General features: G+C 44.3%; 1 protein-coding gene across 1 annotated transcript; it reads right to left on the reverse strand.

Moving 5' to 3' along the window:
- Positions 1-28855: 28855 nt before the first annotated feature.
- Positions 28856-93322, reverse strand: LOC144751991 (vomeronasal type-2 receptor 116-like). Its single transcript, XM_078639950.1, has 4 exons — positions 93269-93322; positions 92774-93001; positions 30223-30277; positions 28856-29781 (listed from the first exon to the last, which is right to left on the reverse strand). Exons 1-4 carry the CDS (start codon positions 93320-93322, stop codon positions 28856-28858), a joined length of 1263 nt encoding a protein of 420 aa, XP_078496076.1.
- Positions 93323-144179: the final 50857 nt, after the last annotated feature.

A 144179-nucleotide genomic window follows, 5' to 3' on the forward strand; every position in this document is an offset into this window, starting at 1 on the left:
TGTGAGAAAGGGATGGATATCCCCTGGATATATGGAGTGTACCAAAGTCTTTCGAGCGTTAATAAAGGATGTATTTTCCTAAATTCCAGCACAGCTGAAACCCTGCATAAAAATTAGCTTAGAAGTGCACTCTATCTATTATATAACATGGGAAGGATCAGTATGGAATCTAAAACATCTCTTGTCTTTAGCTAAATGTCTAGAGAGCAGCATAGCCATTCCTTACCTATCTATCTCACCTTACCTATGAGTCACTGGGAAAGGAGTCTTTTATTTCGCCTAATAGCAGGAACTGTTAAATTTGTACTATGTTTTCCTCTTGGTTACTATCCCAACCTTGACCACGTACCCTGTCCATGTGATGGGGTGAGTGGCCAATCTACTTAAAAAAAATGTGTTTCTTTGTAAATACTATTTGAAGTTCACTAAGTGGCTTTTACATCATTTAAAAAAAAAAAAAGAAAAGGCCTCTTAGCCTGTATAATGCTTATGTGTGGCTACTCACTCTCTCTGACAAAGAGCTGGTTTTCCGCACAAGCAAATTTTTGAGAAAATTGCCACCCAAGTCAACGTCTAACCCCTGAGCTTTTATATTTATGTATGAACACTTTGTATAAACTGACGCATGAACTGGTATTTTATGTAATTGCAAATTGTCTATTGCTAATGTATTTTTATTCTCCATTTGTCATTTAATTTGTTATGTTGCTGTGCTTTTATGGATACCAAGTTATCTGAATAAAGTTTTCTGAACTAAACTAACACATACATGCACAATTTTAGTGAGCTGTGTAATTACGGGTCAATCACGGTACACTTACCTAACCTTCACTGAAGGCGAAACAGTGCCCATAGCATGCAAATCACACTTGTACACAAACACTGAAATGCGTTTTGCTTTTGCAGAGAAAATTCTGACAGTACAGACTGCTGTAGTGAGAGAAAGAACACTGACTCAGGGGAAACAAATAATTGTTGTAACTGAAGTACCGGCCTTAGAGGCTATTACAAAGGCAAGTGTTCCAAATGCTAAATCTTTATATCCGAGAAGGATACAATGGGCTACTTCTCTCACTGCTACCGATGTAGACTGCAAATTTGATTCTACATTAAAAAAGCAAGCATTCCTGCAATACGAACAAAAATAGCCTCAACTGAATGAAATTTTGCTTCTAGATCAGTATGAATACATTATTTACCCGCTTCGCTGCAGCGGACATTCTACTTCAGTGCGGAAACAAAATGATGCATGCGCAGTTTGGACGGCCGGTAGAAGGGGCTTACAAGTATATCTTGGTGGCAGTGGATTAATTTTCTTGATTCCTGTGGGTTTGGCCATAGTGGTCTGCTAATGCTCACACTGTTATAAAAGATTAGCGAGTGTTCATAGGGACATACGCGGTTGGCACATTACATTCTAACTGTGGCCCGGGAAGTTTGGGTGTTGCATGATAGTACTTTGTTCCGTACCATCCTGAGGGAAATTTGGTCACAGAGTGGAAGAACTGGGCCTTAAAGCAATCTTTATCCGCAAGGGTATTAGGTTCAGTGGTAGTTGGATCAATCACATATATGGGGTCCAGAAACCACTAAATAATATGCCAAAAGCTCCCAAGGAGGTGGCCCCCTATGCGAAGTCCTATTTGGGACAAGAATGTGGATACCTGATCTCGATTAACCCTGTGTGATAAAATCTTCTCTGCTTGTGGAGTGTGCGGATTTTTGCCAACTCCGCGTTCCGCATCGAATGCGGAGTTACAGAAAAGTCTGAGTTTTTCCCTTGTTCGCGCTTTCAAAATGCATTTTCGCACGCGATGTAGTGACTTACCGGGATCCCTGTGTTCATCAAAACGTTTTCTATCCGTTCACCTGCGGTGCGAGATTTTGATAGCCGGCCGCGCGATCCAGAGAGAGTGTGCGATTGTGAACACGTCATTCAAACGCGCCATCCGACATCCAGCGGAAGTTTGGTGAAGCTTGCAATGATGAACACACAAAATTTGCAATCTGGAGAAGAATATCTCTCGAGCAGCATAAAACCTTCTTGAAAATGATGATTTGGATGAAAAAATCTAAGATTGACATGTGGCTGTACTTTTTTGTGCAAGGAGTCCTTTTTCTTTTTGTCTTTTTTTTGGAGAGGAAGGAAGTGTCCCAGAGTCGTTCCTGTCCAGCAGGCTCCTCCCAGTGCTTTGTCCATGTCCTGTTCACTTTTGCATTTGCATTTGGAGCTGGAAGAATCACTCTTTCTGCCTGCTGATCATATATCATTGGATTTGAGGACTTTTTGGACTTGAGATTATACAAGTTTGTGTTGTTTGTTTGATTGGGTCATTGCAGTTGCTGCAACTACATTTTTTGTACTTTTCATTATTTAAAAAAAATATTGTGGGTAGAGCTAGTCATCGGTGCATGAAACAACGGTTTCTATGGTTTCTGTTGAATTTAAACATCATTTAGAGCATGGATGGCATTGAATTGAATTGCAAAATGTGTATTTTTTTGCTATTTCACTTTTTTGGTGCGTGTAAAATGAAATGCCTTTGTTGTGTGTGTGTGTGTGTGGTGTGGTTGTTGTGTAACTTGCACACCTTGTTTAGCCCTCTGGATTTACGTTTTTGCATTTTATTGCATTAAAGCTCTGTTGTTTAGAATGCATCCTTTGCCTGGCCATTACAGGCCTGCCTCAGTTCGTTGTTTTCCAGGCCTCCTGCTTGTGACTGTGAGTGACCATGTGGCTGGTGGCCATTTTGTGGTGGTAGTTTCGAAGTATGCTGCTTTTGCCATATAGGCTTGCATGTGTTTCCTTTGTTACTTTTGGCCTAGGCTACTTGTTGTTGCGGGCCTGGCCAAGTGGCTGGTGGCCATTTTGAAGCCAGGCAGTGTGTTTTTGTCATAGGCCAGCATTGTCTGTCTTCCCTTTCTTTTTGTTGTGGGCCTGGTCATGTGGCTAGTGGTCATTTTGAAGCCACACAGTGTGCTTTTGCCATAGGCCTGCATTGTCTATCTTCCCTTTCTTGTTGTTGTGGGCCTGGCCATGTGGCTGGCAGCCATTTTATAGCCAGGCAGTTTTCTTTTGCCATAGGCCTGCATGGTCTGTCTTCCCTTGTTTTTGCAGTGGGTGGCCTAGCCATGTGGCTGGTTGCCATTTTGTGGAGCCATCCAGTGTGCTTGTGCCATAGGCCTACAAGCGTATGGCCTAGTATGCTAATTGGCCTTTCAGCCAGTAGGCCCTTAGCTAACAATGGGTGCATGAAATGAAACAACTGTTTCTGTGGTGTCTGCTTTTGAATTTAAACATCACTTAGGATGGCAGTTTAGTTGTGCCAAGAATTGCCAAAGTTTTCTCTATGTTCTAATCAGCTCCATACCTTAGAATGAGAAAGGTTGGTATCTCTTTCGGGGACTCGATCTCTAACACCTCATAAGGGGATTCAGAAACACTGGAGCTGGATTCTCTGCGAGGAGGATGACAGCCTCTGGTCAGTGCATCAGTTGGCGACTTGACTTCCTTCGGGACTTGCTGTGGCGAGCCACGTCGTGCAAGTAGGTAGCCGAACCGCACTGTGCCTTGCCATAGCAAGTGAAGGTATATTTACACCTTGAAGGTGTTTAGGAATGCCAGAATTGACGTAAAAGTCAGGCATAAGAACGTCATGAGTGAACCCCTAAGGAATAGATGTTCATGCATAATAAATGAGTTCTTGGAGAAATCAATATCAAAGCAGAAGGCTTAAGAGTCTGGTTTTCCAGGAACTCAATGTGACATGGATGAACTGATGTAAGCAGCCATGCCTGTATTTGGGTAACATGGACTATGCCTAAATAGGGGCTGGACTTCTATGCCTAAATAAGGGCAATATAATTTGTACCTATATAAGGGCATGAAACTGGAAATTCATACAGAATCTAAATCGATACACAACTTTTTCTTTGTTCCTCTTGGCCTAGTCTTCTTGTTGTTGTGTGCCTGGCCATGTGGCTGGCAGCCACTATGAAGCCAGGCATTGTGCTTTTGCCATAGGTCTGCATTGTCTGTCTTCCCTTTCTTGTTGTTGTGGGTGGCCTGGCCATTTGTCTGTTGGCCATTTTGTGGAGCCAGCCAGTGTGCTTTTGGCATAGGCCTGAAAGCTTGGGGCCTTTCGTCCAGTAGGCCCAGAGCTACTCATAGATGTTTGAAATGAAACAACTGTTTCTGTGGTGTCTGAAGAATTTAAACATCATGTAGGGCATGGATAGCATTGGATTAAATTGCAACATGCGTTTTTGGGGGAGGTTATTTCACTCTTTAAGTGTGTGTTAAATAAATGCCTTTGCTGGATGTGTGTGTGTGTGGGGGTTTGTGTGGTTGTTGCATAACTTTCTAACCTTGTTTAGACCTGTGGATTTTCGTTTTTGCATTTTTACATTAAAGCTGTGTTGTGTAGCATGCCTCCTTATAGGCCTGCTTGAGTTCATTGTTTTCCAGGCCATCTTCTTCGTTGTGACTGTGAGTGACCTGGTGGCCATTTTGTGGCAGTATTTTAGTAGTGTGCTGCGTTTGCCATATAGACCTGCATGTCTTTCCTTTGTTCCTCTTGTCCTATTGCTTTTGTCCACTAGGCCAACTGTAGCTCCCCGAATGAAAAGATGCGCAAATTAATGCCAAACAGGTTCCACTTCCATTACATTTGTATTTTTGTTTTTGTTCTTCTTCTTTCCTATCCTTCCTGAGTGTACACAGTACACCTTAAAAGCCCTTGTTGTGTCAAAGTCTCACAAATGGCTACACTGTTATGTTTTTGTTTATAACTTAAACTGAGCAAATAAAATATAATAATATAACACTAATAAGTGTGACCACCACCCACTAAGTTATAGATTATATTTGTATGTTTGCACTAGTAGTAATTGAACCACAACAATAAATGCAACACTTCACTGATGTTCTTCTATTGGCTTCATTGCTTTTAGGTGCACGAATATATCGAGGAGGAGATGTCATCATCACCCGCTGTACTACCAGACAGAGGTCCTGCAGCACACCATGTCACGTGATGTGTGACCACAGACATCTCTGCAACTTGTCCTCCTGAGTCCTACTGACATCAATCAATCAGGGGTTTATTTAGCGGGCTACTCACCCTTGAGAGTCTCAAGGCACTGGGTCAGAAGAAGATGGCCCCAAAGAAAGGTACCGGGTCCTCCAGTACCAAGAAATTCACCAGTGAGAAGAAGGAAGAGAAGAAGAAAGTGACACTGCCACTTACCAAGACTGGTGTGCAGGCTAAAATGTTTTTGGGGAAACAAAAAATGATGCCTGCATCAGAGGTGTCCGGGGACGAAGCTGGGAGCAGCACCTCCACATCAGCCGGCCCTCCCCACCAACTTAGGCCCATGGGGAGAGGAGTTGGCCTAACGGCTAGGGCGCTCGACCTCGGACCTGGGGATCTGGGTTCGAGTCTCGGTATTGACGCCAAAAAACCTCATGTGATTCTGGGCAAATTACTTAATCTCCCCGTGCCTAAAATGAATGTGTGTCCGTCCTCATGTAACGTAACAGGTGCTATGTAAAGCGCTCGTATACCTGATTCGGTTTGGGTCTAGTTTGCGCTATATGAAACTCTGCAAAAAAAAAAAAGCCCATGAGTGTCACAGAGGTAGCCAGTCTACTTGCTCAAAGATGTTGAAACGTCATTATCACAAAGTAGTACCCAATCAAAGCATGAGGAAACTCAGCAGATAAGTGGGAAACAACAGCCAGAACAACAGTCGCAACAACAGCCCACAATAGTAGTTGTTGTTCCTGAAGTAGGAGTAGTTCAGGAAATCGAGCTTCCTGCTGAAGAAGAAGAGAAAGCCACTATTTCAAAAAAAATCTATTGTCTTCCAGATCCCCAGCAAAGAAAAGGAGGGTTACTCTATCACCTTCTTCTTCAAGCCCCCCTTCTAATGATCTGAATGCCACTTGGAAGCCACCAGTTCAGCCTGAGAGCGAGGCACACCAAACAACAAGGCTAAGGAAAAGGAAGGTTCCAGAAAGTCTTACAGTTATGGAGGAAGATATAGAAGAGGAGGATGATGGCGAGCCAGTCATCACGAAGTTTACTCCTGCCCCAGTGGAGATGGAGACCGACATTATTATTACCCCATCCCAAATTGCTGTGAGGGATGTGGCACGGATACCACCAATACAGGAAACACCAACATGACCTCCAGCTTCCATATTTGCATTTGCAAAGGCCCGGCAGGGACCTACATCCAGCTCAACCACCACCTCAGTAGGTTGTGGTACTGTAACTGCATAGAGTCAAATTCCAGGCTTTTCCTCCAGTTCATTCGGCATAGCAAGTGGCACCTCCAGCAGCACACGAAAGTTCACCTCCGCAGTTTGGGACTTCTTTTCAGTCAGCAGTAAGAAGGAGAACATTGCTATATGCTCATTTTGTCGACATGGTGTTAGTTGGGGTAAGCTTGGTCGAAACTATGGTACCGGAGGCCAAACTACCCAACTGAAAAACACCACATGATCCAGTGGGAGGCTCACCTACTAAGCGTGCAAAAAAGTAAAGCTGCACCCTTTGCTTTCAGTGAGGAAGAAGAAGTAGAAGAAGATATGATCATGGAGGAAGGGGAACAAGAGGAAAACATATTCTCTGGTACACAAAGTAGTCCTGACCCCAGCAGTGTAGCCCAAATCCTCAGCAACATCTCAGTGGCACCGTAGTAAGAGTCAGGCTGAGACACCAACGCAACAGAGTACTGCAAAGAAAAAAAGTACGGTGTTGAGCCTAACTGCGTTCAAGACATCTCCTGCATCATCTGCACCAGAAAGGAAAAAAATCCAGCCTACCATTGTCAACATGCTTAGGTCAGAGGGGCAGTGAGAATGCAACCACCCACGTTTGTACAATGCGAAGCTGGCTAACATGTTAGCGCTGAAACTTCTCCCTTTTTCTTTTGTGGAAGGGGTGGGTCTCCTTGAATTTGTGTCAGCCATCTTCCCAAAATGGAAGGTTCGCAGCTGGTCCTATTTTGCCGGAGTTGCTGTTTCCAGCACTACATCATGATGTGCTGGAATTGCTTGGACAAGCTTTGCAGCAGAGTTCTGTTCACAATATCCACCTGACAACAGACGTGTGGACCAGTTGCCAAGTCACTGATTACAAATGCATCACTGCACACTGGATCTCTTTTATGGGGGTTAGAGAAAAGATATCTGAAGCAGGTGCTGTTGACACTCCTGAGATTTTTAACACCACTCGGAAACATGCAACTGTAACCATGTTCGCCATGGAGAAATCGCATACTGCTGCAAACATTTTGGAAGAGTTTAACAGCAAGGTCTTTGAATGGCTGTGCCCAAGAGGGCTTAACATTGGTTTTGTTGCCACAGATAATGGCAGTAATATAGTTAAGGCTATGCAGGATGGTGGTTATTTCAGGGTCCTGTGTTTGGCGCACTGCATTAACATTATTGTTCAAGACTTTCTGAAAAAAGAAGACCAAGGCAGCAACTTACTGACTACCTGTAGAAGAATATACACACATTTCAGCCATTCTTTTACAGCCCGCAAGCAGATGAGTTTTAATTCAACAGGAGCATATAATGACAGTCAAAGCACTCATCCACAAAGTGCCAACTCGTTGGAACTCAACTTATTACAGGCTTGATCGTCTGTTTGATCAATACAGACCAATCAATGACTATGTCATGCAAAGAATAAGGGATGCGATTGTGAAAGGCATTGTTGTGTGGCGTTTTAGGCTCCGAGTGATTTTTCCCGATGCATGCCCTTATATGGGTACAATTCACATTGCCCTTAAATAGGCATAGAAATCAAGTCCTTAATTAGACATATCCCATGCAGACCAAATACAGGCATGGCTACTTCCAACCATGAAAACCACGATATGAAAAGAGGGCCCAAGGGAATTATTTTTAATGATCAAATGAACTCCAAACCCCCATAAAATGAACAAATAACGAAACTAGGAGAAACCTGGTCAACAAAATGGTGAGACTGTTAAGCTAGAAAAACCCCAATGAACTCAGTTCACTATGATGAGACACGTCCCATCAGCCCACCTCACTGGCGGAGCATCTTCATTTGGACCTGAGATATATAGATACAGTGAAGTGCGCCCCTCAATGAGGGGGTTTTGCTCACACTACATTTAGAGGACACTGAACTGTCTAAATTCTCAGTAGAGTGGTGCTGAAAAATGTTGAAAAGTGCAGTGCATGAAAAAGTAGGGGGTAAAAAAAGCTACCGGAAAACACCACCATCTTTTATTTAGTGTTTGCCAAGTGCTAAGATTAAAAAGAAGTGAAAACAACAGATAGTTTGATATAATAACTATCTCAAGGCAATAGAATCAGGGTTGACATAGTTCAGCCATAATGGTTACAGGAATGGATGAACAACCTACATCTTCTGGATACTGAAACAGTCAATTGTACTCCAAGTCTTTGTTAGGGGTATCGTACCAGTTCTTATTAATTACATTTACACTGAAATTCTTCTTCATTGCAGTAGCATTTTACAAACTAGGTCCTGAAGAGAGCCAGGTTAACATTAATCATTATGGCTGAAACAAGTCGACCCTGATCCTATTGCCTTGAGATAGTTATTATTTCAAACTATCTGGTGCCTCTCGAAACATTCTTGGCGCCATCCTGGCTCGTGACGCTGTGCTCAATGCGGCCGCGTCAGACAAGGTCGCCACTAGAGGCAGTGGAGCAACCGATAGTGTTAGACTCGACCAGCCGAGCCTCGACCAGCCAAAGAACCGTGGAATCAGCAGACGGGCAGCCCGCAGCAGCATCCCGATTCACACAGGAAATCGCCACATCCGCCGCACATGTACAGGGCAGGTTATTTTGTTTTCTCTTCTTTTCCTCCTTGAACTGCGGCTAATGAACCATCGCTAGACCGAGAATAAACTTGGTCTCTGAGTCTCTCATAGGAACAGGGGGACCTTTCGAACTAGCTGCAGCTCCGTGGCGTCTTCAGTCCGCCACCTTGCTCCTCCTTCAATCCGTTTCCTTTTTTGTACGATCGGATCTAAGCAAAGCAATAATGGAAAGATGCTAGAATCCATTTAAATCTCTTGGGGGGCAAGCTTTCCTCCAAGAACCATCATGCTTAAAAGTAATTAAGGGCGGTCAAACATATTTCTTCACAGATGATAAGGAAGCTGAGCAAGCACTCTCTAAATTAGCATCCTCAAGACATGGGGGGGGTAAAGATTCTTGCATAGTATGTTAGAGATCACTCACTCTGTAACTTTATAGGTCATGGTCAGCCAGGGGCTATTTAAACTCTTCTTGGCATATTTTACCCATTTATCTCACATTACCAATGACTCATTGGGAAAGGAACCTTCGCTTCGGTTTAAGAGTGCGCACTGTTAAATTTGTGTTATGTTTTCCCCTTGGCTACTGTTGAAATCTAGATTGTGGCATAAACATTATCGGCGCCATCTTGTCCCTTTTTGAGACTCATATGTGCACGTAAGTAGCAGCCATTTTGAATGCCATGGCCTCTCTGCCCACTGCCGATAGCCAGCGCGTCTCTCTCTTCCTCTCTGACCTCGCAAGCTTCCCCCCGTGCACTGACAGCCCCCGCTCTCAAATGCTTGGGCCATAAAACCACCCCTTCAGCACTGCCCTGCCTCGGAGCCACATCCCGTACCCGGCTAACACCTCCCTCCGTCTCTTTCATGATCACTCATCCTTTGATGAACTCCCTTCCTCTGTGCCCGACTGTCCGGCCCGATCCCAGGCCATCACCTAGCCCTGCGGAGGCAGTTTATTGCCCCTTTACAGTAGGAAGCTGTCCCTCTTCAAAGGATCTACGACTGATCAAAGCCCCCCACCCCGTGAGATCCGATCAGCCGCACACATTCCGGGAATTGGCGGAATATCCAGCTGCGCGATAGTCATCACCTACTGAGATCAGGGTGGGGACTTCTACTGTAAATGTGTGTGGGAACGGGCTTGAAGCGGGGATTCCGAGAATGTCTTTCCGTACTTCAAAGTATTGACAAGAACATGTTTCATGCAATAAAGCCATAAACCTGTGTATAAGAGGCCAGGCCTCAGAGATGCGATCAGAGAGCACCTCGAGAAGATACCTTGTTGTCTGATTTGACGTGTTCTGCTCTGTCGGAATAAACTTCTGTTTCCTGCCTTCCAGTCTCCAGCGCCCGCCTCTTTGTTTGATAATTTCGAGTGGTATGAGAGGCGACTAACGCCGGGCAATACTTAAAGGTTATCGGTTGAAATCTGCCTACCCTTTTACAATTGGCGTCCCAAACGTGGGGCCCATCAGCGACACGTGGATCCGGTGGGAGAGGTCCTGACGACAGAGTCAACGACTGCAACGATCGGGAAGTGCACCTGCCCGATAGACCCTCGTCTGGCAGCCGATCATCCGAACTTCACCGGTTCCAAGCAGACCTCTCTCGAGCGATCTACGGTCCTGACTGGGAACCATCAGGAGTGCCGCGGCAATTACGGAGAATAGAGGACGATCGGGCGCTGGAAGCGGAAGACGAGAAACTGTCCTTGCGGTCCGGGTAAGGTCGTGTAACACGACAAATTGCGAAACGATTGTTTGATTGTTTGAAAATACTAGTATTACTCATTGATTGTCTTTTTGAGATATTCTCTGCCTGCAAACGGGGAAGAATAGAAATATTCCCTCTTCCTTTGCAGATAGTGAAGGATAGGTAACGCGGACCTTTGTCCCCCTTTGTAATCTGTCGTGCCTATTTTTCTCCCCACTGATTGATTGATTGTCCGAACATTGACTGTTCGAAGTTGGTTCTTTTTGAGGTATTCTCTGTTCGCAAATAACGTAGAATAGAAATATTCTGTCTAGTCTTTGCAAGTAGTGAAAAGATAGGTAGTGCGGACCTTTGTCCCCCTTTGTAATCTGTCATGCCTATCTTCTCCCCACTGATTGGTAGTTGGTTCAGCCCGGACCGCTTATTAGAGATGAACCATCCAGCTCCACTGGAAGGCACCCCTAATAAGGACATGTTCACAAAATACGGACTAGTCGCCGTAGCTTATAGTAAACTATGGCATAAATATACAAGAAAGGATCAGGAAAGTCAGTGGCCACTGATAGGATCCTTTGATGACGATAAAATAAACATGCTGGAAACAGCCCTTCGTAACAATAAGACAACGCCTACTATGCTTGATAGTTTCGGCATGTGGCGCAAAGAAGCAGAGCAACGGAAAAAGAGAAACGAAGTCAGATTAGAGAAAGAGCTACGAAGAGCAGCTCACCTAGCTGCTAAAAAGTTAGAGGAAGAGATAAAAGAGAGAGAGGACGCCAAACAGAAGCAAGAGTCCGAAATATCGGGCCAGTGTCCCGTTAGAACACCCTCTACGCTCTACCCTGAGTTACCCTTGAAACAACGTGCAAACGATGATTTACTACTAGGTCCCCCAATCATCTACATGCCTCCTCCATATGCCCCTTCCCAACCCTTAGTCCAACACTCGAACAGGCGAGAATAGTGCCAAGACCTCGGTCCTCACGGCCTCCGCGCCGGCCGAACCCCTTGTACTCAACGCAGCGCAAACAGTAACACTAGATGACCCTGAAACTAGAAGGAAAGACCTCACGAGAATGAACCGATTAAGCAAAGATGAACGAGCAGGGATCGATAAGATAGTGAAGACACTGGTGGAACGAAAGGAAAGTGAGGAATACGTAACGGATATGTACAAATCATATGCCAATAGCCACAGACGACACTTTGTTGTGCGATTATGCTACCACACCCTCAATGCCTATGAGGATCGATACCAAGATAAGGGTCCTGAGAACCTAACGACTCTATATAGGAGAGTTGATATTGGGGATGAAAGTGAGTGTGATGTGACGGACCTCTTCTCGCGCACGCTTGAAGTTTTCCGCCACCTCACTGAACAAAGGCCAGAGACTAACGCTACAACTCCTGTAACGACCGAACCTCGAACAGAAAAAACTGACACAATGATGCCTATAAAGGAGGCCGCTCCCTACTGGGTCCCCCCAAGAGGACAGGGAACACACAATGACATCAACCACCAAGATGCAAGAGGGAGAGTAGTTTATAACTGGGTCTACCAACCATGGGATCGGCAAGACATCCTGACTTTTCGAAAATCCTTGCCTGATTTTCGAAAGAACCCCACTGCCTTTTATACTGAATTAGGCACGGCCTTGGGTTCGACGATTATGACCCTAGCGGACATCGATTTGTTTTTCGGGCTATGTCTGCCAGCTGATGTGTGGAAGCAAATCCGGAAAGTCGACCATCTTGAGCTGTTTGGACATACCTGGTCACAACTCGATGGCATAGATAGGCAACGAGAGCCCGGACAGAAACCTTTAAAATCCATTCTAGACCTCCCAGACAAGATCGCCCAGAAATTGAAAACCCTGATCCCAGAGAAGAAGGTGGACTGGTCGATGGTAACGGCCTGCCGCCAGAAACCTCAGGAAGACGTATCAGAATACTTCTCCCGGTTTGAGACGGTGTTCTCCGATTACAGCGGCCAGGACATGACCACTGCAACCGGACATCATCTGTTTGTCCAGAATCAGGTCAAGGGTCTGTCGCAGGAAGTCTCGCAGAAACTACAGACTAGCGAGAGTAGTTGGGCGGCCTCCAAACCTGCGGCTATCCTTCAGATGGCCCAGTACTACGAACATCAAAAGAATGAGAATGATAGGGCGACTGAGAAAAAGAAAAAGGACCTAAAGGAAAGGGTAATGATTGCACAGTTGCAAGGGGTGACAATAGGAAGGGAACAGTACAAAGGTAGTTACCAATCGAATGCTCCTAGAAATCCACCCCCTAGAGACCGCACATCCACACCCAACGCTCCACGAAAAGACATCGATGAAAACCAGTGTGCGTTTTGCAAAGGATTTGATCATTGGAAATCCCAGTGCCCGGTTTTGCAAGAAGCAAACAAAAATAGGGACACAAGAGACGTAACGAGTGGGCCAAGAAATAGAGGACAGGGACGAAGGTACACGAACAACACCAACAACAACAGACCAGGGAGACCGAACACGTTTGACCGTCCCCGACAGAACCAGTACCAACAGTCTGACTGCGACGACGCCCGCGACTTCGCATAGGACCGCCAAGGGCAAGGGAGGGATCCAGTCGAGCTCCATTTTGACCAGCAAGGTCCTCATGTCACCGCTAAGGTCCTGGGTACGAAGTCTCCATTTTTGGTAGACACTGGCGCAACACGTAGTGCGTTATCTAAACGACTGATTCCAAGGGCACCCTTGTCTGGCTCACATGTAACATCAATAGGTTTTGATGGAACGCCCTACACTAATCCCTTGTCCACACTGATCTCCTTTGACTTAGAAAATAACACCACTGACACGACATTTTTGCTCTCATCCAATACCCCCGATGCCATTATGGGACTTGACTTATTGAAACATTTCCGAGCTACTATTAGGTGTTCACAAGACGGAGTTCGGGTCATTCTGTACGACAACCCGACTTTGCTCAGATCCTGTCCCACACAACGTATGTTTTCCATCACTGATGCTGACTTGTCCCTACTCGACACTCTACCTCTGTACCTATGGGCCAAAACTGACTCGGACGTAGGACGCATGATGATTGACCCTGTGCATAAACCTGTTCGACAGGACGCAGTACTCCCAAAACTTCCACAATATCGGGTATCACTCGAAGGCGAGAAGGCATTGGTAAAGATCATCCAGTCCCTGATAGATGCAGGAGTGGTAGAAGAAGTAGTTAGCAGTGTTTGCAACAGCCCTATCCTACCCATTGTAAAGAAGCAGGGTGAGGGAGATGAGAAAGTGTACCGCTTCATCATCGACCTACGAGAGGTCAATAAAGTAGTTGTACCTCAGTACCCCGTAGTCTCAGACATCACCACCATTCTGACTCTGATTCCTTCCACTGCCACCACCTTCACGGTAATCGACCTCAAAAACGCATTCTTCTCCATCCCCATCCACCCAGACAGCCGGTACCTTTTCGGCTTCACCTTAAAATCCCGCTCATATAGATTTTGTAGAGCTCCCCAAGGCTATACTGAGAGTCCCAGCATCTATAGCCAGGCCCTCACGAGACAGCTGGACGCAGTCCAGTTACCGGATGGAGTGGTGTTGATACAGTACGTCGATGATATCCTTTTAGCGGCCGACACCACTCCACTTGCAGTCACAGCCACCACCCAACTCCGGCACTTCCTCGCGGAAAAGGGCCATAAGGTCTCCAAGAAGAAGTTGCAATTCTGCCAACCCCAGGTCACTTACCTAGGCCATCTCCTGTCCAAAGACGGGAGGAAACTTACACCTGATCGGATTCAGACCATCCTAGAGACCCCTGTCCCTAAGACACAGAAACAAGTCCGCTCCCTGGTAGGCCTCACCTCCTTCTGTCGACAGTGGTTACCAAATTTCAGCCTCATTGTGAAACCACTACTTTCCCTGCTGGCTAAAGATGTCCCCTTCCCACTCCCTTGGACCCCCGAATGCCAATCCTCCTTCAAAGAACTGCGAGACTCCCTTTGTTCTGCACCAGTCCTAGGAACCCCCGATTACACAAAGCCCTTCTCCCTCTACACTCACGAAAGGGAGGGGTGCGCTTTGTCTGTCCTGACTCAGTCCATTGGTCCCAAGCAGCGCCCATGTGCCTACTTCTCTGCCACTCTTGACCCCGTAGCCAGAGCTTTGCCTGCCTGCCTTCGAGCTGTAGCGGCCGCTGCTATCTCTATACGACAGAGTGAGGGGATCGTGCTCTCGAACCCCCTTACGGTGTTAATACCCCATGCGGTCGACACCCTTCTAAACCAGACTAAGACGCAGCATCTGACTAGTGCACGACTGACTGGGTACGAACTGACTCTGCTTGCACCCCACATCACACTGAAAAGATGCACCACGCTGAACCCAGCCACCTTGTTGCCCCTACCTGAGAACGACCCCAATGTGTCCCCTATACATGACTGTGTGACCCTCATGGACGAACAGACTAGGAGTAGAGTTGACCTCCGAGACACTGCTTTTCCAGATCCCGACGGGGAACTATGGGTGGATGGCTCTTGTATCAAACTCCCCGATGGCACCACCTCAGCTGCTTATGCAGTTACCACAGCCCGAACTGTATTTGAGACCGCCCGCATCACACAACGATCTGCACAGGCAGCGGAACTGATTGCCATCACACGAGCGTGCATCTTAGCAGCAGGGACAACAGCAAATATTTACACGGACAGCCAGTATGCCTTCGGGGTGGTTCATCATTTCGGGCTCTTATGGAAGGAGAGGGGATTCCTGACCTCACACGGCACACCCATCCTACACGGAGAGCTAGTCTCCGCTCTGACTGAAGCAGTACTCCTTCCCAAGCAACTCGCTGTAATCAAATGCCAGGCACACAAAAAGGTGACGGACATCATTGGGCAGGGGAATGCACTGGCTGACATCACTGCCCGAACCACAGCCGAGAATAGGACAACAACACGCATGTACGTGACCAGGTCACAAACAGAGAAATTGAAGGACGCTAGGGAAACTATTAGGGACATCCAGATGGCCAGCTCACCACACGAACTAACCGAATGGGCACTGGTGGGATTGAAGGACGATGAAGGCTGCTGGCGGACAAAAGACACAAACAAATGGTTGTTACCCAACTCGTACCTGCTCCCCATACTGACCATGGCACACTCCCCTGCACACATAGTATCTGCCCCTATGACCGAACTTGTCTCCAAAGTTTGGCACAACGACAAGATCGCAGACTCTGCTAAACGTCTGGTCCAGCAATGTCTGATATGCCTGCAACACAACCCTGGGAAAGGAACCGTTGTACCCTGGGGAGGGTTTGGGGTCCCCAAGCACCCATTCGAAGTCCTACAGATGGACTACATCCAACTAGAAAGATGCCAAGGTCTGAAGTATGTACTTGTTGTCGTGTGCGCATTTAGCAAGTGGGTGGAAGCCTACCCAACTCGCGACAACACTGCCATGGCTACTGCTAAAGTATTACTGAAGGAATTCTTCCCTCGCTACGGCCTTTGTCGAATTTTGTGGAGCGACAATGGCCCCCACTTCGTAGCCGAAGGTATCCAACTCATCTTGAAAGGGTTGGGTGTAAAACAAAAATTCCACGCAGTCTTCCACCCCTAATCTGCTGGACTAATTGAGCGACATAATGCCACACTGAAGCTCAAACTAGCTAATATAGTGGCTACCACAGGACTGAAATGGCCAGACGCTCTCCCACTGGCATTGCTGTCGATGCGTTCCACCCCCACCAAGCACCATCTGACTCCTTATGAGGTTGTTTTCGGCCGACCCATGAGCGTTTGGTCTGCACCGAAACCGACATCCATTCACGACGTCCCGGACGTCTTAATGTCTGACTATTTGTACAACCCGACTAAAACATTGTCTATCATCCATCAACTGGTGCTGCAGGCCATCCCCGATGCTTCCAGGGGCCCCGGACACGACCTCCAACCTGGTGACTATGTCTTAATCCAAAATTTCCAGCATGCAAAGAGCCTGGAACCTCGGTGGACGGGCCCCTGGCAAGTCTTGATCACCACCCGAACAGCTCTTCGAGTGGAGGGGAAACGAAACTGGCTGCATGCACACCATTGCAAGAAAATCTCCTCAACTCTGACGACGACTAAAGACGTGACCACCCAAGAAGAGCTCCTGAACAAAGATCGACCATCCCTGAGCTGCTACCCTGACACAGAGACACTTGAACTGGCAGAATTTTGCGATCCCACTGTGCCATCTAGAGAAGGGTATAACCTGCGACGAAAGGAGGGAGCTTCGGCTAAGCAGACCACTGATTAAGTTACAATTCTCAGAGCGGTGGCCTAACACTACTAAGGCTGCCAGGAGAGAAGCCAAACGAAGTCTGAGGTTCTGCCTGCTACCGAGCCCCTTGAAAATGATGGAAGCGCCCGATATGAAGATGATGAAAGCACCCGACACGAAGGTGATGGAAGCAACCGGACATCCGAAGACCCACTACAGAAACCCAAAGACTGACAGGTTACACAGCTCAAAGACTATTGCCCTCTTTATCGCCCTTCTCTTTTGCCTCCTCCTCATGACTACCCTCTGGATCGTGGAGGAGAGCACACCAGCTCACAAGACATTTCTAACTACTGTACAGCCTACCACCATGAAAGAACACTACTTGGTCTCTCTTTCACCTCAACTCCGAGAAAGACGTAAGGAGTTCTGGAACAACTCCTTCGTGCAGTTGCTGCACCAACACAACCTTGCCGCCAATGCCACCAATTGCTGGATCTGTGGGTTGATACCACACGCCACCGGACTTTCCATCCCCTTCATCCCCTCACCTTTCTCTGTCCATGGTTTCTGCCTTGCTTGGCTGATCCTCTTGCAAGAGAGTTACAGGGATAATGCCACTTCCAGCAAAACTATGTCGCACTTTTATCATGGGGTCTGGCTGAACAAAACAGGAAGAACTGCTGCTCCCTTTTGCCCTCTGATATCCAATGCCTCTGTTCACATGGACATCCCTGCCAAAGAACGGATTGAAATGCAGGTGTTCAACAACCCAGCCAGACCCACCTTCTCTTACCTCCAAAAACGAGCAGCTGCCACCCTGACTGTAGCCCTGTCTGTCGTCAACATCTCGGGCCTTGTATGCATCGAAGGTCTTGGGACACAGTTGGTGGGCCACAGCACTTGCCGCATTACCAGAACTTTGGACTCAGCTGGTCTGCCCTCTTTTGTCACCTCTCCGAACATGTACTTTGTCTGTGGTACGAAAGCCTACACCTGGCTCCCAAAGGGCTGGGGAGGTACCTGCTACATTGCCTTCGTCCTTCCCCCAACCTATGTGGCCCCAGCAAACCATCACCGACAAAAATGAGCGAGAGACATTGAACAAGCCGACTCCACTGGAGCACAGTTCCTAGACGCAATGAAGGGACTTGTTCCACTCAGGGGTCCGATGGCGAACAGCCGTGCCATCCGACATTTGACCCAGGCAGTCGAAACGACAATGAACATTACAGCTGGCATCCTCACAAACAATACAGCTGAGCTTCAGGCAGTCCACCTGGTGGCCCTTCAGAACCGTCTTGTTCTAGACGTCGTCCTAGCAGATCGTGGAGGAGCATGTGGAGAAGTGTGGCTCAGTGGTTAGAGGCGGCAGACCCGGAAGCTGAGATCAGCCGTGGACCAGGGTTCGATTCCCCGCCTCGGCGGGTCGCGGGCTCAAAAAAAAAATTCCACGGACTCGACAATTCTCGCTCCGGTGCCTACTCGACTTACGGGGTCACACTCTGCGACTCTGGGCAATAGCTTGCTTAATCTCCACTACGGCCCCTCGTGGCGGGATGCCTGGCTTTCACCTTGTGAATACCCTGCCGGGGTATCTCTCACAGGGGAATACCAGGACGGGTTCCCTAAGCAAGCGCCTTGAGACCCCTGGGTGAAACGTGCGCTATATAAATCGAAATACATTTACATTTACATTTACATGCCGTATCATTGGGTCCAGCTGCTGCACCTACGTACCAGACAATTCGCCCTCAGTCTACAAAGCCATTGAACACCTCCACAGACTTTCCTCAGAAGTTCATCAGGAACAAGAAGAATGGTCACTTGGGAGTTGGTTCTGGAGTGCTGTAAAGGACTGGGGGTGGAGGTTGTTTATGATTATATTGATACCAATTGTCGTAATATGTGGATTCTGCCTGGGTGTTCAATGCTTGCCGCCCCTGTGCTCACTTTTTGCTAGCTGTATCTGCCCAAAGACTCTGGATTTCGAAGCCGAACGCATGAAAGCATTGTATGAAGTCGAAATCCGTAATATGATGGGAATAGACATAGATTGACAAGCTGGCTAGATATGTTAAAAAGGGAGGACTGTTGAAATCTAGATTGCAGCATAAACATTATCAGCGCCATCTTGTCCCTTTTTAGACTCATATGTGCGCGTAAGTAGCAGCCATTTTGAATGCCATGGCCTCACTGCCCACTGCTGATAGCCAGCGCGTCTCTCTCTCCCTCTCTGACCTCGCAAACTTCCCCCCGTGCACTGACAGCCCCCGCTCTCACATGCTTGGGCCATAAAACCACCCCTTCAGCACGGCCCTGCCTCGGAGCCACATCCCGTACCTGGCTAACACCTCCCTCTGTCTCTTTCATGATCACTCATCCTTTGATGAACCCCCTTCCTCTGTGCCCGACTGTCCGGCCCGAGCCCAGGCCATCACCTAGCCCTGCAGATGCAGTTTATTGCCCCTTTACAGTAGGAAGCTGTCCCTCTTCAAAGGATCTACGACTGATCAAAGCCCCCCACCCCGTGAGATCCGATCAGCCGCACACATTCCGGGAATCGGCAGAATATCCAGCTGCGCGATAGTCATCACCTACTGAGATCAGGGTGGGGACTTCTACTGTAAATGTGTGTGGGAACGGGCTTAAAGCGGGGATTTCGATAATGTCTTTCCGTACCTCAAAGTATTGACAAGAACATGTTTCATGCAATAAAGCCATAAACTTGTGTATAAGAGGCCAGGCCTCATAGATGCGATCAGAGAGCACCTCGAGAAGATACCTTGTTGTCTGATTTGACATGTTCTGCTCCGTCGGAATAAACTTCTATTTCCTGCCTTCCAGTCTCCAGCACCCGCCTCTTTGTTTGATAATTTCGAGTGGTATGAGAGGTGACTAACGCTAGGCAATACTTAAAGGTTATCGGTTGAAATCTGCCTACCCTTTTACACTACCACCCTAACCTTGTCCATGTCCCCTGCCCATGTGAGGGTGTGAGTGGACAAACTATTTTACATTTTCTGTTCCTTTGTAAATATTATTTAAAATATACCAAGTGGTTTTAAACCCATTTTTTAAAAAGCGGAGACCAATTTGCCTGAGCATTGCTTACTTGTGGTCACTTACTATGACCAACGAAGAGTTGGTCTTTTGCACTAGCACTATTTTGAAAATTGCCACCCGAGCACGCAAGACGATGTCCAACCCCTGAGCATTTTTACCCATTTAGGATAATGTTTTTAAATTAATGTATGAATTGTTATTGTTGTTGTATAACTTGCCATGTTACTGTGCTTTTCTGGATTTCTTGTATTCCGAATAAAGTTGAACTTGAACTACAGCAGTGAATATGTTTACAAATAGTGTAAACAGCACATATGTATTTTGCAAATATGTATATGGATTTTATAGCAGTAACACCTTCATTTGATACCTCTCGGCACATTACAGTAGCAAAGAGAAACCCCAGCTAAGTTTCACTGGTGGTTCAGACGTGTATATATGAATTAGAAAAAAATGCTTATTGTTCACTTTAATATAATTCCGCTATTTGGGCCCAGAGAACCATGTAGATGCATGTAGATGATATGCATGCCCGCTAGCAATGAAGACAGCCAGTGAAGGCAGCTCTTCTCCCAGCAGCCGCCAGTTAGAATGGATCCTATGAATGTGTGTGTCTCATTCTCCCAGGTGTGAAGGTCCACTCTGATCCTTAGCTCTCTCTGCTTAGAATGTCTAAGATAATTCAATAGCTTTCTTGAAAACCTTCAGAATAAACAATCACCATAGAGTGGAGAAATGTCCTTCAGCTATTTCATTCAATTAGGTAATGTTACTTCAAAAAGACAAAATAAAAAATGCAACCATCAATTATCTATAAAATCTGCAATTTCATAATAATGATTTCAACTTTAACTGAAGAACTCTAAGAAAACACCTTGAATATTTTTAAGCAAGCTTGCTTATAACAGTTCCGTAGCAGATCAATATGAAAAGAATGGTACTAAATATACTCATATTTAGTTTTCATTAATGATTAGCACATGTCGGTCACACAATTGAAAGGTACTGCGACTTACACTTACAGTTATTCTGAAAATTGTAAAATGACCTGTACTCTCTTACTTATTTAACTGATATTTACACTTTGAGCATGCTACACATCTACAATATATAATTACCTACTGGCGGTCGCCAGTAGGTATATATAGTTAGGATTTTTTCTCTATGGGATTTTTGAAAATTCTATGTCTAATAACTTTGGCGTTTGTGGACGGAATTGGCTGAAATTTTCAGGAAAATGGCACATTTTGTTTCTGAGCAGCCCCTGAAAATTGGGGGGGGTTTGTCCAGGGGGGGTCGAGAAAAAAGGGGGGTCCCAAAACGTGTTTTTAACATTGAGTTTTCCATAGGGCGGTTGGCCTCACTTTTAGCCCGAACGGCTGAATGGATTTGCACAAAACTTGGCAAAATTGTAGGGACTGGTAGCCCGATGTGCCTTTTGTAGGTCTCAATATATGTGCTTCAGTGGATTTTGAGAAATTAACGTTCAAAAAAAGATATATATCTGTAACAGCGGACCGGGAAGCGCTCCGGTTCGCGGACTTTTCGCGCAACGGAGCTTTGTGAAGCGAAGCTGATTGGTTCTCCGGCGTCTGTAAACATTCCAAACAGTCCGTAGCGGCCGCCATCTTGTCTCTCGGTAGGATCGAGAGACAAGAGGAGGCCAAAGCGAAGGGGCAAATGACCATAAGGGGGCATAGTAGATCCTCGCTGACCCCCTAGGTTTGATGTGGAGGTTTTAAAAGGCCCCCGCGGGGCAAAAAAAAAAAATAATAATAATAATCGAACGGCTGAATGGAGTTGCACGAAACTTGGTAAAATATTAGGGACTGGTAGCCCGATGTGCCTTTGCTAGGTCTCAATATATGTGCTCCAGTGGATTTTGAGAAATTAACGTTCAAAAAAAGATATATATCTGTAACAGCGCTCCGCTTCGCGTAACGGAGGTTTGCGAAGCTGATTGGTCATTCTGTCACTGGGCTATAGTTGGGCTACATCTGGCTGATATTTGGGCTACATTTGTTTTTTTTGTCTCTGGCGGCCATCTTTGGGCTACATTGGGCTTCATTGGGCTTCATTGGGCTACATTGGGCTACATTTGGGCTCCAACATATATATAGGCCAATGTAGCCCAATATATATTTTTCAAAGTTAATTTTCATAAAAACCACTGGAGCATATATCTTGAGACATAGCAAAGGCAAATCGGGCTACCAGTCCCTACAATTTTGCCAAGTTTCGTGGAAATCCATTCAGCCGTTCGAGCTAAAAGTGAGTCCAACCGCCCTATGGAAATGAAGGAAATGAATGGGTAATTTGTAATTAGCAAATAGCACATCGCAAACTAGGAATGGTAAAGAATCGCTATTTATTCCTTAAAGTTCGCTATTTAGGAAATGCAAAAAACTTTGATGATACATATGGCGGTTCATCTCGAACAAGATAAGAAGTATAGGGATAGATTTATGATGACTGGCGCATCACCAGGGATGTGTTAGTCATTCTGTGCCGCTGTTCCATCACCTATGGTGTGCTGCATTTACAATGCGGCGCATCATGGGGCAAAAACAGCACAGATGCGTGATGTATCTGTGCCGTAAAGGTTGCGCATTGCTGGAGTTGTATCGCAAGTGTGATGAAGCTCCAGCAAGGGTCGGGGGTGCCCCTGTCGCAGGGTTTCTGTTCTCACACAGAACTGTGGACAGAGGATTGGAACCTCGGCGAATTAGGGTGCCCCAAAACTCACCTTAGTAATCAAAAACCCCTTAGCAAGCTAGGTACAGTGTCACATTGGATATAACAAACTCTCAATGTTTAGACAATCCAGAATATGAACTTATAGTACCTCAGGATACGTGGAACTCATGAACAGTCGGTCGTTATATATTTCTTAGAAACCAGAACATGGAGTTAAGAAGAACACATGTGTATTTGAAATGTTTATTTACTAATGCCGTCTTCTCAGGTGTAGTATCTTAGATAATACAAGTACACATATTATCAGTAGCAAAATTACCAGCATAGTTACTAGTACATAAAAAGCGAATGGTGACAGTATGTTAACATGCTGTAAATGAATAAGAGTTATCAACACTTATAAGCAGCCACGGGCCGTGGAGGGAGTTACGGTGGGGCAGGGAGGCGGGGAGGGGGAGGGGCAGGGTGGAGAGGGCTCCACCCTGCCCCTCCCCCTCCCCGCCTCCCTGCCCCACCGTAACTCCCTCCACGGCCCGCGGCTGCTTATATCTCACCCTCCCTAATACACATATTATATTATTTGCTAAGAAGGTCTGTTTGTGTTGGTTTAGGGCGTGCCCATACTTTAGTGTCTTAGATTTGAAGGAATCCCATCAGCATACACCAGCTCTCTCTTCATGTGAACCGCATCAACTGTTGTGTATGTGTGTTCGGCAAAGCAATATAAAACCCGCCTCATGCCCAGAATTGGCAGAAGCTGCACTTATGTTATGAGTATGAAGTCGTGCAGATCAGACCTCATAACAATTCTGTATCGTGTTGTTCTTGAAACTTCAGCACTCGCTGTACAGATATAGTTTAACAAGCAAAGCAGATAGTAGAGCAATAACATATTATTCTCATGTAAACCACGATGAACTACTAGGTTGAAAGCTAAAGCAACAACTAAGTGTCGTGTGCAGAAGTTGCAAAAAAGGAAAAATGGCGTTTAAACCGGTAATGAGCCCATGCCAACTTAACACGGTGTAAAGATATCCAGGACCTAGATGACACCTCCCCATGATCCGGAAACGAACTGAATAAGATAATAGAAGTGCCATCTCATGAGAGCAGATTGCAAGTTTATATGTGTACGGTCCGCAAGGTAAAACATTAAAAACTAGGAAAATTTAATGCTAAAGAAAAATAAAACAGCCAAGTACTTTATTGAGTCTTAAGCCAATAGGCAAGCTAAATAATAAAAACTTGACAAATAAGTCAATGAATTGTCAATGAAATGCTAGTACTCAGCATATCAAACATGAAAAAGGTCTATGACATAACTGTGTATGCAAAATAAGCTGCAACAGCCTCCAATAGGAAGTCACCGTCTTCATCCGAAAAGAGTTCAGCCATCCAATTTAAAAGCGGAAAAGAACATACGTGCTCTCCCAGCACCGGATCCTCTATCACCATCAGAGGACAGCTCGGTGGGTTTTCAAGAAAGCTCTGTTCCAAGAAAGACTGTGTTGCCGCCAGTAAATTCCAGGGACCAATTAGTCCATGCATCAATGCCACAGCCATAATCCTTTCGCCAGGACAAACCAACTCGTGAGTAATGATAGGAGTCATCAGCTGATTAAAGTCGACGTCAGGAGAAACCGGTCCGCAGAGACACAAATCAATGGCCCAATCGAAATCACAGGTCAGGCAGTGAAATACAGGCTGGACACAGGTGAAGTAGGAGAATCGAAAAGATAATCCACATGCCGTGCTTAATATCGCCAACGGCATTGTGCCATAATATTCTAGCATGCGATTGCGGAACAGTGTCAGCAGCTGCAGGGCGGGAGCTTGCACAGGAGGGACATCCATATTTAAAAATGTAAAAAAGCACAAGAGCGTCCGCTGGTAATGCAAGTAAAAATGGCAATCCACGAAGCACAGTGGAGAAAATAGAATGAAAGAAAGCAGGGATGACTCCAAAGATTTTCTCAAATGAAGTCACGAGACCACTGGTAACAACTTTAAAAAAGTGCGCCAGGGCCTTTGTGGAGGACGCGTTAAAGATAGTCCGAACCATCTTGCTGAAATGCAAAGGCGAATCAGTATTGAAAAGGGTCTGCACCTCTGTACGGGTGTTCGCTATGTGAAGCACGAAAGTTTCACGGGCCGAATTCAAGGCCACCTCTCTCTGAGACAAAAGAGCTCTTATTCTTGCCATGCCGTTGAAATCTGCTCCCAAGGTTGGTATTTGTGGCCAGATTGAAAACTCCCTATGTTCATGTGTGGGAGGAAATAGAACATTTTTGCAGCAAATAACCCGTTCACTTACTGTTACGATAAAAGGAATACTTTTAATTAACCCAGAACAATCTTCATTATTGAGCATCAAATAACTACCATTTTCCAACAACTTGAACGTGGGGATGATAGCAGGAACTGGCGTGCCTTGCAACACGCAAGCCATATTTGGTCGGTGTTTGTTGCATGAACCGTGTAACTGTATGTGCCTACACATTAGTGAATGATCTGGCGTCTCAGTGCATTCCTCTCCATTCAGATAAACTTCTTGATCATCTTTGAAACATCTGTATGTGTATGGAAGCGACCAGACCTCATGAAGAAAAGCACTACCTAAAGGTTCATAACGACCTATTGGTATATATTTCATACAATTTGAAAACTTATATAAAGCAAAAGGCAGCGTTATTAAACCGTGGATAAGGCACGTTGCCAAAAAACCCGCAATCCTCTGCTGATGATGTCACTGAGCATGTCATGAATGATGTAATATGTGACATCATCAGCAGTGGATTACGGGTAATAGTATCTCTAGTTTACTCCCCTATAGCTGTCTTTCTTTTAACATAAGTGTCTGTTTCCTTCCCTTATACTTACTGTTTTTGGTTCGCTTCCGGTTCGCGTACCGGCGAGCGAACTGGGAAGCGAACTACGAGAAATAGAGGTTGGCACAGTTCCAAATATTGTACCAATTTTTTAATAACGGGGAGGTAGTTCTGAAAAGAACTTTTTTTTATTGTTTTTGTTGTTTTATATTTTTTTTATTATTTTTCTGAACATTTTTTTACTTTTTTTGAATTTTTCTGAACAGTTTTATATTTTTTTGGGTTTTTCTTGGAGGGGGCAATGAAAACGATTCATTGTAAAGGGCTCAACAGGAGCAACAAAACAAAAAAAAAAGTATTTATTATTTGGGGCGTTTCCTACAAACTTGCATATGATAGTCAATAGCTCTGTTGATCAGAGTGATGCTACTTTCTCTGTAGCAAATGAATCCACTGCAATGTACGCAGACTTGTTTTACTTCACCAAATCTCATTTGTATATTTGGCACCATCTCCCTGCCCTCTGGTCCCGTTACTTCCGGTACAACAGATCTTCTGGCCTTAATTGGTTAGATTATCTAGGTCGTTCCGAAACTGTGCAGCACTGTAGTTGTTAGGATGCCACCTAGTCATATGGCGATGCATTGTGTAGTTTCCGAAGCTGTATTTTTTGTCGGTCCCTCTGGACAGTCTATCTTGACATATAAGGCAAGTTACGTATCTTGCATTTACTTTTTTCTGACCTTTGGGAATTTAAAAAAATTGCCAAATGAAGTTTTCTTTCCGGTGAGACGTCCTGGGCTCCTTAGGCAAAAACTGCCTCTCTTCGTGCTCGTCGTCCTGTTCCTCTTCTTCCTCTTCTTGTTGAATTATAACTTGAGCAGGTGGTCCACTCTTCCTTGGATGTGGTGGAGGTGGTGGGGAAGCACCAGCTGAAGCTACTAAAGAAGCCATTGCTCACTGGTAACAAAGGGTCTTTCTCTCACAATGATGAAAGTCAGAGTGAGGAAAGAAGGAGGGATTTTCATCATTTGGGAAAAACAAGAGTTCTCAACCAATGAAAAGTGTTCATTTTAGATTATATGACCTAGTCTTACATCATTAGGAAACCAAAAGTGAAATGAACCAATGAAAAGTGTTATTACCAAGTCACATGACCTGCTGTGTTTACGTTAAGCGCTTTGCAGGGCCTCCCGCTTTGCTTCCAGAAACCTGTGCTTTGCGACTCGGTAAGCGTACCAGTTCGCTAACGTAGCACGTCATATGACGTATCACGCGACAACGTGAAACGTCATGCGGACGGGAGGCGTCACGATGTTGTTTTCTAACGCGGCAGTTGCGGTAAAGAAACGTTTACCGGCTCGCGGTCTATTTCGCGGCATCAAGGTCAGCTAACGGGAAGCTTCCCGATTCGCGAAGCGGGAACGAAGAAAAAAAAATATTTAAAAAAAAAATTATTCATAAACATATAAAATATATTTTTGGATTTAAAGAAGAATACATTTTACAGCTACAGATATTAGCTGTTAAAAAACCAATGAAATTCACTGAAAAAACCATAGGTTATAGACCATATATAGTTAGGAATTAGCATTTACAAAACCTTGAAAATTCACTGAAAAAACCATAGGTTATAGACCATATATAGTTAGGAATTAGCATTTACAAAACCTTATTTTACTCACACAAAACCATTGAAATTCCATATATAGTTAGTTGCACTAACTATATATCGCGCACCCGCAATCCACTGCTGATGATGTCACATATTACATCATTCATGACATGGTCAGTGACATCACTGATGACATCACTGATGACATCTCAAATGACATCACTGACATCACTGATGACATCACTGATGACAACATCCAGTGACTGTATGTTTCTGTAAAGTTAAAATGTGTCTTACATATTGAAGAATGAGTGCAAGTATAAGTGTCTGGACAAAGGATTTAGTAGGTGCATGACTGAATGTATGAGTGAGTGATTAAATGTGTCTCACTGAGTGCATGGGTTAGTGACTAAACTGTCTTAATTTGTGCATCATTATGTCTGTTGTTCTGTAAACTGCTGCATGTGTTGATCAGTAGCTATATGATTAACTATATGGGTTACTGATTGATTGTCCAAGTATTTGTATGGGAGACTGAGTGTGTGTGTGGCTGGCTGGGAGGTGTGTGACTCTGTGCAGATCAATGTGTACTTGTATCAATGATTGTATAAGAAGGTAAGTGTGTGTTAGTATATGTTTCAAAATGTAAGGTGCTCTATGTTTAACTGTATAGACAAGAAAATTGAAGTGTCATTGATTCTTTACAGGACTGACTAGGTGTGTGAGTAACTCCATGGATGAGTGGCAGACTGTGAGTGTCTGTATAGGTGTATGAGTGCATATGATAGTGTTGTAAAGATGAGTGATTGTGTGTATGAATGATTGTATGGGTGAATGAGTGAATGTGTGTGTAGACATAGGAATCAATGAGTGCGTATGTAGTAACTAGTATTGGTGTGTCAATGGTTTCAAAAATTATACTCCGTATTTAACACTGGGTGAAACAGAGGTTATATTAAAATGTGAGGAGATGTATTGTATTGTCACATGAATGATATCATCAGTGATGTGGTCATTGATGTCAAATGAGATGTCATCAGTGATGTCATTTGAGATGTCATCAGTGACGTCATCAGTGATGTCACTGACCATGTCATGAATGATGTAATATGTGACATCATCAGCAGTGGATTGCGGGTGCGCGATATATAGTTAGTGCAACTAACTATATATGGAATTTCAATGGTTTTGTGTGAGTAAAATAAGGTTTTGTAAATGCTAATTCCTAACTATATATGGTCTATAACCTATGGTTTTTTCAGTGAATTTTCAAGGTTTTGTAAATGCTAATTCCTAACTATATATGGTCTATAACCTATGGTTTTTTCAGTGAATATATATATATATATATATGCACTGAAAAAAACACAGGTTTCAGGGATGTTATAATTAGTTGGACATTTCACTCATATAAAACCAGAGAAATTCAGCCCTTATAGTAAGTTGAGCTAACCATAACTCACGCCGCTCAATGCACTGCTGATGACATGTCCTTACACGGTCAGTGACATCACTGATGACATCACTGAGGACATCTCAGAATGTAACATGTTGTGTATTTGTAAAATCCAGTGTACCCTTAGGGGTAAGTTGCTTTCGAATATCAGATTATCATTGTTATCCACTCATTTCATCATCCTCATTGGATTATAGTCAGGAGTAAAACCATTGACATTTGAATCTGTAACCATGACATGAAACACCATTTCATGCAGTGGGTACATTAGTCCACTGAACCACGAGACCGAACTGACATATTGTTTTTTTCTGCTGCAGACATGACACAAAGTGAGGTTGTGCTAATAAAAGATTTGTGTACATCAATTGTAGAAATCTGATTTTTTTAATTTGGAGACAGGTTTTTGCATTAAGTACTGTTTAGTATTCATATCCGGCCTCCAAAGGATGATGTAACATTTAGGAATGAAGATACAACCCAATAGTCCTGCACTCGATGACAAGATGGCAAAGATCTCCACGGCCACCAAATACTTTCTATTTGTGCTGAGATACGCTGGGATAAAAGAGATCCAAACGGCCAGAAACACAAGCATACTGAAGGTGAGGAACTTGGCCTCATTAAAACTCTGAGGCAAATTACGAGCATGAAATGCAACCACAAAGCTGACAGTGGCCAACAAGCCCAGATATCCCAACATCAGATAGAAAAAGAGAACGGAGCCCTCGTCACACTGGATGATGGTGGTGTCCTGTATCTGGATACTAACAGGGAATGGAGGATCACGGAGCAGCCAGACTGCGCATATCAGGACTGGAGCAAATGAACACAGAAGGACCACTCCAACGGGCATTCTGGTTCCAAGCCACCTTGAAGAGCGGCTGGTGGGATCGCGAGCATTGAACGCTATAATCACAGTGATTGTCTTGGCCAGAATGGTGGAAATGCTGATGGAAAAGATGATTCCAAATGAGTTTTGTCGGATCATGCAGGTGGCCCTCATGGGATGGCCAATGAAGGTGAAGGGAGAGAGGAAGCAGAGCATGAGGCCAATGAGAAGCACGTAGCTGAGTTCTCGATTGTTTGCTTTGACAATTGGCGTGTCCTGGTACTTCTTGAAGATGCAGAGAACAAGCAGAGTGAGTAGGAAGAGGAGGCTGGTGAGGCATGAGAGTGTGATTCCCAAAGGCTCCTTAAGGGAGAGGAACTGGAGCGTTGTGAGATCACATCGGGTTCTCTCCTCATTGGGCCAGTGGTCTTCAGGACAAGGCCAGCAGTCACGGGAATCTGAAGTAAAGAACAGAGGTGGTTACTGATTACAATCTTTAAAGTTAGGAAGTGTCAAATTGGTCTCAGAGAGAAAGGTGCAGCATTTGTGTGCCACGGAATAGCCATTCTTTCAGTTGTCTTTCCTGTCTCCCATTGCGGGGAACAGACTGGGTAAAAAAGAGTGGGTACTCACTACCTCCGCACAGTTAACTATGTTAAGGAGGATTAAAGCCTACAAGAGACACTATCAGGTTGTTTTTAGGTGGAGTAGTGCCCCTGGCCAGTACTCAGAGTCATGCTAATCAGCAAGATATGTCAACTATTCAATATTATACAGTATCTTATTGTTTAAATATAACAATGAAAACAAAATAATTAGCATAATATAAATAGTGCTACCCAAAAGTTTTAGAACCATAACCCAATTTTTAGAATGATAAACCTTGGTGGCCCACTTACCTTCAATGGACATGTGGTCACTGACTGCACCCCCTGCAAGGGGATCACTAATCCCCTTTAAAAGTACAGACCAGTTCCACCTGCACTGTGAAAACATGGAGCGGCTGCAGACTAGCGTGAGTTTGTGGCTGCCCTGGGGGCAGCACATTCATCTAAATGGGACACATTGTTATTATTTGCACCTGGTGCACCTTTTAAAAGGTGTGCCGGGTACAAACAATGACAATGCGTACATGCCCCCTATTTAGATAATGGTGTTTGCATCATAGCGGTGGACTGCTGATGGAGTGAGTCTGTTTGGGGACACGGTGAACATCGCACTGCATCTGTGGCTGTAGTAATGATGCTAGCATCACACACCTGATGTCGATTGAACAATTGTTAACACCTGGCTACTACCGTATAAATACACACAATTTCAGACCATGATCCTTTCTCATTCCACAGCACCACAACAATGAAGCAGATACCCAGAAGTCAAGCAAGTTTTTGTTATTGTTCTCTCTGTTTCTTCTCCCTCATTTTTAAATTTCATGTGTTCCCTTTTTCTTCATTTAATATCATTTAAGTATAATACCTGGCCCCATAAATCCCTGTTTTACAGAAGGAGAATTGTCAATCATGGTGGATGAAATCATAATAATAGAGCCCCAATTGTTTGGATCACAAGTCCAAAATACACCCTTGTCTCAGAGTTAATGCTGTAGCTAACAATCTGTGCACACAAGATGACATTAAGAAGCGGTTGAATGACCTGTGGGAAAGAGTGCGTTCCTTGAACTCTGGCGGCTGATAGTGGTTCTCCCAGCCCCCCATTACATCTCATGCCATGGGGGCAGAAGAACCTGTCCATCTTGCGTCCTGAAGGCTTGACAGGAATTCCTGGTGGAGTGGAGAGTGGTAAGTTATACCTTTTAATGTGTCACCAAACACAAATCTACTGTTTGCGTTGAAGTTAGCTATTGCTGTGTCATGTGCCATGTTTTTGATATAGAAACCTAAATATATCAGTAACATCTTCTTTAGTTTGTTTTGTTAACTGTATTGAGTTGCATTTAAGATAACTGATTTCAATATCCATCGCAATGGAGCTTGTGTTTCTATTCCAAATAACATATATGTTTCCCATAGTTTTGTTACTACTGTAGATTCACACAAGATATGTTCAAGGAACATTGTTGCAAGTGTTACGAATATTGAGTTTAAAAAACTACAACTACCATGATGCCTTGTTTCTGTGTAGGTAAAAAATATTGCCATTTAGTTTAGCTCATTCCCCCCTTTTTTCAACACATTTGCCTGTATTTTAAAGTGTAATTCAGTCATCAATCTCTATTTAATGCCCTTTTTTGAAAATAGTTTGTGGTGTTTTTAAGATCATGTCATTTTCTGGTCATATAAATGAATTGAGGTAATTTGTACCAAAAACCAATGTAAGCAATCTAAAATGTTATGTGAAATGCAAGTGGTATATCTGAAAACTGAACTATGCACTGTTCATATGAGTACTATTGCTAAACATTTCACTTTGTTGTTTTAATTTTGGTCTCTCAGCCTGCCAGGCCTTGGAAAGCTGAATTTCACATTTCTAATCTCCACTGTGGTGGGTTGAATGGATGCTATATTTCAGTTATACTTACTAATGCTTCTTTTTTCATTTCAGGGTATCTTCTTACCTGTTTATTACAAGAACTTTTTTAGAAAGTCAGGGGGATATTGACAAGAACGGGTGATAAACATTGCAAAAGTAGCTTAACGCAACTCTTCTTATTACAGTCTATCGCGGGAAAATAACAGTGTCAACGTAGCATTCTCAACACGCAGTACCATGCGTTAGGCTCACAATAACGTGTCAAATGTCCACGATAAAGTCAACACGCTGCCGCAAAAAAGTGAAACACAAATGCAAAAAAACTTGCTTTGAGGCCAATTGCGATACAAAAAGAAGCAAAAACCAGCTACAGTCCTGCAATCCCCATGCGTCAATTGGGAAAAGGCATCATAAAAGCAGAACAAAAACAAAGGGAAACAAATAGAAACTGCGTAGCAGCATGGATGCACCCGGACCAAGTGCAGAGGTCAACGCGAACCCCACAAGCCACACAGACCACCAGCAAGGAACAACATGTACGGGTAAGACCAAGGAGAAGAGGGAGAGGAAGACGGGGTGCAGTCCGCAGGAAAACCATGTCAGCATCACGGAGGTGACAGAACACTACCATCAACTGACCCACAATAAGACAAACGTGAATGCAATCGGAGTGTTGATGAGATCAATGGGGGAGGCCAAGAGGCGCTGGCATGATAGCCAAGCCAAGCACAAGCCCGCTACCAACAAGAAGGCAGCAATGGCGACAGGAGTTGGGAGTCCTGCACCACAGGAAGAGCTGTAGGAAATGGAGGCCATAGTCAACAGTGTGGAGACGGTGCAAGGAATTGAGAGTCCGGACACAGCTAGCTCGATAGGACCTGACACAACACCAACAGGGTGAGGGGGGACGACGGAGATGGGCACAATGGTACACATTCACAACGATGTGTAGCACGCTGCACAACCACAATGGATCATGTCCCTGATCCCCTTGGCACACTGCAGCACACACACATAGAAATAACAGCACATCCACATTGACGACAATGTGGTACAATATGCAACCCCGACACTGCAGAACAGAAGATATAACTGGGTATGCTTATGCACAGAAACAGGCCAATTACATCTAACATAAAGGGAAACTGTGAGATGGAAATGTACGCTTACAGCCTCACATCTGTCATGTAGTCCAATGTCCACTGTCCTACATCAAAATCCAGCACCTCCCAAACAGTCGCAATGTACATTGTCATACAGTCTGCATGTAAATGAGAACACTTCACCAACATACTTGTCAACACAATGTCAACATGCATCCCCCTTCACATTGCAGAGGGACACACAACACCTCCAGCGGAGCAGACCAGACATCTCATCAGTGATGCTGGAGCAGACCACCACGTCTTCGACACCGACGCCCTACAACAGCTCATGGACATCCTAGGCAACCCACTCCCAGGAGCAGGGCAGCCAAGCTACATAGCGGAGAGTCCAGCCCCTGTACAGACCACACAGCAGGAAGCATCCGCCACCACGGCCGGCTCACAACACTTCACTGAGGCACACATGGCATTCCAATGCCAGGTGTCAGAATGCCAAAAGGAGGTGGCTGAACAGGTCCGGGTGGGGTTAGAGCTCATGGAAGCCGAACTATATCACATACTTTGGTGTCTAATTCCCATCAGGGACCACCTACACCCCACAAAGGAGACCCACACTGCGATACAGACACATGCATTTACACATTTCCTGTACTGAACCACGTCCAGAGCCCCTCTATTATCATACACACACAACCACGCTGGACCTGCGGATGATGGCCCTATCCACTCCTCCAGCGTATTGAGTGGGTGACGACCAAGCTACATGCCCAAGGTCTTACACGCTGTCTGCGGTGACATGGTTGCATCCGCTGTACACAGCACAATGTAATGTTGCAGGGCCCAGGGCCCTCATGCATACATCATGACCACACGGACAACTGGCTAGGGGTACGTAAGGCCAGTCCCTTTATTGGCAGGGCCACATGTATAGTGACGCCTGTGTTGGATGTGTGTGGGGCGAGTGTAAGCCAGCCCTCACAGAGTAGTGGGTGCTGGTAACAACTTGAACAGTGAGCACTATGTAAACGGAAAGAGAATACCCCAGCATTACAGACACAACTCCGGAGCATCATGGTGGTAGCTTGAGCAAGTACAGAGGTCACCCAATATGCAAACAGAAGTGTCAGTGAGTTGCAGTGCACTGAGACTGGGGCACCAGAGCTGAGCGCGCTCATGTTAAGAAATTGTCCATAATTGTGTTCCTTTGTGATATACATTTCCTTATCAACATCCCAGGTCTATGACACTACCAGAGGTAACATTGCTGTGTAACCTCTCCACAGCACAAAAGTCAATCAGTAACGGTCCATGGGTTGCAGTGCACTGAGTTGGTGGCACCAGGAATGCTGAGCAGGGTATCAGGCAGATCAAGCATTCAATCAATCAGGGGTTTGTAAAGTGCACTACTCACCCGTGAGGGTCTTAGGGTGCTGGTGGAGGAGAGAGGGGGCAGCTCCGGATCAGTTGAAAAGCCAGGTCTTGAGGGTCGGGGAGTGTTTGATGTTCACAGAGAGTTCATTCCAGGTTTTGGCTGCAATGTAGGAGTAGGATCTCCTTCCTGTTGTGTGTCTGCAGATGCGGGGGACCTCTGCCAGGGTGAGGTCGGCGGAACGGAGGTATCTCTTAGGTACGTGGAAGGATACTGTCTCATTGAGGTATTTGGGTCCGATGTTGTGGAGGGATTTGTGTTCGTGGTTGAGAAGTTTGAAAGGTGACCCTCTTCTCGACGGGGAGCCCGTGGAGAACTCATAGGTAATGGGTCATGTGCTCATGGCGCAGTGTCTCCAGGATGAGTCTGGCTGCGGCGTTCTGGATGGTCTGGAGTTTGTGCAGGAGAGTTTTGTTGATTCCGGTGTAGAGGGCATTGCCGTAGTCAAGTCTGTTGGTGATGAGGACGTGGGTGACAGTCTTTCTGCAGCCGGAGGGGATCCACTTGAAGATCTTGCAGAGGATGTGGAGTCAGTTGAAACTAGAGGAGGCGACCGCAATGATCTGGCCGTTCATGGAGAGGGAGGATTTGAGGATGATGCCGAGGTTCCGAGCGAGGTCTGTAGGGGTGGGTGGGCTCCGGACAGCTGAGGGCCACCAGATGCTGTCCCAGGCAGAGGTGCAGGGACCGAGGATGAGGACCTCGGTCTTCTCAGAGTTTAGCTTCAGGCGGCTGTCCTTCATCCAGACTGCTACATTCTTCATGCCTTCCTGGAAACAGAGTCTGGTGTCTTTGGGATTCTTTGTGAGTGAGAGGATGAGCTGTGTGTCGTCAGCGTAGTATACGATGCTGAGCCCGTGCTATCTGACAATGGTGGTGAGGGGGGACCATGAGGATGTTGAAAAGAGTGCGGCTGAGTGAGGATCCCTGGGGCACTCCGCAGTTGATTTCCGTGGGTTCAGAGAGGAAGGGCGGGAGTCTGATCCTCTGGGTTCTGCCGGAGAGGAAGGATTGGATCTATTCGAGGGCAGCTCCTTGAATTCCTGCAGTGTGCAATCTAGCTGCGAGAGTGCAGTGTGAAGGATGAGGGCTGCGGTGTATCCTAGGTTGATTAGCAAACGATGGCATCCACGACAGGTGTGAGCAACTCCGTGAGTCTGTCAGGACCACTATTTTGACTATGGCAGTTGGCGTTTGGAGGTGGTCCTGGCAGTGGTGGCGTGTGCCTCCTGTGGTGATGCAATGTCTGGGCCAGTCAGGACTTGATTTGATGTGTGAGCCCTGGTGGATCGCAGTTGAGGCTGGAGGCAGTGGATATCGCAGGGGCACAGATACATGGCATTGATGACCCCAAGGCCACCAACCCAGAGGCCATCCAAAATCTCATCAGACGGGGGCCATGATTTGAGCTGCACAGAGTTAGTGGCCCAGGATGCACTGCGGCTGGCACAGGCACACCACCACAGGACAGTGACTTTTGGTGCACTGAGGTAGGGCCACGCAGACTGAGCGGATCCTGGTCGATGTCAAAGTTGAATGTTGCGGGGGACAGTGGAAGGTGTCCTCCAGGGCAAGATGCAGAGGGCAGAAGCTATCTGCACGCAGCAAATGGAGGAGTAGATTGCTACTGCCTCATCATTGCCACCAAGTTGGTATCAACTACATGAGGATGAAAACAACCCCCAGTCCATAGACTCTAATGCCACCAAAGTTCAACCAGAGAGTGCTCATGGATGTCTACACTTATTGGCACCGGGGGTGTGAGGCGATTCAGTCTGTGATGAGGCCGGTACAATGCTATCATTATAAATAAATCAAGACGTGTCATTGGCTTTCGATGCACAGAGTTAGTGACACCAGAGCAGTAGTTGGCAGTGTTTGATCATTTCCATAACGATGATCCTTTTTTACTCTAGACTGAAACACGTCTTCCTCTTACGCCTCTCCTTGCGTGCAATGATATGATCTCTGCCAATGGGAAATCAAGACTAAGTTCCAAATGTGTGACCTACTTGACCACAGTTTAGGCCGGAGGCGGCGGTCAGCACAGGTCAACAGCTGTTCTGCCAGCTCCTCCGGTACTCTAACACACAACACTGGAATGGCATGTGGAGATGATATGTGGTTGACGGAGGTAGAGGCACCAGAGCTGAGCGATTGTGCAGGCAACGACAATGCCGTGTCCTGCCTGGTACGGACTTTTTTTTATTGGTGTGGGGCCTGCTGGCCCACAGTGTGGGCCGAAGGCATGAGTCAGCAAGGGCCCTCAAACAGGTGTGGCTGGAATGCTATGCACAGTCATGGTGGCACCACCTCGAAGGGAGTATAGTGATATAGTGGGCGCCGAGAGATCTCTTTGGGGATGATTTGTGCGCCATACAAATAATAAATAATTATAGATAAAAAATAATAATAATATAAACTCTGCCATGAAATGTGTCCTCGGCCATTGTGTAATCAAGGCTCAGTTCCAAATGTGTGACCTACTTGTGCACTCTGTCTGCTGGTGGAGTACGAAAATGGAGTAATGTGGGCCTGTGTCGCGGAGACCGTGATGGTCAGAAGAGGCTGGCAAAGTAATGGGGCCTCGGGCTTGGAGCTTGCACTGGCATGTGGTGGGCCCACTTTGACACACGCCGGTGAGGGGCAGGCAGGACGGGTCCAGGAACCAGCATCCCAGGGTGTAGCAAGCCCACAGGGTCACAGGCACTACCACACACAGCGTCGGCCTCATGGCGTGGTGAAAGGCACTACCCTGGCACACACGTTGGGCATTCCAGAAAAGAACCACGCCCAGAGCTACGCGATTTTTATTCACACCCTACGGTAGTATGCCGGCCAGCCCACTCTGCTCACGCTTACAGGGGGGACAGAATAAGCTACATTCCCCCAAACTTTCCCACTGGCAGGAGTGAAATGATTGCATCCACTGTCCAGTAAACTGCAAACACCCACAGTGTATATCAACATGGATATATCTGTGGTCTGCATACTTCAGTCTGTCCAGCACATTCACAACACACTTGGCATTGTGTACACTCTCATTCTCATTGTGTGCAGTTTAGGCAGGGGGCACAAGTGGGACATGTGTGCAGTCAATTGCCCACCCAACACGAGCGGGAAGCTAGATGTGCCGTGGAAGCCTTTCTTGGTCTCCGGCTGTTCCTGCACAGTGCGGGGTAAATGAAGGTGCTGGGGTACCAAGCTGAAAATGACATCAAAGACAGTTGGAAGAACTTTGATGGGCTGGCTGTGAGACTCATACGAATCAGGCAGTTGTTGTTTGGAAGGTACCAGTGGCCAACAGGTGCAGCATAGCCTGCAGCTTTATCTGAGGTGTGATGTTGGTTGTCCACTGTGCTGGTACCGTCAGCCTGTGGGCAATGATGTTCAGGATGTGGATGATGGTTGTCCTTTTGAGCGTGTAGTGGGCAATGGCATCCTCTGGTTTTAGGTCTGTGAGGCTGGTGTATTTTCTGTAGGTCCGCTGTCTTTTTCTGCGCTACCACTGTGGTGTTGGGGGTGTGGGAGTTTCAGGGGGGTGCGGCCGTGGGTGTGGTGGCGGGGGTGTTGTGGCCCTCTTGGGTGTCTGTGCTGCTTGTTTGTTGGCTCCATGGCATCTGTTGTTCTTCAGGTGTAGCTCTGGGCTGGGCTCCCTTTTGTGGTGCAGGTTGTCATCTGACTTTACACCAGGTCAGAGCAGGTGTTATATTCCTGTGGCTAACGCATCTTATCTCATGTTGTGTGATCTTATCGACGATCTTGCTGGTCGTTGAGAATGTTGCTGAGTTGTGTGTTTGCTGCTTTGTACACTGGAACGCCTACTCTGTTCTCATTAGCGTTAGTTGCCTTGGTCATCTGTGGTGATAATGTTTGCGGCTGCAATCGCAGGTAAACTGGTGATATGGGCTGTTAGCACCAGCTTGTGAATAATGCAAAACATTTATCGCCACTTTGAATGCGATAAAGTGCCAATAACTCTGCAATAAATCCTTGAGAATGCCCCATAAACTGTTTGTGTTGTAAATAAATTTTACACTGCAAGGTTTAATCATGATATGCATGTCCTTTTCCCTTTTAGGTGGCTTCATAATAGTTGCTCAAAGTTCATTGGATGTGTAATCCACACTTTTACTGACAGATTTTCCCTTATATTCCTGTACCTTCCACAGCACATGGCTAAACATCTGTCACTCTGGATGACTTCACTACAGTCCACGAGTAAGTCTCCAGAAATGTTTCCAATGCAGAATGTTCAGATGAACACGACACAGGTGGTCCATTGCATCAGCCTGGGAAGACCGCTCCAGTGAGTCTTACTTAGCCCACAACTTCACCTCCCACCCCAGCTGTTAAATCACCACAGCTAACAGATCCCTCCACTTCCCATCGTGCAAAATGCACCATCTTTTGCCCCCAAGCCCAGCCTGGTGGTGAGAGAACAAAAGCACCATAATTTACTCCAGTCCAGTCAGAAAGCAGTGCGATGTGGCTCACTGTTCCAAGGCCACAGTTTAGTGAGGTTAGGGGTGGTGGGTCTTTGAAATTGTTATTAAACATAACAAACCATACAAAACACAAATTCCCATTGCCATTTTTAAATTTCCATTTGCACACATTGCTACCATGGAAGAAGGGGATGTAATCAAAAGATACAGATCCAATAGGCAACATTGTATTGGGTTATGTCATCAGCTGGAGACAGATGTTCTACCTCACAATATGAATTGCACAACATTAACACCAAGAGTCCTAAGTCGTGGCTGTACTCAGGTTTGTGGCCACATGATCGTTTCATTACACTGTTGATTAAGTAGTGCGATACAAGAAGTTCTTTCTACAACGATGAGTAAGTACGTAAGTAAATCTTTATTGCCTCGTGGTGGTCACTGTGGCCAGATGAATACAGGGTTAGGGATGCTGGCAGACTTCCCCTCGGCCGACCCGACTCGCACAAGATTCCAGAATGACCTGAAATCTCGGGTTCCCAATGCCACTCGGATATTATCCCACCTGGTGGCTTTCCACTCGGTCCTAGCCTCTTTAATCAAAGTTTTATACACCTCCCTCGCCGTTCTAATGCTAAAGATTGAGCCCGATTTTACCTCCCTGATCAAGCACCTCTTTGCGTAGCTGCATGCTTTATTAAACCAGTGATCTCGCCTCTTTGTCCCACTGCTCCTAGCCCCCAAAGAATAGAAATAGCAGGCCAGGGAGCTGAAAAGTTTGCTATGTATGTCTTGCAGCCCCTGAGAGTGGGAGGGGAGGGGTTCGCAAACTGCGCCCAATAGGTTAGAGACCTCCGTGAGAGAGCTTACAACGAGTTAATATAATTCTGCCAGCCTCTCAGGAGCCAGTGCAATCCTCTCCCATCTAACTCTTCTCCCTCCCGCTGCTATGACTAAATTACAGTCTGTAGCCGTCTACTCACGTCCTCGATCATTATGACCACCAAGGGGAGCTAGCAGTTCTAATGACAATAAATTATGATAGCTGTCAACTCTTGGGATCACAGAAAAAGTTCTGGGACAAGCCCAAAACTCTACATTCACCAATATGTAGTCTATGGTAGAGCTACCCCCGGTCTTTTATATGTCCCTGGAACATCTAGGGCCAATCTACCATTACAAGCCCTTAGTGAATATAGGAACACCAGCTTGTAAATCGCAAGGGCCAGTGGTAGTAAGCGCTTTTCAGGGTACATGGTGCAGTCCGGAATGAACCAACTTTCGTCGTCTTCCGCGGATATAGAGGGAATCCCCGAAAGTGGCTCAAAGTGGCAGTTAAGGTCTGCACCAATAATTTTATCAGCACCCAGGGGAAGAGATTGTAAAAGAGCCTCCAGGGCTTCCAGAGTTGATAGGCCCAGCTGGAGCCGATAAGGGCGCAGGTATATATTAAACACTGCCAGCACAGGCCCCTTATTGAAGTTCAATATAACACAGAGAATGTCCGGGCAGTGGAAATCTACAACCTTAACCGTGCATCCCAGATGAACAGCAATCCAAATACATAACCCTCCTGAAGGTCTGCCCCTCGCGCCCTGAACTGCAGGGACATGGAAGGACGCATATCCCTCCTTGACTGGAGGGGACAGCATCCACGTCTGTTGGAAGAGGCATAGATCATAACACTGCATCAACTCTCCCCACTCCGGATTTATCAGCTTTCTCTCGAGTCCTGCTACATTCCAAGAGCCTATAAGTGGATAGTGAGTTGGAGCAGGAAGCGGGGGGTCCGCCAGTAGTAGTCGCTCAGGAGAGCAGGAAGGTTTAGGATGTAAATGGTTACCCACTTCCTCTACAGAACTTGCTAACACTTGGTTAGGAGAGGGCGGAGGAATAATAAAATGTGTCCCTTCCAGACCGACTCTCTCGCCTGAAGCACCCTTCACTGTGCTAGAATTCCCCCACCTTCACACACCGAGTGGGGCAAAACAGATCCTACGGGGGAGAAGATTGGTAGTGGTCAGTCTATATTGCTTAGGGCAGAGTATCTATTACCCACAGCGATGTTAAATTCGTAATCATAACCAGCAAGGAAGGGGCGGAATAGGTCAGACCCCCCTAGAGCTGAAGGGTGTGAATAGAGTACCCCAAGTGGACGGTGTTAATAGAGTTCACCTGGGGAAACCCTCCATTATGTAGTACATGTTCGACGGCCCTTGGATCCCGAAAGTTCACAATCACACAGTCACCACTAATGTCCTTAGGTCTCGTCCCGAACCAATTTACTCTACGCGCAAACATAATTTCCCCCTGCCCAGCACCCATTAAAGGTCTGTGCCTACTTAACCAGAAGATAACTTAGTTCTTCAATTCCGGAAAAGATTCCCTTGTATCGCCTGGGAGGGCAGGGACGCCTGTGAGCACCACCACATAGGGCGAGGCTTCCGGCAGAAGCTGGGGTAGGGGAGTATATTTAGGAAAGCCCAACATATTGTTATTTCCTAGCGGGCCCTCTAAGAGCCCGGTTGGCTTTGGCAGCCCTGGTGGTTCCTGTACTTTACGTCCCTGGACAGATGGGGACGTAGTGGTACGGCCAATAGGACCTGGGCCATTAGTAGTTTGTGTGGGAGTCGCGATCTTAGGAGGGATCAGTGCAGAGGTGGAGGGAATTGGGCAAAGACTATTGCCCGGAGGCTGATCCCTCGCAGCCACGTTGGTGGGTCCTTTAGCCAATGCCGAGATAATATCCCCCGATGCGGTTGCTGTCTGTGCTTTCCCTGGGCCTTTACTATTTATCAAAGAAACCAGTCTGTCAATCGTAGAGGACAAAGATTTAAAATGGGTATTGATGACCAGTTCCATATGGGCCTGAAAATCGGATAAAAGGTCAGTGGCCCAAAGAGGGGGGCGAGAGAAAACACGAGGACTGGGGTTAGGGTCACGAAAGCCCTGCTCGGAATCTACACGAACAGGAGTAGGTACTGGTGCCTTAGTGGTTTTCCCCTTTTTCTTAGGTTTTTTGGGTCTGGCACAACGCACGTGCTCCTGAAGTGGGGCCCGGGCGGGGGGAGAGGGAGGTCGCGATTGCGCGCTCTCAATTACAAAATCTGAGTCAGACACAATCTGAGCACCTGGTAGGTCTGAGAATGAGGGCATAAGGGAGGTCATAAAATATGTAGGAAAAGCTGTGGCTATGGAGTAGTCTTCCAGAAGAGTAGAGGAGGGCATAGCAGGGATAATCGAGAGACGCCTTTCCATATTTTCTATAGCGTTGGCCACAACCCCTATAGTTTTTTGGAGCATTTTGTCAATATCCATGAGGCTAGGTAGGGGTTGCGTAGAAGCCGCTAATAGCCTGGTCGTGGGGCGTTGAGCAGTCGGCTTATCTCCCTTGCCCATGCTGCTGCTCTCGGCCACTTACAACCAATTGAAGGTTAAAAATAAATACCTAAAAAAACAAATTTATACCAAGAGTAGGAACACTGTAAACTATACCATAAAAAAGTCTAAATGGCCGAAAAAAAATATTTAAACAACAACAAGTGTTGTTAATCAGCCACAGACGGTCCCGCCCTTGTACCGGGCTTCTCCTGGAATGATCCCGCGCGCTCATGCGCTGCGTGAGCTTTAACTTCCTTTATATCACGTGGGGAAGCCTGGGGGCAGGGCTTTACAGGGCATTACAGGTTCACTTGCGCCCAGGGTATGTCATCGTTAGGTCCAGTGATGTGAGTGCCCAGACGGAACACCCATCGCTGTTCTTTTTCCAGAAGGTTCTTATCAGTTTTGAAGGACTCAAACACTGTCCAGTGTAGGTCCTGCGTACTGGGTCCCATCAAGAGGTAATGGCTGGCCATTTTTTTAGTTGTTTTTTTGCTATGGTGTTCACCTAAGCGTACCTTGACGGGTCTAGAAGTCATTCCAATGTATTCTTTTGCACACGGGCAAGTGATGAGGTAGATCACATTGCGACTATTGCAGTTCGTGAATGCCCGTTGTTCCCAGTTTGTACCATTAGAAAAATGGATCGTCCTACTCCTACTGGTCAGCTCGCAGTGGGTGCAGGTACCACAAGGATGGTGCCCTCCCACATCCGCTAGTTTGGGTGGATCGTTTTCCACAGGGGTACTAGGTCTGCTATGGACCAGTTTGTCTCCAAGATTTCTCCCTTTTTTATGGGAGAACATAGGTCTTGGGAAATTCAAAGAACCCCCGTCAAGAAACGTCCAGTGTTTTTTCACTATTTTAGTGATTCTGTTAGAGTTCGAGTTGAAGGTTGTTATGCACATGGGGCGGGTCTCTGGTTCCTTAGGAACTGTGTCCTCGAGGAGGGCCTCCCTAATGTCATTCCTTGCTCTTTTGAAACCTTTTTTAACAATAGCTGTGGGATAATTTCTGTTTAGTAGTTTCCTTTCTAGATCCACTGCCTGGTTCTTAAACTCCGTGATGTCAGAGCAGTTACGCCTGAGGCGAAGGAATTGCCCGTAGGGCAGATTATCCCGTAGGTGTCTCGGGTGGAAGCTGTTGTAGAGAAGAAGACAGTTCTTGGCAGTTGGCTTGAAGTGCGTACATGTGTGTAGTCTACCCTGTTTGGGGTAAATGTTTAGGTCTAGGAACACCAGGTTCTCATTAGATGCAGTATGCGTAAATTTCAAAAACGGATCTTGCTGGTTCAACCAGGTTATGAAATTGTTTACTGATTGGATACCCCTTCCAGATCACTAGCACATCGTCGATGTACCTTTTACATGTGACCACATGACTGTGGAAGGTGTTCTGTACGTGCAGGATTTTGGTCATCTCTAGGGGGTGGACATAGAGACCGGCCAGGCTAGGAGCAAATGTGCTTCCCATGCTGGTCCCATGTTTCTGGAGGTAATATGTGCCTTCGTACATGAAAAGTTACTCTTGAGAGCCAGAGAGCTGCATTCCAGAACCACATGCCTGGGGGTCTGGTATTGCCATTGTGATGCAAAAAGTACTTCCTCAATTATCTCAAGAGTCTCTTGGTGTGGTAGACGTGTAGAGACTTTCTACATCCAACCCCAATAAGAGGTCATTTTCAGGGTCAAAAGGTATAGGTTCTCTCCAACCCGCAGCACACACCCTTGATAACACTGCAGACCATACCACCAGCTCAGCGCATGTAGTTCATACATTCCCACAGCTCAATCTAGATGAGCTATGCTCACTGATAGGAGCAAAAATGTCAGCTATGATCGACCCTTTACTTATAAAACTGATCTTGGTCAAGGATAGACTGAAGAAGATAGAACAGGGTATCTTCGGTACAAACCAAATGAACCTAATAACCTTTATTTACTCCAATGTACAGGAGAAGGGTGGAATGGATAATTAACAGGCGAGGGTACGAGACATAGCACACATTGGAATACCGGCCAATGGGTGCAATAAGTCAGCCACCACTGCGATAACCACATGTTCGAATCCCAACTGCTCTGCCAATCTAACCAATGGCATACCTACGAAGTTGAAGCCGCAGCAAGGGGAAAGAGGCACTAGGAATAGGCCCCGCAGAGCTAAATGAAGGAAGTGACATGAACTCTCACACTTCCCTGCATCTTCCACCTGAGGCCTCCACGTACACTGTGTTAGTTGCTAACGTCCCAAAGCTCTCACCCGGCACTCGGGAACACTGGTCAACGCTAGAAAATAAGGCCCTACATCTGTTGGGCAACAGGACAGGGACAGGAAACCATCAGTTCTCTGTGTTTAAAATGGTACGTCACACAAGTCCCTATCAAGCAACTGCGTGGTCCTTAGCTTCAGATCACCAACACTGGTTCAACATATATTGGAAATGGCTGGGTACTCTTTTACTGAAGGAGAGGATATAAACATGCTTCCTCTAGGTTTTTTTATAAACCACAGAGCACACCCAGGTTCAATGAGTGGAGGGGACCCCGAAGAATAGTCAATCAATTTGACCTTCCAGTAAACACAAGCAATCGTTTGGAAATCTTCACTACTTTAGAAGAAGTAGATTGACTGGGAACAACTAATATCTCCCCATTACCAGTTTTGAAGGAACACATGGGTGAAGAGGAGGCCGCCACAAATTTGGGTTACGCCACCCCCGTTGTGCTGTCTAAATGGGGAGGAAGTCTTCCAGGTTAAACCTGTTTGTAGTTCCATTAGTGCAGATGCGAGGTGTTCACCCTCATTGAAAATAAGCCCTGGTGGCGTGGTGAATATAACCTTGCAAGGATCAATAGCATGCCCACATTATTTAACTAGCATTCCTAACCATGGTTTAGGTGAACAAGACCCAGTATATGAGGTTGAGTTAACCAGTGGCCATGATAATACTAGTAATAGTCTCTTAAAAACCCACATGACCATGGCTTTCTGGAGCATCGCGTCTACAGACAGGACATCATTTATTAATGGTTTTGATGTCTGGTTATTCCAGGATACCTGGTCCCTGGATAGAGTCTATCACCAATTAGCCTGATAGATTCTGCTCAGAAGATCGTAGCTATGCTAGTACTTGGCAGAATTCAGGCCTGGATAGCAGAAACAGATATTCTAACACCATTACAGGTGGTGTTTCGGCCTCACACAAGTACCCCCGACCAATCTGTATTTGACCTTGTTCCCCGTGTGAAAATGTGTAGTGCTTTGGTGGGAATGGGGATGCCCTTGGAATTGGTGGCCATTCTAGTAAAACTACATGACTCAACTTATGCGCAGGTTGGCTGGGGGAAGCCAGGAGAAGATACAGAGAGGTTTCTGGTATCCAAGGGGGTACGTCAGGGGTGTGTACTAGCTGCCACTCTGTATTCTCTATTTATAAATAGGGTGGTTCAATACTTTAATGACCACCCCACTGACGCGACAACATTAGCAGGTATGAAAATACCCTTGCTCATGTTTGGGGATGACACCCTGATAATATCCAAGACAAGACAGGGATTGCAGGTCACTCTGTCGCTGTTCGAGGTGTTTTGCCACGATCATGAGCTAAGGTTTAACGTGGATAAAACACATTTTATGGTGCTTCGTAAATCAAAAGCTATCATAGGGAGAGTATACATGAATAAAGAGCACCAGACTGACGTATTCACCTATTTGGATATCACACTAAGTAGAAAGCTAAGCTGGAAACCCCAAGTTGACATGATGGCCCTAAAGCATGCGCAATTAGCAGGTGCTCTGGTTAAAGAGCATAGGCTTTCCGAAACTAAACCTATTGCCCCTGTTTTGCCAATATATAACTCAAACATGTGCCTCACAATATTATATGATGTTGAATTGTGGGGCTATGATAATCTAACCCCCCATGTATTAGCACAAAACAAGTTTGTTAGATCATTGGTTGGCCTCGCGCAATCCTCCCCTCTGTTGCCCCTTTTCTTAGACCTGGGCTGTCATAACATCAAGGATGCAGCACGTTTCAGACCACTGGCATTATGGAGGCAACGTTGGACCAACCTGGAGCTTTCCCTATATGCCAAGGGTTTACTAGAAGTAAGGAGGCTGGGTCACCTACACAAGATCCCATGGTTGAAAAATATTAAAATCATGTTGTCCGACATGGGGATAAGCGTCCTGTGAGAAGACCCAGCTGTTGCGGTATTTCCCCTTAAGAAGATCTACAAAGCAGTTTACTGGGATATGGTTACACGTAAGAAGTTTTCTTCCATTACAAGGCCAGCATTGTCTAGGGAATTCCTAGAAGTAAAAGATGAGGTTGAAATGGAAGGTCACTGGGACCTCATATCTAGGCCACTTGATCGGAAACTTCACCATCAGTTTAGAGTAGGTTCCCTACCAGTAAGAGTGTTTACAAGTAGATAGCTCACATCAGCATGTGATAAATGTATCTTCTGTCATGACCATTTTGGGACCATAGCCCACATTTTATTTGTCTCTTCAGCTTACCATCTTCGAAGAACAAAATGGCTCAAACCTGTTTGTAAGGCCTTGGGCATATGGACCGCAGAGGAAGCTCTAAGGATTCTTAGGTCAGATACCACTGACCTTATCGTAATTGGCATGGCAACATTTTTGAGTTGGGTTTGGGCCCTTCGATCTAAGAAAATGGGGGTAGAGCAACTTTTAATGCAATGAGGGACCACATATTAGTCTAAAAATATATTTTTTTTATTTCTGCTAAAATAAGGTCTATATATAAATGGTACTATCTTGGTTTCAACCTATGTGTTATGATAATTGTTGAATGCCATGCTGTATTTTAATAATTTAAAAAATCAATTTTAGTACTGACTATGTACAATCACAAGTTTTAATAATGGATACATATTTATTGACTATTCTGTGAATAACTATGATCATTGTTGATTTTATTGTTTAATGCTATTGGAAAAATGTTAAGAGATGAATTATCTTTTTTACATATTTTTAATACTGAAAAATACTGTCTTTTATGATTGATTAATTGAAATAAAGACTGTATTAAATAGAATTGAACTTTCTGTTTAGGCCCCTTAGAGATAACTGGGGGACAAGGTGAGACTTTCGACAAGAAAGTATCAAAGAAATGATTTAACCAGCATATAGGAAGGGTAGGAGTGAAACTGAAGGCTGACAAATTAGAAAATATAGGATCAAGCAGATGGCCTTCTACATGGGTCGGACCTGAATTTCCAAAGTCGGATGTTTAATGCTTCTAACTCAGCAATGAGTGACATACTTTTGGTGCATTTGGGATCTTCTAAATGAAGATCCAGATCACCTAGAATGGTAAATTTAGCAGTTTTCAAAATATAAGGAATTACTAAGTCAGGAAAGACAGTAACCATGGTCCAGCTGGGCCCGGAGGGCAATAGTGCAATATGCCCAAAAAAGTGAACTTCGGAGTAAGCATGATTTTAAATAGAAAAGCTTCACAATCAGTGGCAAGAAAGTCTTCAGTTTTGCAATCAAGAGTGCTTTTATAGATAATCTTGATTCCGCCCCCAACTTTAACTTCCTATTCTTTCTGATAATGGAATAGTTGGGAGGAAGTGCTGCTGCTATGTCAGGACCTGAGCCTCTTGAAGCCAAGTCTCTGTTAGGAAGACAAAGTCCAGCTGGTTATTAGTCAAAAGATCAACAATATTATCTTTATGCTTAGTGAGTAATCGATAATTGATATTGTAGAAAGTAGAAGCTTGATGAGCTGAGAATGTGCTTTTGGTGTAGTCTTCACTGGAGACCCCACCAACTACAATTCACAGTTGTACTGCATTTAATTTGAACCTTTCCGCCATATTCATTACTTATCCTAGGGCAAGTGAATGAAAACCTGCAGTATTTGCCGTCCGAGAGGGCTTAATCTAATTTGAATATTTTACAATTAGAGGGCGGGGTTAGGCTAAGCTTGTGTAGATGTTTATCTGTATGGGTATGTCTTATAGTATTTGCTGGACCATGGGTTTTGGCTCCTGGTCCCAATCAGGCATGGATGGATGCAGACGGGCTTGCTATCGGTGAGCCCGCTACACACGTCCTCTCCCGTTCATTAAATAGTGAGCCGAGGCGAGACGCCTCTTAATAACTGGAGTGCTGACATCAGTTGTGCAAAGGTTTCTTTCATTAGTATTTCCTATCCTACCCCAGTCAATGTGCTTAGGTCATTGCCACCACAGTGCACAATCATGCGGTGAGGAATTTGGGAATCCAGAATGAATTTAAACAAAGTCAGTAACTGATGAAACTTTAACCCTCTCAAACCCAACCAAGTAATTTGCACATTTGGGAAACCCAAGCCTCTGTCAATTCCTCTCTTTTTTGCAGCCTCTTTATCCCAATAGATATAGCTGTGACCCACAATCCATACTCTAAGCATTTTGAAGTGAAGGAGCAGTATCAGTCAGGAGAAAGCTGGATCTGAAAAAGGTTGTTTTTCAAATAAAGTTTGGAAACAACATGTTCCTTATAAATTTGCTGTGAACTTGTGACCTACTGGTGGCACTGACTTGCTAGGTACACCACAGTAAGAGTGTATTGGGGGAAGGGTGTTAAAGAGAGAGGAATATTATTTTTAAAGTTGCAGAGTGGTATCACAATTTAAGTAATGGCAAGATTTGATTTCCAACTCAGGGACTATGTAATAAACTGTATTTTAGTTTTTTCAGATAAGCTAGAGATAGGTTTAAACTCTTTGAAAACATTGCTGTAAGAACTGGGGTCACCAATCCCACTGCGGTAGCTTGGCGTGAGCTGGAAGGCACCCGAAAGCTAGGTGTAAAGTAGAAGTGCAGCACACACTCACACTGATTGGCAGTAGTAAGGCGCCCAGAGACCTAGGTCCAACAAAAAAGATTGTGGAAAAAACAAGGCAAGGGCGAAAAACACAGGGTAAGACAACCCTTGGGCTGACAGGTATAACATGAAGCTTCCTCTCCTCCATAGGCAGCCTCTTTTCCTCTCTCTCCTTCTCCATCTTATCAAGCTCCAATCTCAATTGCCTCTCCTCCCTCCTGTCCTCATACTCCTCTGGTGACGCACTCATTCTAGACATCATACTGCCTGCCCCAGAACGTCTTCCTGGCAACACATTCTCACTTATATCAATGTTCAGTATGTCTAACTCTCCTGGAGCACCCGCCTCCCCTTGTGCGCCCAGCTCCTCCTGTCCTTCATCCCCTCTCCCCTCCGGGTGGGCCATTACCCATGCCCTCAAGGCTTTCCAAAGCTCCTTTCTCTTGGCGCTTCACACAACAGACACCCCCATCCCCTGACAGAAGTCCCTCCGCTGTGCCACCGTGTACACTTCCAGATTGGCCAGCACAAACTCCATTTTGACAGGTGGGGACACAGACAATTTAAGGGAAAGAACACTAGGACATAGGTAACAGGTTAAAACAGTAATCTGTGTAATCAATTAGACAGTGGAGGTCAACTTGTTAGGCTTGCATACACAACAGGTGTCCAATTGCGGCGCACACTGAATCACTGGAGGGTGCTGCACAACCACATTTCCTTATCCCGCAGCTGAACACCAATGTAAGAACTGGGGTCACAGATTCCACTGCGGTAGCTTGGCATGAGCGGGAAGGCACCCGAAAGCTAGGTGTAAAGCAGGAGTGCAGCACACACTCACACTGAGACAGGGAAGCACTCATAAAATGACACCACACCAGCTAGACTTTTTAAAACAAGATGCTTTTATCTAGATTTGTCTCATTGCAGGTAGGTAATTCATTATTATAAACCCAGCATCAATTCCTCAGGCAACATTTCATTGTGGAAGCATAAGTAAAACCATTCCTTGAGAACTCATGCAACATTTCATTAGGTTGGCATAGATTACAAAATGGGGCCTCAGCAGAGTCAGTAAAAACAACATCTCATGGGTCATTAAACACAAGAACCCCTACTTGCATGGCACATCAATATCATCAACCAAGTTTCCTGCTCCAGGACAGGCTTCAGAGAACACTCCCCTAACCAGGCGTTAACTTTTAGCACCAAGTTGTTTAATTATAAAGGCTACTGCCCAGTTTGGGGGTCCTTAGTCCCTTTCCCCCAGTCTTCAAGACCTTGCAGGACTAGTTACGCCCACCACAGGGCTAATCCGGGCCAACCTGCTGTCTCAGGGGTGGCAGGGCAGGTGCGGGGCTGCCTCACTCAATCCACCGGCTCCCGTGCAGCCCCGCCACCTACAGTGTCTCTCGCCCTCCCCGGCGGAAATTTACCTTTGGTCTTGGGCGTCTTGTCCTGTGGGCCAGTCAAGGTGGTCACGCGGGAGGCACAGAGCACCCAGGGTGGACCGTGCTACTCCAGCGCTCTTCTCAGGGCCTCCCCGCAGCTTCGGGCCAGATGAAGGCCTACCGGGACCATCGATGGCCCAGGAGCCAATGGGGCCGCAGTTCCGGGCAGGCGCTTCGTCAGCCGCCAACCAGTGCGCGCCCTCCAGGGGGCGCGGTTGCAAGGCCCAATCTGTGTGCGGCGGGCGGGTGCGCCGCCGGTGACATGGCCAGTACACCAGCCACGTGATACCGCCCTCTACGGCTTCACTAGGCCCAGCGCGGGCCTCCTCGATGGTGTGACGGCCCTCTCCTGGCTCCGGGGGCCGCAGCGGGAATGCAGGCAACAGCGGTCACCTCAACGATGGGATGCCGGGCCATGGCAGTGATTAGGCAGGCTCAGCGCTCCCTCCACCACGGTGCAGGCGCCCGGGTCGCATCGGTGATTGGGCAGTATAGCGCCTTGGAGCCACAGCACTTTCGTGGCAACAGCACTCTCCTGGGCATGGTGCTGGTGAGGGCAATCACAGGGGAGCACCTTGGGGATGCAGCACTTCGCAGGGCACAGCGCTCTTAGGAGAAAATACACGTGGTGGGTTACAGATGCAGCCTCTTGCAGCTGCGATGCAGGCAACAGTACTTTTACTCACACACAGTGCTTTGAGAGAAGGCAGTCTCCAGCAGGTCTGGGCAGTCCAGGGGCAAGATAGCTGAAGCAGGACAGAACAGGGGGCACCGGTCTGGCAGGGAAGCGATTGGGTGGTGCAGCGCTGTTACCTGGAGGATCTCCCAGAAGTTCTCGCTGTAGGTAAGTAGTTCCTTGCGGCGCTTGATGGTTTCTGCACCCTTCTTAGGCAGTTTCCCGGGGGTAAGACGAAGGGGGGGTTGAGTTGGTTGCACAGAGGCAGGATGGTTCCCTTGGCTCACTGGAGGTGGTTCCCTGGGTTCCCCCACATCGGGCCAGATTAGTTGGTTTGGTAGAGTCCATCACATAACTTAGATAGCAGTGCCTAGGCCCAGTCCCTTCCAGTGGTGTAGGTTATCCCCTAGGCCCAACCGCCTAAACTCCTGCAGAGGTTCCCCCAGGTCCAGTGATGCCAAAACTGACAAGCAGGTTTCCCTCCTTTCCCTAAATATCCCTAGGTCAGGTGACCACTCTACAAAAGGCAGAGAAGTGTAACCCCTCCCCTATTCCGGAAGGTTCCAGGAGCTTCCACAGTTTAGTCTATAGGCAGAAAAGGTGGGATGGCATTGCTACTGTATCCTAATGTCCCAACCTGCTCCTGACTACTAGTACGTGTTTAAAAAGGCCACTCCACAGTAGCAGGGGCCTTTGGCAGCCATGTTGGTAGGAGAGAGCACCTGCACCTTAGCACTGATTTGCAGTGGTAAGGCACTCAGAGACCTAGGTCCAACAAAAAAGATGGTGGAAAAAACAAAGCAAGGGCGAAAAAAACGGGGTGAGACCACCCTAGGGCTGACAGGTCTAACAATTGCAAATACACTAAGATAGGAAATGTCAGCCTAACTATAACATCCCTGCAACCTTTGTTTTTTTCAGTAAATATATATATATATATATATATTACCTACTGGCGGTCGCCAGTAGGTATATATAGTTAGGATTTTTTCTCTATGGGATTTTTGAAAATTCTATGTCTAATAACTTTGGCGTTTGTGGACGGAATTGGCTGAAATTTTCAGGAAAATGGAACATTTTGTTTCTGAGCAGCCCCGGAAAATTTGGGGGGGGTTCGTCAAGGGGGGGCCGAGAAAAAAGGGGGGTCCCAAAACGTGTTTTTAACATTGAGTTTTCCATAGGGCGGTTGGCCTCACTTTTAGCCCGAACGGCTGAATGGATTTGCACGAAACTTGGCAAAATTGTAGGGACTGGTAGCCCGATGTGCCTTTGCTAGGTCTCAATATATGTGCTCCAGTGGATTTTGAGAAATTAACGTTCAAAAAAAGATATATATCTGTAGCAGCGGACCGGGCAGCGCTCCAGTTCGCCTACTTTTTGCGTTACGGAGCTTTGTGAAGCGAAGCTGATTGGTTCTCCGGCGTCTGTAAACATTCCAAACAGTCCGTAGCGGCCGCCATCTTGTCTCTCGGTAGGATCGAGAGACAAGAGGAGGCCAAAGCGAAGGGGCAAATGACCATAAGGGGGCATAGTAGATCCTCCCTGACCCCCTAGGTTTGTTGTGGAGGTTTTAAAAGGGCCCCGCGGGGCAAAAAAAATAAAATAATCATAATCGAACGGCTGAATGGATTTGCACGAAACTTGGCAAAATTGTAGGGACTGGTAGCCCGATGTGCCTTTGCTAGGTCTCAATATATGTGCTCCAGTGGATTTTGAGAAATTAACGTTCAAAAAAAGATATATATCTGTAACAGCGCTCCGCTTCGCGTACTTTTTGCGTTACGGAGCTTTGCGAAGCTGATTGGTTCTCCGGCGTCTGTAAACATTCCAAACAGTCCGTAGCGGCCGCCATCTTGTCTCTCGGTAGGATCGAGAGACAATAGGAGGCCAAAGCGAAGGGGCAAATGACCATAAGGGGGCATAGTAGATCCTCCTTGACCTCTTAGGTTTAATGTGGAGGTTTTAAAAGGGCCCCGCGGGGCAAAAAAAATAAAATAATAATAATCGAACGGCTGAATGGATTTGCACGAAACTTGGCAAAATTGTAGGGACTGGTAGCCCAATGTGCCTTTGCTAGGTCTCAATATATGTGCTCCAGTGGATTTTGAGAAATTAACGTTCAAAAAAAGATATATATCTGTAACAGCGCTCCGCTTCGCGGAGATAAAATTATCTCTGTATTACCTAGCTGTTGCTAACACCAGTTAGCGACCGCTAGTAGGAGATAGCGACCATCTTGGGGTCCACTTTGCATGTCAGTGATATTTATCACTAATGACATGCAAAGTGGGCATGCCAAGATGTTAGCGACCGCTATCTCCTATTACCAACTTTTGGAGATATTTGCGCTAAGCGCGAATATCTCCAAAAAGTAACACCTGCCCTGAGCAGTTCTTAGCCATGTTATCCAATGGGAGGTGGATAACATGGCTAAGAGCATTAGCTCGGTAATGCATGAATATCGCTGACTTTTCAGCGATATTAATGCATTGCGGTCGTTTTTCATCGCATTTGCGATAAACCTTGATAATAGCAAGGTTTATCTGCGATAATTTCTGACGATGCTTAGCGGTAAAAAATTCGTTGCTAAGCATCGTTAGGGATAAATATCGCTTAACTTTGGTAATATGCCCGAACGTCTGTTAACGTTCGATTCGAAGGAAATCAGGAAGTGTTGAAAAACATTGTCTGCGCCATCTTGCCTTTTTTCAAATGCCACACTTTTGTCGTGCACGGCAGCCATTTTAGATGCCTTGACCAGACCCACTCTCTGTACGCTGTCGATCCTTAGCATGGCTCCCCACCCTCGTAAGCATCTCCCCCAGGCACTGGTCACCCCCGCTCTCTGTCTTATGCATGGGTAATAAACCTCCCCCCATCTGCGCTGCTCTTCCCTGAGAATCACACCCTGTGCCCGCCCGACACCTCCCTTTCGCCCTATTCACTACCGCACCCTCTGACACTCCTTTTCCTCTGTGTCCGATTGTCCAGGCCGGTCCTAGGCTATCAGCTAGCCCTGCAGATGTAGTTTATGGCCCCAGCTGTAAAGAATCACCCCTCTTCAAAGGAGTTATAGTAGATCAAGGCCCACACCCGATGAGATCCGTCACAGCACACGCGTTCCTACTATCTGAAAACCATCCTGTATTGTGATTGGGGAGGGGACCGAGCCTGAAGCGGAAGATTCCAGGGATGACTCTTTGTACATCAAAGTTTTTACAATTATGTGTCACATAAAAAATATATAGCACTCCAACAAAGTAGTAAGATTATAAAGCTTTAATAGCTTATAAATATATACAACAAAACAAAAACAGTAAAAACATTTAAACATTTTTAGGGAAAATGAAGAAAGTAGCGGTCGGCTGTGCGAATAGTCCCAACGTAGCACAACGTCCATATTTCTGGACGGCACCCAGGTGATGTTGCCTGGGTGCCGCACTGATTTCGGTATCCGTCGTGGGGTGTCGCGGGGGGTGGGTCATCAGTAGCGGTCTGTTGTGCGAATAGTTCCAAGGCAGCAGAACGATGGCACCAAGGTGATGTCCAGTAAGTCGCCGCCCTCCGAATAACGGAGTGCGGCGCCCCGGGGGGGGGGGCAGGCGGCGTGAACGGGCCTCCCCAGGTGGAGCCTCGTCTGCTGTAGTGGGGCGCCCCTTTACCGTTTCAGTTGCCATTCCGTCCGCTTTTGGTCCACTGTGTCAAAAGCCGCAATTCAGCTCAGTTACGCCCACTCTTGCGGTGCAGCGATAGGCGGCTGTCACAGGACTCTCAAAATGGCGGCAGGCTCTTTCCTTTTTGGGCCTGGTCCACTGAAATGGCCCTGGGACACCTTGGAAATCGCACGCTTGTCTGCTAGGTCTTGGACCCCATTCTCGAAAGCGTCCCCTCCGCCTTGAGGATTCAACAAAAGTTTTGGGGGCCCCCGACTCCTGCAGGCTTCTGGTGGGGAGCGGCTGCCATGATTGCTCGCAGAATGACCACGACGGAGCCACGAGATGGTGGTCCTTTCATGTTGACGCCAGCTTCAGTCTGAAACATCCAGAAACAAGGTGGGGCTTTCATCGTTTGGGGGGAAAAAAAAGTTTTCATCCAATGAAAAGTGTTGTTTTTAGGTCATATGATCAAGCCTTCCATCATTAGGAAACCAAAAGTAAAATGAACCAATGAAAAGTTTTATAAACAAGTCACATGACCTGTTATGCGGCATAGGGTATAAAATGCGGAGAAAATACGTTGGCACGTGAGGCGGCGTCAGTAGCGGAACGATGTGCGAATAGGCCGAAGGCAGCACAACGCGCCAAGATCCAGATGGCACCGAGGTGGTGTCTAGTAAGTTGCCGCACTGGTGTGGCCATCCTACAATGCCGAAAGTCGGCGTGGGGCGCCCCGTTGGCCTGTGAGATGGCGTCAGTAGCGGACCGATGTGCGAATGGGGCCAAAGGCAGCGCAACAATATTTTCTGAATAGAAGACACCACAAGGCGCTGAGATGCCAAGATCCGGATGGCACCGAGGTGGTGTCTAGTAAGTTGCCGCACTGGTGTGGCCATCCTACAATGCTGAAAGTCGGCGTGGGGCGCCCCGTTGGCCTGTGAGATGGCGTCAGTAGCGGACCGATGTGCGAATGGGGCCAAAGGCAGCGCAACAATATTTCCTGAATAGAAGACACCACTAGGCGCTGAGATGCCAAGATCCGGATGGCACCGAGGTGGTGTCTAGTAAGTTGCCGCACTGGTGTGGCCATCCTACAATGGTAAAAGTCGGCGTGGGGCGCCCCGTTGGCCTGTGAGATGGCGTCAGTAGCGGACCGATGTGCGAATGGGGCCAAAGGCAGCGCAACAATATTTTCTGAATAGAAGACACCACAAGGCGCTGAGATGCCAAGATCCGGATGGCACCGAGGTGGTGTCTAGCAAGTTGCCGCACTGGTGTGGCCATCCTACAATGCTGAAAGTCGGCGTGGGGCGCCCCGTTGGCCTGTGAGGTGGCGTCAGTAGCGGACCGATGTGCGAATGGGGCCAAAGGTAGCACAACAATATTTTCTGAATAGAAGACACCACAAGGCGCTGAGATGCCAAGATCCGGATTGCACCGAGGTGGTGTCTAGCAAGTTGTCGCACTGGTGTGGCCATCCTACAATGCTGAAAGTCGGCGTGGGGCGCCCTGTTGGCCTGTGAGGTGGCGTCAGTAGCGGACCGATGTGCGAATGGGGCCAAAGGCAGCGCAACAATATATTCTGACTAGAAGACACCACAAGGCGCTGAGATTCGGTTACCACCGAGGTGGTGTCTAGCAAGTTGCTGCACTGGTGTGGCCATCCTACAATACTGCTCCGAATAACGGCGTGGGGTGCCCGAAGGGGGGGGGATGCGGCGTGAACGGGCCTTCCCAGGTGGAGGCTCGTCTGCTGTAGTGGGGCGCCCCTTTACCGTTTCAGTTGCCATTCAGCTGAGTTTCGGCCGCTCTTGATGCTACAGCGACAGGCGGCTGCAACAGGACTCTCAAAATGGCGGCCTGTTCTTTGGATTTGGGCCTGGTCCACTAAAATGGCCCTGGGACACCTTAGAACTCGGACGCTTGAATTTTTTTTCCTTTCCTCTACATGCAAAAAAAGGTAAATGCCCGGTACGTTACACGCTTCATCTGCCACGATGTACTCTCCAGAGGAACCGAAAAAAAATATAGTTATGGTAACTATACCATGCATCGTCATATGGAGAGGTGGCACCGATTAATTATAGTGCTGCATAAAAGAGAGATTTGGAGAAGAACCCCCGACCTGCCAGTACATTCATCAAAGAAGTGGCACTGACAGCATCAGAGGCAAGGGAAACGGTCCCAAATATTTAGAAGAACTTTGGAAAGATTAAAATGACATGTTTAGATTGTGGCAAATTAATTTGATGTGGACAGATGAGTGTTACTCTAATAAATACAGCATATGAACATCATGATAGTCGATGGTTGGTAGAGACATTTTGACTATATCCTGGACCTGCCCGTCCTCGCCCAAAATGGCGCCGGAATAAATGGGACTCGTAACTCCTTGTTGTGTACTTGTTGTACAACCTTGATATCACGAGATACGTATGCAGTTTTGAAGCACATGGCGGGCGGGGACGAGAATAGATTGAATATTTCAACATCTCTATTGATATTAAGTTGTGATGTGTTATTGATTACTGTACTATTGAAAGTTCGAATTAACGTCACCCATGGTACTTGCCCGCAAATGTATATCTAGATAATTTTATTGTAACTGGCCCTGTCGTATTTTAATTATAAAATGTACGTCCACCGATTCCGCAACTGTTAGACACCTTAGTTCTTGCAACCTAATGGCCCGCCCGTTACGTTCCTCTACAGTGTAAATGTCTCCTCATCATATACGATTACAGTTTGCTCTGTGGCCGGCGCACGTGGTTATAGGCCTGTATTAGTATACTGACATTTTCACAATAAAGGTTTTTAAACGAAAACATGGTAGTAGTATTTACATTGGTAAAGTTTTTAATAATAGTCACTGTTTTAGAATCAGTAAAAGGCAAGTGAAATAAAGCAGACCAATTACATGAAGGGTAAAAGGTATAATACGCAGGAAAGCAGTAAAGATAAATGGTCAAGGGCTGTTGTGTTTTCTACTCCTGAAACATAAAGTGATCAATAAGAATCTCATATTCAGGCGTATCGGCAACTAAGACAGCAGGTCGACCCTCTTTTGCTCAACGGCTCCGTCATGGGACGAAGAAACGCCCTTTTTCTCGAAAAAAGAATATATTTTACTTGCAGGACAGTTGTAAATTTTCCGGGAAAGTACATTAGCCTGGAACATTATAACATATATGTTTAAGAAAAAATAATGTTCGGAAGTAATAAAAAGCGTAATTTTTAGGTCATATGACCAAGCCTTTCATCATTAGAATAAGAAAAGTAAAATTATCCAATGAAAAGTTTTATTAACAAGTCACATGACCTGTTATACTTACGTTACGCGCTGCGCGTCGCGCCCCGGATCACTTCCGGATGCGCTAACGTGGCACGTCATATGACGCATTACGCGACAACGCAGGTCCAGAATATAGTCAAAATGTCTCCACCAACCAGCGGTCGGAACACAACCCCTTTCAGCAGGCTAAATAGTTCTGTTAAATGACAACAGAAGGGACAGGCAACAAGAACCATCAGTCAAAGAGGGGAGGGCTAGTTCTTCTCTACCGGGTTACGTTGGGGCGCTACCGGAACTGATCGAATTGGTAGTCTACAGTGTTTCTGGATGTTTCAGACTGAAGCTGGGGTTAGCATGAGAGCACCACCATTTCGTAGCTCCGTCGTGGCCATACGCGAGCAATCATGGCAGCCGCTCTTTATCGTTATTTTGGGCGGGGTGGGTGGCGGAGCCGAGCTGTATTGCAGCCATCATGGTGTGGAGTTTAGTTCATCTCACTAGTTTCGTATTTGTCAGGAGGGGTTGTTCCTAATGTTTCTATTTTAGCGAGGTCAAAAAGAGATCCCATTAGTGGCCTACTGATTTTGCTCGATTCCTTTTGTTTTTTTACACGATTTTTCGTTATCTGCAAAGACTAAACAGAGTATTGCGACTCTGTGTTTGTTTGTAAATAGAGAATGAACCAAAGAGAACCAATTCTAAAACAGTAAATGCTTGGATAACAATCAATCAAATGGAGAGAGAAGCAGGCACGACATATTACAACGGGGGCAAAGGCCTGCGTTAACTACCTTTCACTATCTGCAAAGAGAGAGTACTCCTAATAGAAATGAGGGGGGGGGGGCAGCATTCAAAGCAGATCAGTGTGCATAAACACGAAAATGTTTTTACTTACCACGTACTTGACATTCGACAGCTTATGATATTTGCTATTAAAAAAACATTGAAATTCACTGAAAAAACCATAGGTTATAGACCATATATAGTTAGGAATTAGCATTTACAAAACCTTGAAAATTCACTGAAAAAAACATAGGTTATAGACCATATATAGTTAGGAATTAGCATTTACAAAACCTTATTTTACTCACACAAAACCATTGAAATTCCATATATAGTTAGTTGCACTAACTATATATCGCGCACCCGCAATCCACTGCTGATGATGTCACATATTACATCATTCATGACATGGTCAGTGACATCACTGATGACATCACTGATGACATCTCAAATGACATCACTGATGACATCTCTAATGACATCTCATTTGACATCAATGATCACATCACTGATGATATCATTCATGTGATAATACAATGCATCTCTTCACATTTTAATATAACCTCTGTTTCACCCAGTGTTAAAAACAGAGTATAATTTTTGAAACCATTGACACACCAATACTAGTTACTACATACGCACTCACTGATTCCTATGTCTACACACACATTCACTCATTCACCCATACAATCATTCATACATACAATCACTCATCTTTACAACACTATCATGTGCACTCATACACCTATACAGACACTCACACTCTGCCACTCATCCATGGAGTTACTCACACACCTAGTCAGTCCTGAAAAGAATCAATCACACTTCCATTTTCTCATCTATACAGTTAAACACAGAACACCTTACATTTTTGAAACATATACTAACACATACTTACTCTCTTATACAATCACTGATACAAGTACACATTGATCTGCACAGAGTCACACACCTCCCAGCCAGCCATACACACACTCAGTCTCCCATACAAATACTTGTGCAACCAATCAATAACCCATATAGCCACTCATATAGCTACTGATCAACACATGCAGCAGCTTGCACAACAATAGACATACTGATGCAAACTTTCAGACAGTTTAGTCACTAATCCGTGCATTCAGTAAGACGCATTTAATCACTCACTCATACAGTCAATCACGCGCCTACTAAAACCTTTATTCAGACACTTATACATCCACTCATTCTTCAATATGTAAAACATATTTAAACTTTACAGAAACACATAATCACTGGATGATGTCATCAGTGATGTCATTTGAGATGTCATCAGTGATGTCATCAGTGATGTCACTGACCATGTCATGAATGATGTAATATGTGACATCATCAGCAGTGGATTGCGGGTGCGCGATATATAGTTAGTGCAACTAACTATATATGGAATTTCAATGGTTTTGTGTGAGTAAAATAAGGTTTTGTAAATGCTAATTACCTACTGGCGGTCGCCAGTAGGTATATATAGTTAGGATTTTTTCTCTATGGGTTTTTTGAAAATTCTATGTCTAATAACTTTGCCGTTTGTGGACGGAATTGGCTGAAATTTTCAGGAAAATGGCACATTTTGTTTCTGAGCAGCCTTTGAAAATTTGGGGGGGGTTCGTCAAGGGGGGGCCGAGAAAAAAGGGGGGTCCCAAAACGCGTTTTTCCCATGTTAATTTCCATAGGGCGGTTGGCCTCACTTTTAGCCCGAACGGCTGAATGGATTTGCACGAAACTTGGCAAAATTGTAGGGACTGGTAGCCCGATGTGCCTTTTGTAGGTCTCAATATATGTGCTCCAGTGGATTTTGAGAAATTAACGTTTAAAAAAAGATATATATCTGTAAGCGCGGACCAGGCAGCGGTCTGGTTCGCGGACTTTTCGCGCAACGGAGCTTTGTGAAGCGAAGCTGATTGGTTCTCCGGCGTCTGTCAACATTCCAAACAGTCCGTAGCGGCCGCCATCTTGTCTCTCGGTAGGATCGAGAGACAAGAGGAGGCGAAAGCGAAGGGGCAAATGACCATAAGGGGGAATAGTAGATCCTCGCTGACCCCCTAGGTTTGATGTGGAGGTTTTAAAAGGGCCCCGCGGGGCAAAAAAAAAAATAATAATAATAATCGAACGGCTGAATGGATTTGCACGAAACATGGCAAAATTGTAGGGACTGGTAGCCCGATGTGCCTTTGCTAGGTCTCAATATATGTGCTCCAGTGGATTTTGAGAAATTAACGTTCAAAAAAAGATATATATCTGTAACAGCGCTCCGCTTCGCGTACTTTTCGCGTTACGGAGGTTTGCGAAGCTGATTGGTTTTTCGGCGTCTGTAAACATTCCAAACAGTCCGTAGCGGCCGCCATCTTGTCTCTCGGTAGGATCGAGAGACAAGAGGAGGCCAAAGCGAAGGGGCAAATGACCATAAGGGGGCATAGTAGATCGTCCCTGACCCCCTAGGTTTGATGTGGAGGCTTTGAAAGGTTCTCGCAGGGCAAAAAAATATATACCGTTTTTTTAGTTTTTTTGCGTGGAGTGCGCTCGGTTCGCGAACCGGGAAGCGTTCTGGGGAGCGTACTTTCTTGAAAATTAGTGAAAAAAGTTAGAGTACAATAATAATTGTGAGTGATCAGATGTAGGGTAGCTCTGAGAAGAGCTTTTGGGTTTATGGTACATTTAGGTACTTATAAGTAGGTACCAATGCACATTCTTAAATTCAGAGTGAAAACTCTGTTGCCCTCATCTGAGAAGTGAACTCCATCTCCTCTGTAGATATCTTGCATGTAGTAACGCAAGTTATTGTTGTACAGGGAGCCCATTCCATGGTCTCTCATGTAAGCTGAAACAGATTTGTTTACATGCTTCCTCGATTTCTCAATTTGTGGACAAAATTGGTTCGACCACCTCCATTTCTGTCTTTGGCATATATTTGAATATACCAAGGCAGTCTGAGGAAAAAGTGCCATCAATTGCTCAAAGGTGTCCTTTAAAAGCATTTCCAGACCTACCCCAGTCAAAGTGCCCAAATCATTACCTCCACAGTGCACAATTAACAGGTCAGGTTTTGGCAAATGCATAAAGGTTTTCACCAATGGTATCAATTGGTGACATTTTAATCCTCTGTGGCCAAACCACTTAATTTCCACATCTTGTAAATTGAGGTTAGGTAAATTCCTGTTTTCAGCGTACCTTTGAGCCCAATAGATGTAGCTATGTCCAACAATCCAGACAGAAAACATGGCGAGAGAAGGTTCTCCTGCAGTCAGATGAAGTGTGGCAATGAAATGGCAGTTGAAAAAATGAGAGTGTAAAATGAAAAAAACTGAGGAGTTTCTGTGTTAATGAAGCAGTAAGAGTGATTGGTGGATTTTGATTGCTGAAAACAGAAAGTTAGTGTGCATGGATGAGTTCGTTGAAAGATGTATTTTGAGTGGCGAAGAAAAAATCATTAAATGAAAGAATGCTTTGGATATGCAGGTGCACTGAGAGTTCAGAGTTCAATTGCAACATTGTTGTGTGAGAGGTCTTCCAAGAGGTGGTTGCTATGCAGAAAAAGCAGAGAGGGGGCAGAGGGGGAAGGGTTTTGCTTTGAAAAAAAGTGAGGGAAGAGTTTTGATTGGGTGACATGAGAGATCTGTGTGAGGAATTACAGCATTTCTGTGCTTTTGATAGCTGCAGACTCTGGAGTGCATACCTTTTGCTCTGCTGAAGACAAATTGGTGTGTTTCTGAGACTGTTTTGAAACTCAAAGTACTTGCTAAGGTGAGAAAAAATTTCTTTAATTTAGATAGAAAATAGTGTGCTTTAAGGAGAAAATTATGAAGAAAGTTGTGTTTTTCAAATGTTGCTTTGTCTCAAGTGTTTCACAAATAGATTTTGTTTGTTTGAGAAATTGTAATTGGAGAAAATGTGAAGTATTAGTACTGACAGGGCTTTTATGTGCATAGGAGCTGTGGAGTGTTTTCAAATTATGACTTGTAAATCGTTTTTGAGAAAAAGCAATGGTTTTAATATTGATGAGAAGGACATAATGGTGTCTGCTTCTTTATAAGGTAATTGAGAGTCTTTCCCATTTCAATGTAAGAAGTTTGTCTGTGGAGCAAATTGCTTGTAAATATGCTCCCACCTGTGCATGGCAAATTTAGATTTTGAATGTTTCCGTTACATAGGCATGTTAAAGGTGACTGAAACATGCTGCAAAGGCAATCAAAAAATGCTTTTATGTGTCTTAAGGACATTTTAAGTCATTTCCCCATGTGCAGTGTTTTCAAATTATGAGTTGAAAATCGTTTTTGAGGTAAAGGAATGTTTTCAAAATTTATGTGCGCCATATGACCCCAAATTTTTTTTTCAGGGGTGCAGCAGGGTGTTCTTGAGATACCCCTGCACCGTCGGAAAAATTCGTAATTTGCGATGAGGTAATTGCTAATCGCAAATTGCACCTTCATTCCTATGGGCCTCCTGCTGCATGGAAATGAATGGGTAATCTTGCTGAAATGCAAAGTCGAATCTGTATTTAAAAGGGTCTGCACCTCTGTACGGGTGTTCGCTATGTGAAGCACGAAAGTTTCACGGGCCGAACTCAAGGCCACCTCTCTCTGAGACAAAAGAGCTCTTATTCTTGCCATGCTGTTGAAATGTGCTCCCAAGGTTGGTATTTGTGGCCAGATTGAAAACTCCCTATGTTCATGTGTGGGAGGAAATAGAACATTTCTGCAGCAAATAACCCGTTCATTTACTGTTACGATAAAATGAATACTTTTAATTAACCCAGAACAATCTTCATTATTGAGCATCAAATAACTACCATTTTCCAAGAACTTGAACGTGGGGATGATAGCAGGAACTGGCGTGCCTTGCAACACGCAAGCCATATTTGGTCGGTGTTTGTTGCATGAACCGTGTAACTGTCTGTGCCTACACATTAGTGAATGATCTGGCGTCTCAGTGCATTCCTCTCCATTCAGATAAAGTTCTTGATCATCTTTGAAAATCTGTATGTGTATGGAAGCGACCAGACTTGATGAAGAAAACCACTACCTAAAGGTTAATAACGACCTATTGGTATATATTTCATACAATTTGAAAACTTATATAAAGCAAAAGGCAGCGTTATTAAACCGTGGATAAGGCACGTTGCCAAAGCAGTCAACCTTTTGGATTTATACTGGAAATGTTAAAGGAAGAATTACGGAGTAGGGCCTGTAAATCTTTAATAGACAACGAGTAAAATTACTCCAACCATCGTATTCCTCTAACTCCGGGATAGTAGGGGTGTTTAATTTTTTAGAAGTAGCCAATCCAAAGCATTTGGTCTGGGAAATTGTTTCATTCACAAACAACATATGTTTTGGGATGAGACATGCACGGTGGAAAGCCTCAGTGCCTTGTACCTGCCAGGTTTGTGAATCCCAAACTGATGTAGATCCTGGATATTTTTACTCTGTATTACGTTAGCATGGTCTCATTACTGGTTTAAACGCCATTTTTCCTTTTTTGTAACTTCTGCACACGACACTTAGTTGTTGCTTTAGCTTTCAGCCTACCTGCGTCAAGATCTATGCCTGCTTCAAGCAGGCGCAGGGTTTTGATGTAGCTTTGTCCTATCTGATTGTAAATGCGGCACACCGTGGGTGGCAGAGCAGCGGTGCACGTTAACTGGTGCATCCCTGGGGATGTGCTAGTTAATATAAATCTGCCCCTTTACATTTAATTATGTGCAGGGGACACAGAGTAGGTGAGGTTTATCCAAGGTTAAGAAGAGATGAGTCCTGTTCAGTGAAAAATTGGAGATAGGCTTCAGTATATTATATACTTAAGTAGTGTGTTAAGTTTTTGATGACTGTTATTAATTTACTGTTGGGTAATAGTGGTTAATAACATTTTTTATTATATTTTACCACAGATTCAACTGCACATTATTTCAAGATTTTAGGATGCCTAGCAAAGAAAGAGTAAGAAAGGCTGGAAAACGTCAAAGACAGCAGGAGCATGGAATATTGCAGCAGTCCTCTAACAAAAAGATTTGTCAAGTCACCAAGAAAGCACCGGGTAAGAGTCGAAAAACAGTCATAAGAAATATGTGTAGTAAAAAAAATATTACTACAGAAAATGTTTCACTCCAGAAAAGGAGACCGAATTCAAATGGTAAGGAAAGGCCAATGAGAAATGTTACTGCTAGAGTAAGAGATAACTCTATGCATGAAAGTAGAAGGAAACAACAGTTTAGGGATATTCGTAAACGAATGTTCCGCAACAGGATAATTGGGAATTTGTTAAAAAATATTAAGAAAGGTCAGCAGAAAGTTGTTTTTTATAAGAGAAATAAATAGTTGAGAAAGTTATTGATCAGGCATTTGAAATTAAACGTAAGTTATTTATTTTGACAATCAATAGAATTAGGAAGCTAAACAAGGTAATTTATGATTTCAAAAGAAATAGTAGATGGAAGAGAATAGTTAATCGTAGTAATTTTTGTGAAGTTTTTTCTGGAGAATGGATGCATAGTTCAAGCTCTGAGGCATTTTTTAATGAGGAGAGTTATTTCCAGGATAATGATTTGGTGCATGCAGTTGACACCAGTGGTCGAGCTTATGAAGTGAAAGATGGTTGTCCAGTTGAAAAAGAAAAACTTGTGAGAACAGAGATAGAAGAGGTGTTAGGTAATGAGGTTTTAGGTAGACGTCCTAAGGGTCCTGTGTACACCTGGAAGTGTAGTAGTATTTGCAGTGTACGACAGGATTCCATCAATTTGCTTTGTGATTTTATACGGTCATTTAGTAAGAAAAGTTTGAAGCAGAAAATGAAGTTGTTGCAAGAATTAGATCCTTGCAGAGTGAGAGAAGTGACAGGTTTGCATGGTCATTCACTGGCTTGTCTTTCCAGGAGAGTATGCCAGAGTGTTTTTCATCATTTCAGGATGCTAGCAGTGCATCATAATAAAGTGAGGAAATTACTTAGAATGTTGTATTATGCTAAGAGTCCAGCAATTATGCTAAAACAATTATGCGCTGCTCTTTTGCATGGTTCTGAAATAGATGTGAAGAATATATGTGAAGAAATTGAGTTTTGTTACTTTGGAAGTAAAGAGGAGAATGTTGAAATTGAGCAAGAAGAAGAGAGTAATGTGGAAGATAGTGAACAGGTTTCCAGTACAGATAATTTCCAGAGGGAAATTGCGACGTTTGAGGTGAAATCAAGTGAGAGGCCAAATTTCACTTGTGTGTGTTGTCGACGCACTTATTATAAGAATCAGACTAAGTTAGTGGATTTATATGGAAAAAGTGAAAGGGAAAATAATAGTGAATGGAAGGATTTTACAACATACTTGATGGTAGAAAATTGTTTTGATTTGGGATTGGATCAACGTGTGTGTACTTATTGTTGTAACAAATTAAATCAAAACCAGATGCCTGCTAGAGCAGTTCATAATAATCTGGAATTGGTTGAAATTCCTTCTGAATTGAAGGATTTAAATACTTATGAATCTATTTTGATTCAAAGTATCCATCCCTTTCAGGCTATTGTAAGAATGGAGCCAAAGACAGGGAAATTGCCTCCATCAGATTTACAGAGAGGATTAAAGGGAAGAGTTGTTTATTTGCCTCTAGATTTGAAGAAAAACATTAACACAATTGGAGTAGAAAAAGTGGAAGAGGAACCTCTGGTTATCTTAGTTAATGGGGTTCCGACAAAGAATAAGAAAATATGGCAAGATTTAGTAGATGTTAGGAAAGTCAAAAGGGCAACATTGTATTTGAAAAAATATAATAAATACTATAAAAATGTATATGTTGCAGAAGAGGAAGTAAGTGAGGAAGAGGATAGCGATTTGTGTGCTGGTCAAATTGAGAAAGTAGAACCCTGTACTAGTGAAGAAATATATGAACATTATAGTGTTCATCCTTTGCATTCCAAGGAAGTCATGGGGAATGCTATTGAGTTGTTTCAAATGAAACAAGCGAAAGGGAGTCCCATTAGTGTTTGGGAGGAAAGTTTGGAAGCTCGGTGTTTCCCACAGCTTTTTCCAACAGGTCAGGGAGGAAGATATGATGAGCGACCTCATCAAATTCCTGCTTCTGAATACCGGACTTTGCGATTGTATGCAGGAGATCCTAGGTTTCGACAATGCATTCCTTATTTGTTTCATCTCCTGTTTGAAAGCGATCTGTCTGGACTGTCATATGCAGTGAACCACATCTTGAAAAGTGGTATACACATGCAAAACATCTCGGCAAGTGACTTTATGGATAAAGTCAATGTCCAAGACAGTATTTTGGATTCTCACCTGATTAATCTCATGGCGTGTCAGCGTGGTACTAATGAGTACTGGTACCGTCGTCATGGTGATTTAAAATGTATGCTGAGGAACTTAGGAACTCCCACATGGTTCCTCACTTTGAGCTGTGCTGAGTATGGCTGGGAAGACTTACTTGAATTTCTACGAGAGGCAAATGCTAACGTAGAAAACATCGAATTCAAGACACCCGGAGAACTGTGCTCTTTGGATCCAGTCAATGTATGTAGGTACTTCAATCATAGATTTGAAGGTATGATGTCTTTCATCATGAATAAGAAGAATCCACCTCTTGGAGAGGTGTTGGATTTCTTCTGGAGGAAGGAGTACCAAGCAAGAGGTGCTCCTCATATACATATGTTGCTGTGGATCAAGGGTGCACCTAAATTTGGAACGGATGCAGACGACTCAGTAATGAGTTTCATAGAACAGTATTCTACGTGTGCTGTTCCAAACGCAAAGGAGAAAAAAAGCCTAAGAGAAAAAGTTCTACGTTTCCAAAGCCATCGATGTGGAAAGTACTGTCGTCGTAAATTCCGGAACAAAGACAAGTTCTACACCAAATGTCGTTTCGGCTTTCCACGATCGGTGATTTCTAAAGGAAGAGTGAACAGTTTGATGTCTTCGCTGCGACATAATGTGATGAAGAAATCACCTAAAAACACATACAATTTGAAGAGGAACGAAGAGTCTAAGTACATCAACGACTACAACCCGGTGATTTTGTCCATGTGGAATGCTAACATGGATATACAGTTTGTGGCTGATAACTGTATGGCTGTGGCTAGGTATGTGACATCTTACATCACCAAAAAAGAGAAGACAGAATTGAAGGATATGTGGGAGGACATTTCCCATGAAAAGAGCCTCAGCAAGAAGTTGTACAGTTTCAGTCTGAAGATGTTGTCGCATCGAGAAATCGGAGCTTACGAATGTTCTGACCGGTTGTCTTCAGCAAGTCTCTATGCCAAGTCCAGGAGTATCGTTTGGGCGAGTGTTGGTCTTGCTGCAACGCGTAATCGAGTTCTGAAACCTGTGCGGGAAATTGAGTATTTGGCGGAAAAGGAGCCAAACAGTACCGACATTTTGAAGAGCAACATGTTGGATACATATTATCCAAATCGAAGCAGTCACCTCGAGAATGTTTGTCTGTATGAGGTTCTGCAAAATTACATATTCAAGAGGAACATCAAAGAAGATACTGAGAAAGGAGTGTATGCTGTAATAGGAAGTGAGGGATGTCTGGTCAAGCAAAGAAAATGCCACTTGATAAACCATCGAAAATTGAGTGGCGAATCTCCTGAAAAAAAGGAGTTTTTCTATTTAGCACTTTTGCAACTTTTTAAGCCTTGGCGTGCAGAAGAGGAACTGCTTGGAGATTTCCTCTGTTACGAAGACTCTTTCAATGCTGCCAAGGAGACCATAGAATGTCCTGCTTTTCCCAAATATGTAGAAATGTTGAATGTGGAAATTGAGCAGGAAGCAACGATTGCAGCCGAGATTGCCAGAGACAGTTCTCAGGACAGTCAGAGTTCTGCTTCATTGAGTCAGGATCCACTAGGAGGACCTCTTATCGAAAATGAAGCTGCCACTGCTATGAATGAAGTGGAAAGAGCCATGGCACATGCTCAGGAGGATGCGGTTAACTTAGAAGAGTTGGAAAGACAACTCAACGTTGAGCAGAGGAAAATATATGACGAACTTACCATGCAAATTGATCATGGATTAAGTCATGATAAGAAAGAGTGCTCATGTACGTCGTTGAAGCCTGTCCGACTGTACGTGAGTGGAGAAGCGGGAACTGGAAAAAGTTTCCTTATTAAAGCAATTTCATGTTATTTGCAGGAAAGGACAGAGTCATCGCTGTCTTGTGTTGTCACCGCTCCAACTGGACTGGCAGCACATAACATTAAAGGGATTACTTTACATCGTTTACTGATGCTGCCAGTGGAGCATGACAACAAATTAGAATATCACAAGCTATCTGGAGATGCTTGTTTTGAAGTTTCAAGAGTCTTGAGGAAAATGAAACTTCTTATCATTGACGAAGTAAGCATGGTTTCCAATGTTATGCTTGCCTTTGTGCATTTGAGAATGCAAGAAGTTCTCAAAACAGAGTATGATGTGTTATTTGGTGGCAAACACATCATTGTTTTTGGAGATCTTCTGCAGCTGACACCAGTGAAAGGGCAACCTGTGTTCAAAATGCTCACGCATGAAGATACCAGGAAGTGCTTAGGGAGTATTGGCAACGTCAATATATGGTTAAACTTCAATTATGCTGAACTGCATGAAAATATGCGTCAGGCAAAGGATGAAGTTTACAAGACTATTCTACAAGATGTTAGAATTGGAAAAGTGACCGAGCATGGGAAAGAAGCTTTACATGCACGATTACTGACAAATTTATATCCAGACGAAGATGTTGTGCCTGAGAATATTTTTCAGAAAGTTACTGAGAAAAAATCTGGAATATGTTTGATGCCAACTCTTGCAGAATGTGCCAAATTCAACAACAAAATGTTGCATTTAGAAAAGCAAGAGATTGTGAAATTGGAAGCTATTGACAGAGTAGAGCATATGGGATCAACAATTATTTTGTCTGAGAATCTGAAAACAAAATTGGATTCATTAGAGAAGAGTATATCTAAAACTGCGGGTTTTGAAAAGACTCTGAATGTGTGCTTGAACTGCCGTATAATTTTAAGAAGGAATTTACATGTTGAAAGAGGTCTGGTAAATGGATCAATGGGTAATGTTGTTGATTTTGTGAAATACAGAAATAGAGATGGAATTGAATTTTTAAAAATTAAATTTGATGGCATTGAGGAAGTACAGCTAATTGCTCGTTGTTCTGCTAGATTTTTGCTTGTAAAAGACTTATATGTTCGTCGTAAGCAGTTTCCTGTTTGCTTGGCATATGCGGTGACAATCCATAAATCGCAAGGTTTAAGTGTAGACTGTGCATTGGTGAATATTGGCAGTTCTGTGTTCAAGGAGGGTATGGCATATGTGGCATTGTCACGAGTTAGGACTTTATCGGGATTGTACTTGATTGAGTGTGATGTCACAAACATTCGTGCGGATCTAGATTGTGTTAAGGAATACAATAGGTTGAGAAGAGAGTATGCGCCACATTTGCCTCAGTATCCTTTGTTTGAGAAACGTGTGGTAGGCCGGAAACGAAGAAATGTGACCAATACTGGGGAGGTTGTAGCAAAAAGACGAAAAGTTGATGAACCTGAAATTATAAGCAGAAACAAAAAGGATTCTGTTGAAGATGTTGTTGGTTTTCAATTTGAAAACAGTTCTGGTGTCAACTGCTATGCTAATGTAGTGGTTAATGTTGTCTTTTCTCTAGAAACTTTAAAAGAACAGATTGTGGTCAATTCGGATCAAAGATTTTGCAGTTTGTTAAATTCTGTGTTAGAGAAATGTAGCACTGATAGAACAAACATAGAAAGTGTGTCTGAAATTCGAAATCTGTTAGACAGATGTTCAGGCCAAACACAATTCTCTCAAAATAGTCAGCAAGATTGTCAGGAGTTTTTAATGTATATGCTTGATGTATTGCATGATGAAGGTGTAGATGTAGATCACCTGTTTGGGCTTTCTTATCAATGGCAGCATGACTGCGAGAACTGTAGGGTATCAGCTACTACTAGTGTAGACTCAGAAAGATTTATATATTTAACTTTGCCAGACAGTAAATCAGTCTCTTTTAATAAGCTAGTAAAAGCAGCTGATCACAACATGGAGTGTAGCCAATGTAAATCTGAAATGATGTCCACTTTATTTATACGAACATATGGCCAGTATGTCATTTTAATGTTCCAACGATGTAGGCCTGATGGAACAAAATTGACAACTTTAATTAAAAATTTTGTGGCTTCACAGTTGTCAATATCAGGAAGGACTTTTGTAACTGTAGCAATTATATATCATGATGGTCCTTCAATAACATCAGGACATTATACAGCTTATTTAAAGTGTAGAAATGGCTGGTCATTCTGCAATGATTCTGTTTTAATTTTCAAAAAAAAATTGCCATATGACCTTAAAAACTCTTACCTGGTGTTTTTAAAACCAAAATTTTAGGGAAAGAATCTCGGGATGTGCTCTGAGGAATTTCAAGAAGTTCTCATGGCTCCTACACTATTTGGCCTTGAGGATAAGTGTAGTACAGAGACATAACTTTTTACCATAACACTGGACGTTATTGAGAAATACGTGCACTTTGAATGAGTTCAGAAAAACTATTTCTTTTTATAAGCTAATTGAAGCAGCGAATCAAAACATGGAGTAGAGGGAATGTAAGTCTGCAATGCTGTCTACTGTTTTACATTGCTTTGTGATTAAAAGTGATGTAGAGAATTAAATAATTGTACTAGTCATAAAGGTAGTGTAAGTCTGCTTCATAGTAAGCAGTATCAGTGTGATAGGAAATGTAGAACATGATTGAGCAAGAAGGGGAAGATATTACTAGTCCAGGATTGTGTAAATGATCTTCAACATTTTAATTCTGAAAGTTGCGGAAATGCGAAAAGACGGGATTGGCTTACAAGAAATCCAAGAGTTATACATGGCTCTGACACGATTTGGCCTTGTGGAATCGTGTGGTAGAGAGCGAGAAGTCATTTATTGTATGTAACATGTTTTTGAAAACGATGGAGGTTTTCTTTCAGAAAGTGGCGGGTTGAAAGTAATAACAGCACAACAGAGTGTAAGCTGTTCATAGGACATCCTTGGCCGTCATGGAAAGTAAGTTAACTTTAAGGAGTTCTGAATTCTGATTTGTAATGTATGGGTTTTTTAAACACAATCATTTTGATTGTGTTTTTTTTTCCCCGCTGTTATATGATGAATACCTTCAAGTCACTGTTTTAGTGAAATTTGATACATTCTGAGAACAGCAAAAATAAACCATTTAACATGTATAATTAATTCTGTTCTGTTTGCATTTATGATGTACATGTAGAACTGTGTAGGAGGCATGGAGAAGGTGAGGCTTCTGTCAGTGTCAAAGTTGTTGCATACAGTGCTCATATTCTACGTAGTCTTTTATATTTCATTACTTTCACTGTTTCTGACAGATCTAAAAAATTTTTTTTTAAAAGAACAGTAAGTATAAGGGAAGGAAACAGACAGTTATGTTAAAAGAAACACAGCTATAGGGAATAAACTAGGGATACTGTTACCCGCAATCCTCTGCTGATGATGTCACTGAGCATGTCATGAATGATGTAATATGTGACATCATCAGCAGTGGATTACGGGTAATAGTATCTCTAGTTTACTCCCCTATAGCTGTCTTTCTTTTAACATAACTGTCTGTTTCCTTCCCTTATACTTACTGTTCTTTTTTATAAAAAAAATTTTTTGGTTCGCTTCCGGTTCGCGTACCGGGGAGCGAACTGGGAAGCGAACTAAGAGAAATAGAGGTTGGCACAGTTGCAAATATTGTACCAATTTTTTTATAACGGGGAGGTAGTTCTGAAAAGAACTTTTTTTTAAATTGTTTTTGTTGTTTTATATTTTTTTTATTATTTTTCTGAACATTTTTTTACTTTTTTTGAATTTTTCTGAACAGTTTTATATTTTTTTTGTTTTTTTTCGGAGGGGGCAACGAAAACGATTCATTGTAAAGGGCTCAACAGGAGGAAGAAAACAAAAAAAAGAATTTATTGTTTGGGGAGTTTCGGACAAACATGAGCATGATTGTTAATAGCTCTGTTGATCAGAGTGATGCTACTTTCTGCGTAGCAAATGATTCCACTGCAATGTACGCAGACTTGTTTTACTTCACGAAATCTCGTTTGTATATTTGGCACCATCTCCCTGCCCTCTGGTCCCGTTACTTCCGGTACAATAGATCTTCTGGCCATAATAGGGAGATTATCTAGGTCGTCCTGTTCCTCTTCTTCCTCTTCTTGCTGAATTATAACTTTAGCAGGTGGTCCACTCTTCCTTGGATGTGGTGGAGGTGGTGGGGAAGCACCAGCTGAAGCTAGTAAAGAAGCCATTGCTCACTGGTAACAAAGGGTCTTTCTCTCACAATGATGAAAGTCAGAGTGAGGAAAGAAGGAGGGATTTTCACCATTTGGGAAAAAAAATAGTTCTCAACCAATGAAAAGTGTTCATTTTAGATCATATGACCTAGTCTTACATCATTAGGAAACCGAAAGTGAAATGAACCAATGAAAAGTGTTATTACCAAGTCACATGACCTGCTGTGTTTACGTTACGCGCTTTGCAGGGCCTCCCGGTTTGCTTCCAGAAACCTGTGCTTTGCGACTCGGTAAGCGTACGAGTTCGCTAACGTAGCACGTCATATGACGTATCACGCGACAACGCGAAACGTCATGCGGACGGGAGGCGTCACGATGTTGTTTTCTAACGCGGCAGTTGCGGTAAAGAAACGTTTACCGGCTCGCGGTCTATTTCGCGGCATCAAGGTCAGCTAACGGGAAGCTTCCCGATTCGCGAAGCGGGAACGAAGAAAAAAAAATATTTAAAAAAAAAAATGATTCATAAACATATAAAATATATTTTTGGATTTAAAGAAGAATACATTTTACAGCTACAGATATTAGCTGTTAAAAAACCAATGAAATTCACAGAAAAAACCATAGGTTATAGACCATATATAGTTAGGAATTAGCATTTACAAAACCTTGAAAATTCACTGAAAAAACCATAGGTTATAGACCATATATAGTTAGGAATTAGCATTTAAAAAACCTTATTTTACTCACACAAAACCATTGAAATTCCATATATAGTTAGTTGCACTAACTATATATCGCGCACCCGTAATCCACTGCTGATGATGTCACATATTACATCATTCATGACATGGTCAGTGACATCACTGATGACATCACTGATGACATCTCAAATGACATCACTGATGATATCTCATTTGACATCAATGGTCACATCAATGATGATATCATTAATGTGACAATACAATGCATCTCCTCACACTTTAATATAACCTCTGTTACACCCAGTGTTAAATACAGAGTATAATTTTTGAAACCATTGACACACCAATACTAGTTACTACATACCCACTCACTGATTCCTACGTCTACACACACATTCACTCATTCACCCATACAATCATTCATACATACAATCACTCATCTTTACAACACTATCATATGCACTCATACACCTATACAGACACTCACACTCTGCCACTCATCCATGGAGTTACTCACACACCTAGTCAGTCCTGTAAAGAATCAATCACAGTTCCATTTTCTAATCTACACAGTTAAACATAGAGTACCTTACATTTTAAAACATATACTAACACATACTTACTCTCTTATAGAATCACTGATACAAGTACACATTGATCTGCACAGAGTCACACACCTCCCAGCCAGTCATACACACACTCAGTCTCCCATACAAATACTTGTGCAACCAATCAATAACCCATATAGCTACTTATATAGCTACTGATCAACACATGCAGCAGCTTGCACAACAACAGACATGCTGATGCACACTTTCAGACAGTTTAGTCACTAACCCGTGCATTTAGTAAGACGCATTTAATCACTCACTCATACAGTCAATCACGCACCTACTAAAACCTTCATTGAGACACTTATACATCCACTCATTCTTCAATATGTAAAACATATTTAAACTTTACAGAAACACATAATCACTGGATGTTGTCATCAGTGATGTCATTTGAGATGTCATCAGTGATGTCATCAGTGATGTCACTGACCATGTCATGAATGATGTAATATGTGACATCATCAGCAGTGGATTACGGGTGCGCGATATATAGTTAGTGCAACTAACTATATATGGAATTTCAATGGTTTTGTGTGAGTAAAATAAGGTTTTTTAAATGCTAATTCCTAACTATATATGGTCTATAACCTATGGTTTTTTCAGTGAATTTTCAAGGTTTTGTAAATGCTAATTCCTAACTATATATGGTCTATAACCTATGGTTTTTTCTGTGAATTCCTAACTATATATGGTCTATAACCTATGGTTTTTTCAGTGAATTTTCAAGGTTTTGTAAATGCTAATTCCTAACTATATATGGTCTATAACCTATGGTTTTTTCAGTGAATATATATATATATAGGTAGATGTATGTATAGAGATATAGCTAGATAGATAGATATACTGATATGTATGTATTTATACATCCATATATAGAACACTTACCTTTAAACTTACATGTAAAATACGCTTACCTTTATACTTACTTTTTTCATGGTAATGACATGTGATGTGAAGGCAGGTTGTGGAACAATGTTATTGATAAAAGCTTGCGTAGTGAAGACGCATGTGTTGTAACTCTTGCATTGTATGGCATGTATGGTTTTGATCACATTTTAATTGCTGTTTCCTACCCACAACTCACCCCAACCAAAGCCTGTCACCAGAGGTAAGGCAGTGCCTCTGCTCTGGGAGCATGTTTCACATGTCATGAAGGTCAAGCACTGGCAGGAGCACCTTTTGGCAGACAAAAGCAATTAGACTTCTGGTGCCTTAGGCAGGGAAGAGGTAACTTTTTAAAAGCTAATTCTGCTAAATATTTATAAAAAATCTAACTCAATAATTAAACTGGATTTTTAATATACATTAAAAACAATTGATAAAATATTTCTCCAAGTTAGTTGGAGACTTGTCTATGTAGGGACATGCCAATATTAACTTTCTATATGTCCCACTTTTAATTACCAGGCACAGTACCATCTGGGCTACCCTGTCAAAAACCAACATCTGGACGAACTTTTAAAAATATCTTAAGCTCCGAGCAGTCTGATCTTCATACACTTGGTCTGCTTGAGGTAATGGTGACCCCTTCCAGTAGCCACAATGCTGACAACATGTATACATTCAGCGATAGTGACATCAGGAAGGAGCTCAAAGGAGAAGAAAAGGCATGGAGCCACAGTAACTGCCTGTATTTCATGGAGGCATGCTTCTAGATGTTTGAAAATGTAGTGACAGAGGAAGCAATATCTTCTTCTTAGACATTGAGTGCTGCTGATAAAGAACAGAGTATAAGAAGGATGAGTGATTTCCAGTGAGTGTGCAGGAGAAACAAGGGAAGACGAGACTGGCATGAATTCAGGATAAGAGTCACAAAGACAAACATCCAGGAGCAAGGAACACAATGAAATCCAGTAGTCGACCATTGCCACGCAAGGAGCTGATGGATTTCCTCTATTTTTGCAGGTGAAGAACAGGAAGTTATACCAAGGGTCCAAGCCACCAGCATAGATTGGGAAAAGGCCATAGGTAAGAATTGCATGGCATCCATCTTGGAACAAGTACCTCTTAAGTACTGGTTTTCAGCATCAAGACATCCCCATGGATTCCAACTGGTGGGAGCTAGGACGAACACCTATCCCCATAGACCACTTAAGACATCTAGGGATCATCATAGATGACAATCTCAATATGAAGGCGCAAGTCAACGCATTGTGCATCTCCTGCTTCCACATTATACGCATGCAGGGAAATATTTTCAAATCGTTGCCTCAGAACACCAGACGGACCTTTGCACAAGTACTCATCACTAGCAGGCTGGACAAAAGCAACACTCTCTGCACCAGAATACACAAACCACTCCATCACACTCCAGACCATACAGAACACAGACACAAGACTCATACTCTACCTTCCATGCTGCACCGTCATTACACCGCACATCAGGAAGCTTCACTGGCTCCCCATTCACAAGTACTGCTAATTCACACCTCTCACGCACACTTACAAAGCCCTACACAACACAGGACCAGAACACCTGAACAGTCGCATACACTTTCACCAACTCAATAGACACCTACTCTGTGCCCCACTCTCACTCACACACATGCCCCCCTCTGTAAAAGAAAATCTGCAGATCTCTCATTTGTTTACATGGTACCCAAGACATGGAAAGATCTTCCTCCACACATCAGAGCCTTCTCTTCACTTATTGAGCTCCGCGAGAAGCTGAAGACCGAGCTCTTTGTATAATTCACTTTGGACTACAAAACTATACACATTGCCATTCACCTGAATACCTTCTCGGGTGATTTGTGTGCTATACAAATTAGCATAACATAACATAACATAGCAAATCCCAGAATGCCTTGGGACAGGAAGAAGGAGAGCCATGATAGAGGCGCAACTGGCATCTCTTCAGTACAACACCCTAATAAGAGGAATTTTGTGCCCCTATATTAATCTGGCAAGCTTGTTGCCATAAGGAAGGTTTAGATTGCAGCAGCAGGGTGGCCCCTCCCTCCTCTTGGGTCTGATACACACCATAAAAAAAGTGCAAAAAATAAATCAGTAAATAAATCAATAATTATAGATGATCTTTTAATATGTGTCAAAGCTCTAAGGTTTCTCCATGTACTGCAAGCCTTTATCATGATCCTTAAAGAGCAATAGCGTAAATCATCTATCCCAGATGCCAAGCTAAGGTTCTTATCAGATCTTTGGTAGTTTATTTGCACAATTTAGTCCACCGACTCCACATGGCTAAAATGGCCATTGAGTCCCTTGGGGCAAGGGATATTAGATCTGATAGGAGTACATTTATACAATGCTTTTCAAGGATAATGGTAAATAATGTCAAAGATATGACAGCCTCACCAATATTAATGCCACCTCCATGGACCTGCTTGAGTCTTGACAGCAATCGATATGCAGTCCTTGGTCTTTTGCTTTTTAAAGCATACCCAAGGCCCACTTAAGGGAGCTTTAGTGACAAATGTTCATCAGACTCAAAGGATGCTCACCTGTCTCATTTGAAATCTCACCAGCAGAGCAGGGAACACATGCAAAGCAGCAGACAGGCCATCCTTTCCTCGCAGACTGTCTGAACCCAGGGAGGCAGCTCTCACTGCAGAAGGAGCTGGGAGCCTGGGGGAAAGGAACAGATACAGAGTGAGGAGCTAAAACCATAACTCTTGTTATGGAACATTGCTGTGTTGTGTTACCCTGCCCCAGGGAGGTGTTTCATGGGTGGCACATGGGAATTGATGCATTCCAAGATGTATCACCACTGGTAGACCTGGGATTGTGCCAAAATGCTATGACTCCCCAAGGGAGGCAAAATGAGAAAAAAAATCTTTATTCCTCCTTAGTTTTACCCCTTTTTATGTTTGCTGCTTTCTGCAACACACATAGGAAGAGGAAAATGCATGCGAGGAATTGTTTTTGTGCATGAAAGTGTGTCTTCGTGCAGAAAAAAATCCCTGCTTACAATGCAGGCACCCTTGCACCATGGTGCAAGAATGCCTGCATTGGCGCTAGGCAGCATATTGTGTGCCAGCACTGGGAAAAGGTAGAAATGTACCATCTTACGTTCAATACAGTGCATTCCTGCCCTTTCCCTGTCACACAACGCAGCGGTGTCACTTGCTGCACTGGCCTACGTCAACAAATAATAAACATGGCCCACATCTGCTAGTGTTCATTAACCCCTCCCATGCTGGTGATGGAACTGCTACGTCACCAGCCTCGGTCGCACTGTGCTGGTGACGGAGCGGTTCCGTCATGGCCCGCTCGGCGCGCCTGCGCGGCGCTGATTTCGCGCCTGCGCGGTGCGTTCTATTAAGTGGGCGGGGCCTGTCGGAACCGCTCCGTCACAAGCACAGCGCGCCCAAGACTCGTGACGGAGCGATTCCGTCACGAGCATGCTGAGCGCCGCACGGCCCCCCTCCCCCCTCAGAAGATTACTTCTGTCATCTCAACCTATTGTCAACTGTCAATATATATTAAAATAAACTGGGCCGGTGGTGAGGAGAGTACGCAAAATAGGAGACTTGAATTCCCAATAATGTTATTATTAGTCCCATTGTTTGTATTTTAATAAAGCTATACCTCCTCCTAGTTGTCATTTCTGTAATCTCTACTCAAGTTCTCAAGGGTACCAAGTGACCTTCAGTACCTATTTATGGCATGGAACTGCTGAATCAGCACAGGGGTCCATGAACGTCTAAACACATGTGATCCGTACATGAAGTTTGCCCTCACTATGAACAATACTGGCATTTCTTTTCTGGACGTTACAATTTGAACAAAAAACGTGGCTTTAAATACAAAAGTTTTCAAAACACCCACATATTAGAATAGTTTATTAAATTTTAAAAGTGCAATTCCCTTGACCCTAATTGTATGCTAGGAATTTGGAGCTAGTGACAGTGGGGCATTGTTCATAGATGTGTGGTATACAGCAGCACAATAAAGCATCTTGCTGCACAAAGCTGTGTGAATAGTAACGTGCAGGGCACTATGCATCCCTGTGCTTTCTTTTCTGCAGGTTCACAAACTGCTTGCTAGAACCAACACAGGCAACTTTGGACCATGATGCAGGGTGCATGCTTTGGTGACTTCTGCTGTTTATGCACAGTTAGTAAAGACAGGAATGTTGTATCATCTAGAAGCACCACACTGCTGTCCTATACTTTGGAGGTAAGATAGCACAGCTAGAAGGATTGCAATGCTGCCCTATGCCAACACATGATCAAAATGCCAATTATCCTTCCATTGATGTCATGTCTAAGAATATATTAGCCAGCTGCCTAATGTTTGTCCTGTAGATAGTATGGCAGAGCACTGGGGCATAGCTGCCTGGACTACACCACATAGGCCATCATTGGAACTTACCCTGTTGGTGTTGAAGTTGATCTTAGGCAGCACCGACTCTTCAGAGATGACAGCGGAAACCTGCTCCTTCAAGGGAACCAACTCTTCCAAGGGCGCTAAACTTTTGTATCCGGTCTGCAAGGCTGCCTGTAGATTGGTTGCCAGTTTCTCCTTTGTTTTGAGCTTGCTATCGTGCCATCACTTCTTACAGCCCATCACTGACCTCTGTTTTTTGGTCAGCCATATTGTATTTTTCTTACCCAATGACACTTTGGAGCTGGAGAACAACTAGTTTTGGTGCTCCTGCACCTCCATCACCTCCATGATCAAGATCTCATTCTCATCTTGACTGAAGTTATATTTCTTCTTCCTCTTTCCCTGGGAGTCTGGCTGGTCATCTTGGCTGGTAGTGGGGCTTGGTAGGTTGCTGTCCAGTGCTGTGCTCACCTCTGGCTGTTTCATAGCTGATTTCAGGTAAGTGTAACTTTTTTTTATTAGCAGCTTTTTTAGTTTTTTCATCCCATGGGTGCAGAAAAATGACATTCGGCTAGCTAGCATGTACTTTCTCGCAGCACTTGTTGTCCTTTAGCGTGATTTTTTTTAATGCTCACTTCAGCATTTGTTTTATCAGCCGCTAAATTTTCCTAACGTCATGTAGCGCAATGTTCTAAATATGATGCTAACATGGCATTAGGAAGTGTTGTACAGCAGAAGTAACATTTTGAGCTCTGGCGTGGCAAAAGAGCAGAGTGACAATTCTTGTAACTATAACACTATGGGGTTGATTCTGATTCGGGAAAACTGCTCCTAATAGCCGTTCGGAGCGTTTTTTCCGTACGAATCGTACCCTGCAACGTCCCTCATACATACGACGAAGTACGATTCGTACTAGGAGCTGGGCTCCGTACGAATCGTACAGAGACTGTACAAATCAAATCCTCGTACGAATCTCCCTCGGTACCTGCTGTAAGCGACATCTGTATGGTTTGCGGCCGGTTTCTCTCCGATCCAGCAAATACGATTTGTGTCGGGTATGCACCGTATGACGCTTTTTCTACGGGTGCTGAAAACATCCGGAGAAGCAAAGTTTGCCTCGAAACAGGTATTAAACCCCCCCTGGGTATGGTGCGTACACCCCATGATCGCAGGGGTACAGTACGTACCCCTGCGATCATGGGGTATAAGCATCGTACCCCGCCATCATGGGGTGTACGCACCATACCCCATGTTCGCTGGGTGTACGGTGCGAACACCCTGCGATCGTGGGATACGGTACGTACACCACATGAACGCAGGGGTATGCACCATGCCCCTGCGATCATGGGTTGTACGGACCGTACAGTGTGTATGTGATTATGTGCTTTTCTGTACGAATTGCCATTACCTGACATGGACCGTACTAATCGCGTCCTCATACCCCGGTCCGGATCGTACTCGTCGGGTCGTACGGCATGTTTACAATTCGTACGGAGAGGGCTCCGGATACGAATCGTACGGGCGTTATTTTTTCCAGGATCAGAATCGACCCCTATGTCTTGCCAAACACAAAAAAATTGTATTTATGCATCAAAAGTGGTGTTCAAGCATGATAAAAAGTATTAAACTCATGAGAATAATATATTTCAGTCCTTGTAGGAATAGATACATGTTCAGGATAATATGGGAGACTACATCCTTTGCATGTTTAATGTTGGAAGTTATGTGCAGCACATAATATAAAAGGGGCTACATACAAGTCCCCAGGGTATTAACTCAAGTCCTGAAGATAGTATGTGACCTTAGATGGCCCATGAAAAAAGACTGAAAGATGTTGAGTCTTGACAGGGTGTAGGGTAACTACATCCCACAGACACCGAATTACTGATTTTCTCTATACCATGGTATTCAATAAATGGATAGAAGGGGGGCTGAAGGTATATTTATTGTTGGATGATGCTGGTGAGAACCGTTTGAATGTCCTCCCAGGAATAGGCTGACCCCATCCTGGTTTATAGGGAGACCTGATGATAACGCATGCTACTTATAGAGTGGGGAATATCCTTAAAAAAGAACCACTAAGGTTTCCCTGTGGTTTCTCTTCTGTAGTGTCATGAGACTGTGTGAGCTAGGATTCAACAGAGGAAGTACGTAACTTGTTGTTGTTAAGGTGTGGATGATAAAATTTATGATGTAATGACAGTGCAGTGTGTGATCGTATGTTGAGGAATAAAAACGTCTGTTGCAAAGCTCAGTGAGTAGCATATTCATTTTCCGGCTTCCAGGCTGGGAAGGAGGACACATCTCAGTCAGTTTGACCCAGGATTAGACCCTCTATATCACACCATTCGAAATTAACATACCTGATGCTCCTCAAGTGGTCAATTATGTCACCTTACCAACAACAGAAAAATAAACCCTGACTCCTTAACCTGTTTGAGCCCTCTTCAGCCTTCAACACATTAAACCATCACTTCTCGATATATTCTTTAGCTTTTCAGACAGCCCTGCAAAGCCACACCAAACCAGTCACAACCAGAACATACACATGGGCAGCACAATGACCCCAGATCTACTCAACTTTTGTGGAATATCCTTAAAGTCCATCTTCTTACCCAACATCTTTAACCTCTAAATGGAACCCCTGAGATGAAGAATTCATGTCAATTACATTAGCAAAGATCACACCGACAAAGACTGAACTCCTGTTATTTACCTATGGCTTCAAACAACCACAGTTTGAAGCTTGTCAGTCTGACATGAAAATAGACTGATTCATCCCTGACTGGCAGACCATGGCAATCCTTTGGACGTTGGACCTTGACACAGACCCCAGCTCTAAAGAAGATATCACCAAGAAAACTATTACAACGGTGACTAGTCACAATAGCGAAAAAAAATATTGAATGGACATTTTTTTATATAGAATGGACAGAATATCAAATTGCAAAAAAATAGTGGTGCAGAATATCGAAATTCAGGTAAGAAATATCGATTTTCATAATATCGACAGTCATAATATAGTTGTTAAAAAAATCTTTTTTTTATAGTGTATTAAGTGTTAGTATATGTGTTAAAAGTTTTTTGTAATGTATGTTCGCATTTTTTTAAATGAATGAATTTTAAGTTATTTTATTTTTGCCTAACTTAATTCCGTGGTGGGTTGTGGGTTTATAGGGGAATAGGGGAGGGGGGGGAGTAATTTAATTATAGTAAAATAAATATTAATTTTTAGAGGTTATTAATTATTTTTATTTCAATTTTGTGTTTTACTTCTGTAGCTGGTTATGGTTTATAGGGTAATAAGTGTGGGAAGTAATTTAATTGTAATTAAGTAATTATTTATTTTTATTTATTGGTATTGATAATTAATTGATTAATTGATCATTTTAATAATTTTACTAATTTATTATTCGGAGCGGGTTGTGTGTTTATAGGGGAATAGGGTGGGAAGTAATGTAATTGTAATTAAGTAATTATTGAAATTATTTTTGTGTATTGATAAATAATTTACTAGAAATTATGTATTAATTGGTACTTGTTTTATTACTTATGAATGTTTGGTACTGGAAATTAATTTGTTTTAACTAATTATTAATAGGTACCTAATTCTCAATAAATATGATTTATTGTTTTTATAATTAATTGTTTATTAAATATTTTGTAATTGGCAATTAATTTTTTATTGGTTTTGATGATTAATATTTTTTTATTTAAATAGTAAATCATTACTTTCTCTACTGTTGCAATCACTGGAGTGGGAATAGTAATTTTTACACCTACGCTATCCAATACTTTCCCTACTGTTGCACTCTCTGGAGCTGGAAAAGTCATTTTTACACCTACGCTAATCAACACTTTCCCTACTGTTGCACTCTCTGGAGTGGGAATAGTAATTTCTACCCCCTCACTATCCAACACTTTCTCTACTGTTACATTTGGTGGAGTGGGAATAGTAAATTATTCCTACCCGCTATCCAGCACTTTACCTACTGTTGCACTCACTGGAGTGGGAATAGTAATGTTTACCCCTACGCTATCCAAAAGGTTCCCCACTGTTGCACTCACTGGAGTGGGAATAGTTATTTTGACCCTCCTGCCACCAACGTTTTCCCTACTGTTTCACTCACTAGAGTGGGAATAGTAATTTTTACCCGCCCGCTATCCAACGCTTTCCCTATTGTTGCAGTCACTGGAGTGGGAATAGTAATTTTTACCCATACGCTATCCAACGCTTTGCCCTACTGTTGCACTAACAGAAGTGGGAATAGTAATTATTACCCTCCCGCTATCCAACGCTTTCCCTATTGTTGCAGTCACTGGAGTGGGAATAGTAATTGTTACCCTCCAGCTATCCAACGCTTTCCCTATTGTTGCACTCCCTGGAGTGGAATAGTAATTGTTACCCTCCGGCTATTCAACACTTTCCCTATTGTTGCAGTCACTGGAGTGGGAATAGTAATTTTAATCCTCCCGCTATCCAACGCTTTGCCTACTGTTGCACTCAGTGGAGTGGCAATAGTAAGTTTTTCCCTCCAGCTATCCTACAGTAAAAATATTGAATATGTTTTAATAATATTAAGTTAATATATATGTATTAAAAACTAAAAATGCAAGTGTTTTAATTACATTAAATATTAAATACATTAGTTATGTATTTATTTTAAGGTTAACTATTATTAAGTATGTTTTACTTAACTATATTTATTATTTTAGTAATTTTACATTACTTTTAAGAAATTTTTAAAATTTGATATTTTAACAAACTAAATTGTTTACAATGATATTTTGTATTCAATATTTTTGTACTTACCTGTTTGTAGATAGGAATTCAATATTCTGGTAGTCGATATTTTGTCATCGATATTTTTGTAGGTCGATATTTAGCTCCTTGATATTCGGTCAGTGATTCATTAAAACATGGTACCAGATCTCCCTTTCAAACAAAGTGTAAACCTTCATTCAGTAACTAGTTTCATCAAGAAAAGCTCAATGTTTTTTCCTCTAAGGAGGTAGTGCTCACTCAACTGGCTCCTTAATAACACTCTGGCTCCGCTAAAAGGCATCCTACACATTACAGATCTTCTTTTCAAAGTGTTGTAAAAGTTCAACCACATCACCCCATCAATGAAGAAGTCACACTAGCTCCTTCTCAATGCCTCAAGCCCTCAATGCCTAGAATATCATCTTCACAACCATCTGCATCACTTCCAAGCTAATTAGAAACAATAACCTCATTTGTCTGGCCAAGAAACTCCCCACCTGTGAGAGACAGCAATGCACAGGTGATCTTCAGACTGAAGACAAAAAGAAAAGCTGTAGGAGGAAGAAGAAACTTCAGTCCTTCTTCATCTATAAAATCAGCAACTAGAACTACATCTCAAACAACATCAGAGCTGTCCTGACTCTCCTGACATTACAAAAACAACTGAAGACACATCCCTTTAAGGAGCATTCCTTTCCACACAATCTGAATTTCTTAGTTCCTTGAAGAACTGTAAATGTGCTTGAATTATATCCCGGTTCAGTTGCTTGATTGTTCATGTTTTTTTTTGCTTCCCTGGTAGGTTTGCTCACCTCACGAATATCATTATATACATACATAGATAGCAGCATACTGCTCACTCACACATTCTCACACACAGAGTCTAGGAACACCAACAACATAGATTGTATATCATACATTATGTTGGATAACATTGCACATCATTACATGTACAATGCAATAACTTGTCAGATTCACTCTGCTGGTAAGTAAATTATATATGTTTAGTCGATATACAATTTTATCTAATCTATCAATAGGAACAACAGATTGTCTGTTACAGTCCCCACCCTGCTAAAGAACTGGCAAATACTGCTGAGTTACCACACACTGCCACACACCTTCGTAGGGTACAAAATGCTGATAAACGAAACATTAAGGAGCATATTTAATGGAATAGTGGCGCAGATCAGCAAGTTACCTTGCTGTGCTGCCTTGTGTTGCAAGGAAAGGACCGAAATGCACTGTATTGATTAAATATGGTGTATTTCTTACCTCTCCCCCTGCATTGGTACTATTTTGGAAGCCTTGGGCAAATGCAGGCACCCTTGCACCATACTGCATGGGTGCTTGTTTTGTAGGGAGTTTTGTTTTTGCGCAGGAAAGGACACCTTCCTGTACAAAAACAATACACAGAGGTGTTTTCCTCTTTCTATGTGTCCTGCACACCTAGAAAGACTAAATAAATTAGAAGAAATAAAGATAATTCTCCTTGTTACACCTCACTTGGGGATGCATGTGATTTCGACACATTCTAGCTTCACTGGTCCATCTGGGAATGCTTCAAAAAATCACCCACCACAACGACCATGACACAGATCTCCGGTGCTGAGTAAAACAACGCAGCCATTTGCACTTCATTACATTAGACCATATTTATAAAGCATTCAAATACATGCAGAGTAGCTTTGCGTGGCATAAGAAATATAACTGAGAAATTCGTTTTGTGCATGTGCCACACTGCATGGTGCAAGGATGACACAAAGTCCTCATAAATATGCTCCTATATTTTAGAAATCTTGTCTCTTTTCTATCTCACCTTCCACCTAAATCTGCAACAAAACACCCCATACTCTAGTCACATTTGCAATTCACTCTCTTCCCCATGTTCTTACAGTTCCACAGTTTCCACCATCTCCAGCCATCACACCTCTCTTGCATGCAATGAGTCATGTTTATCAAAACATAAAGCATATCTCTCCATTCCTCTTCCCTCTCTGCATCTTAAGTCTTATCATGTTCCTCCAGGAGTGTGTTATTAATCTCACAGACACACACCAGCATCCACACTCAAACATAATGCTTTTGATACATTTTACACTGTATTGTGTTCTACTTTCTCTTACCATCATCCTATCCACACCACCATCTATGCATACTTTTCTCTCCGGCCAACCATGATACCGTAACACTATTGAACTCCCTCTTCTTATCCTACACTGTGTGCGCTCTTAACTTGTCTTCCATTGGAGTTCACTCTTTTCATTGACTTTAAATTGGTTCTGTATCAGAATTCATGCAGCTGCTCAATACAGCTTCATATGGAAAGCAGTAAGCAAAGGTCCATGCTCTATGTGATGGACTGCAGTTCCCTGTGGGCTGATTGCACAGGTTGTAGTCCTCAAGTACCAGAACACTGAGATTTTGATCTGGCTGACAATGTGGCCCTGAGCAACAGGAAGACCCACATTATTCCGAGACACTTGCAGATGGTCAGAGTCACTGTCACCCCGGGAGGAGTACTCAACACCCATACTGGGCTGCTGCCCTGGAAAGCTGACAGCCACAAGGCAGATGGCTAAGTCAGCAAGTGAAGCATGACAGCCAGTGATGCAAAGCACTTTGCAAAGTCTTTCTTTTTCCATGCAACTATTTTTCCTCTCTTCATATTTAAATGCTTCTGATAAACAACAGTGTACACTGACTCCAGACTAGAGCTAATGCAGGCACCCATGCACCATACTGCAAACGTGATTGCATTACAGAGCGAGGTGTGGTGAAGCCGAAGTACAGCTGACTCCGGAGCACGGGGCCCGCTGTTCGGTCCCGGCACTGGTGGCTTCTCAGGTCAGCATGATGTGACTCTGGGCAATAACTCACTTAATCTCCCTGATGGCCCCTAGCGCTTAGAAACCCTTAATGGGTTATATGTTCACACTCTACCAATAGGAATTGATATTATTGCAAGCAGGATTCTTATTGTGCAAGACAGGACACCATCCAGCTCAAAAACAATCCTTTGTTGCATTTTCTGCTTTATATGTGCGGTGCAGAATACAGTGCATGTAGAAAGAGGAAATAACTAGGCAAAATTAAGAACACCCATGCTACACCCATGAAATGCCTTCCCGGTGCATAGTGACTCAAGGAAGCCACTCACTTACTCCAGATTTACTATGCCATGGTGGCATAGTATATCAAACTTAGGGGCCGGTGTTGCCCTCGCATCAACTTACGTTAAACAAAGGCATTCCAAAATCTGACTCAGAGTCATCTGATGATACTCAACATCTACAAGTGGAGGGATGCAGGCAATTCAAGGAGATAATGTGATCCTCCTCTCAGCAGCAATATCTGCTACCAGCACTCACCAAAAGGAAGAGGAAGAGGAGGGTGAAGATGAGCAGGAGCTGGTCAAGGAGGGGTACATGGATAAAGAGGAGGGCAGTGTTGGCCAAATGCCTAAAAGAATGAAGGACACTACTTCACTTATGTGGATTGCCAATCCCCAGCATTTAACCGCACAGCCACAGAGGCTACCACAGCTTAAACATCTACCATCTACTCACAGTCCTCACATCTCAGTCTGATGCGTATATTCTTCTATACAGTCCTACCATTAAGATTCATAACAGTCTTACTCTCAAACATCTGAGTGAGGAAAGGTATCCCCTATCCATGAATCTCCTTCACAGTTTCCAATATGCCACGGTCCTCCATGCTGGTCGGTCTGCTGGTCATGTCAGAGGGCATCCCATGCATGGCAGGATGGCTTGGGCTCATGTTGGCCACTCAGGGAAGACATTTTCTAACAGCAGAGTGATGTGCAGCAGAACATTTGTGTACAGGGTCTGCTCTGTCTGACACTTCAATCAATAAAGGGGGTTGTTAAGCGTGACTACCCACCTATGAGGGTCTTAAGGCACTTTAGACTCACTTCATACATTTCTTTAGATGATTGACATCTTCCTCCCCCTGGCTGGTACGGTCCACTTTCATTTTTCAGGGTGAGAGCACTGTCCATGCTCGTGGTTGATTCTGCTTCCACCTTACTTGTAGTGTCAAGCTGACATCCCCGCCTGTGTGCTGAGGATCTTCTTTCCTGTCCTGCTGGAATTTTGCTTGGACAGGCCAGTCAACTGAAAAGTGTAAATAAACAATTTATTTGTGGCTAGCTCACTATCCACAAGGAAATCAATAAATCAATCTTTTGTAAAGCATACTACATACCCGCGAGGGTCTCAAGGCAACGGGGGTGCTAATGATCAAACAGCCAGGTCTTGAGTATCCTCCTGAAGGTCAGCAGGTCTTGTTTCTGTCGTAGGCTCAGTGGGAGGGTGTTCCATGTCTTGGCAGCGAGGTGGGAGAAGGATCTTCCACCGGTGGTTGTTATTCGGAGGCGTGGGATGGTGGCAAGTGAGAGGTCAGCGGAACGTGGCTCGTGGTTTGGTGATGCAGAAGGAAAGCCGTCTGTTGAGGTAGGCTGGGCCGGTCTTGTGGAATGCCTTGTGTGTGTGGGTGAGGAGCTTGAAGGACATCCTCTTGTTGACGGTGAGCCAGTGCAGGTTTCTCAGGTGGGGGGGTGATGTGCCGTGGTGTCATATGTGGAGGATCAGTCGTGCCGAGGTGTTTTGGATGCGTTGTAGTCGTTTGATGAGCTTGGTCGGGGCTCCTGCATAGAGGGTGTTTTCATAGTTGAGTTTGCTGCTGACGAGGGCCTGGGTAACTGTCTTGTATCTGTCGGGATACATCTGTAGATCTTCCGGAGCATGCAGATGGTGTTGAAGTAGGAGGAGGAGACGGCGTTGATTTGCTTGATCATTGAGAGCCTTGCGACGAGGATGATTCCAATTTGCGTGCTTGGTCAGTGGGTGTCGGGGCTGCCCCCGGGGCCATCCGCCACCGGGAGTCATCCCAGGCTGAAGGGTTGGAGCCGAGGAAGAGGACCTCTGTCTTGTCCGAGTTCAGCTTCAGACAGCTGGTCTTCATTCAGTCGGCGACGGTCTTCATTCCTTTGTGGAGGTTGGCTTTGGCAGTAATGGTGAGGGAGAGGCTGAGTGTCATTGTCGTAGGAGATTATGTTGAGGTTGTGCTGTCGGGCTACGTGTGCGAGCGGGGCCATGTAAATGTTGAACAGCGTCGGGCTGAGAGAAGATCCCTGGGATACACCGCAGATAATCTCGGAGGCTTTGGAACAGAATGGGGGCACGGTCCTGATGTCGCCCGTGGCGGCAATGAGGGCAGTCTCAGTGCTGTGGTTGCTGCGGAACCCTGACTGGGAAGGGTCCAGAATTCTGTTTTCTTCGGAGTATCGGGTTAGCTGTCTGTTGATGGTTTTCTCAATGACCTTGGCTGAGAAGGGGAGTAGAGAGATGGGCCAGAACTTCTTGAGGTCTCTTGGGTCTGCCTTAGGTTTTTTGAGTAGGGCGTTGATCTCGGCGTGATTCCAGATCTCTGGGAAGGTTGCAGTCTCGAGGGAGAGATTGATGACGTTTCGCAGGTGGGGTGCGATGGAGCTGCTTGCTTTGTTGGTGCGGGAATGGGTCTGACGGAGAGCCGGAGTGGATTGTACGCATGGTCTTGATTGTGTCATCGATGCTCACGCTGGCCCAGGCTAGCAGCGGGTCGTGGTCGATGGTGTGCAGAGGGTCTGTTGTGTTGCTGCTGTTGGGGCTGTCTGGGTGTTGAAGCTGGCGTGGATGTCTGCTATCTTGCGGTGACGAAGGTGCCGAGGGAGTTGCACAGGGCTTGCGATTGCAGGATGTCGTTGGTGTTGGAGCTGGGTTGGAGAGTTCCTTCTCGATGTTAAAGAGCTCCTTGCTATTGTGTGTGTTTTTGTCGAGGCGGTCTTTGAAGTAGGTCCTCTTGGCCTCCCTGATGAGGTGGTGGTGGTTGCGGATAGTGTCCGTGTGTGCTGTGTGGGTGTCCGGAGTTTGTTCACTGTGCCATTTCTTCTCCAGTGTCCGGTAGGAAAGCAACAAAATACCAATTGCTGACATTGTAGTACAATGATCTAAATAATGGTTATCCTGTGCAGGACTATAACTGTTATTTAGAAGTAATCACACAAACAATCAAATGAAATGCTTGCTACAGGATAGCAACATCAAGCACTGCTATATTAACAATAAACATAGCATCAGTGTTTAAAATGCGCCTGTGTCACAAGTCACGTCACTCCCAGAATTTGATATGCAATCGTACCTATTTGTGAAATGAGAACTGGAACCCCAGAACTCTTTGAAAAAAAGGTGAACAGAATGAAATATTGATGCATGAACTTTTGAAAAACTTGGACCTATGACTCAAGTCATGATGAAAGGAAACAAACAAAACATGACAGTTCATCTCTCAGACCACAACAAACTATAAGACAAATATTAAGGAATTTGTACTTACTGTCTCCCTACTGCTGAAAAACCTTTCAGCCAGGCATGGATGGTCAGCAAGACAGTGTGTAGGCCGTCTGGTCATGTGGGGTCATGATGGCACACTCTGTATGTGGCTGGGAGAATACACCCATAATGCCCCAGTCCTTTATGTGGCCTGTGGGCCTAGCTATTCAAGTTGTCCCAGTGTTTGCTGCACATTTTACCCCACGGGTTGAAAATTCCCACTGCACTGTAGTACGTGGCACTGTACCTCCATATTTGGGCATGCACTGCATAACTCAGCTGGATTTCTTGTTCCCTTTAAAGCTGAGGGTACTTTGCTAGCACCCCCTCACAAATAATGGTTAATTCTGTCTTTCTCCTGCCTTTCTCCTCAAGTCACTCAGCCATGTTGGGGGCAAGATTGGTGCTAGGAGCCGCAGGATGGAGCGGGAAGCTTCTCTAAGTTGGTGGTGGCTTCGGATAAATTCAAAATGACTCACTTTCACTTTCGGTATGTCATCTCCTGTGTATCCACAGTAGTCACAGTTCCCTGCCCTGACCAAGGCATCTCCAATTCATGTGCAGAGCAGCATTACCACACATGTGGCGGAATCTATTTACATGCGGCAGAATCTCAACACACAGGATAATTTATTGCATCAAAATGAGAGATATCTCAATATGTATGTATGCAGTAAGAACCAATAGACCACCTAGCACATGTGGGAATTTAATAAAGGTTCCTATCAACCCTCTACAAGTGACTGTGGCATGTCTATATAGAGATGCATTCTTTGGTTGATGCATCTAAGGACCTGATGCAAGCATTGGGACCGGCTTGGAGGTGAGAAGAGGCCAATGTCCCTGAACATCCTCAGAGAAAATATCCATTGGCAAAAAACTATAGAGCAGCTTATTCATCACATTGGCTAAGATATCCTGAGAGCAGCATGCATCAAAATCAAGACTTGGCTCCCAGTCAGAAACCATGTCCATGATGACATCAGGTGGGAAGCGGAATCTGAAAATCACATCTCGACTGAACAGCCAAAAGATATAAATCCTGTGCCTAAAAATGCCTCCGCTCTCCTCCACCTAAGATCATTACTTAACAATGCAATGGGCACACACATAGTCAAAACTGAAACAAAGTTTGCTTGAGTTTGCTCCTTTTCATGCATTCATCCTGGCTGTGATTAGCTGTTGGGCTAACAAGATTCTAATGGAATTTGGTGAGTGAATTGTAAATAAAATATCAAATATTCATCAGGTGTGTGGGAAGAGTTTGGATCAATGTTATAATTGAGGTTTCAACCTATGATATTTCTGACATTTTTGAAACTCAGAGATGTGCTGTATTTACAATAATACAGTGCACCTTTGCATTTCCACAAGCACTAACAATCCTGCCTAGCATCAGCACAGGCACCCTTGCATCATGTTGCATCAAAACCTCTGATACCTAACATCCTCCAGTGCATTTTTTCCGATGATGATATGACACCACTATTTGATGTCGAGCCTCAGTCTCGCAGCCTAGTAGGGAAGGAAGACACAGGTTAAGGATCAAGAACTCATTGAAATCCCACCAGAGCACATTACTTCCTTTTTTTGGGTCATGATGTTAACTTTATCTTCGATGACCTAGTTATACAGCAGTAACAGCTACATGATCTCTTGTTACTTTCACAGTTAAAGACATTTTAAAATATAAGTTGAGAATTTAAACCAATATATGCACCTTATAACTTACCATGAATTCCTCATCATAATTTGCATTCCTCTGGTCCTTCAGTTAAGCGGTACTACCTACCACTTCCCACAAAAGAATCACCCAAAGATTCTCACCTGGTTGTCTTCTGTGTTCCACATCATGGCATCTTCCTCTATCCTGATCTGCTTCCCTTTAGGGGCGCTGGAGTCATAGGTCACTACATTGACCAGTCTGATACTGCCTTCGGAGGAGATCTGGATGTTTACAAAATCAAACACCGCCGGCACATCACCGTTTTCATCAAAGAAAATGTCTTCTCCCGAGCTGGTTTTAAAGTGCACACTCCTCACATAGTGCAGCATCTGAAATTAGAAACAACAGGACTCTTGTGAAAGTAAGAAACACACTCATTTATTCTTTCTTCCCTATCAAGAACATATGTGTATGTAGCAAGGTTATTGGATGAAGGTTGTGAAAAAGACATAATAGACAATAAAATGCAGAACACTCCCATGGTGGAGAGGAAACCTCCTGCCCATGCACCTGATGTGTTACCCTGATGTGCTCCCAACACAGAGAGGAGTGAAATGGACCCCCTTTCCCACACATAGTTCTTATTTTGTCCTCACAATCTTGAACACTGTGTACAGAACTTCTAGTAATTCAACTTCAACCAGCTCCATCCGCCCCACCCATGAATGAAGTAATATGTGACATCATCAGCAGTGGATTACGGGCGCGCGAGTTATAGTTAGTATAACTAACTATAACGGGGGAATCTCAATGGTTTTATATGAGTGAAATGTCTAACTAACTATAACACCCCCAAAAAATATCATTTTCCAGTGAATTTCTAAGGTTTTTTATATGCTAATTCCTAATTATAACATGTCTTAAACCTATGTTTTTTCAGTGAATTTCTAAGGTTTTTTAAATGTTAATTCCTAACTATAACATGTCTGAAACATATGGTTTTTTCAGTGAATTTCAAAGGTTTTGTAAATTACAATTTTTAAATGAATTCATTCTTATTTTTATTTTTTATACTGATTTACAATTTTTTTTAACTATTTATTTTTAGATATTTTATTTTTTAAATTACAATATAATTACATTATACATTACATTACAAAATATACTTTCTCAGAATTAATTACTATAGTTTAAATACTTTGCAAATAGGCAATAGAATTTTAAGTACAGTACTTACATTTGTTGCAATGGGCAACACAATTTTAAACACAATGCAACATTGAGCTGAATGGGAATTTCTAGTTAAATGCAATTAGTTAATTTATGGATTACTTTTCTAACCACAGGACTCGATCCTAGATTCAGTCCTGGGACATCTCCTGTAAACAGTTGAGTAAAAGCGTTTTGGTTACAGTAGGGATTTTTAAGGAATATTATTGTATTTTAAAACTTTTTCACATAGAATCACCAATGTTACCTAATGGAGTAAATTCACTTAGCAAGTAAGTAGTGTTATCGTTACTTTTTCTTACTCAGTGGTGGATCCTGGATCCAGCACTGGTGCATCTCCTGTAAACAGTTAAAGGAATGTGTTTAAGTCATACAGGCGATTTTTAAGTAATATTTGTAGTTTGTGAAAATAGACACGTAGAAACTTTTCTGGTGAAAACCAGACAATAGATTCCTATGGAAGGAAATACAAGTTACTGGTAAGTACAGTTAGAGTTACTTTTCAGGGTTAGTGCTGGGCTAAAAGATGCAGCACTGAGTTCTCTCCTGATAACAGGTGAGTAAACTGGAATTCATTGTTCGGATGATTTTAGGTGAATATTTAAAAGTTCCGAAACTCCACACACAGAAGAATTTCCAAGTAAAACCAGTAAATGTTAGCCAATGAAATGAAATTCAAGTTACTGATAAGTATGATTATAATTATTTTTCAGAATCAGTACTGGGCTCCAAGATGCAGCACTGGGGTATCTCCTGAAAACTGGTGAGTAAATCGGAATTCGCTGTTCGGCTGATTTTAGGTGAATATTTTAAAGTTCCAAAAGTCCACACAGAAGAATTTCCAAGTGAAACCACTCAATGTAACCCTATGGAAGGAAATTCACTTAGCATGTAATAATAATAACAATAAGGGAGTTTTATAAAGCCCGCAGTTACGCTCAGGTAGCATGTTCCTGCGCTAAGACAGACAAAAACTCATACAAGCAGGCCACAGAGTCAGCTAGAGTTATCGTGTGTAAAGATGTGTTTTTAGCTTCTTCCTGAAGTCGGCTTCAGACACTTCTAAGCGAAAGTCCAAGGGTAGAGCATTCCAGCCATTCGCCACCAAGTAGCGAAAGGATCTGCCTCCCATGCGAGCCCTTCTCATCCTGGGGACCTTTAATAGGCCACCCTGGGAGGAGCGCAGCGCTCGCGTAGGTTCGTATCTGGAGACCAGACTCTGGAGTGGTGCTGGTGCCCTCCCATTAAGTATACGGTGACAAGTACAGAGGGCCTTAAACTCCACCCTGCTCTTCACTGGAAGCCAGTGAAGAGTGTGAAGGGCTGCTTTAGAGGCCGATCTTTTCGGAAGCTTCAGAATGAGGTGAGCTGCTGCATTCTGCAGTACCTGGAGATGATTTAATACCTTACTGGTTGCTCCTAGGTACAGTAGGTTGCCGTAATCTAGGCACGATGTGATGAGGGCATGTACCAGCGTCCTGCGGGCAGACATGGGAAGTAGATCTAAGACCTTCCGCAAACTTTTTAGGACCTGAAACAGACACCCACCACACGGCCTACCTGAGGTCCAAAGGACAGATCAGCATCAAGCCAAACTCCAAGATTCTTGGCTTCCCGACAGGGGGTTGGAACCTCACTTAGACAAGAGGGCCACCACGCCGACGACCACACAGATGGGCCACCCCCCACCACGAGCACCTCAGTCTTATTGCCATTAAATTTGAGGCAATTGGCGGACATCCAGGTTGCCAACTCCTGCATACAGGTTCTGAATTGGTCCGCCGCAAGACCGGGTGCGCGCGATAGGGAGATAGCCAGCTGCGTATCGTCGGCGTAGGATACTATGTGCAAGCCATGACCCTCCACAATAGAGGCCACTGGGGAGACATATAGATTAAACAGGGTGGGACTCAGGGACGAGCCCTGGGGCACGCCCTGTCCCAAACAGATCTCCCCGGAATAGCATTCACCCTGGCGGGCCTGGAAGCCTCTCCCCGTCAGGAAGGACTGGAACCATCTAAGTGCAGTACCCGATAATCCTCCATTATTCAGACACTGTAGCAAGGTGGTATGTGCTACAGTGTCGAATGCCGCACTTAGGTCCAGCAGGATGAGGGCCATGGTCTGCCCTTCATCCACCCCCTGACGTAGGGTCTCCACTGCCATCAGGAGCGCCAACTCCGTAGAGTGGCGGGGACAGAAACCAAACTGGGTGTCATGCAGGAGGATAGCCTCCTCCACGAAATCCATCAGTTGTACATTAATCACTTTCTCCGCCACTTTAGCCAGGTAGAGTAAAAGGGAGTTAGGTCGGAGGTTCTCTAATTTTTCGAAACTGATGTTGGATTTCTTCCTCAGGGGTAGAACCACCGCCTGCTTCCAGTCTCTAGGCACTATCCCAGTCTTAAATGACAGGTCTAACAGGTGCCTGATGTAAGGTTCCAACACTGGCAAGCTGTCAGCTAGCCGTTTAGGCATAGTGGGGTCCCGAGGGGATCCGGACTTGATAGATTTACATATCTTTAGAAGGTCCTCCGGGGGCGGGGTAACGAAGTTAGTCAATCTGTATCTATTCCCCCAATCCCTTGGGATTTCCACGAACTCAGTCCCTGCCATGAGATGACTAGAAAATGACGAGTAGATTTTAGTTACCTTCTCGGCGAAAAAGTTCTCGATCTTATCGCAAGATTCCGCCGAGCACTTATCTGGGTCAGTCGCTAGTGTCACACACGAGAGAGATTTATAAAGCAGAAAAAGCTCCCTCGTGGAGTTGCCAGCCTCACTGATTCTGGTGGCATAGTGTACAGTTTTAGACTTCCTAATTAGTCCATGATAGAGTCGCCTCTTAGTTAGATAAATCTCCCAGGTTTCCGTTGAAAAGGCCACTCGTCATTGCCTTTCCACTCGCTTCAGTGCTGCCTTTGCAGCCCGCAGCTCATCACTGTACCACGGGGTGGTTTTCTGAGTGCGACCACCTACTTTAGCACGTGAGAGTGGAGCCGTGCAATCAAGTGCCTCAGTGATACCTTTGCAAAGGTTGGAGTTAGCGGTGTCCGCATCATCCCCCCCTGGACTCCCTCCTCTGATGAGTGCTGCACAGAACTTTGCCTCGGAGAAGTTTGCCCATCTCCTCCTAGAGTGGTATAGTGGTGCTGGCACCAGTGATCTTGTCCCGGGAATGCGTACGGAGAATAGTACCAGATAGTGGTCCGACCATGGGATAGGGATGGGAGTCATAGCTTCTACATCCCCCCAGTTGACAAATATAGGGTCTAACAAATGTCCCAGCTGGTGAGTGGGATCACATACTATCTGATTCAGTTGGAGGTTTCCTAGCGCCTGGCAGAGGTCCTTGGTGGCGTTGTCAGTGGGGTTAATCAAATGAAGATTAAGATCCCCTAGTACCAAGATTTTGTCTCTGCGCAGCGCAGCCTCCATAATGCCTTCTACTAGACTCTCCCCAAACCGAGCCATAAGGCCAGGGGGTCTATAGATAAGGAAACCCTTCAACGTACAGCCTTCTTTTACTTTAACGGTGAAGCTCCCCGTCTCACTATCTAAGATGGGGGAAGTATCCAGTTGACATCGTAAGCTATGCTTAGCTATAATGGCGATACCCCCTCCTCTACCAGTGGATCTATCCTGCCTATGCATGGTGTAGCCCTCCGGTAGTGCTTCTAAAGCATCAGGAGTCGAATCTTCATCCAGCCATGTCTCAGTGAGGAACAAAAGATCCCACTGTCTCTCAGTGAGTAGGTCGTAAAGGTCTAGTCTGTGCTTCCGCAGGGAGCGTACGTTGAGCAGACCACATGTCAGGGTAAGATCTCCCGATGCCATCTTTCTACCTAAGTCATAGGAGAAGTGGCAGTATTCACAGGCTGTACTATCCTCTACTCGCATCGTATGTAAGCATGTGTTAACAGTGGTATTGCGGAAGTCCAACAGCTCCTGTCTGCTCCACCGTATGTGTCCCACCTGATGGACATAAGGTCTGGCCCTGGACGGCGCCCGATCGCGGATGGGCGCAGACGGGCTTGCCTTTGGCGCGCCTTCGGCGCACCGCCGGCGCGCCCGCTGCGCCCGTCTGCTGCGCGGCCGGAAAAGGCACATGACTTAAGTAGGAAATGGAAGGGGCGTGGCCTGGCGCAGAGTGGGCGTGGCCTGGCCGGGGGGGCTTCCCCGGAATGGCGTCGGTGTTAGTAGCTGCCCTGCAGCAGCGTTAAGATCGGCTGCGCGAGAGGATAATGTGGCAAGAATGGGAAGTAAAGTGCAAATGCAATCACAGGTAAAAACACAACAATATAGCTAAAACCTTCGTTGCCCCTGGCTTTCCGCCTCAGGAGTTCGTGCTATCTGGCTACACGATGTATTAAGCGCGCTTTAAAGGCTCGGGGGCATGGCCTGGCGCAGAGTGGGCGTGGCCTGGCTGCGGGGGCTTCCCCCGAAAGGCGTCGGTGTTAGTAGCGGCCCCGCAGCCGCGTTAAGATCGGCTGCACGGGAGGATAATGTGGCAAGAATGGGAAGTAAAGCGCAAATGCAATCACAGGTAAAAACACAACAATATAGTTAAAACCTTCGTTGCTCCCGGCTTTCCGCCTCAGGAGTTCGTGCTATGTCTTATATGTAAGTAGTGTTATCGTTACATTTTCTTACTCAGTGGTGGGTGCTAGATACATCACTGGTGCGTCTCCTGTAAACAGTTGAAAGATTGCGTTTAAGTCATACAGGCGATTTTTTAGGAATATTTGTAGTTTGTGAAAATAGACACGTAGAAACTTTTCTGGTGAAAACCAGACAATAGATTCCTACGGAAGGAAATACAAGTTACTTGTAAGTACGGTTAGAGTTACTTTTCATGGTCAGTGCTGGGCTAAAAGATGCAGCACTGAGTTCTCTCCTGATAACAGGTGAGTAAATTTGAATTCATTGTTCGGATGATTTTATGTGAATATTTAAATGTTCCAAAACTCCACACACAGAAGAATTTCCAAGTGAAACCAGTCAATGTTAGCCTATTGAAGGAAATTCAAGTTACTGGTAAGTATGGTTAGAATTACTTTTCAGGATCAGTACTGGGCTCAAAGATGCTGCACTGAGGTCTCTCCTGATATTAGGTGAGTAAATTGGAATTTGTAGTACATCCTCTATTCGCCACAGAGCTGGGTAGCAGAAAGATGTAAAAAGTGGCACAGCCTGAACCACCTCTCTGCAACACAGCGCACTGGCGCTTCCTGGAAGAACCTGGTGGGCTATTTGGCCCCCATGGTCCCTCAGGTTTGAAGTGGAATTTTTTCCCCAATTTAAAACTCACCACCGGGCGTGTTTGCACACATCACGGTAGGCCCCTCCATTCACCACTGTGTAAACGTGCCCTGTCACCGTTCTAAGTTGAGAGATTAAGTCCTGTTCAATGCTAAGGGTACCTAGGGTTAAACTAGCCCACTAGTTACCTCCAGTAAGCGCCACAGAGCTGCGTTGCAACGAGGTATAAAAAGGGGCGTGGCCTCTGAACACCTGTCTGTAACGCAGCTCTCTGGCGAACACTGCAGAAACCTGTTGGGCTATTTGGCCCTCAGGGACACTCAATATTGAAAGAGAATTAATTCCCCAACTTAAAATGTGGCACAGGGCGCGTTTGCACAGTGGTGAAGGAAGGAGGCGTGGCCTAAGGTGATATGTCTGCAAACAAACCCCGTGGCGGGTTTTTGGTTCCAAAATGAATTCCTCCTCAATCCTGTGGGTCACTGGGGGCCAACTAGCCCAGCAGGTCACTCCATTATGCGCCAGGAGGCTGCGTTGCAGAGAGGTGTTCTGAGGCCAGGCCCCTTTTTACAACACTCTGCAACGTAGCTCCATGGCACTTACTAGAGGTACCTGGTGGGTTTGTTGGCCCCCAGGGACCCTCAGTATTGACAAAGAATGAATTCCCCAAGTTAAACCGCTCCACAAGGCGTGTTTGCAAACATGTGAACTGAGGTCCCGCCCCCTCCCTTCACCACTGTGCTAACGCGCCCGAGGTGCGTTTTAAGTTGGGGAATTAAGTCCCTTTGAATCCTGGAGGTACCTGGGGTCCAACTAGCCCACCAGGTACCTCCAGTAAGTGTGACAAGGCCGCGTTGTAGAGAGGTGTAAAAAGGGGCATGGCCTGGAGCACCTCTCTGCAACACTGCCCTGTGGCACTTATTGGAGGGACCTGATGGGCTAGTTGGGCCCCAGGGACCCCCAGTATTGATGGGGAATTAATTCCCCAATTCAAAACGCGAGACAGGGCACGTTTGCAGAGTGTGTTTGTGAGGGTTGGGGCCTAGGGACGATCGAGTCTTTTTAAAAAAACAAAAAATTGAAAGGGGGGCTGCGTGGTCTCCTTTCCTTTTACTTTCTTTTGGGCCCTGGGGACCCCATCCCCCAGGGCCTGACACCCAAATATACATTTTTACATTTTATTTTACGAGAATGGGGACATGTGGCCGCTCTCCCATGTAAATGTAGTAGTACTTGTATAGCACCCGAATCGACCCCCGAAGGGGTATCTCAGGCGCTTGTACGCATAGCGCTGTGGAACCCTTCCTAGCTTTCCATGTGAAGTGCCCACTCTGGGCAACCCCAAGGTGAAGTCAGGCATCCTAGCGTTGTTGGGGCCGTTGTGGAGATTAAGCAAGATATTACCCAGAGTTGCAGAGTGGAACCCATGATTAGAATAGGCACCGAGGCGAGAAATATCAGGTATGAGGAAATTGAGCCCAAGACCCTTCCGAGGCGGGAACTGAACCCTGGTCCCGGGCTAGACCTCTGCATCAGGGTCTGCCGCTCTAACCATTGAGCCACACTTCTCCATGGCCAATTCCGGGCCCGGGGGAAACCATCCCCGGGGCATGGCCAATTATTTTAATATTTTTATGGAGGTGAGCTGCATAGCCCCCCTTCTCAGGCCACTTCAAGGCCCCGGGGACCCCATCCTCCGGGGCCGGCCATTTTATTTAAATTTTTTTATTTTTTTGTTAATGGGGAGGGGGGTTGGGTAGCCCCGTGGACCCCAACCCCCAGGGCTGGCCCTCACCGCAGGGGACCGTGGGGGATTCCCCAATCCCACATTGCCTGGCCAGCTCCCCACCTCCTGCGGGAGCCCGCATTGCTTTTCCACATGTGGAGCAGCTAACATGCTGCTCCCCATATGGTAAAGCAATCTGTGTTGCTTCATTGAAGCGAGAGCAGGTTTCCCTGCTCTCGCTTCAATGAAGCAAAGCAGTTTGCAAGGGCAGGGTGGGAGCCGCGAGCCTCCCACCCTGCCATTGCAAACAGGAGTGTCCCAGCGGTGGGTACCCCGGGACACTGCAGGAGCCGGCCCTGGGGGGTGGCGGTCCCCAGGGCCTAGACAAGGATGCAGGAGGGGGCCGTGCGCCCCCCCTCCCACATTTTTCAGAAGCCCCGTGGGGTGGTGGTACCCAGGGCTGGGGGGCCTCAGAACCCACCTCACCAAATGTTTTTAAGCCCGAGAGCCCCCCACCCATTTCAAATTTTAAACAAGCCCCGGGGGGTGGTGGTCCCTGGGGCTATTAAGTTAGAGCCCCGGCGCTCCCCGGGGCAGTGTGGGGGAATGGGAACCCCCACACTATTTTTGAAATTCCCCCTGGGATTTGGCCCCCCCGGGGGCTAATAACCTTCAAAGCGCGGATGCTTGTTTCCAGACCAGGGAGGACCTGGCCTGGCAGTTCGGGCTCCTCCCATTTGGCTTAGGGTCAAGACTGGAATGGCATGGTGAGCAAAAAAATCGTGAATTTAGGCCCAGATCTGTGGCTGAGGGTGAGTGTCTGAAAAGTTCAGTGCTCCATCAATCAGCTTCTTGTGTTTGCTTTGTTCACTCTGCATCACAGCCCCGGTCTTACTGATGCTGCTGGATGACCGTCACCGAGCCATTGCCTGCACCGCGCCCTGAGGGCACTGCATGCCGCACCACTATGTTTCATATCACAACCACAATAGTTGCCACGACCGGCCCGCAATGAAAAGGTACTTTTTTGAGAGTCTACCAACACCACAACCGATGCGGTCAGACAGAACTGTTGGATTCTCTTCTTTTCAGCGCCACGGTAGCCCCTTGACAGAGGTACCAACTTCAAGGAACTTCATTTTAAAGTTATTCTTACAAAGTTCATATATTTTTAAATGCCGTATGTTGGATTTTTTGTTGTTCTGGTCTTGTTTTTAATATGTACAGTATTGGGGGGGCGTGGCTATGCTGTGCAAGGAGATGGTCACACTGTGAGGCAGCTCCGCTGGCTGAGACTACTATCCGTCCTTTATCAGCTCGTAAATTGGAGAGAACTGGCCAGAACCACTGGCAAACTGCATCTGAACAGCACAGGATGCAAAATATGGTGAAATCTGAACCAGTGTCTTCTTCCAAACCGGCTGCGAGTGGGGAAAAACCGTAGGGAAATGACCGGACCCTGCTGGCGGTGTGAAAGCACATAAGGCACTGAGGACGGGTACGCGACCTGGAACCTCGGCTTGCCGCTCTCCGCACTGATCCATGTGATCCTCCGACAATACACACAGATCCCTGCCTCTGACTTGGGACATACCCGTCCTCAGTGCCTTATGTGTTTTCACACACCCAGCAGGGTCTGGTCATTTCCCTATCGTTTTACCTCACTCGCAGCCGGTTTCGATTATTACACCGATACTGCAGTAAGCCTTCCGCCTCCCCTGTCCTTTCACACTCACCATCTTCTAACTCTGATGCCCCCTTCCTAAACCAGGTTATTTTCTCTTCCACAGATCACGAGTATACATAAGGAATTCACAGCCCTGATGAGTCACATCTTATACACGGTGTGGCGAAACACGTGTCGGCTGGCTATTGTCAAGGTTACTGATCAAGATTGAATTATAAATCTTTTCTACATGCACAATTTGGAGTTTGACCTTCATTCCTTCAATCCTAAATGAACATTGTCTCTAATTTTGGGTTCTGACGCCAGGACCTCTTACTCTATAAACGTGTGCACATGACTTGGCATTTACCAACTCAAAGACAGGATGGGTAAACCAGATGCCCATTAACCCTAGATCAATGTTGATAAAAAATTGAATAAACAAGCTGAAGGTGACAACACCGCGACAGATAATGCTGAAGACATAGCTGCTAGACCAGTACAGGATGAGGATATCCGCGTCAACTTTTAAAGATCTCAAAAAGATTCTCCAAGAGATAGGATCTAAAATAGACACATTAGCTGAGCGCATGGATAGAATAATGCACAGGGTAAACATACATGACAACCGTCTAGATACTCTTGAAATGAGAGTCTCGGAAGCTGAAGACTGTCAAAAGGAGACACAGGACAAACTGTTGAAAATGGACACAATACTGAACGTCATACAAACCAAGAACGAAGATTTGGAAGCTAGTTTGCACAGAAATAATGTACGAATTACAGGAATTCTTGAATCCACAGACATACCTAACATGGAGAAGTATATTGAAACTATGATGAAAGAGCTGTTTGGAGCTGAGCTATCCCAAATGTCTCTAATTGAATGTGCCCATCGTACTCTGGGCCCCAGGCCACAATCGAGAGCCCCAGCACAACCTATCTTGGCCCAAGTACTAAATTATCGCGATCGAGACACGATATTGAGACTAGCCAGAGAACCGATTTCCTTAAATATCAAGGAAATGAAGTGTCATTCTACCCAGACTTTACGATGCAAGTGCAGGCCGCGCACCGGGAATTCCTTCTGGCCAAGAAAATTCTTCAACAGGTTGGAACCAAGTATGCACTGATCTATCTCAACAAGCTCAAAATTCAGGGTCGGGCCATGCCACTTTCTTCATGTACACGAAAGCAGCTATGAACTACTCTAAACAGATGGCGAGAGACCAGAAACAGCAGCCCTCTGTACTGGAAGATCGCACAGAGAGCAACCTTAGTGATAATGACAGATTCCAGAACTTTTGACGCAAGAACCTGATCTTGCTGATAAGTGCCCAGTTGCATAATATTACATATGACACCGGTTAATTACATAAGGGTCAGACAAGGCAAAATCTCCAGAAGGGCAGTGGGGAGTATATAGGGGAATTTAGTTGAAATGTCCTATAAATGCTGTTCAATGAAGCCAATTGTAATCATAGACTCCAAATTGTACCTTGAGTGCAAGGCCACCCTGCGGACCAGGGCAGGGGTGTTAGCCGGCGGTCCCACACATCCCAGAGGGATGACTTCCAACTACTCCCGTCATGTATGAGACCTGCTAAAGTTAATGAACATATTGCAGGGGAAACACAATCTGATTGGGGGGTTGGTGTGGGTGGAGGGAGGGGGGGGGATGGGAGTTAACTGTTTCTTTGTTTCCTTCGACACATTCATCTGGCAGATGCATACGTAGATGTACTACTGCACATGCTAATAACTATTGACAGAAATGATGGCTCACAATACATGGTATGGGATACACTACTGATACACACCTAACAGACAAGACGCCTGGCCGGTAATATAGTTCATGGTCATTATCGATGTATGGTAATGAAGTGACATCCCTCAAATGCCTTACTTGGAATATAAGGGGGCTGAACGACCGCAGAAAAACTAGATAAGCACACTCTTACTTGGCCAGGCATGCAGTGGATATTTGTTTATTACAAGAAACGCACTTGATGAGCACATCACTGGCAACACTGAAAAACAATAGATGGGGGAGGTCTTCAGCTCTGGATATTCAGGCCACTTTTGGGGTGTAGCAGTGTTAATCCGAAAAGGCCTACATTGGCAGACGCAGCAGACTGCAACAGATGAGGAAGGTATATTCTGATGAAGGGAGTACTATATAACAGCTAGATAGTAATAGTTAACACCTAGGGGCCCAAATCGGACTGTCCTGAATATTTTTACAGCAAGTATGGAGGGTGATCAAAACACTAGGAGACGTAGCGATATTATGGGGAGGTGACTTTAATGTGGTCCTATCAATGGATGCTGACCGAATTGGAACTTCTAGAACGCACAATACACATGTTGCATCCATGCTAAAAGATACTATAGATGAATTCCTGCTTGTAGACTCCTGGAGGGCATTACATCCGAACAGCATGGAGGGGACTTGCATAACCCACCAAAGAAACGCATGGTCACAAATAGATTACTGTCTCACCTCCAAAGATTTGCATGCTTGGGTTGACAGCGCAGTACACGATCCACGTACATTTTCAGATCATTCACCCGTGCAACTAACGCTAAACATACCTAAGTCATATATACAGCCCTTTAGCAGGAGATTCCCATTGGGTGTCTTACTAGATCAGAACTCAGAACTCAGGCAAAGAATAACGGACTATTTTGACATAAATGAAGGAATAGTATATTCACCGGGAACCCTCTGGGAGGCTTTTAAGGTAGTAACCTGTGGTGTATGCATAGCACTGAAAACAGGAGTGCTGCGTGACCTACGCAATACTGATGCAGGATTGGAGAGGGAGATCAGAGACTTAGAGCGCAAACATTGTACTACACTATCGTCTGTGACATTAGCTCACATTAGAAGCAAACTAACAACATTTCAAGAAGAGGCAGCTAGGGAAGTTAAATATTTGCACAAATACGCACATGCACGGAAATTTGGGGAAAGAGACCGTCCCTGGAAAACATTAGCAGGTCTCCTGCGTAAGCCAAGGGGTTTGGCCTATATTACTGAACTTCAAAATCAAAACGCGCCGCCCTCACGTACACCGCCTGACATACTGCACACCATGACACAATTTTACACGAATCTGTACACTACTCAGACAGATCTTTCAGAGACTGACATTACAGAATACTTGGACACAATAGCATTGGTTTTGTTTAATCAAGAGCACTGCGAAAATATGGACTTGGCATTTACACTAGAGGATATAAGACAAGTAATCAACAGGATGCCAGCTGACAAGGCCCCAGGCGCTGATGGCCTGATGGCGGCCTTTTATAAGGAGTATGTAGATATTCGTGCCCTGAGACTTTTACAGGTTTATCAGGAGGCCCAAGATACTGGAATGTTACCACAGACCCTGCAAGAGGCCACAATAATTACGCAGCTTAAACTGGACAAAGATCCAACCCAGCCAGAGTCATACCATCCTCTATCCTTGATAAATCTGGATGCTATAATATATGCAAAATTATTGGCAAATAGGTTGCAGCCCCTTCTTCCAATGATAGCATTTCCAGACCAGTCAGGTTTCATACGAGGTCGCTTGACGGCGCACAATCTGCAAACCATATTCGCTCTGTTGCATTACCTGGCTCCACACGTGCAGGCCACAGCAGCCCTCCTGGATGCCACAAAGGCGTTTGATTCCCTTTATTTATTTTCACAATATTGGCACGTATGGGATTGAGTCCCACTTTTATGAACCAAATCTGACTACTATACACTGCTCCCACAGCGAGAGTTAGGGTGAATGGCCTAATTTCAGAACGAATTAGCATAAGAAGAGTCACAAGACAAGGCTGCCCGCTCTTGCCACTTGTAAATTGATACTTGTATAGCGCACTACTCACCCGCAAGGGTCTCAAGGTGTTTGCACAAATACCGCTGTGGAACCCATTCTGGCTTTCCCTGTGAGGTGTCCACTCCTGGGAACCCCCAAGGTGGAGGCCAGGCATCCTTAGCGTTGTGGGGGCCGTTGTGGAGATTAGGCAAGTTAGTGACCAGAGTTGCAGAGTGGGACTCCATGATTGGAATAGGCACCGAGGCGAGAATTATCAGGTCTGTGGAATTTTTGAGCCCAAGACCCGCCGAGGCGGGGAATTGAACCCTGGTCCCGGGCTAGACCTCTGCATCAGGGTCTGCCGCTCTAACCATTGAGCCACACTTCTCCACTTCTGTTCGGGATTGCTATGGAACCCTTGGCAGCTTGCCTTCGACACCATCATACACAATGACGCATCAGGTTCACATACAGAGGCCTACTTATCTCTATGTATGCAGATGACATGACAGTATATCTAGTAAATTCAGAAACAAACTTCGCGCCAGTGATGAAGGAAATGATACGCTATGGAGGCCTCATGGGTATCCAGATAAACTGGACTAAATCAATGCTATTGCCCCTGACAGAAAACACTACTCCGTTTGACACAGAATTCCCCATACAATGGGCCGATCAGATATCTAGGAATATGGATAAGCCGGGATTTAAAGCAATCAATCAATCAATCAATCAACAATTTGTATAGCACGCTACTCACCCAGTAGGGTCTCAAGGCGCTGGGGGGAGGGGTCCGTTACTGCTCGAAAAGCCAGGTCTTGAGTTGTTTCCTGAAGGAGAGGTGGTCCTGGGTCAGCCGTAGGTGGATGGGGAGGGAGTTCCATGTCTTGGCCGCCAGGTAGGAGAAGGATCTTCCTGCAGTGGTGGCTCTTCGAATGCGTGGTACGGCGGCGAGGGCGAGGCTGTCCAATCGTAGCTGGTGGGTGGATGTGTAGAAAGTGAGGCGGCTGTTGAGGTACTTCGGGCCCATGTCGTGGAGAGCCTTGTGTGCGTGGGTGAGGAGTCTGAACGTGATCCTCTTGTTGACTGGGAGCCAGTGCAGGTCTCTCAGGTGGGTAGAGATGTGGCTGCGGCGAGGGATGCCCAGGATGAGTCGTGCGGAGGCGTTCTGTATGCGCTGGAGTATTTTCTGTAGTTTGGCAGTGGTTCCCGCACAGAGGGTGTTCCCGTAGTTCAGTCGGCTGGTGACTAGTGCCTGGGTGCCTGTCTTCCTGGTTTCAGTGGGGATCCATCGGAAGACCTTACGGAGCATGCGCAGGGTGTTGAAGCACAATCACGATACGGCGTTGACTTGTCTGGTCATCGAGAGGGATTTGTGGACGACCAACTATGGGAGAGCGATAGACTGGTTGGAGGGTAAGGTGCAACAGTAGAGAACTTTGCCATTGTCTCTAGCAGGCCGTATAGCCATCATAAAGATGGTAATACTCCCGAAGCTGTTGTACCTATTGGTAAATATACCTATGCCCCTTGATACTCATTTTTTTAAAGGTTACGCTTGAGCGTATTAGACCTGTTGTGGGCTGGTAAACAACCCCGCATATCCTGGATTATCCTAACTCTGCCCTTTACACAAGGAGGCTTAGGAGCCCCAGACTTTGAACTGTATGCATACTGCGCCTAGGCGAAATTCCTCCATTATGGGCAACATCCCATGCCATATAAGCCACACGTGGCGATAGAACTTGACAAAGTGGCTCCCCTCCCACTAAATACAGCAATCTATCACCAATATAAATGCTCTCAGCAGGAGATAGACACAGTTGAATCACTCCGATGGGCATAGCGGGGGTTAGCAAAGAGAGCGTACCGAAAAGCTTTATTTGCGCCATCCATGCCGATCCATGCCGATAGGCGGGAACCCACTGATTGCACCTCTGCTGGACGCTGCTACCAAGCAAAGGTCGGCAGCCCACGCACTCCTGACAGGTGAAGATCTATTCCCAGAAGACAAATTTATAACAATACAACAAATGTGCAAGGAGACACCAGCTACGGCACTGGATACGCTGTGCTACTGTCAGATCAGAGCAGCTCAGAGCAGCTCAGAGCACCTTGCAGGGCCAGATATGAAGAATTGCCACAAACACCCCCTGTGCTTCCTGCACTGGAAAATACTATCTCCGTGCCCTCAGCACATAAACTAATCACACACCTTTACAGTATTACTCAAGGTGAGTTCCCTATGACTATAGTCAACTCAAAAGCAGAATGGGAGGTAGAAGCAGACATTGCCATGACCGACAAACAATGGGCCTTCTGTTGTACACAACTAAAACATTTATCACCAAACTACGGACTTAGGTCCCATCGTATTGGTAGAGGTGGAGGCATCGCAGTCGCGGTAAAAAATCGCTATTCTTGTGTGTGGTCTCCTACTATTATAGCTGGATGCGAGAGTGCACACTTCAACATCACTGTTAGTCCCCACTTCACCTTTGCGGGACTCTTAATCTATAGGCCTCCTGGTCCTGATGGTGCGTTTCGTGTCAGTCTTCCAGATGTGGTTTCCTCTTTAGTTTTGAAAACCAATAATTTTACGGTCATTGGTGACCTTAATCTTCATATGGATGCCCCACTTTCCAACTCAGTCCATAGTTTGCTTTCTGATCTTGAGGCATTTAAATTAGTCCAACTAGTTGAGTTCCCGACCCATATCGGTGGACACCTGTTGGATCCTGTTCTGACGAACATCTCTTCCAATATTGAAGTGCTTCAGCCAAAGCCTATGGCCTGGACAGATCATTATCTGATCGAAACGCGCATCACTATTAACAACCCTCCAGCCAATAACAACCTGCCTAAGACTCTTAAGCGTCCTTGGAGAAACCTGAACCTGGAGCATTTTCATCACCTTTTGCTGCAGCATCATCCCCAACCTCCTGAGGAAGTTTCCCGTGGTTATGACGACTTTTGTAAATGGCTTGAGCAGTCTCTGGATACCCTTATACCAGCTAGGTGGAGCAAAGCTAAATCGGGCTCCCCTAGTCCTTGGTATGTTGATTCCCTTAGGGTATTGAAATCATCTTGTAAAAAAGCTGAACGTGCCTGGCGCAGAAACTATGATACTGTTCTTAAAGCAGCTTATAGATCCTGCACCAGAACGTACCATAGGGCTATATGCTCTGCCAGGGCTGCTTTCTACTCACAGGAAATAAAAAACAGCACCAACCCTACCAAGATCATTTTTAGGGTGTGCAAAGACCTCACCAATAAAAGAACTGCCTCCACGCTTACTGCCTCCATGACACACTGTGAGGATCTGGCATCGTTCTTCGTTGAAAAAGTGGAGGCCATATATAGGTCTTTTGCTCTGCCTTTTGTCAGGGAAATTAATAGTGCCCCCCTGGTCTCCAAATCCCTATTAGCTATTACAGGTCCGACCCAAGAGGAGTTCTTAAATCTGGCGATCAAAGTTAAGTCTGGCTCTCCGGATGACCTTATGACACCCATGCAATTCCGCGATTTTGCCGATTGCTGTTACCCGGCGATGCAGAGCTTAATTGATCTCTCTTTTAGAACTGGTAGTGTTCCCACTGCTTGGAAGCAGGCCACTATTTTACCAATTCTAAAAAAAACCTCTCTCGACCCTTCCAAAGCAGAGCATTACCGACCCATCTCCCTCCTTCCTTGGATGGCTAAAATAGCCGAAGCTCACGCCAATAGGATTTTATCCCTCCATCTGCAAGAAGTAAATATACTAGACAACTCCCAGAATGGGTTTCGAGCCGGTCATAGTACCGAGACCGCCCTCTTGGCGGTGGTAGAACATATCAGGAAAATACTAGACCAAGGTCAGACGGCGGCACTGATCCTATTGGATCTAAGTGCCGCCTTCGACACGGTCTCCCACCAGATCCTGTTACACCGCCTTGCGGAGGCTGGAGTTGAGGAACAAGCACTTGAATGGTTTCGATCATTTCTCACGGATCGAACCTTTAAAGTTTCCACACCTCCTTATATCTCTGCCCCTCGCCCCATTCTACAGGGAGTTCCACAGGGTTCGGCCCTCAGCCCCACCCTTTTTAATTTGTATGTTGCACCATTGGCGCACGTAGCTGCCAGCTTCGGTCTTACAATAGTGTCATACGCCGATGACACTCAGTTGGTTGTGTCACTCAATGGCGACTCCAATATGAGCGCCTCCACCTTTCAGGCAGCCCTTAAAGCTGTCGCCGGTTGGATGGCGAATAATCGCTTACAACTCAACGCCACCAAGACGGAGGTCATTCTCTTCGGTAGAGACAGTGAGCTATGGGGAGACCAATGGTGGCCTCCTGAACTGGGACATGCTCCCTCTCCTGTAACTGAAGTCAAAAATCTGGGCGTATGGCTTGATGATCAACTGTCATTTATTCCCCACATCAAATGTGTCGCGGGAACTTGTTTTGGCACTTTACAGTGCCTACGGCCCATTTTTAAATTTTTCAACGCGGACACTCGGCAGCTTATAGTCCAAGCTATGGTGTTGACCAGATTGGACTATGCCAGCTCCCTGTTTTTGGGTGTTAATCAAGCCGAGTTGGCCCGTCTTCAGCGGATACAAAATACGGCGGCCAGGATGCTGGTCGGCCTCCCTAAATTTGTCTCTGCTCGTAGCATTATCCGCGACCTCCACTGGCTCCCAGTAGGCAAAAGAATTAAGTTCAAGGCTTTGTGCGTTACTTTCAAAATTCTAAACCTGGCCTCCCCTCCTATTCTCACCCAGACCATTCTTCACTATGTTCCCTCAAGATCCCTTCGGTCTGCTGGGTCAAATTTGGCCACTGTTCCTCGCTTTAAAAAATCCAGAATGGGCGGCCGTTCCTTTTCGGTGATGGCGGCAACATTATGGAATTCTTTGCCTGCCTCACTTCGTTGCATCCCTGATCTGCTCCAGTTCAGGAAACAATTAAAAACTCATCTATTCTCCTCTGATTAGTCTTGGTGTTATCTGGTCCTCTCTGTTGTGTTGTGTGTTCCATCTCCAAAAGCGCCGGGACGCCTCTTGGCTGCGGCATCTGTGCGCTATATAGAATAAAATAACATAACATAACATAACATTCATTTTAATTACCTACATCGCATGGGGCAGCACCCAAACACAAGATGTTGGAGATGTGGTTATCAGAGAGCCACCTTTCTCCACCTGGCATGGGACTGTAGACTAATAGCATCATTTTGGTCAGCAGTTTTTAAGCATATTGGTCAAATAACAAATTATTCCCTAGAGGGTACTCTGTTGATTGCGCTGTTGGGTTATGTCCTAGATGCACCTAAAGGAAAAAGAAAACTAATAGCCATTTTGCTGCTCCTGGCTAAGGGGCAAGTGGCGCTGCATTGGAAAAAAACAGAGGCATCCAATGGTGCCGGAATGGGTATCAAGCGCTACCTACTGCAAAGATCAACTGTCCCATTATTGGGAGCTAATTCCTAGCAGATCCCGTCCAAAGGACATATGGGAACCATTTATTGCCTGGTTGGGAGCAAGAGGCCGAGAAGAGTGGGATGAGTAACGGACGTCAAAGAAACAGGGATGTAGGGGCAGAAAAATGGATGGGTGGACAGAGGCGGTCATAGATCGAGCAAGTCAAAATTAATAAACAGAGCCAAGATGTGTGCAATAGTTGGGGACAGACACATAGAATTGTAACACCATAGCCGCATGACCTTATAATTGTGCACACAAATAAATATACAGTATGTTTAATGTGAATGTCAGACGGTAGTTGTTTAGGTTGAGTTCTTGTTTGAATTGCAGAAACAGATGCACACTATATATGTGCATGCAATACAACTCGTGATGATTATATTCTGATGTGACATAACTGTGCAACAGTATGACTATGATGATATGTACAATTTAAATAAAATTAAATGCTTCACACATTGACTCTGAGATAAGCCTATCTGCTCATTCCAAGCTATCAAGGGGGTGAGCAGGGGTTACTTTAGAAGTATATCCCCCTTAATATGACCAGGAAGAAGGGTGCCTACTTGGACAAAGGTGCAAGCCATTGCCAACTAGAGACCCCCATTTATAGCAGGGCTCATCTAATGCCTCCTTCCCCGGTATCCCAGTCTGGGTCACTGCATGCTGTCCTGTGTGCAGAGGTGTACAACAGAAAGGGACTGGTCGATATAATGCTATAGATTAGAGCACCACATAAACAGTATGCACACAGTAGGGTTACTGGCCTCCATAGCAGGTGTGGCTTTAGCTCTAGGATGCTGCTGACAACACACTGGTACAACTGTGAGGAGTAAATTAGGAGAAATAAGGCAACACAACAGAACAGACTAACACGAGGCCTGGGACTGGGAACGCTGATGGAACCAATCAGGAGGAATACAACAAAGATGAGGCAACAAATTATTTTGCGAACAAAGCATAAGTGAGTAGCCAATGCACTTAATGACTCATTTTCAGGCATAGGTCGTATATGGGGCACTCACACCAATGAACCACAACTTTCCTCAGACCCTGGAAGCGAGTGGGATAGGGGTTCAAAGTTATTGATCTAATGTTCCAAATATTTGAGTTTTATCTGACCTATCTTCCATCTCCACCCGTCCCTCCAGAGCATACTTCCCTTGCCCACCTTTGTTTTCTGGGAGAAACATTCCGGAGAAAAAATATTCTACCCTAAAGAGAAAAGGTGTAAGGGTTCAGGTCGCAACAGACTTGTGAATGACGTAGGCTTTGTAGGCAGCCAAGTACGTGGATCATTCAGGATTTTCCGCTGGGATAAAAGTCGAAAGAGGTTCTTCAAGAGGTCATTCCTGAGAATTGAGCTACAGTAGTTCTAGCCTTGGGTTGATTCTCTTCGTGTCCCCCACAATACTTTCGAAATCAAAGCGGACATTCTTTGGGCAGTTAGGAATGTGTTTCACTATTTTGAATGAATGAAAAAATGGAGGCTTCTTGCCTGTGTGACCACGACTCTCACATTGGTAGAATTTGGTATTTCTTCACAGAATAACATTTTTTGAGACACTATTAATCAAGTTCTTCTCAAATAAGGAAATAATACCCTGAATGTTTATAGATCAGTCTTCAGGCATTCTAATGCGGCCTATAGTTGTTTCTAAATCAACAAAAAAACACCAAACTATAAATCAATATCCTCCTACCTGCCAGGGCTTTAGATGTTGTACGTCAGCACAGCGGCTATTCTGGAAGGGTCCCATCCCTGGTGTGCATGAGATCAGGTCCTGCAGAGCCTGTGCCAGGGCATACACTGCCAGGTAAATGTGATAAGTATAACTCATATCAGACAATACAAACATTGACTCAAGATCTTCAAGCACCTCTGTGCCAGTGCACTGCAGCTCCCCATCCATAGCTTTAACTAGCCCTGATCCCGAAGAGCTGGCATTGGCTGTCCACTTGCACCCAAAGGCTGCCTCCCAGAAGGGATGGATGAAAATGTCTTCAGGAAACCTTGAGGGGTGAAGGCTCTCTAGGAAGGGCTTGAGTTTGGGCATACCTGGGGCATGGAGTACCATTACCAGGGAACCATTCAGTAGTCTCAAAGACGACTTTGGAACATAATCTGGAGTTATTGTTAAACGAGTTGAAAAAATCCACATTCTGTCAGTTACGTTCAAGTCATTCAGCTCCTGCAGAAGTGGTATAAAGTCCATTTCGATATAATCACAGATGATAACCCTGGCAGAGGAGCTACGTATCCTCTCAGCGATGCTCCTCATCGTTTCCTTTGGGTACATGCCATGGATTTTCTCCCAGAAAGACACGCAGACTCCTACACTCTTCAAATCCTCATTTAGATCTTTGCTCCACATGTAGCCCATGTCATCATCTTCAGATACCAGCCCTATCCAAGTCCAACCAAAGTGCTTTACTAACACTGCAAATGCTGTAGACTGAGGTCTCATGGGTGGTACAGTGCGTAGAAATGATGGGAACTGGGCTTTGTCACTCAGCACATCGTGCACTGCTGCATAACTGACCTAAATAGAAAGCACAATGAACACACCAATATGGTATTATAATTTCCCTGAGCTTTAGGTTTCACTGCATTCAAGACAAATGGTGACATTTTGCAGGATTTAATGTTATTCACAACAAGCTACAACATATAAAGAGATATAAACTGTAACTTGTGTAAGGTACACCTATGTTTCAAAAGATCTATAAACATATCAAAGAAATGTTCTCACCTTCAGCTGCTTCAACACCCTCCGCACCCTCCGAAAGACTTCCAGGTAGATCCCCCCTGAGTCAAGCAAAACAGTAACTCACGCACTCATCACCAGCAGACTGGACTATGGAAACGCACTCTACGGCGGCATAAACAAGTCCCTACTCTGCAAACTCCAGACCAAACAGTCACCGCCACTAGACTCATCCTTGAATACCCCAGCATTCAAACATTCAAACAACCCAACCTACAAAGATTCCACTGGCTCCCAGTGGAGAAAAGAGTCACCTTCAAAATCCTCACCCACGCCTACAAATGCCTCCACAACACCAGACCCGAATACCTCAACAACAGAATCAACTTCCACGTACCCAAAAGGAACCTCATATCTTCTAACCTCACACTGGCTGAAACCCCTCACACCCACAGAGCCAGAGCAGGTGGAAGATCCTTCTCCAACATTGCAGCCAAGACCGGGAAAAAGCTACTGGCAGACATCGGACGTGCCCCCTCCCTGAACACCTTCAGGAAGACTCTCAAGACCCGGCTCTTTGGCAAAACAGATCTGCCGACCTCCCTCCCCAGCGCCTTGAGACCCCCATGGGTGAGTAGAGTGCTTAAAATACCCTATTGATTGATTTATTAAATGACCTCTGAAATGACGACACCCAGCTGATCCTCTCCCTCACCAGAGACCCCGACACCGCCAGAACCTGACTACACGAAGGGATGAAAGACGTCACCGAGTGGATGAAGGACAGCCGCCTGAAACTGAACTCGGACAAGACGGAAGTCCTCATCCTGGGTTCTTCGCCCTCCGCCTGGGACGACTCCTGATGGCCCCCAGCCCTGGGCACCGCACCCAAGCCAACCGACCACGCACGCAACCTGGGCTTCATCCTGGACCCCTCCCTCTCGATGACCAGACAAGTCAACACCGTCTCCTCATCGTGATTCAACACCCTGCGTATGCTTCGCAAGATCTTCCGCTGGATCCCGACCGAGACCAGGAAGACTGTCACCCAGGCACTCGTCACCAGCCGACTGAACTACGGAAACGCCCTCTACGCCGGAACCACAGCCAAGCTACAGAAAAGACTCCAGCCTATCCAGAACGCCTCCGCCCGACTCATCCTGGATGTCCCCCGACGCAGCCACATCTCCAGCCACCTGAGGAACCTGCACTGGCTCCCCGTCGACAAGAAGATCACGTTCCGGCTCCTCACCCACGCACACAAGTCTCTCCACGACCTGGGCCCCAAGTACCTCAATGACCGCCTGACCTTCTACACGCCCACCCGCCAGCTACGGTCCACCAGCCTCGCCCTCGCAGCCGTACCATGCATCCGAAGAGCCACCGCCGGAGGAAGATCCTTCTCTTACCTGGCTGCCAAGACTTGGAACTCCCTCCCCATCCACCTTCGGCTGACCCAGGACCATCTCGCCTTCAGGAAACAACTCAAGACCTGGCTGTTCGAGCAGTAGCATACCCCTCCCCCCAAGCGCCTTGAGACCCTCCCGGGTGAGTAGTGCGCTATACAAATGGCATGATTGATTGATTGATTGAATTCAATCCTGAAATAAATACTTAATAATTTCGGAAAAGGGAATAGGAGAAAACAATATGGTGAAGAGGTGAGAGTTGCCTGAACACACGTAAACATTTGACATCCAGGGCAGTCACGCATAAACCACCCAAACCCCAAACACACACACACCACACACACACACACACACACTCATACTCAGTTTAACTTAGATGTTGATGCACTGACTGGATCAGGGGATCCTTCTACAGCACTTCTGGCATGCATGATGGTGACAGGCAGAATCACTAACATGGCAATGTCGATCTTCCTACTGCACAACCATAAGCAGTGCCATTGAGATTATCACACACAGACACAGCTGTAAGTAGCCGGAAGAAATATAATTACATCACCCCAATCCTGACAGAACTCCATTGGTTCCCCTTGCCGACTTGCACCATCTTCAAACCAAGATGCATAATTGAGAAAGTTATCAACACCCCCACATACCTTTCAGGCAAGCTCACCATCTGTGGTGGATCTCAGCAGACCTGTAGCCAGAACGCCATCAGACAGCATACTAGGATGTGTCAAAAAGAAAGAGCAAGACAGAACAAGACAACAGGCCTTTTCTAATAATGCAGCCATGATCTAATACAACGTCTCAGGACTGCCCCAATACTGCTCTAATTTGGAAAGGCTTGAAGATGCACCTCTTTTATGAATGCTACATCACAATGCATTAACCATATACGACCAAGCTTCCTCTCTTATTACTCATTGCCTTTATGATGATCTTTGTACAGAGCTCTCCTGCCTTTTGGTTAGGCTGTAGCAACCGGAATACCATATACATACATGCATATATTTTCAAAGCATAACCCAAGCCCAAAGGTAGCAAATGAGTGTATGGGGTCAAAGTAAACAGGCAGTCATTGTTTTATGAGGCTAGCTAGTCACTAGGAATGAATGTAGACTGTTACTCCATCATGGACCATGTTCTTTAAACTGGTGTGCCTTCAGCTCTTGCCTAATTGGAGCAGGGGTGCAGCATTTCAGATGGATGTGTTGTTTCATAACCTGGTTCTAAATGTTTTGAAGGCCTGTTGCCTTCTTTTATTTCTTTTTTTGGCGTTTCTTTGCCTCCAGTCTGATGGTGTCTTGAAGGGAAATATGCTGAGAGTCAGTGAATGTGACAAGCATTTCAATGAGATGGTGGGGTACCCGTAGTAATGCGTCTATAGATGACTAAGCTGGTTTGGGAGATTATGCAGGCCGGCAAATGGAGTCAATGGAGTTCCATCAAGGTGGGGGTGACATAGTCCTATTTCTTCTGGTCCTAATGAGGCACAATATAGCATATAGGCTGCCCTTAAAGTCCCAGTATGGATGTTGTAAGGCTGCTGAGCAGGACTATCCATAGCCCAGTTTTGAACGGCTCTCTGGGAGGAATGGTTTTACTTTCATCAGAAGTTAGACAGCGGGTATGAGGCCTCTTGTCTTTCTTGGCAATGCTCTAGGTGAGGATGAAATCAGCGTCCTTTTTGGATCGGAGTGACTTGGCATTAGGTGAATGTTGAGGTTTGAATCCATCCAGTTTCATGTTGTTGAGCCAGGTTTAGACCAGTTGATGCTTCTGGTTGTTGGTGAACATTAGGCATTTTGCTTTGGGAGGGTTAACCTTCAGCAGCTGCCAGACACCCAGTTCTGGATGGGAGTTAAAGTTTTTGAGGCTCTGGATGTCTGGATTAGAGGAGATTTTCACATACAGTTGTGTGGTGTCATAGTATTGGTGTGTTTTCATTTTGTGAGCTTTAAATCAAGTACATAGGAACTCCTTGATGAGGTTAAAGATGACTTGTCACAATAAGGGACCCTGGGAAATAACACAGCAGATTCCGAATTTCTGGTACCTGGAGGTTCCTGTGTGAATGAATAGATTTTGTGTAGATAAGCAGGAGGACAACGAGTGAAGGATGTTTCCACAGAATCTCATTTTATTATTAAATTCGTGGTCTAGAGTAGAATGGCTGAGAGGATCAGTAATATCTGGAGTCATGTGTTTTGTAAATCTGTGCTAAAAAAGTAATCGATTTGTGATTTAAAAGGTAGTTCTCTTTTTCCGGCAGTGCTGTCTAAAGCTGGATGATAATTATGCAGGAAATTGATGTGACAGAGAAGCTGTTTATTGACTGCTTGTTTGGTGACTTGACCAATACACTGCAAATGGGTGATGGGACAGTTGTTGACAAGTTCACGAGGATTTAGTGTGGGTTTCCTCAGGCGTGGAATGACCTGGATGGGTCTTCACTGCCCTGGGGAAGCTACTTAAAGTAAGAGAAGCATTGACAATGGTGAGTAGGGGTGATCGAGTTTTTCTACAAAGCACTTGATGAAGGATGAAGTTAAGATAACAACCTTGTAGGTGGTTGCTTTGAGGTGTGGGTGTGTGTCTGTGTGTGTATGTGTGTGAGTTTGTTTGTACATTTGTTGTTGCATATGAAGTCTATGCGCGTCTGACTGAGTACATGATGAAGTCCATTGAACTCCATGTGTATGCAACATTTAGGTTCTTGCCTTGTTTTTTGTAATAACTTTCTGGGTACATGTTAGACCTGGGAATCTGCATGTTTTGCATTCCCTTTTTTCCTGTCCACAAATAGTGATCCCTGTGTTCATGGGAAATATTCCCAGTACTCATTGAACTCGTCACAGTGCTTCTGCCCATTCGCTGAACCTCTCACACTCTTTCTGTCATGTTCAGCATTCTTTAGAATTTGGGATCAAATCTAGGACATTGAACATTCCCCATGGGCCATCTGAAAGCAGCCCAGGACGGAGGAATGTGTGCTCTGATCCCTGAAAACAGAGTTTCCAGGCTCCTTGCCGTAGACATGCTGGCTGAGAAGGCAGCAGACCTGCAGTGAGCCCTGCCCATGTCTATCTAAATGTTTAGGCGAGTTGAGACTGACATACCAGGATATTGCCGATATTGTTTGCCCTTGTCAATCCACAAATTGTGTGGATGAAACATTTGTAATTGTCACTTGAGTCATTTGGTGCAGAGTGATCAGATCTTTGAATACTGATCCTGGTTAATGCCATATACCTAATTTGAGGGTCATTAGGAATTACATAAACCCATATGTTTTTGTTGACCCCATTATAACTTAAAGGGTGACTTTGCATCCCTGCTCTGTCATTGGACAGAGTGATTACAGTTTGAATATCATCCACTGAGAGGCATTTTTAATTCACTTTTGTTTTCTTTTTTCAGGATACTCTGCTAACCATTACATACATCTCACATTGGGATATCCCTCTAGTTGCCATGAAAGAGCTCTTCTTTAAATCTTTGTGGGAGGCTTTTAGAGGATTAGGGTGTCCCTGTTGAGTATTGGACCCATTGCATATTTTGGGTGATGCTCAAGGGATATATCCCCAATAGTTATTGAAGTAGTCACAGTGCCCCAGCTAGTTCCTTCTCAGCATCTCCACTCTTCCTATCATTTTCTGCATTCTTTGGATCAAATATGGGACAAATAAACATTCCTTATGGACCAGCTACAACCGCCATAGGAGGGAAAAGTGTGTGTCTTCCTGATCCCAGAATACAGTATTCACACAGTGCACAGGCTCCTGCAGGATTAGAAGGGCTCACCAACTTCAAAATGATATAACACATTGATTGTCGGATTTCAACACAGACACTGGTTCCAATTATTCAAGGACCATGGTTCAGAAATGTGTACCAAGGGAAGAGTCTTGTTGACTGCTTCCTTTGTTTCAGATCAAGAATATGCATGGGTCAATATCTTAACAGAAGGATTCAAAGCAGCTTGACAGAAGCTCGTCCAAGTACTTTGATGACACTGGAGGTCATCTATCAGGGGTAATGTTAACGTGCTAGACAAGTGCAGGGTGCAACCAAATGCGAGGACCTCAAGGAGTCAGCTTTGGAGCTTGATGCACCAGGACTTGAAGTCACCCCCAGCCAACTGTTCAAGTTATGTTATGTTATGTTATTTATTCTTTTGTATAGCGCAACGGATACTCAAAAAAGGATACTCAAAAAGAGTGTCCCGGCGCTTTAGGTAAGGGGACTAATTCGGAATAACATAACACAATTAAAAAGAGAACACAACACGCACAAAGACGAAGAGGGACTGCTAGGGAGGCCTACTGGGTAAACAACCAAGTTTTAAGACCTCTCCTAAAATCCAGAAGAGTAGTAGCCCCCAGAAGTGGAAGTGGAAGCGAATTCCACATCTGTGGGGCCAGCAGACTGAAAGAGCGGCCGCCCAGGCGAGCTCTCTTGACATGAGGGACAGCCGCCAGAAGCAAAGATTCAGACCGCAGAGAGCGGCCCGGCTGGTAAAAGACCAATCTCTTTTGGAGATGCTTTGCTCCCACAGCGTGGAGTGCCTTGTAGGCCAATATCATGGCCTTAAAAGCGATCCGTTTACGGATCGGTAACCAATGCAAAGTCAGCATTAGCCCGGAGGCGCTGGCGCGTCTGTTAAGACCAAAAATGGCCCTGGCCGCCGCGTTCTGCGCAACTTGAAGCCGCTGCAGCAGGTACTCTGGTAGGCCCAGGTAAAGAATGTTGGCATAATCCAACCTGGAGCCTATCAGGGACTGCACTGTCAGCCTCCTGTGCTCCTCCGACAAAAGAGGCAGGAACCTCCGCAGCATTTTTAGTAGACCGAAGCAGGTGCCGGTCACCCCAAAGATCTGGGCTTTCATCGTCAGCCCCCTGTCCATCTTAACCCCCAAGTTCTTAGCCATAGGGGAAGAACCGGACGGAGGGAACATATCGATGGGCCACCAGGCCTGCCAGTTAGGCTCCGTGTCGCACCCGAAGAAGAGTACCTCGGACTTATCGGAATTGCACTTGAGGCTGTTCAGTTGGAACCATGAGAACACCGCCCCAAGGCAATTCCGGATACTCTCCCCGTCAAAGTCAGCCCCTCTCTCGCAAGAGAAAAGGAGCTGGGTGTCGTCGGCATACGACACGATCCGGACACCAAAAGACTCCGCGACCGCCGCCAAGGGGGTCATAAAGATGACATTGTCATCTGTGGCCGACTCTCATGGTCAATGTTAAGAACTATGACAGCAACCATGCTTCATTTTTCACCCTTCCCCCTGTCCTACAACAAGTCCACATTTACTGAGGTGTAATGAGTCTCAGAAAGAGCTAGCCTAGCTAGGTAGAACATTGTGCACAATTTTAGCAACAACAGAACAGCATTCATTTGGCCTTAAATAGTGCTATTAATCTATGTTATTTAGGCTGGGATTTATGCCACTGAATTTTGTTATTGGTTCTTATTGCATATTCCTTATAAAGGTAAAAAAAAAACAATGACAAGCAAATTAAGACAATTCACACTCTTCCAATATCTCTAAAATGTGTACCTCAGGAATGCTGTATCGGTCAAGTATCGAAGCCATTGCAATGGAACTGGGAGATGAACCACCACCAACAAAGCCAAGCATGATTGGCAGAGACTGACATAGAAAGTTTGGGACCAGTGTTTCCCTTCCAGTGAGGATGGAAAGAACCCCTTCCACAGCTCGCTTCTCAGACAGACAGGAGTCATAGACCTTTAATGCCAGGGTGATGTTTGGCAGCAGATGGGGGTTCTCGTTCACCTCAGCGACAGCAAACAGTAACCCCAACAGGTCACGGTAGTACCGGATCTGAAAACTAGCAAAGGATTAAAATTAACAATCTAGTGAGGCAACCATAGCGAATAAGATCAAGAGCACATAACAACATACACAGATGCAAACAATGCAATTCCAACATACGTTAGTCCAATAATGATACATGCGCTTAGACTGCGCAAATAAAATATGAGCACATACATTTGTAGTTAGACAGGAACATAACATCAAATTGTCCTTCCAACACCAGAGACAGAATACCAGTTATAACAAGGCATTTCATTACAACCTTACAACATGATACATTACCACACAGCTTTACCAAATATGCTTTTACAAAGCTATATTCTGCTCCAACAGGTGTATTACAACCAATTATGGGTCTCTTAGACAGATCTCGAGATGCCATCGGAATCAATTACCACCCTTTTGGCATTGAGGAAGTAGAAGGGGCGATCAGGTGCCTTGTTAATAACAAGGCTGCTGGCCCAGATGGAATTCCGGGTGATCTGTTGAAGGAAAACCCATATCTATGGAGTAGATTGATTGTATTACTCTTGAACGAGGCTGTCTTGGGAGGTTCTTTTCCTGATTCTTGGAGGGGCGCTGAGGTCGTCCCGATTTTTAAGAAAGGCTGTTGGGACGACCCAGCTAATTATCGCCCAATTAGCCTGCTTGACTCGACACAAAAGGTAGCGGGCAAAGTAGTTCTAGGTAGAATCCTGCAATGGACCGAAGAAAACCAGGTCTTGTCAGATTTCCAGGCAGGTTTTAGAACAGGGACAGGTACAATTGAGCAGACATTTCGCCTTTTAATGTTGTATTGGAAAGTGGTCGTATTGGGAGGGGGCAGTCTGTATTTAGTCTTTATAGACTTGCGGACTGCCTTCGACCTGGTCCCACGAGCCCAATTGTGGAATGTCTTAGATGGGATGGGTATTCCCTCTTATCTGTTGGGTTTGCTAATTAAGTTTCATGAAAGCAACTTTGCCCAGATTAGGTGGGGTGACCAGGGGGAAAAAACATCCCGCATTCCGGTAGACAGGGGCGTCCGCCAGGGCTGTGTGCTAGCCCCCACTCTGTTTTCACTTTATGTTAACGGAGTGGTGGAGCATCTTCTTCAACAACCAACAGATGCACCGACCCTGGCTGGCAGGAAAATCCCTACGCTCCTGTTTGCTGATGACACCCTCCTCATCTCAAAATCTCCAGCTGGTATCCAAAAGTTGCTTTCTAGCTTTAAGGTCTTTTGTGACATCAAGGGCCTAACTATAAACATAAGCAAAACCAAATTCCTTGTTCTCAATCCCCCTAGGAAATCTGTCATTCCTCCTGTCCTAGACTTATACCCGCTTGAAAGAGTCAAGGAGTTTGATTATCTGGGCATTCGACTCTGCGATACCATGAACTGGAAGGCCCATCATCAAAAGGTCTTTTTGACCCATAAGAGGGTCACAGGGGCCTTTCTAAAAGAACAACGTGCCTCATCTATTAAACCTATTGGGGCACTATTAGACATCTACAGAGCGAGGGTGGTGAGTGCAGCACTGTACGGTGCGGAACTGTGGGGTGTACAGAGAGTCAACACCTTAACTTACCTCGAAAATAACTTCCATAAAGATCTTATGAAGTTACCCCACAGTACCCCGACACTCCCCCTCTTGCTTGATGCAGGCACACGCCCAATATGTGAGCAAGTTAGGTTGCGCCCCACTATGGGCCCGGATATGGAATGTTCCAGAACTGCGCAGCTATGCAGATGCCCTAAGAGAACTCCTATCCTTACCAGGCTGGCACAAGGTTAGCTGGCTCAGGGAAGGCAAGCAGCTTCTCTACGAATTGGGATTAGGAGACGATTGGGTTAATAGGACAGCACCATCTAAACAGTTGCTTAAGAAAATTTACTGGTCCTGGGTGGCTAATGAGAGAATGTCAAACTCTAAGCATTGTAAATTTGTTGCTGAGTTCCTTCTAATCAAAGAGCTCCCTTATAGAGAACTATATCTGGATTTAATTCGTAATCCGGGAGACAGATCTTTGTACTTTAAATTTAGGGTAGGAGTGCTTCCCCTAGGGCTGTTAACCTCTACTTGGAAGCCACCACTACAAACCATCCCATATTGCCCCTTCTGTGATTCAAGGGTCGAGTCCATCAACCATTTGTTGTTTGAGTGTCACGCATATGCAGCACCCAGGTCGAGTTGGCTGAAGCCATTATGTAGGACCCTGGGCACTAGATCACATGTAGCAGCATTACGCATATTACGATCAGATGCTCGTCCTTTTTTCGCCTGTTGTCTGGCAAAATTTTTGGGCTGGGCTTGGCGGATAAGATCTGCAAAGAAACTGCTGCTCCAATAATGTCCTCTTGCTGAGTCTGTTAAACTTGTCCTCATGTCTGAATTATCAAACCATTCCTTGATATTTCTGTTGACTTGTTGATTTTCTTAACTGTGTTGTTAATTGTTAATTGTGTTTTATTTTACAAATGTAATGCTTTTATGATATGTTTATATATCGAAATAAAGCTATTCAATCACAATCGCTTTTACAAAGCTTCACAATGTACCACTATGTAGTACCTTTACAACATATCTTTTTACAATGATCTTTTTTTACAATTTGTTGCAAAAAATGCATCGGTAATTACATGCATTATTACCATGGATCTAGTTATATACATAATTAAAATAAATACATCAATGTATATTAATATTGATTCAATTTTTTTTATAAATGGCCACTAAATATGGATGCATAATTACCACAAAACAAGTTAGAAATCTGTTTTTTACATGAAACAATTATATACATTTCTGTCACTAATAATCTCTCACATTGAAACAAAATCCAGTACATATTGTCCAAATAAAAAGCTTCTAAAATACTAAAAAAACGCATGACTGCCATTTTGTCCTGAGTCATCTGTAGACCTTTGAGGAGACACAATGACTATCCTGGAGTTGATGAAAACTGTAGCTGAGAGCATACAACCAGCTGACTCTTACTAATGATAAGGAAATAAAAAAAGTTTCAAAGCATTTACTATTTATAATAAGTATGCATATGAGGGTAAAATCAGATTACAATAAGAGTTTCTTGTTTCCTGTTTTCAAAGGAAATGTTGAAAAGATTCTATAACCTTCAAAAAGCAATTTATCCGCACAGCATACAGTGTTACTCAGCTGAACAAATTCTGAATTAGAAAATCCATTACAAACAAAATGAAATATGAAGGAATATACAATCGATATTATATAATGTTGGCTTAGTGTATCCAATGTATATATCAATGCTACCTTAGGAAGGCCCCTTGTAAATACACCCAACCCATGCATATCATAAGAATCGGACCTAGACTGAACAAACGCCATTTTGGTTTCATTTACCGGGGTCTCTTTCGTTAGTTAGGAAAGCACATGACCTGTTACTGTGTAGAGGGTCTGAAAGGCCGGTCTGGGCTATGAAATGACCATTCATTCCAACTTAGGAAACTCAAGGTCGCATCTTTCTTTCTTGTGGGATGAGCACATTCTTGAAGGAGCCATGCCTGTACTCCCGTGCCCCAGAACGAAAGGGAGGCACCTTTACTGACCTAGCCCCGGAATAACTTGAGCTGAGTTTCGAATCAATCAGTTGTGACTTATATGGGTTTTCCTGCTGGTTTCACAAGAAGTGGTACTTTTCCATATACGGGGTTTCCATGAGATATGTTGAAAGTATATATGCACTGTTTTGAATGTAATCCAGCAGTCTCCTCTGCGCACCTTTGAGGGCTGTGTTGAGAGAGAGGCTCCCCTATATAGGGCGCTTTTGCAAAATAAACGATTGAACCTTCTCCATTGCCGACTGACTTATTCTTGGTAAATCAGGTATATGGGCTATTGGTAAGTATAGCTCTATGGTATATAATTTTTGGTACTTCAGTTGGTGACTCCGCCGGGACTCCGCGATAGGGTTGTCCCCTCCTGTAAACAGGAGAAGAGGAACGGGGTGGGGTTCTGGTCGAGTGGGTGGACTGAAAGAGGATCCTAATTGAGAAACCAGTTTGTGGTAGAAAAGGAAATTCCACTCTTGAGTCCAGTGACCTTCCCAGCTGCTAAATAACCCTTCGCCGGAGTCCTTTGGGCTTAACTCGGACCAGCTGACCGTGTTGGTCCATAAAGAAGTCGGCAGTGGAGAATGGACAGTCAGACCTGAGTGCACCGGGTGAGTGAATTGTATTGTAAGTCCTTTGTTGACTTTGGAACGAGCACTTTGGAGAAGTGGCTCAGAGAAACAGTTAACTGTGTATGGAATTTGGTGGTTAGTGAACCACAGGGAATCTGGGGGTCTGACGTGGCAGTGGAGTGACTGCACGGGCGGATGCCCCAAAGACTTGTTTGGTGACTATTTGAGCCAACATCGGACGCCTTAGTGTTGCACGGGGGGTGCTCACTCGGCCGAATCCTCTTCAGAAAAGCCCTAAGAGCAACTGGGATGGTCTGTAAGAGGGTTCGTGGTTCGCCTGTCTGGTGATCTCAGGGCAGTCTTTGGACTGTCTCTTTTGTGAATCTTTGTTGGTCTGGAATCCGGCATGATCGATTCCCCGAACAGGAGTCGACGGGCTCTGTTCGAGTATAAGACATGTCATTTGGTATTTTGAATTTATGACCGAAGTATTTCTATTGATCGAAACTTATGCACTTTATGTATGTTAAGTGAGTGGAATTGTTTGAGTCAGAAGTGAGAGAGTATGTGGTGAGCGGACGCTCCCATGTGAGTAACTCTGGCTGGATTGGTATGAGTTATTGAATTCATAAATATGTCGTGTTTTAGTAAATTGTGTTTTGGATGCTGCCGTCGGCAAAGTGGACGGCTGAAAGAGAGACAGCCTGCTCCTCTGGAATGCAGTCCCAGTTTTAATATGTACGTTAAACATGGTATTCCTCCCATTTTGTTTAATACACTATGTATAACTCAGAATTACAATGGGCTTTAACGGGGTCGTTTGACGAAAGAAAAATGTATTACTTACAGAATAAGTTGTTTTTGAAAAGGAGCCATCAGACTATGTTCGACTCCCTGAACTTATGGTTGAAGGAGGCGAAACGGCGGCGAATAAGAGAAGAAAAATTGGGAAAAATTAAAGCAGGACAGACTGTCACTCAAAATGCAGTGGCATATGAAAAAGAAAGGGTAGAAAAAATATCGAACAAATGGATAGACAGTTTCAATTACAGACAGATTAGAGTTATGTGACACGAACTGAGGCAGAAGATGAAATAGAGGAATTATTAGAGACCCGTCCGCCACCTCCATATGCTCCCCAAGGTTTGTATCCGGCGGTCCCAGTGGATCGGACAGGGAAGGCTGGAGCAACAGTGCCCACAGTTGCTGCCGCACCGGTAGCCGTGCACCCTCTGGTTCCATTGTCTGCTCCTCCTACCCTTCGTTCAACTACCTCAGATTTGATTACTTTGTTACCTGGGCCGGTTGCGGCCTCTCCCTTGTCCCAGGTATTTTTAACGCCCCCAGCTAGAGGAACGACGATCACCCCTATGGGAATGACCTCTGCCTCTTCAGATGTCACGCCACGATGCCCTGTAGGAGGGTTGACAGGTCGATGAGTTTTTACTCGATCGTCCTTAAGAACTGAAGAAAGACGGGCTATATTGATTCAGGCATCCCAATGGATGCGGAATCCGATTTATACTTTGGAAGACATTTGGAGCACTATGAAAGATTTAGAACCAGTTACGCAACAATTAGCATTAGAACACATGGCAATCCGATTGATTTCCTTGTGGGAGCAATGTTTTCAGGAAGGGCTGGCCCCTCAGATATTATGTGATATCAGGGACCGAGCTTTTAAGTTCTAACTACAGGTCAAAGAAGTGTTTCAGAATGTTGAAACCTTGATACAATACAGAGACCGGATGAATAGGAAATGTCCTGATTTGGGGGCACAGTATCCCATGAGAGAAGTGCACCCTCTTTTCCACCCAGAGATTCCCGAAGTAGTAGACGGAGGTGGCCAAGTGACCAGACATCGTGTAGAGGCACGTTGTCAAGAACAGTGGGTCTATACCCCTTGGAAGCGAAGTGAGGTTCTTACTTTAAAAGCCCAACTTCCTGACCCTCGTAAAAACCCTACGGCCTATTATAAAGAATTAACAGAAGCCGCAAATTGGGCCGTTATGACTTTAGCTGACATTGAGTTATTTTTCGGCCTCTTGATCCCAATAGATATATGGAAACAGGTACATGATTCGGATCATGCTACAGAACTTGGAGGGACTTGGGATCGAAAACTGGGTGATAAGCCTAAAGACGAGATTTTAGCTATACCCGCTCGAATCATTACGTACATGCAAACTCTTATTCCCCCGCGAAAGGTGGATTGGGATAAAGTAACAGCCTGTAAGCAGAAAAAGGATGAAAGTGTGTCTGATTTCTTCACTCGGTTTGAGAAAGTATTTATCGACTTTAGTGGGCAAGACCTGTCCACCGAGGGTGGAATACGATTATTAGTAAATAGGTTTGTCAATAACTTGTTGCCTGAAGTAATGGCTCTATTACAGGCTGCTGAAAGTACATGGACCACATCGACCCCATCAGTTATTCTTAGCATGGCCCAGTATTATGAACATCGAGAAAATGAGAGCAAAGACCAGTCTGATAAAAAGGTTAAGGAATTAAAGACCAGTGTGCTGTTACAATAGGTTAGTAGAGGACAAAACGCAGGAGGTAGAGGAAGAGGTTCATTCCCAAGAAGGGCCATGATGGGTCGAGGTGGAGGAATGGGTCCGACCCCAAGTATAGGGATAAATCAGTGTTCCAATTGTAGAGAAGAGAGGCACTGGCGAGCTCAGTGTCCATTATTAAGTGTACGGGGAAATTGTAACTGAGGAAGGGGACGGGGACAAGGCGGTACTGATCGGAATACTATGAGACGCGAGGATAGGGCCGAGACGGGAAGGAATTATTTTGATGATCCTCAAGGGAGACAATAATATAATGAGGATTATCGGGAGGATGGCTATGACGGAAACGGTTATACATGAGACAGCCACGGACAGAGCAGGGGCCACGTATCAGTACCAGTTGACCAACAGGGGCCTTATGTACAGGGGCAATTGATGGGGACATCTGAAAAGTTTTTGGTGGATACTGGAGCAATGAATAGTTCAGTTGCTCATTCACTGGTACCGGGAGCTGCTCTGTCTGGGTTAAATATTGTATCAGTGGGTTTCTCAGGAATTCCTGTGGTAAGCCCCATTTCTAAGCCACTTCCATTTACTATCGGCCCGTTTACTGTGGACTCACCATTCTTGCTTACTTCCAGTTGTGGCGAGAAATTGCATGCTCGTATTTATTGTTCTCCTGATGGTGTTTATTTGACCATGCAGCCTCCTACTGAATGTATGTCTCAATGTTTGGTCAAAAACGCACCTCTCCCTCCTGAGTTTTCTGAAATTCCACAGACCCTTTGGGCTGGAGGGTACATAGATGTAGGATTGTTAAAAATACCCCCTGTATCAATTACATTAAAGCCAAATGCACATTTGCCACGTATTCCCCAATATCGAATTTCACCAGAAGGTGAACAGGCTTTATTGCATGTCATTCGTGATTTAATTAAGAAAGGAGTGGTAGAAGAAACAGCTGCTAATGTTTTTAATAGCCCCATTTTACCGATTCTTAAAAAGGCCCCACTAGATGGTGACCCTGATTATAAAGATACCTACCGTTTCGTAATTGACCTCAGAGAGGTTAATAAAATAGTGATTCCTCAAAACCCTGTGGTTCCGGATATCACTGCAATCCTTACTATGATTCCCCCTACTGCACAGTATTTCTCAGTAATAGATTTGAAAAATGCTTTCTTTAGTATCCCAATCCATCCTGACAGCTGTCATATTTTGGGATTCTCATTATCTGGCCGCAGTTCTAGATTTTGTTGCACACCTCAAGGCTATACTGAGAGTCCTAGTATTTATAGCCAAGCACTAAAAGCAGTACTAGATGAATTAGTCCTCCCCCCTGGTAATGTTCTCATCCAATATGTCGAGACATCCTAGTGGCCTCGGATACGGCGGAAGGTTGTAAAGAGGCCACTGTTAAATTGTTGACCCATTTGGCAGCTAATGGTAATAAAGTATCCTTATCCAAATTTCAGTATTGTCGACAGGAAGTGACCTACCTTGGTCATTTACTGTCGAAAGCGGGGAGAAGATTAACTCCTGAACAGATAACTGTTATCACTAACATGTCTGTGCCCCGTACTCAATGTGATGTTTGTGCTTTTCTTGGCATAAACTCTTACTGTCGCCAATGGATTCCTAATTTTTCCCTCCTGGCTAAACCTTTGTTGCATTTGACTACCAAAGCTGTGCATGAACTATTGCCCTGGACGGATGAATGTCAGCATGCTTTTGATTCTCTGAAATCTGCTATTTGCTCTGCACCTGTTTTAGGTACTCCTGACTACCGAAAGCCATTTGTACTTTATGTGCATGAAGTGGACGGTTGCTCACTTTCAGTGTTAACACAAGGTTTTGGCGGAAAGCAGAGACCTTGTGCATATTTTTCGGCAGTATTGGATAATGTTTCCAGAGCCCTTCCTAGCTGTTTAAGGGCCACTTCTGCTGTGGCGGTGGCCATTCGACAGTCGGAGGGGATTGTTTTGAATACTGACCTCACAGTGATGGTACCGCACTCTGTGGGCATTTTATTGAATCGAACAAAAACTCAGCACCTTACGAGTGCACGATTGACTGGTTACGAATTAACTTTATTTGCACCCCACATTACAATTAAACGATGTGCAACTCTGAATCCGGACACGTTCCTACCCCTCCCTTCGAGGGATCAAAAGGACGATGTCCATGATTGTATATTTCGGACTGAAGAGGAAACAAAGTGAAATGTAGACCTCAGTGACACCTCCTTATCTGAACCTCAAGGGGTGTTGTATGTGGATGGCTCCTGTTTCAAGTTACCAGATGGCATTACAACAGCTGCTTATGCTATAACTACCCTTAGAACAACATTCTGTGCAAGCAGCTGAACTAATAGCATTATTAAGAGCATGTGAACTGAGCGAAGGTTTAAGAGTAAATATTTTTACAGACAGCCAGTACGCCTTTGGCGTGGCCCATAGTTTTGGGCGGCTGTGGAGGGAACGGGGATTTATTACCTCCCATGATCAAAGAATACAACATAGCCCTTTGATCGAAAGACTGTTGAATGCATTAACCCTACCAGAGAAGGTGGCCATCATTAAGTGTAGTGCCCACAAGAAAATTATAGATACTACAGGGGAGGGAAATGCCTTTGCTGATCAAGTAGCAAAAGATACAGCACAGACTAAAACGTCTACTATGTTCCCCAGTGTATCAGCCAGATGGGTGGCGGAGACCACAGTATTTGACAATACTATTGAAAGTGTTAGAGGATTGCAGAAAGAAGCCACTCCTGATGAATTACTGAAATGGGAACAGGAAATAGGGTGGTTGGACAAAAACGATTGTTGGACTGATTTGACTGAAAAACAGTGATGGCTGTTACCCAATGCACTGGTGTACGCAGTAGTAGTGATGGCCCATGGTCCCGCTCACATTGGAGCAAAAGGTATTTGTGCATTATTGGACCCAGTGTGGAATAACTCGAACATCCCCAAGACAGCTGCCCATGTGGTTAAATACTGCATGGTCTGTTTACAGCATAATCCGGGAGGGAGGGAGACAGTTCTTAGTGGAAATTTTGCACCTCCTTCTCTACCGTTTGAAGTAATACAAATGGATTATATTCAACTCGAAAGGGTAAATAATCTTAAGTACGTGCTGGTGGTGGTCTGTGATTTTAGTAAATGGGTTGAAGCATACCCCACCAAAGACAATACTGCTTTGGCCACTGCAAAAGCCCTGATTAAAGAGTTCCTGCCTCGATTTGGTTTGCCCCGAATTATATGGACAGACAACGGGGTACACTTTAATGCAGAACTTGTTAAACATATTTGTAATGAGTTACAGATAAAAGAGAAATTTCATGCAGCACGACACCCGCAGTCTACAGGACTGGTTGAAAAATATGATAGTATACTGAAATTAAAGATGGCAAAGATTCGGGAGAGCACGGGTTTGAGCTGGCCTGATGCGCTGCCCCTAGCATTAATGTCAATAAGAGTAACCCCCCATTCTCGGTCTGGGCTGTCACCTTATGAGGTTGTTTTTGGTCGACCAGCCAACGTTTGGGGCATTCCAAGACCTAGGTCCTTCCGAGATCTGGATTATCCTATGATGACAGATTATCTGTATGCTTTAACTAAAGATTTGCGTTCCATTCATCAACAGGTGTCAGCAGTATTGCAGCCGCTGCCGGAGGGTCCCGGACTTCGCTTGGAGGCAGGACAGTGGGTCCTCGTTCGAAATTATCAACAGAAATCGAGTTTGGAACACAGGTGGAGCCTAGCCTACCAGATTCTTTTGGCAACACGAACGGCAGTGAAAGTGGACGGGAAGAAGCACTGGATACATGTGTCACACGTGAAGAAATTGCCTCCTCTGCTCCCTTTTGATCAGCAGAACCAAGACGGCGTTCTAACACAAGAAGGAGAGTGGGGGTTGAGTTTTATGCCTTTCTCGGATGCCCTTAAAATCGGGCAAGAGGAAGGATTGTTGACACTGCAAGTAGACGAATCAGCCCCAGTTTCTGAATCTCATGATAAGGCTGATTCCTCAGAGGCTTCTGAAAACCTTGTTGCACCGAATGTCCCTGCTGCTGTGTTGTTTCATGACCAGGAACAACCTGGCCATCTTCAATACAATTTACGGCCCCGAACACAACGCGGTACCCCAGTTTCGGATTTTAGGAGATAGGGAAAGACTTCAGCTGTAGGGTTGGAGATAGTTCTTTACTGGGGTATTAAGCAAGACACTGGACTGAACCCGTTGAGAGCTTGGAAATGTCACATTGCTCTGTTCAGAAAGAAAGACTGTGTTATATTGAGGGCCTTAATTGCAACAATGGAATTACAGTGAAGATTGTTTCTTTGGATGAATAATAAGAGCCTGCCTGTGAGGCTCTAGATGGACACAGGGAGAAGAAACCCTCTGGCAGTTGGCTCGCACCCTTTTCCCGAGTTTAGTTTGGACTTTTAATTAGAATATATCCCTTTGCCCGATTTGCCCTTGAAGACAAGCGACCCCTTGCTCCCAGACCTTTTCTTGAAAATTTCCCCTTGTTTTCCGGTTGGGCAACCAGAGTGAAGATAGCCTTTGTAATAACTATTGCAGTAATTATGATAATATTAATGAGTGTGTTTATGTACTTGTAAATTTCAATACCCTATGCACAAGGTATTAGGTACCACAGCAGCCCCACCTGAACATTTCTTGTATACCTTGCCTCCCCACAAAGAGAGACATCAGAAACATATGCTAAAAATGTGTTCATAGAAATGTTGCATGAAGCTCATAGCACTACAAACAAGACCAACTGTTGGGTATGTGGCCTTTTGCCATCTGTAATGCATCGCCATGATTTATTCATTTCTTTGCCATTATCACACTTAGCGAGCTGTGAGGCCTGGTTTCAGTTGCTATCACTTATGTATCTGCATTATGTAGCTGACCCCAAAAGATATACTGAAAAGGATTATGAAGCTGTTTTAAAGGGTAGTGAGACAAAATATCGAACTTAAAATATCGATATACAATAATATCGATGTTTTAATTTCGATAGTAAAGAATATCGATGTCCAAAATATCGACAGACAGAATATCGTTTTTTTAAGGTATGTATGTTACTAATATCGAATATTACTAATATCGAAATTTTGTTTAGTGTTATGTATTTTAATGTGTTGTTTATATGTTTGTTAAACATGTTTTGTAATGTATGTTTGAAAATTTGTAAATTTGTTTACATTTTGCGTTTTAGTATCAGAGCGGGTTGTGGGTTTATAGGGGAATAGGGTGGGAAGTAATTTAATAATAATTAATTAATTAATATATGTTTGTAAATATTTTTAATTAATACTTAATTGGTAATTAATTAATATTAATTAGTTAATTAATTAATTTAATTTTGTACATATTTTTATTTAATACTTAATTGGTAATTAATTAATATTAATTAGTTAATTACATTAGAGTAATTTTTTTATATATATAATTTTTTGTTATTGTTAATTATTAATTGGGAAACTATAATATTAATTAGTAAATTAAATTATTTACAGCTAATGTGCTTATATATTTACTTTATTGTTATTGTTAATTAATAATTAATTGATAATTAAATAATATTAATTATGTAATTAAATTATTTAGAGTTCATGTGCTAATATATTTAATGTGTTGTTATTGTTAATTAATAATTAATTGGTAATTAAATAATATTAATTTTGTAATTAAATTAGTTAGAGGTAATGTGCTAATATATTTATTTTTTGGTTATTGTTAAATAATAATTAATTGGTAATTAATATTTATTAAGTGAATAAATGATATGATTTATTTCTGTGTAGTGGGTTGTGTGTTTATAGGGGGATAGGGTGTGATATATTTAAATGTAATTAATTAAAGAGATTGTAATTTTCTTTGGTATTTATTGTTAATTAATTAGTAATTAATATGTGTTATTTAGTTCATTTATAATTACATCAATTTAGTAATATTAATTGTTATTAATTGATTAATTGAAATTTATATTAATTGTCTTTTTTATATGTGTAGTGTGTTGTGTGTTAAAGTGGGAGTAGTGTGGGAATTAATTTTTACCCCCATGCTATCCAACGCTTTCCCTACTGTTGCACCCTCTGGAGTGTGAATAGTAAATTTTTACCCCTACGCTATCCACCGGGGAAACAACCTTTACAACGCAAGTTTTACAACGCATACCATTACAACGTAAGTATGGGTAAGTATATAATAATATTTTAAATTTTATATGTTTTAGTTTTTTTAAGGGGTATTTTTAGGGTTCAGGGTCAGTTTTCAGTTTTTGGGTAAAAGGGTATTTTTAGTGTTCAGGGTCAGTTTTCAGTTGTTGGGTAAAGGGGTATTTTTTGGGTTCAGGGTCAGTTTTCAGTTTTTGGGTAAAGGGGTATTTTTTGGGTTCAGGGTCAGTTTTCAGTTTTTGGGTAAAGGGGTATTTTTAGGGTTCAGGGTCAGTTTTTAGTTCTTGGATAAAGGGGTATTTTTTGGGTTCAGGGTCAGTTTTCAGTTTTTGGGTAAAGGGGTATTTTTAGGGTTCAGGGTCAGTTTTGGGTTTCTGGGTAAAGGGGTATTTTTTGGGTTCAGTGTCAGTTTTCAGTTTTTGGGTAAAGGGGTATTTTTTGGGTTCAGGGTCAGTTTTCAGTTTTTGGGTAAAGGGGTATTTTTAGGGTTCAGGGTCAGTTTTTAGTTCTTGGATAAAGGGGTATTTTTTGGGTTCAGGGTCAGTTTTCAGTTTTTGGGTAAAGGGGTATTTTTAGGGTTCAGGGTCAGTTTTGGGTTTCTGGGTAAAGGGGTATTTTTTGGGTTCAGGGTCAGTTTTCAGTTTTTGGGTAAAGGGGTATTTTTAGTGTTCAGGGTCAGTTTTCAGTTTTTGGGTAAAGGGTTTTTTTTAGGGTTCAGGGTCAGTTTTCAGTTTTTGGGTAAAGGGGTATTTTTTGGGTTCAGGGTCAGTTTTCAGTTTTTGGGTAAAGGGGTATTTTTAGGGTTCAGGGTCAGTTTTGGGTTTTTGGATAAAGGGGTATTTTTTGGGTTCAGGGTCAGTTTTCAGTTTTTGGGTAAAGGGGTATTTTTAGGGTTCAGGGTCAGTTTTTAGTTCTTGGATAAAGGGGTATTTTTTGGGTTCAGGGTCAGTTTTCAGTTTTTGGGTAAAGGGGTATTTTTAGGGTTCAGGGTCAGTTTTGGGTTTTTGGGGTACAGGCGTACAGGGTAAAAATAAAATAAATTTATATTTAAATTAAATCAATTAAATGAAATTAAAAAAATTAAAATTACATTACATTATTACATTTTTAATTTATTTTAAATGTATATGTATTAGTTTTAATTTTTTTATTATGTTTTAATGTTTTTATTTAATATTTGTAAAATTATATGTATTTTAAAATTAATTTTACATTATTATTTATACATTTAAAAAAACGATATTTTTAATTTCGATATTTTTGTACTACGATATTATTTTTTCGATATTTTTGTACTTACCTTTATGAAGATATGACTCCGATATTTTTGATTTCGATATTTTTGTGTCGATATTTTTGTATGTAAATATTCTGACTGTCGATATTATGTCATAGATTCGTTTTAAAGTATATAGAACAACATCAGGGATTTGATGCTCAGGGAAACCAAGGAGAGGGATCTTTAGATCCAGATGCCTGTGTGAATCTGTATACCACTTATGAAAACGCTACTTGGTTGAAAGAAGAAATGTTAGACTTTGAACACTTTAACTCCACGCAATATTTCCAGCATTTCCAATACCGTAATGTTACTGATGACAAGTCAATGCCAGTTCCTATTCTGAATAGTACTGCTTCCTTTTGTATACAAGGGAAAGGTCGTGTTAAGGTAGAAGACAGTAGATGTAACTACACCTACACTTTGCATACCGACAGCACTCCGCCCTTGATAACTCCACCTAATGTGTAATTTGTATGCGGTGAGAACGCTTACACTTGGCTTCCCCGAAGTGGTGTTGGTCCAGGTTTCTGTAAAGATTGCTAACCTCCGGGGTAGTGCTGTTGAGGAAGTCCCAGATTTCAGTGGAGTGTTTGTGGAGGGATCGGACATTGAGGAGGATGCATTGCAGGGTCTTCTTCGGTTTGGTTGTGTTCTTGCGGGAGGATTGTGCTGGGTTAGTGGTCTTGGTCACCTCCCTCCCGTAGTCACCTCCCGACTACGCGCTCCATGAGGTCCCGGGAGATTGACACAATACTCAAATGGTGAATCCACAAGGAGGGCCCATTCAAGGAGTTTTCTGGTTGACCTCAACAGTGAAAGCTGGTACGAGAGAAAGTGGCTTTTTGAGGTCATCCATAACGGTGTGTCCAATATTGGTGCTTTGGCGAAGTAGTTGGACCTGAAGAATTTGCCTAAATTACTGTGGCAAAGAAACATGTCGGCGTTGAAAATCGTATGCATGAATAGCAACCTGTCCATTTTAACTTGATAAAAAACACTCAGTAAATAATAAAGAGATTGCTATAGGAGTGTTTTTGTCAATTTTAATCACACTTAGTTACATTATGTGATGTGACCTGTTTCACTTCACTGCACCCGAGTCTTTTCTTTCCTTTGGACACTTTTTTCTTTCAGAGAACATGACCACTGATGATGACAAAAGTGGGCACAACTGGTGAGTACCAACCAGTTACCCCGGAGGTGGTGCGCACGTGAGTGGTCATTTTTGTACTTCACATTTTTTTCTTTACACATTTTTCTCTTTGTATATTTTACGGCTGATTCAGGAACTCACTTTGGTTCTGAATGTACACTGAGTTAAGTTGAAAGGACCTTAGTATTTTACGTTTTGGAGACTGTCTGTTGCAAAAATTAGGTCTTTAAAGAAAGGTGGAAAACGTGTTGTGACTACCTCATAAATAAGAAAAAAGAGGAGTGTATGGAATTTAGTAAATTACAGTATTTTGCATATGTTGTAAAAGTATTGAACCTGAAAAAGGTGCCTTAGAAACCAGGTCTTGGTGTTTTGACGATTTTTGAATGGAGGGTGACCTGGCTTTCCTTTCCCTCTGTTGCTCCTTTGTGAATATATGAAGTTTATATAATAAAAGGACCCATTTGTTCTGTGCCTCAGCTCTGGCTCAGCTGTCATTGTTGATTCTATCACCCAGAGACAACAACATTTTGCGCAATGTACCTAATCCTTGTACAGATGAGAAAAAAGAGATGGGCGAGTCCTGCCAGAGTTCACGCACAATGGGACATGAACCAATTTCTTTAAAATTTGGCATAAACCTGTCTGGTGTTTTCACCCAAGAGCCACCAGAAGCTAGTAATATTTTTCAAAGATGTGATAGGTTTACGTCGTTGATATGTAAATTGTTTCCTAGGAATATTCTGAGCCCAAGAGCTCAGTGTTGCATTTTCAATATAGTACTTCTGTATTTATTTCTAAAAGCCTATAAAACCTAACAACACCCACTCATTGCCTGTAAAGCAATGCAAAAGCTTCATATTAAACCTACAAATATTCTAAAATCAAGGTTTAAATTGTTCAAGAAACCTAATGGTCTTAAAACTACTTAGATTTTTAATACCAAGCAAAAGGGAAAACAATTTGCATTTAAAAGCCAGTTTAAAATCTGCATATAAAAAGCAAATTGGGTATAAATATTTTGCTGAATTAAAAAAGGTTTTTCTAAACTGCTTGAAATGTTCCCAGGTTCCACAGATGATGTTTCAATTGGCACCCTATTCACATGTTCCAAAGAACAAACATGGTCGTATACAACTCAATGAGTAGCCGTTGAAGGTGTGACAGCCAGTATCGCATCCACAGAGGATGAGCAATGATCTGAAAATCCAGGACCTGAGGCATCCAGAGCAGGCTCATAATATGCATTTTGTATCAACTGCAATCACACAGGACATCTATACAGGTGGATACTTAATGGAACTATCAGCACTTCCACATACGTGAATTGGACCAGTTGGATTCCAAGGAATATATCCAAAGCACACTCAAAAGTGCAATGCAGACAGCTGAAACATGGGCTGAAAACTATTTAACCATATAGGTCAAAAGACCAAAGGGCACTTGCTGTTCAGCTCCTGAAATAAGGGTGCACCAAAATACTGCATCATGCATTTACAACACAGTAGCACATGTGGAAGTGGTATTCCCACTTGCCAGGTGGCATCAAAAATAGAACCAAGAACCCAACAATCAAGAATGGGGAGGGTGGTATGCCCCCAAAAGATCAGGAAACCAGAGAGTGTATATAAGGTAGAATCACTCTGAAGACATTTTGGAAAGAACTAACACACCCAGACTAAATTGCTTTAATGAAGTGTAATACTCCGAAAATATTTGAGGAGTTACAAATGTGGTGCACAAGTTCTACAAAATGTTGTGGGAGGTTAGTGCGTAATAGCGATTGCATTTCAGAAGGCATTGCAACTTGTAGATCATATGTCTCTCTTGCAGGTATTAAAGAAACTTCCTTCTGAAACAATACGGCTTTCAATCTGCTCAGAATGTCAAAGGTCACATTCAAGATAAAAATTAAAGGCCATATTGTTACTTCTCTAACTGTACAAGTTTGTAATAAAGTTGGAAGCCGTCATCATATAAGGCACTCCCAGTTTCATCCCATAAGCAACTTTGGTCATTCAACATTAAATAACTTCCATTTGAAAGTAATCTGAATGTTGGACACATTGCAGCAGTTGGTGTACCCTTCAGACAATCAGCAAGGTTTGCTTTATTCAATTTACATGCTATGTGAAGTGTAACCTTCCTGCAAAGTAAATAATGTCTGAAAGTGTTTTCACAGTCTGTCACACCAAGAAAAACTATGGTGTTCCCATTTCTATACCTGCAATCGAAAGATATTGTATTGTATTGTAATTGCATTTATATAGCGCTTACTACCCCTGATGAGGCATCAAATCGCTTTTTCGGCGAGTAGCACGCTTCTCCGGGACCCATAGAGGATTAGTGTTGAATTAGTATAGTGAAACATGCAAGTACATTTTAAGTGGTGGATAGGTCAGTCAGTTATTTGGATCAGAAATGATAGCAGAAGGATAGAGGTGGACAAAGGTTTGTATTTACATAGCGCTTGTTGAAGCATGCTATTCAGGAAGCCTACAAAAGATTAGTGATTAATTAATATGGTGAAATATGAAGTAATTTCAGTGATGGATATTAGTCAGTTACTTGGAGTGAGAAGGATAGCGGAGGGATAAAAGGGGAGAAAGATTTGCATTCATATAGCACTTGTTACCACTGATGGGTGTTGAAGCGATTTTCTTGCGAGTAGCACAACACTACGAAACCCATAAAGGATAATTGTTGAAAATTAGCATAGTAAAACATATGAAGTAATTTGAGTAGTGGATATGTTATCCAGTTATTTGGACAGTATATTAGTATAGTTTCATATGAAATCCGAGAAGTGAACATGATAGTCTGTTAATTTTGATTGAAAATGATAGTGGAGGGATAAAAGAGTGAAGGATTATTTTTTTTTTAGGTCTTAGCAGTAGAAGGAGGCTTTTGGATGAGTAGAAAGGAGTTTTGGAGGGGAGGACTCAGAAGGAAGAGTTTAGAATGGTTTGTTTTAGGTGATCGGTATAGTAAAAGAGGTGCTGGGTTTGTAGTGCATGCTGGTACATTAATCTGTGCATAGTGTTGTGCGTGGTATACATTTGGTGTGAGTGTGTTGCTCTGTTTGTGAATGTGGATGGTGTGGGCTGGGAATTGCTAAATGAGAAAAAGGGCAGAATTTCTGGCTATAGTCCCGACTAGTCTCGAACAGGCTCAAACAGGAAACTGCCCTTGTCTCTCTGCGTTTAACGGGCTCAAACAGGCAAATGCCCTTGTCCTCTCTGCCCTTAGCCTTGACATCCAGGCTGAGATGCCCTAAGCCTGGCCTTTTATAGCCCTAGTAATCAGGTGACCCCTTCAGCCAATTGGAACCCAAACCGTAACACTATCCAATTACAACACTAGCCCTAAAAATCTAGGATCAATAGGAGACCAGGACCTTACAGCCAATCTTAGCCCTAGTCCAAGCACCCAATCAGTTAAGAAAAACCCTGATCTCTACGTCCAATGAAGGCCCTAGCCCTACCAGTAATCCCAAAACAAGGCCATGCAACCAATGGCACAGGTAGCCCTAGTCCCTTCTTCCAATAGAAAGCCTAACCCTACTCTAAGTCCCACACATAGTCCAGCAACCAATCACTCCAGAAGCCCTAATCGCTACTTCCAATTAAAGGTCTAAACTTAGCCCTGGTCCCACCCTACTCCCAACAACCAATAACATAGGAAGCCCAATCCTAACCCTAGCCCTAGTCCCAACCCTACAATGATTGAATCACAGACCCAGAAACCAATCAGAACCCTCAAATACCCAACCAATGAGGATATTAACCCTAATCTAATAGAAACACCAGATACAACCGCCAATCAGTGTAGACATGTACCAACCACTAGCAGACCATATAAGGTCCCAGCGACCTCAGACAAGGTTTGCTGGCCAGACAGTTGGAAGCTGCTTCTCCTGTTCAGAATCTTCTAGGAGACAGACAGGCTCAATCCACACTTTGGACTTCAGCAGATAAGGGCCTCACTAACTTGAAATCTAACAATACTGTTTGAATAAAACGTTTCTCCCTCTGCTGGCCAAAAATTGAAGTGCACAGGCCCTAGTAAACACAGTTTAAACAGTTAACAGAAGCACCCTCTGATGTAGAAAATCCCTGTTGCTGGGGGAGGGCAGGGGGGGCTGGTTTCTCTGGCTTGTGAAAACAAAATGGTCTTTGGGAGTGCACAGTTTTAACATACAAATATTAGCACAGAGCAAAGGAGAAATTTGGAGGGAAAACAGATTTGTCACCAAGGAATGATAGGGACAGACTACAGAGTTTGGGATGGAAATGCCACAATTCCACACGTTAAATGGAAGCAATCAAGGGCAGGGAAAACTACAAGTTTAAAACACAAAACAGGTGATAAAATATGCAATCCCAGACAGGATGAAACTACAATTTTAAACTGTAACTACCACAGGCAAAGACAGTAAACACAGAAAGTAAACATTGTTTTTTAAACAACTTTTTGTCTTGGGAAGAGGCAGCACTAGTCTGTCTCCTTACCACTTCCTGGACTCTGCTCACTGCAATCTGTGGCACAGGTAGGCTGCAATTCACAAAATGGCTGAGAATGATTTGGGGTGCACCCAACAAGGCCTTAAGGGGCCTGGACAGGTGTGAGAGAAGGGCTCAGACTTGCCTGGTAGCTGAATAGCCAATTGTTTGCTGGCCTGGAGGTGGGGGCTGGGCTGCTGCTTCTCCTGTTTAGAATCTCCTAGGAGACAAACAGGCTCAATCCACACTTTGGACTTCAGCAGGTAAGGGCCTCACTAACTTGAAATCTAACAATACTGTTTGAATAAAACTTTACTCTCTCTGCTGGCCAACAAATGAAGTGCACAGGCCCTAGTAAACACAGTTTAAACAGCTCACAAAAGCACCCTCTGATGTAGAAAATCCCTGTTGCTGATGACGGGGAGGGAGGGGGGGTGGTTTCACTGGCTTGTGAACACAAAATGGTGGCTGGGAGTGCACTGTTTTAACAGACACGTCTTAGCACAGAGGAAAGGAGAAATTTGGACGGAAAACAGATTTGTCACCAAGGAATGAGTGGGACAAACTACAGAGGTGGACTGCAAATCCCACAATTCAACACGTTAAATGGGAGCAATCATGGGCAGGAAAAACCACAAGTTTAAATCACAAAACAGGTGATAAAATATGCAATCACAGGCAGGCTGAAACTACAATTTTAAACTGTAACAACCTCAGACAAAGACAGTAAACGCAGAAAGTGAATATCGTTTTTTAGACAACTTTTTGTCTTGGGAAGAGACAGCACTAGTCTGTCTCCTTATCACTTCCTGGACTCTGCTCACTGCAATCTGTGGCACAGGTAGGCTGCAACTCACATGATACAGTTACAAATCCCTTTGGGGACATTGGGCTCCGTCTATCAAATCCTTAGCTCAATCCTAGGTAGCTGTGACACTGGGCAGCAGAGCTTACAAAGCGGAGCGAGTGTAAAGCATTTCAAAACCACCAAAACAATAGAAGAAGAAATTGACAACACTCAAGAAAATCTACACAAATTCATAAAAACAGGCAGTATTTTTATAAATTAGACACTAGAATGAAAAAGGTCTACCATAGGGTTCCAGAAAATAGATTTTACAAACAATAACAAATCAAAGCAATTTCACTTAACTGCGAACTTTAGTAAGTGTCAACGAGGTTGGTAAGAAGTACTTGAGGCGACTAGCTCTGGAAGGGAGCAATTCAAAGGGACCTACAAAGTCCTCTAGAACAATTACATTCACAGAAGAAGCAATCTTTAGAAGTTCTAGGAACTTTATCCACATTGCAATGGATTCCTATGAAGTAGTCTTGATGCAAGGGATGAAGCATGCTGAATCTGCTCTAAGGATGTGGTGCGGTCGCCAGGAGTCTTTCTGCACGGATTCCTCGGTTCACGAAGTTGCAGGGCCAGACACCAAAGCTTTACATGCTCCGCTCACTGGGAGTGTCAAAGGCCAAGTCCTTCTCCGGCTGATATTTTGGGCCCAGTTGGGCCGTTTTGCTCCATCTTGGAATCATTTCGCTCTTGTCGGCGAGCCCTAGCTGTGGGAAGCTGGCTCTGCATATACTATACCAAAATGAGGTACTGTGTGTACAGAGTCCAGTGAAACCCCAAAGATAGGCAGAGGTAAAAGTAGATAGCATCTCACTCTCTATTTGTGGTAGTGTGGGTGAGCACTAAGGCTTTATGAGGGGGTAGTGTTAAGCATTGGTTGTACACACTCAGGCAGCAAATGATGTCACACACTCAAAGACTGAACTCAGACCAATTTGTTTGTATAAAAATATTACTTAACCCCTTCGCTGCGGGGGTTAATTTCCCGCTGTGCTGGGGGGAGGGGGGCGCGCACGGCGCCCACATGCTCATGACAAGCTGAGCTCGTCATGAGACACGGCGCTCCTGTGCTCATGACGAGCTCAGCTCGTCACAGGTGCATTACCTGCAGTGGAACGCACAGCAGGGGAATTATCCCCGCGTTTGAGCGTTCCACGGCTCATGACGAGCTGAGCTCGTCATGAGCACCAGAGCGCCTGTGGCTCACGACGAGCTCAGCTCGTCATGAGCATGGAAGAGGTTAAGTATATTTATTTTCTATTACCAAGCACGTCTGGTGCAGTTAACTGTGAATGGTACTTTTCAAGGCAGGTTGAACAATACAAGCAAGCTGAATGTACATGACTTTGTTAAAGGTATGTAAATCTTTTCAATACAGCAGAAATTAGTTAGATTATTTTGATTACTTTTTCTACTTAGTGTGATATGCCTAGATATCAAACTGGGACATTTCCTATAGAAAAGGTAGGTAAAGTAGTTATTTGCAGTTTTTCAAGTTCTCATACAAAACCAACTCCCCACTTAGAACAATTTTTTAGAAAAGAAGTCAATGCAATCCTGTGGAAGGAAATTGAGTTATCGGTTTACAGGCAAGTAGTTATTTGTAGGAATTGATATTCTGGGAATGTGGAAATTGGCAGAGATATAAACCCATGTTGTCTGTGTTGTAAGAGGGACATATCAATCTGTATGATGTCAATCGCTGATGACATAATAAAATATATATTTTGTAAAGTGCAAACATATCACTCCTTAAAAGTTTCAAGTCGCTCGGGGC

This window comes from Lissotriton helveticus, chromosome 4_2 (assembly GCF_964261635.1).
Source record: "Lissotriton helveticus chromosome 4_2, aLisHel1.1, whole genome shotgun sequence".
Classification (NCBI taxonomy): domain Eukaryota; kingdom Metazoa; phylum Chordata; class Amphibia; order Caudata; family Salamandridae; genus Lissotriton; species Lissotriton helveticus.

Excerpts from the sequence above, each read along its gene's own strand:
- LOC144751991 (XM_078639950.1), bottom strand. The coding sequence starts at position 93,322 with ATGGAGCTGGTTGAAGTTGAATTACTAGAAGTTCTGTACACAGTGTTC. Across the intron at positions 93,002-93,268 it reads TGTACACAGTGTTCAAGATT|ATGCTGCACTATGTGAGGAG; the intron begins GTGAGGACAAAA and ends TTCTAATTTCAG. Across the intron at positions 29,782-30,222 it reads TGACCACATGTCCATTGAAG|ATTCCCGTGACTGCTGGCCT; the intron begins GTAAGTGGGCCA and ends TCTTTACTTCAG.